The sequence below is a fragment of the Seriola dumerili genome, unplaced genomic scaffold, assembly GCF_002260705.1.
Source record: "Seriola dumerili isolate Sdu_G_001 unplaced genomic scaffold, Sdu_1.0 BDQW01000052.1, whole genome shotgun sequence".
Classification (NCBI taxonomy): domain Eukaryota; kingdom Metazoa; phylum Chordata; class Actinopteri; order Carangiformes; family Carangidae; genus Seriola; species Seriola dumerili.
In genome coordinates this window covers 2,922,251-3,066,429 of record NW_019174307.1, presented here as the reverse complement: position 1 = coordinate 3,066,429, position 144,179 = coordinate 2,922,251, and the positions used below count along the sequence as shown (strand labels likewise).

Below are 144,179 nucleotides of genomic sequence, written 5' to 3'. Positions count from 1 at the left end.
CCTCACAGTCTTAAGTCGCCTTAGGCTCGGTTCCTGTGGAGGTCAGGTCTGGGCCTACAGCCCTCAGCCTCCAAAGCCTCCTGAAAGTCTCCCTCAGGTGCCAAGAAGTGGAAATGGTTTCTTTTTTCTTATACTACTTAATTCTTTTTCCTCCTATGCTCTCATTCCTTTACCAACTGGGTCTTTTATTGTATGTCTCAAGTGACTGCTGAGTCTTTGCAGTCACTTAAGACACACACATTGTGATTGATCAAGTGAACAACGGCACTCCGGTGAGGTCTGGGCTAAGTTTGGTGGGGAGTTGTTTTCTTGTCCTCAAGGCCCTTTAATTTAACTTATGATCATAATCATTCCACTGTGAAAAGTGCATCATATTAAATGGGTTGATTACTGGCACAGACGTTTCAGACTGAATGGTGTCGTTCTGTGAAACTGGTAGGAGTGAATGTGCAGCTCTGGTCATTGCAGCAAAATTAGAATAGACAGCTGCGTGTGGCTTGTTGGATACATTCATTACAATGGAAGAACAATCACTATAATGGAGGAATCATCTCAAATTGTCCTTGTGTACATACCAACCCTGCCTCCTGGAAATTATATTGTACACAACTAAACTGCAACACCAAATATGTTTTCAAGGAAACGTAATCACTGACTGGATTCTGTTCAGAGGCAACATATTTTCTGAATGAATGAAGCGATACGTTTATTAGCAGCAGCGGAGTCACCAGGAGGTCGTTTGGGTGGCTGGCAGATGCACAAAGCACATGAGAGTCACACCAGAGGCTGGGGTTTGGTTTGGTTTACACAACAAAAACACTTTGGTTGAAGTTCGTGAAAGAAGAAAGAAGTCACTGTGAACTTTTTCTGTATCAAACCAAACCACAATCTTTATTTAACCTTAATCAAGTGCTGTGAGAGTCTAAACATAACCATTAACATTTTCAATAAGGCTGTGGTCACTACAAGATCACAATTTCTTTTTTTTAACTTTCATAAATATTTATTTTAATAGACAACTAATATATTGTCTGTGAACATTTTACTGATACGTTCAATATTGCAGTTGCATCTCATACGAACCCTGTTTCCTGTTGTTGTTTAGTTGTATAGAAACATTATTTTCAGGAGACAGGGTCGGTACACACATGCGGTTGGGCCCAAAGTGGCAAAACATATGTAAACTGAAATTGTACAGCCAATAATCTTTGCTGAATAATTATTTACAAATCACATGCAGTTCATTTTCGAGTTAACTCTCAAGTTTTTTTTTTCCTTATATATCAACAGGTCCTCATACTCGGATCACAAAAACACTTTGGACTTCGCAGTAAATGTTACTGTCCAACTAAAAACAATACTTTGTTTAAATAAGGCAAATTAAATATTTATCAGATTATGAAGTGACTTCCCACCCTGGTAAACTCCATGAAGTCTCATCTGTCAGGAAGTTACTGCTCCTGGCCAACAGCCCCACTCATAACTCATACACTAAACAACAACTTGCTGTCATTTTTGTCCTGACGAAACAAAGAAGATGTAACGTGTTAATTTGTGAGCTTTACAGATGCGAGTAGGTGGAGTTTGTTACCTCTGAACAGAGCCAGGATAGTTGTTCGGTGGGCGTTCAATCAGAGTCTCTCTGCAGAACTTTGTTCTTTGTTTTCACTTTATTTAATGTAATAAACTTAAATTTGGTCCATCCAGCTTTGGTTCATCCTTTATGTCACTTCCCCCTAAGCCAGGATTGTAGCATCTCATCTAACTCTTTGCAAGAAACACACACACACACACACACACACACACACACACACAGAAACATACAAAGACCATTTGGGATAATCATGTTTAAGCCTATTGGGCAGGGGAACTCCTCTGAACTTATTAAATTTCTTTCTCAGTCAGATGCTGAAAATTCTTTTAACAAGGAGGATGAAAGAAAGAAAACACATTCTTGGGTTTTAATCTAACAAAACAACTCGTTTTCTACTTTGCCAGTTTTGAGTTGTTTTTGTCTGTGCTAGTGGCACCAGGGGTGTCAGCCTACCACTTGGTCGAGAGTGAAATATCTAAAATTTTGGATGGAGTGCCATAACATTTGGTAAAAGTATCCATGGTGCAGAGACAATAAATCCTCCTGACTTTGGTGATGCTCTGACTTTTCTGCAGAGCCACCAGAAAAGTCAAAATAATCTTATTTATCCAGTGAAGCATGTCAACATCCACTGGATGAATTGTAGAAACATTCATGGTTCCCAGAAACTCTAACCCAATGACTCTGGAGAGCACTTGATTTTTCCCTTTGGAACACCATGATGCTTGTGAGTGAAATATATAGACAACTATGGATGCAATGCCACGAACTTCAGTACAGAAAATCCCCTTTCCTACAGGAGGAATTGTAATAACTGTAGTGATCTGTCTTGTCATCGAGCCCCATCATCAAATCAAAAATTTAACTTGACCAAAACTTTGTTGTATCTTGTTACTTTTTCTATGTATAGTGCTTATAGTAGTAATACATACATACAGTACAAAGTACCACCCCTTAGTTAAACTTTTCCAGGTTATAGACCAAAGTCACCTCTCTACCAGCCTGAGACAGTGATTGGCCTAAAGCCACGTGACCATATGCCCAACCCATCTAGAAGCGCCATTGGCTGATATGTATGTGGATGCATATGATTATTTGTTTTATATTTTACCCTATTTAAATGTTACTTGTATGTTTTGTGATGACCCTGATGAAGGCAACAAGCAGAAATGCATTGGTGTTACAAGTTGTTCTGTGTACTGCATGTGTTGCTGGAGTTTTGACCTTGTAACCCTGACATGCCAAACAAAGGTTGTGAATATGGTAAAAAAAAAAACTCAAGTACTGGTCTCATATGGTCTAGTTAACATTTTTCAAACTTTTCTATCAACCATTTTCTTTGTCTTAAGAAAAAAAAAAAATATTCAGACAGATTTGTTTTAATTAGTTTGAGGTTTAGCCTCCTAGCGATAAGGACATGATAAGAGGATAATAAAGAGTGCCCTGGCAGTAAATGTGACGGGTATTTTTTTTTGCTGTTTTTTAATAACACATTTTGTTTTTACAACCAACATAAGTGTATTTGTTCCCTTTAAAGTGTGTTTGGCAAAGAAGCAGCAGTCAGGGCAAGATGTCTGACCCAATTTTCCACACTGGTCAGTGTGTTCCGTGGCCAAAGTGTCAGAAAAGCAAGGAGGGTTAAACCAGTGTTCAAGACCTCTGACAGCGTCTGCATTCATCCTCGAATCACATGCTGTTTAGCCCAGGAACACTAATTAAATTTGGAATCCAATTATGGGAATGGTAATGAAATTTCCAAATGGGGAAACTCGTAATCTGCTCATTGAGGTGTTTAATTACAAGCGGGTGTGTGCATTGCAGATATGTTACACCTCTGGATTTGGCGGACAGAGACATGGACATGAGTTTGACGGCATGAGCGTTTAAGAGTGATGGAGGAAAAGAGGAAAAGAAATGCGAGTCCCGGGTCATCTTATCTCCTCGGAGCATGTATGTTTATGCTCCAGACACATGTATATGTAGAGAATGTGTAATTCTGTGTGCATGTCTGTGAACCAGGTAAACTCATGTTAGGGATTTTCAACATGGCATTATTTTCATTTATGGAATACTGTATAAAATCTATCTTTGACAATAACATATCATCCACATTGAAGCCTGTAAAGCCTATTTAAAACACAAAGCTTATCTCAAATTGAAAATTTGAATTTGAAAATGAGAAGGAGCAAAAGAGAGAGAGAGAGAGAGAGAGAGAGGTGAGCCTGTGTGTGAAAGAGAGGGCTCAGTGTATCTCGCCTGCAATGACGTGTACCCGGATGCAGCACTGTTCACTGCTGTTGTTTTTAGAGGGCAAATTCAAAATTGTCTAAATATATGTGATGAAACCCAATTTCTAATTCATCAAACCTCCTGTAGTCTGAGTCCAGTCTCACATGTGAAACCCTGTTGTTTGTTGCTGTCAGCTGTTTGAGGTTCAGCTTGACTACATGTTGGCAAGAAATACAAGCGGCAGGAATTGTCTGATAAAAAAGTGCTATATAAATTTGTTATGTATGTCAATATAGGTCGGATGTTTGCTACCAAGTGGCCATAATGCCTCCTGTGGCCCGAGGCATTATGTTTTTGGGTTGTCTATCCCATTCTTGTGAACGTGTTATCTCAGGAACACTCTTTCTTCAAATTTGACACAAATTGCTGCTCGGAAACACGTTTGTGGCCATAATTATGACAAAAGACAGCCTTTATTAAATTCCCTCAAAGTCTTCACTATATATATTATATAAGTCTGGACAGAGATGGATGTAAACTATAATGTGGTAATTCTGTTTTTTGGGGTTTTTTTTATATTTTGTACTTCTGGATTTATTTTTGATGACAGATTCGATCCTCCTGGACACAGATGATTCCAGTTTTGCACAAATCTGTGGAGAGATGTTCTATCATTCCTCACAGATGATTTTTTTCAGCTGCTATTTGCTGGAGTTTGTTTCTCTACCTTCAGCTTTAAAGTACTCCAGAGGTTTTTCTATTAGATTCAAGTCAGGGGACAGACTTGGCCAGATCAAAGCTTTCACTTCTTTCTTATTTAAAAATGCTTCTGTGAGTTTTGTAGCGCATACGCAGCCCCATATCAGCACATTCCCACCTCTATGTTTCACTGTCAGCACTTTGCAATCACTGTGGCGGCCCATCTTGTCCAAGTCCACGCCAAACATGCTGGACCCTCTGATCCAAACAATTGTATTTGGTTTCATCTGACCACAGAATGTGCTGCCAACATTCATCAGGCCAATTTTCATGTTCTTTGGCAAAATGCAGTCTTTGTCAAAGAAAGATTTTCTGCCATTTTGTGAGTTTGGTTTTCCTCTTGGACACTGTCCATAGGTTTTCTTCATCCAGTGTCCAAAACTGAGCAGGCTGTGGCGTTCACAGGCTCTTTTATAACCTTGTTCATGCAACTAGCCTTAAATGGAAATCACAGGTGTACTCACGTTTGTTGCTTTGAGGTTATACTTTGGGCCCATATTTTGAATTCAGTCAATGTAAACTGTTGGTTTTTGATTATACATAAGCTCACATACCTGACACTTCCACTTAACAGTAATTCAAGTGTAACCCTGCTTTCTTGGTGGGTAGCGTTCTCCAGGCTCTCTGGGCAGCGGGTGACAAGCGGGCTACAGTTTCCTTTAAGCTTCTTCTGTAATCACCAACACGGCAGGACTGAATACACAACTTTATTCTTCCCTCTCAGCAGCACATGCACATCTGACACGACTGTCACATTCACACCCTTCCCCCTGTAAACCATGACAGGTTGGAACCAAAAGTACTCCACACTAAAGGGAGCTAAATATATATATATATTATGTATAAAATAATAACATGCTGCAAGTTATAATGCAATAATTATATAATAGACTCCATTAAATAATATTAACTAACAATATAATCAACTCTAAATAATATTGCACCGTATAATAAACAACTTAAATTAATATGGTAAACTTGTGTACAATAACTAAGGTTATACAACTAGTGTAAGATGTTACAGTCTTGAATCATTTAAACTTTTAGACACACAATTTCTACTGCCCACACAATTGTATATACAATCCTATTTTGCTAATTGTGTGTTATGCTCTGAGTGCTCTGAACGCTTTGCCTGGACGCGTCCTGTGTAGACACAGACAAAGCACTGAAGCTGCTGTTGCTGCTCTGCTAGCGTTCTGCTTTCACCACATTGTGTTACCTACCTATTTACCTTGCAGCTTACTGGGCACACTACCCCCTGTCCTGGCACTGAACTCTGGCGTTAGATGCAAACCGTAATGTGCAGAATCATCCAGTCTGGATGTGGAAGGGATTTGGAATACTGTGCCGTTTGTACTATAGGCATTCAAATAGAGATTAATACCATTTACACTTTTGGCCTAGATATTTATGACAAGGTGGCTTTGTATTATAATTATATTCCATATAGTCTTTTATCTGTGCCAATTTCTGTTTCTCTTTTCTTCGCTCACTCCTGTTTCCGTTGCTTCTGTAGTTTGCTTCAGCCATGTAGATCTCCTCTCAAGCCCACTCATCTATCATCTAGCCTCTCTGAGCACAGCACTCCAGAATGTAGCTTTTCCCCATAAACATGACTGATTTCTGCATATCCCAAGTGGCTTGATTTTGTTGTGTGTCTGGCTTCTTTTACCCCTCAGTGTCTCCATCTCCCTTAAGCTTTAGTCTGCCTGTTATTCCAGCCCTTGGACCACCCTCCTGAGGAATCCTGCGTACTCCTGCAGTGCCCAGGGCTCTTTTAACGTAGTCTCACTGGCCTCTCTAGCCTCTGGGTCACCCTAACAAGGCATCCTGCCTGTTTCTCCAAACCCCCTGTTGCCCTGCAGACCCGACTCTCTTCATACCCCTCTTCACCCAGGCCCTGCATCCTCGCTCTATGTTACCTCCTCGGGCAAACAGCTCTCACCTATCACACCCAGCCGCGATGCAATGACACTGAAGTGAACAGTATAATCCAAGCTTTAGTCTATGCATTCATCAAACATGAACCATCAACTATTTCTCCATTGCCCGGTCCCGCTGTGTCCTGTCTTGGACTTGGTACATTAAAAACATCCAGCATGGGCACAAGTCTGCCTCTCCACAGCAAAAAATACTGACAGATCAAAAGCAAGAGTGAGCAGCACAGGAATGTCACTGCAGATCTGAGTACACAATGTTCCTTCAAGTGTTCCCTTCAGTCAGTCCTACCTGCCCTGCACAGAGAGCACGAGCTGTTTAGGAATTATCCATTGCACCTGCTCTCAACACCAATGGATGAATCTCCAGGGGCACAGAAAGCTGCTTTACAGTGACAGCCCATTACATTAGTCCTGAGTGGGAAATAAAACATCCAGTTCTGCAAACTTAACACTTGTATGAACAGCACACAAACATATACATATATATATATAAGAAACTAAAGGGGGTACTGTCATGGTGGAAAATTGAAAGTTTAAATAATAATAATCAATTAAGTATTGAAGTATAAAACTAATTTTCCATTAAAGAGAACCTGCAACATTGATACCTTAACCCTGGTTCATTAGACTTGCCAGTGGTGCAACGTAGATTTTTACTGTAGTTTTGCAGTTTTTGCACAAATTTGAGGTACTTATCTCTTACTTGTAATATTCCCATTTTATATACTTCTATTCCAACACAGTTCAGAGGGAACTGTACTATTGCTAATTCACCACATTTATTTGACAGCTTCAGTTGGTGGTGACTTTGTAGGTTATGATTTAAAATACAAACAAATACAAATATGATGAGCTTATACATCATGATGCATCGTTACAGATTAAACCACTTAAAAGAGTTAGCATTAGCTCCACCTCGGCTAGCAACAGCAGTGAAATGCTACTTACACATGAAAACATTAGTAATTGTAAGCTAATAATAATAATTTTTTGATACTTAAAGTACATCTTGCGAATAATAAGTATGTGTTTTTACATAGGTGACATTTTCAATGCAGGGCTATTACCTTGAATGGTAATGGTGGTTTCATATTGCAGTAATGCTACTTTTCCTTAAAGGAACTAATTTAAGCAAGCACTGCATTTACAAGAAAAGAGATTATAATACGCCCTTCGAGCAGTGCTACTTCTTCAGGGCTGACTGGACGCTACAGCGACGAGACAAGCCAACCCGGGAGAGTACTGCTATCTTTACCTGTAGAAGGCAACCACTGTCACTGACATCATGTGACGTGTATTGTCTCACAGCACACAGAGCTTGTCAGTCTACTGCTCATTGACAAACTTCTCCAATTCACTTGTAGGCTATAACTGGTTTGGTTTTACGTGACATTATTCACAGTACTTTGAGGACATAGACTAATGAAATGACGTGTACAAAAATACGGGACAAACTGGGCAGCATTTTTATTTTTTTATTTTACAATCCTGTGTTATATGGGACAGGTGGCAACCCTATCTGAGCATGAGTATTATGTTTTGTGATTACGTGATGTTATGTGATGCTGCTATCATGGTAACTGTACTCATTTATATATAGAGCAAATCTGGATGCATTGAGGCTGATACTGATCAATACTGTATCCCTTTTCAACATAATTACATAACATAAGCAAACATTTTCAACATGGATGCCTTAAATGTGGGATATTAAATTAACCAAGATACAAACTAAGCAGGACATTTTACAGTTGAAAAATAAAACTGTCAGAGATTTTTTTTTTTCACAGTTCCTCGTTTGTGTCTGCCGGTATACAGCAACTGCAATAAAATAATGAGCTTAATCAGCCAATAATATTGTTTATTCTTTTATTGTATTGGTCAGTCTTTAAAACACACAGACTGTGGGGAGTCCAGCAGCTTTCTGTGGCGTTTCTTTAAAAGAAATGATTTGTTTTGTCAAACACATGAGGCAAAAGTTGATGGAGGGGCCGGGGAAAAGAAGTTGTGAGGAAAATGAGACAAGGAGAAGGCTATGTGAAGTCAGTAGGCAGAGGCCGTGATGAGCAAGAAGTAAACATCAAACTGCGGTCGGAACAAAATCATTTGTTCCTTTGTTTCTGTTTTTGTTTCCTGGCCCTGTTAGAGCTCATTCCTTTGATCAGTGCCTCAAAGCTTGTAATAGTGCAAAGCACTGCATATGTCAGATTGCTGTGGAAGGCCTGCAGGGGCATAACCAGCTCGACTCTCCCACAGAGCCAGCCTCAAAGTGTTCAGCTTCCTCTGAGGGATGATCTAGTGTCAAATTTCTGCCCACTGATTTGCATCTATATTTTTAGGGGCAACTGACAGTGTGCAATTTGGTTAAAAGACATGTAGTGGTGTAGATAACCTAAAAGTGCAAAAGGAATATTAACATCTACCTCTACAGGGCATGGTCTGGATGAGCAGGGATGCAGAGCCTCTTCAGATACGCAGAAAGCTTGAGTAAAGGGAGTATCAAATAAATTCTGACATTCATCTGAATGAAGTGCAGTCCTGGTGGGTGGTACGAGGTTGTGTGCTGGATAGAAATATAAAATGAATGGACACCCTCTTTCTCCACAGTGCTGTAAATATTTCGCTGCTCAGGCTGTTGATAGATGCAGTGATATGCGAACAGCAAGCTCAATTATAAGAGCTCAACGCATGTTTTCAACCTTTGTTGCTTTGCTGAAAAAAAAAAAAACATTGCGGAAAGTCATTCAGCAGATCCTTCAAGCACCTTCTACACAGCTCTCTTATCCTGATACGCATTTCAACAAGTTCAAGTTCAATGTGACAGCTATCACATTTAATCACTTTCTAAGTGGTATGACATTGAAGTTACACAATATAACCCTCTACAATGGTAGGATTTATCTGTCAAACAGAGAGATTTAATGGAACATTCCCATCAGATTCATTTGGTTAAGGGAGGGATGGCAGATTGCAGCCAAACACTGCAGTACCAGGTGCTGATGGAGGAGGTGAGGATGGACTCAATGATGGCAGTGTAGAAGCGCACCATCATTGTCCTTTGCAGGTGGAACTTCTTCAACTGCAGCAGGAAGTAAATCCTCTGCTGAGCTTTGTTGGATTATTTATATATATATATATATATATATATATATATATGTATATATATATATATTTGGAGACAGCTAGGCTAGCTGTTCCCCCTGCTAGACACCACCACCTGCTAAGTATATTTCCAATAATGTTGAACTATTCCTTTAAGTTACAGTCACATCATACAAGAACATTATGGTGCTTACTGTCAAACGCTGACTGACTGCTGCATTTTGTTAATTTCCCAAACCAGTAAAATGTTTTGGTGAAAGTTTCATTTTATTGACCTTTTTAGCAAGTTAGGACCATTTGGCTTCGGGACAGCTTCACCCCCCATTAAGCCAACCTACAGTCACATTGTGTGCCATCAGTCTCCTCTGAGGCATTTGTGAAAACTACATTTAATTCAAGTTTCTAATTACTCATTCCTCCTATCCCCAGTGGCTAGCCAAATCAGAGAGGAAGCCAAATGAACTCTGCCTAACCAATTAGCCGAGTGGGCTGCTCAAGCTAATGACATGAACAATGGTCTGTGGCTGCTTCATTGCCGCAGAAGGCCCTAAGGTCTGCAGGATCCCTCCCTCGCAGATGAGAAGATTTAAGAAGGATTTCAGTTCCTGAGCCAACTGCAACATTAATTACTTTAAGGGGTCTGGGAGTATGATGTAGCCTCTCTACCCTCTAGGGCCACAATTGAATTTCTTCAATTGACCTGTACCAGAACATTTAAAGCAAGCTGACTTTAACAAGAGCACTACCTGAAGGGTTTTAAATGACCATGAGGACTGGAGAATGATTGTGAAGCTTTTACTTATTACTATATAATGATGCAATTCAAATCTACAGTAGGTGCAATTCAGACCACTGCTGAAGCACCAAGTAGATGAGCTTATTTCCTTTTATGATGCAGTTTTTCCTCCTGCTTTATTCTTGCAGTGGCCTCAAGTACTGCGTTAAGTGGACTCCTGAAGGATCCACGTATTGGTGAGAAAGTCTTTGTAAATGATCACGGGTAATAAAGAAAACGTATTGTTGTCATTCTGAGAAGTCACCATACGGATTTGGATTGTATTTTCTCATTCGTTTTCAATCACAAATGGATCAGAATCTGCCTGTGTTGACAGCATAAATAAACGGAATTTCAGGTTCCTGCCTCACATTAATATTCAAACAGTTTATGGTGTTTGGCAGCAAAAACATTAAGTGAATTTTTCTTCTCTAAAAAAAAAAAAAAAAGCATCATCATGTACTGTGAATTTTTGCTAACAAACCTTTTCTTTTCTTTTTTTTAAATAAAATCTGAAATGAAATTTGACATTAATGAAATTATTTATATACCAAATTATGGAAGGTGGGTATTAAGTGACTGGAATATAAAGCACAGAGTATACAGATAGACAATAATGGTTCAGTTAGACAACAGGTTACAAACAGTCTCAACCATTTTTATAATAAATGATCTCAACACATCTGAACTGAACAGCTTTAACACTTCCTTTTCTCTTTCTTTCCCTCTTCTATCCCATTTTTCCCACTTTCTTCGCTGATGTCATCTCTCACCGTGTGTGTATATCTCACTCACTAACTCCAGGTCATAATCATTGGCTGAGTAGTGTCACGTGACCAATGCTGTAAAGGCTAGAAAAGCTGCACCAGTTAAAATAGAAACACAAAATTGAATAATTCTCAATAATTTTGAAGTCATATGTCCAGCTCCAGGCAGGACGGCATTTGGGTCCAGATCTGGACTGCAGCCAGCCTGTAAGTGATCTCTGCTTTAGAGGATCAAAAGGTGCACTCTGAAAAGTTTGTGGATGTTATGATAGAGGTTTGTTTTTGTATGCGTGTGTGTGTGTGTGTGTGTGTGTGTGTGTGTGTGTGAAGCTGTTTGAAAGGTGAAACCCACTGTAACTTGCAATATTCCGGAGACTTTCGTTCCCGTAAAAGATGAGCCCATAGGTCGTCACATCTAGTGACGACCTGCCACATCTAGTGGCTGTAGTAATTATGACAGGAGCAAAGGGAAAAGTCAGGTTGTGTTGGATGGATGGGAGAACAAAAAACAGGAATATGACACTGGAGAATGGTGTCCAATACCCATGTGAAACCAGCAGTTTATGTTGTTTTTATTAACCATGACCGTTCAGCAAAGTTAACCACGTTGTTATTTTTTTAACCATGACAACGAAGATCGTCTGATGTTGAGGAAGTTCTTATTTTAACCTAAATCACAATCTTTTCCTAAACCTAACCAAGTAGTGTATGTGCCTAAACCTAACCACGCCATACGATGAAGGCGGCTCTTGTCGCGTGTATATTATTGTAGCCATGACAACCAAGGTCCGGTACGCCTGGTAGCATATGGGCCGCTCTTTCAGGAGACACTCTTATACGTCATGTCAATGACCTACATGGTTGTTCAGGTTGGAGGACTTGTGGTTATTCTGGCTGCCGCCTTTCATGTAGGGTAAGGTGGGAAGCTGTTTATGACCTTGTGAATGCGAGTTTGAGTTTGTCATTTGGCTGTGCCACAAGCATCTTTAAAGGCTTTGCCATTGTGCTTTTGTTTCGGCATGGCATATCACTCTGTGGCGGTCTCGGCGGATTACGCACATTTTGTCCCGAGAAAGTGTTGTGCAGAGGGTTGTGGTAGAGCAAAGGAGTCTCATTTCCTGAGTTGGAATTTCAAAGTAGATAGAGCGACCTTCATTTAAAGTGCTTTTAAAAAAAAAAAAGACTTGTACATAGTATGATAACTCCCACAGGGCTTTCCTACTCAGTTATGTGAGCTTCAGGGGGTCCTGGAGGTTGCTGAAGGAAATTGGTGATGAAGTTTGAAGCCTGACTAAGAATTATGTTCAGTATGCCCCTGACCTTTCAGCAAACTGCCATTCACCAGATGTGTTGTCACTGAATAATTTGCTCGAGGCCGGGGAATCTCAAAAGCTGGGGCGAGGTGTGGACTCGTCATTTTTCTCTTACTCTAGTTAGATATTGGATATCTTCAGATTTGACTTGAAAAAAATCTAAATAAATTGGACTTGACTGCTGTTTCATTAAGTTTGTTTGCATATGTTTAGCTTCCATCTTCCATCATTTGCAGTTACACTGAAGTTTTTAGCTTTCGTCATATACCAAATTAACTGTCTTTATCTTACAGAAGAACAACTAAACAAAAGAACAACAGGTCAGACCGCTCTCATGTAGGATGTCCGATCCAAAATTACTTGAAAAGTGATGACAACGTGCCATGGTTATGTTGCACACATTCATATTTAATTTGAGGCCATGCAAACTCAAAGAGAGCAACACACACCTACCCTACATCGTCTTCAAGCCCTGAGGGGAGAAGTGTCTATCTGTCTCGCCACGGCCATAACTGTGAGAAATTAGTTGGGGGTCAACTGGTGCCAAAAACAAGTCAACCCTTAAAATGAGGATAAGGCTTGAAAACAACAGGTTCCTTCCCCGTCTGTCTGTAATGTAGCCTAGATAACATCTTCTCAATATAGTTCTTTCCTTTGCCAATGGCTATTGCACTAATTTTTCATAACTGCCTGCTGTCACTCAAAGCGTGTGCGCCCTATAAACCTTGTTAGAGAATATCCTGTAGTGAAGGTGCTACTGCTGAAGTGTTTCTGTTGTTAAAAGATCACGGAGTATTGGAAAAATACAATGGAAATAAAGATTTTCTTTTTATTCCCTTTTGAAACGTGGTCAGACACCTATCCACCCTCCAAAAATAACATTTCTTCACCACAGTACCTCCTAGCCACAATGTGCCACAAGAAGTTATTTTCCAAGTTAAAAAAAAAAAAAAAACTCCTGTAACTGAAAATGTCCTCTGTGATCCCAGCCTGTAGTATTGATTTTTGTTCACTCCTGTCTTTACTGACCTTTCGGGATTTGGTGTCACGGCTGTGTCGAGCACTGACAAGGTCAACGTCGGCAGATAAGCAAATTAAAAACACAAAATCTGGAAAGTGACAGTGATTAGAGGCGGTTGAATCTGCCTCCGTGAACAGGACATTACGTCTGTCTTTTATGACATGTATACATGCATTTGATATTTATGTCTGCGTGTGTCATTCAACCTCTTTTCTCTGCTCCAGCTATAGTGAAACATTAGTGACGTGTAGTGAAATGTTATTTTGACATGCTCACCGTCTCAAAACAGTTTCACAGAATTTCATTTGACACAACTAAAATAAGTGGCCTCCCCATCCCCAATTTGTATGACCTTATCTCCACAGCCCTGACATGGAAAGAACACATAATTACACTGTCAGCACAAATAATTTTAGTGTCACTTACCTCTTGCACAGACAGGACACAGGGTTTCCTTCAGGGAAAAATGTTACCATGTATACATAATAATCAACAGCATTGCAGGTTTTCTGGTGTAAATCTTTTGAGTTGCTGTCATGCACGGATCGTGTTTTTGGAGCTGAACTTACCCGGCACTGGAGAGGAATTTCAACCTGAGGAAAGGAATCTAACAATCACACAAAAAACTGCTTTTTGCTCTTCAGCTCCCGCCACCGAGAATTACATGGACAGCGTCACCCACCATGAGGATAGTTAGAAAAGATTTACTTCATTATTGAGCTCAGTAAAGCCTCCAGAAATGTCAAAGAAAGTCATCAGCTAACCTTTTGACAAGGAATAGTCATTTAGTTCTCACTCCTTACAATTTGTTGATGAAAGCAGCAATTAACAGCCACTATGAAATCAACCACTTTGCTTAGGAAAGTGCACTCAAAAAACTTCAACATTAAAACGATATGCAATATGAAGAGCTTGATTTTTTTTTTTTTCGGAATGGAGTAATTGACCCTCCTAAAACCTTCCTCTGAACACTGATTGTGGAATCATATTGTAACTAGGCAACTATAAATAGGCATGGCTAGTCTTTGAAGCTTTTGAATATTCGTAACATACCAAATGATGTGCACAAGGATATAGTAGGATCAATGCTTTGTTACCAATTCATTTGGAGGGTGGTGTCACTTCATTTAAACTTCGGTTTTCATGTCGTCTTGGTGTTTGAGGGTGCAGGCTGGAAGTCATTTTGCATAATTGTTTTTTTTTTTCATGATCATGGTGACTTAGCGCTGTACTGCGCTGATGGAACCAGCAAATGCATACTGAAGACTCATTCACAGGGTTTGATAGATTTGAACAACACACTCATTTATCACATTTTGTCCTCATAAGACCAACTAAAAGGATGTCCTTCAAACTCTCTCAAAATATCTTCGGGTGTGATCAGCAGAGTCAATTACTGTTTCCTCTATTGTCCACATATGCAACACCATCTCTAAACTATATTTTTATATTTTTTTTTATATATTATATATTATTTTGTTTAACATAGTTTTCCCACATAAAAAGTGTGGAAAAAAAGACAATCTGGGGCTGGAAGCACACAGAAATTCTGGATCAGGCCCTGTGCCTCGCCCACCAGGGGAAAGAGCAGTGCGTGTCAAAATGGTTAGAGGAGGAAACATCAGAGAAATTCATGTTTGAGCCTCAGTCAGACCCAGACTCAGATGAGGAGTCTGTAGAGACCAGAATCAGAGACTAGCAGACGTATCAGAATGGTAAGCGTAGTTAGCATCTTGTATTAGATGATGTTGTTCATTAGCTTGTAACTCGCAGTGGCTGACACAGTGTTAGTGGTTGTGCTAATGCAAACTCTCCCTCTCTGTGCTGACAGGATTGGGTTTATTTTGCCCACCCCCATCCCAGAGGGTCGATAGGATTGGTTCCTGAGGTATATGACGTATGACACCCTCGCTGACTGAATCCATTTTTATGAGGCTGTCATTGGTTCACTGCAGTTCAAGGTGGAAATACATCATATGTCTTGTATTATTTTTTTTTTTCTTTTAAAACGTGATATGGATGTTAACAAGGTTAAAAACTTGATTTTTATCAGAAGGGGTTTTTTAAAATAAAACACTATCTTCCTCAGTGTATCAGCATTTACCTCCAGTTGAATTAAATCTGAGAAAGGTTCACACTTGACTGGATTTTGACTGCAGGAACAGGTACTGTACAAGCACTTTGCTAATGAATCTTCCCATTACAAATTACACATTTCCAGTGACATGACACATCGTGTCTCTCCAGTGTGTCTCCAAAGACATGGTACTGCCTCTCTCTGTCTCTTTTTCTCTTTCTTCCTCCCTCTCTCTCGCTCCCTTACACACACACGTAGTCATACCATTTATCATTATCTGCATCGTGAATTTTTGATTTTAGTCATGTAACCTTTATGCTTCATTTTGGTATTTTGAGATGTTTCTGTTTTTGTTCTGACACACTCTACATTTGTTTTTGCTGACCCACACTTTGTATTTATTCACTTTGCTCTCTCTACTGCTGTTATTATTTATGCAAATGAAATAAAGATATACAAGTTCACCTCAGGCATGCAAATGTAGAAACAAATCATGAACACTATCAGTAGCATTTTCTGTTTCCTGTCTCTGATGCCCTCACTGACATCACCACTGATATTTTCTTATCACATGAAGCCACTTTGACTGGGGGAGAATGGGGGACGGTTGCAACACTTTCTGCATTTCTCTCAGTTACTCAGAGACTGTTTGAACTAGACCGAGCAAACTTTTATAAGTGAAACTTAGATCTTTCTGCTAATTACCCATACAATTTAACGATAATTGCATATGACATATCATTCACAATATTCATTTGAATGGAAGAATTCAGATGTTGAACATCCAACCGTCCCCAGGCAACTGACCCACAGATCAGGGACAGTTGGAACATATTAAAAATACATTAGATTTGATAATTCGCTTTTGCTTTTTGTCTCAATAAGCACAGTATTCTCAAAATATGCATTGTTTTACAATAATATTATAGTATTATTTATTTATCCAGTAATATTTATCAGAAAACAGTTGTTGAGTTTTGTCCGGTGTAGAGCATAGAACCATAGGAACAATTTATCTATCTCATTGCTTTTGATAAACAGAACAGGCAAATATATTATAAGACCATGAAAGGCTAACAGAATAATTCCCAAAATAACTTCTTTGTATTCTCTAATCCTTTCAAATGAGCAGTGATTGTTGCGTCTGTCTGCTATGGGACAAAATAAGCTGCATATTTTGTCTATTTTGAAGTAAAATGTTGAAAATTATTGAAAAGTCAACAAAACTATGATTCAAAAATAAGTAAGTTTTCCTGTGCAATATGAATCATCACTCGAACATGTTTCTGTTTGCTTGTTTTTGAGGATGTGATTTTGGTAAAAGGGCATCGTGTTTGAAGCCCATCTGCACATGCGTATAATCAGAGCTGCCAGCTCTCACACATTGAGCGTGAGACTCACGCAGATGAAATTCACACGTTCTCACACCACACCTCCAATTTCTCACACTGGGGCAGCTGGTTCCATGGCCATCAGACTGTAATTATATTTAGGCCGTTGCGAAGAGCCGTATTGACGTTTACAGTCAGGCAAACTTATGGCCATCTATAGTAGGGCCCCTTTCAAGGCGGGACGCCGGGATCAAACTTTTGCTTTTCGTGGAGAAAGTTATGAGCGGTCTGGGATTTAGTGCCGCTGTGTTCCTCAACCTCGATCTTTCCGCGTCTACTTTCCAAAGTCTGTGCGTACAGGTAAGTCGTAAGTGTTTTTGTTAGAAATTGTGAAAGCTTCAGTCACACATATTGCAGGTATGGCTGAAATGTTAATATGTTGCTGCAGCTTGATTAATCATTTGCGTTCTTTATATTTGTTTTTATTTATTATGTATTTATTTCAGCTTGTTTAAAAATAACAGCACTTTGATTGTTTTTTGTTCAGTTTTAACAAGTCTTTTATGTATATATTTATTTTTTTTAACAAAGTTTATTTTGTCAGTGTCAATTGACTTGATTAAATGAAACATATTCACAAAGTGAGCCATCATGCTGTGTCTTGTGCCCTGCTCTGTTTGTGTATGTTTATTTTTACAAGTGGGCATTAAATTACATGATGGATACAAACAGGCATTGTATGCTTAATGGGACAGAACACTGCTCTGAGATCAGATGTAGGGAAAAATATCACTTCCGCTTTGGTATCATTCTAATTGATGTCTATTTTTAGCTTTAACTGGGCCTTGCTGGTCCTGACGGCACGCTGCTGCTTGGTGTAGTGAATGAAAGTCTAATATTCTACAATCAGTTCACCAGTCTCAAACAAAACAAGTAATATAAATAAATAAATGATGAGGTTTGTGAGATATTACACTCAGTTTATTGACATTAGACCACTTAACTGCACTATAGTGTAGTATTGACTATCAAAAGTATGCAAGAATACAAAAACTATCGCTTTAGACAGACTCGTCATGATGGCATAACTTAGATATTGTAACTCTTTCTCTGTCCCTCAGAATTTAACATTCTTACATGTGTGTGGTGACTGATTGTTATTCCAAAGGAGACTGTGTAATCAAACAGAGGGTGACACACAGATAGCATTGAGACCCAGTGAGGAGGGTGCATAGTTCAAGTTTATCCCTCCCTCACCATCCATCCTGGAGGAGCACGGCTGCTTGCAATCAGGAGAAACGAGGTGCTTAATGCCTTTTGTCCCTGCGCCGAGCACCTGCTCATTAAAATCACAGTTCAGAGGAGGAGGTGGTCAGTTTACGCAGAGGAGGTGTGGTTGACATACTTTGTATGCAAGTTGCTGATGACTGGGGCCACATGCATGCACATGTGTGCACATCTTTCGCAATATAATTACTCTACTTGCACATGCAAACACACAGTTTACATGGAAGGAATGTCCTAGGTGTTAAACATATGCATATCTGAGTGTAATTACATTATGATATGATTTTTGGTTTCATCTCTTTGTCATTTTCATTACAGAAGCAAGAAGACTGGAGATTCTTGAGCCTGCATGGTAATGTATGTTTAAAACATTACTGTAATACAAACACAAGGGAATAAAGGATTTAAAGTACCAAAATAGAGCCAATGCAGTACAATTCAAATACAAATAGTAGACTGTATGTTCAGGCTTTATGTTTAACAGCCGGAGGAAAACTATAAAGGTTGTGTCCACACTATTCTTTTCCTTTAAGACAATTTGTGACTGGTCTGTAGGATGAGTGAGTTGTCTACCGGTTCTTTGGGTGTCCACCTACCAATGGAAGCCAATAAAAGGAAGAGAGGATGGGAGAGTAAAATAAAAACTTTTTGGTGTAGTACACCACTGAAGCACACATCACGTGTCAGCTTCCCACAGTGAAGCAGCAAGTTGGATTTTTTTTTTTTTTGCAGATAAAACAGCAAAGTTTTGTTTGGGTCTGTACAGCTCTATAGGCGAGTACTAATACTGTCAGGAGTAGTGGCTTGATTCCCACTCATGCCAGCCATGCAAAAAATGTAAGGGATCATCCAACATGTAAGGGTGTGGTGCTTTAGGTGTAAGTATCCACCAAGTGGTATAGCTTGACTGTAACTACTGTGTTGCAGCTGCCTTTCCGCAGGCTATTGCCCTCAGGCTAACTCTGTTAGTTCCCATGAGTAGCAAAGAGGAAAAAGCTACTTTCTCATTCACTCCTTCAAGCATCCATCCGACTGAAAGCACACTGGGATATTTATGATGGATATTTCATGGACTGAATGGCTTTGTGTCAAGGATGGATGCACTCCTTCCTGTTTTTGTTGGCAAGCTTAAGTTCTTTTCTGTTTGAAGAACCACAAAGTTTAAATTCTATAGCATGTTATTTTTTTTTAGAATCCATGCACACCTACAACACATAGAGCAGTAATATCAGAGGGACTATTTTGGATTGTTTCCTGAAATTGGTCATTTATGCCTTCAAATTGTTATTGTAACTCAGTCCTCATTCCTGAATTAGTTATCAATGCCCTTAAATTATGCTTTCAGTTATCCCGCTGGACCCCCCTCTGTTTCAGCATATGCCTTCACCAGAGTGCTTTGTAACAACCAAACGCCAAAGTATATCCACGTTTCTGAGTCAGAATCTAAATTTAAACCTGCAGTAACTGATTGTTTTGGCTCAGGAGGGCAGCAGAAATAAGTTGTGAACAAATGATTGACACATCATCATTCTCAGTTGTGGCAAACTTGTTGGCAAACAGTTGCCTGTTTATACATCCATCAGTTACAGGGCAATATTAACATACATTTTGAGTTGTGTTGAATGTAAATCCAATTTTCACCCTCTTTTTGCTCTGTTTTTGGTCTCTACTAACTCCTGAGGGAAACATCTGGCTATTTAGCTGCTAAAAGCTCCAAGATGTTCACCAGTGAGCCTCTTTCTGTGTCTGACAACCAACTTTGTCTCCTAAACATTATGTTTACATACTGCTGCTATATTGCAATACCAAATGCATTCAGAAGGAAACCTAATGCCATCCACATTACATTTTTGTGTTTAACTCTTTGATATATAATTCACAATGATATACTGTATAATAATGTGTTTATTTGTTTATCTAACATATCCACTCTTGCCATGAAGTATCTGCTTTAGGCACTCACAGCACTTGGTTAAGGTTAGTGAAAGATTGTGGTCTTGGTTAGTCTACATATATGAAAGGTCAAACTTGACTTTAAGCATGAGGCATGTCATATTTAATCAATTAACATTTAACTGTAACTGTGATCTTTCGTGCACATAAAAGTCCCCCTCCACTCAAATATGTATTTTGCTTATTGCTTCATTTGTATGTTTGACCTGCACATGTGTGTAGGGTTTCTCACTCAAAGACCGTTTTTGCATTCATCTGCTGAAAGAGGAAAGTTTCTCTGTGCTCACCTTCAATCTGACTTTTAAGAGGTTTACACAGAAGCATGACTTTGTGACATCACAGCTAGAACTTGTAGTTAAACTCTTATCAACACTCATTTAAAATTAACGGTCATTTGCATATTCATAGATCCTGGATTTTTCAGTGAGGGAGAAGGCGTAGGTGTAATTTTAAGACTTTTTTAACTTGGTAATTGAAATTTTTGATGGGGGGAAAAAAAAAACAAAAAAAAAACATATCATACGCAAACTATCATTCCAAGCAGATATGTCTCAAAACATGACTGGAGGGGATCTTTAACTAATCTGCATTCTCCTGAGAGCAGGGCTTCATACGTCCGCCATTCACCCTGAATACCTCCTCAAATCAGACAATTACATTTCCCTACAAACATAATTTGGAAAACAAATTAATAGAATATAAACTTTATCTCTTGAAGACATGGTTGCCATAACAATGACTTTTTGTTATGCTACTGGCACCGGCATGGTAATCAGTTTTGCGCTACACACACACACACACACACACACACACACACACACACACACACACACACACACACACACACACACACACACACACACACACACACACACACACACACACAAACACTTATGATACGCTAAACATAATATATGGAAGAGTTCCTGTCAATTCCAATACAAATAAAATAATATTAATCAAAAATGATAATGTAATTGTACTTTGGTGTTGTCGTTAGTGGACAAGTGTAGAGTACAATTACCTATGCTTAAAATGACACTGAGTTTTGCAAATGTTGTCATCAGGCAGTGATAAGGCTTCTGGATGAATAACTTGACGGTGAAAGATGTTGTGGCCAGTGAGGGCATGAAGATGAAGCACCATTTAGAAGGTGGGAGGTAAATTACAATAAACGTGATGATGATTATGATGAATAATCATGGTTGAGGTGATGATGATAGTGATGGTAATGACGATGATGATGACGACGATGCCCGGAACACAAGGTCTGCACATGCATTTTAATCTCTCCTCAAGAACTCGGGGCTTAATCACAGTTTCAGAGTACAGCACTTACACAAGCAGAGAAACTCACACAGTGATGACTCCAGACAGCGTGTGCTGAGACAATGGTTTAAAGGTGATCTGACATGCGCTTGGCTTGCCATTTACTTACACACACACACACACACACACACACACACTTATATCTTTGTGAGGACAAAGCACTTTCTATTTCAATGATAACAATCACACATTCAGGACTGAACTGAAAGCAGGACAAGCTCAATTTTTCTTTTGTATTTGACGGGGGAGATCACTTGTTGATTCAGCATCTGTCTCTTGACTTTCTTTTTTTTCTTTCCTTTTAATTCCTGTTGCTAACCAGCAATCCATTTTGATACTCCAGGTTTCGCCATGGATGTAATCTTTTTGCACGCCGTCAGACTAGCAAACAAGTATAGGATGTGGTCCAGCAGGAAAGTGGTCCAGCCAGCGACAACATAAAAGTTTCTGTCATTGGCTTATCTCAGTGATGGGCCTTACTACAAAATAAATAAATAGAAATAAACAAAACAATGGAAGGTGCTTTTCAACATGGTAATTTGATTCAATGTTTTTAAAGATCATTTCTTTTACAACATTTAAAAAAAACATTGTATTGTGGGGATGGGTATGGTCGGCCTGCAGCTGCAGGAGAGAGAGAGAGAGAGAGAGAGAGAGAGAGAGAGAGAGAGAGAGAGAGAGAGAGAAGAGAGAGAGAGAGAGAGAGAGAGAGAGAGAGAGAGAGAGAGAGAGAGAGAAGAGAGAGAGAGAGAGAGAGAGAGAGGAGAGAGAGAGAGAGAGAGAGAGAGGGAGTAGAGAGAGAGAGAGAGAGAGAGAGAGAGAGAGAGAGAGAGAGAGGGGTGTGGAGATTGCTTATGAGAGCAGTGCCAGGTGAGGCCAGATTGATCAGCTGCTGCTTGTTATCTAATCATACACTTTTCTTTAAATGCAGTAGCGTGCTGGACCACAGATGGCTGCCACACACAGTAGGAGGACGGCCACAGTGGCAAATCAGACTTTTGAGAGAATGAGAGGGACGGGACTATGTGCACCAAAAAGGAAGGCAACCAGAGATGCATGGCGGAAAGTGAAATTTATGTTGGAAGTGTGTGTGTGTGTGCAGTCGTCGCAATAAGACACATTGTTAGAGTGTGAATTGTCTGGTCTGTGGGGTCCCACCCCTCAGGTTGGAAACCACTGCCCTAGCCCCTTACCCTTACTTTAACCATCATAACTGAATGTCTAATCCTAAACCTAATTCTAACCCTGACCCTAAAACCAAGTCTTAACCATCAAACAACCCTTTGAAGGTGTTGCAGAATGTGAGGACAGGCCAAAATGTCCTCTCTTTTAGGAAAATACTTCCTTTGTTCCTCACTATGTAGCATGTACAAGTACACACACACACACACTCACTCACTCACTCACTCACTCACACACACACACAGAAACTGCCAATGCTTCCAAGAGCACAGTATTATGTTGTGATAATGCATCTTAGCAATCACCATAGCGTGCTGACACACTTATATACCATACGCTTCTATATGCACTCTAACCTTTCAACTTGGCATGCGTAATATATACCAGCAAATGATTCCCATGACATCGTCAGGCCCTAGATTTACAAAAGAAATGGATGATTTATTAATACATCAGAGTAATTATGAGGTAAAAATCAATCATCCGATATCTGATACGGGGTTGAGTGTTATTCCAGAATGCTCTCTCAGGAGACGGTGCACATTTCAGCAAGTCAAGAAATGTAATTAGCCTTTAGCCTGGGGCTAAGCTGCGTTTAGGCTGACCTCCTACCAACACTTGCATGGGCATCACTGATACCAGACCAGGTATTCAGTCAGACTAATGCAGAGATAAATGAGTCACAGACACAGGAGGAGAAGTTGTGGAAATTGCTGTTTAGCAACAGTGCAAAGCGCATTCTGTTGTACCCAGGTTAAAGCTCGAGCTGCTTGTAAATTCACGGCCAACACTCGGCAGTCTCATTTAGGATGAATCAAAAGGCAGCTCGGCTATACCAATCTGTACTCTGCTGACCTTCACACATATCTACTTTTGTTACAAGAGTTCTGTGGGATAGCAGAAAACAATTGCTTTGCCTTGGGGTAAACCTAACCAAGATGGCTGTTCATTTTACACAATGAAAAAGCCTGAGGGGGGAAGTTTTGGACATAGATTAACTCAAGCATGGCTGGCGTTGCTCTGAAAGTATCCTCCTACACAGACCAGACCAAGTTCTCTTGACCCCTGCAGGAATGTGCAGATGATTTGCACCCGTTGCCTATGAATAAAAGTTTTAGACAATCATTGCAGACAGATATGTATAAAAACAAATTCGATTTATGTGTAGGGTAGGCTAAGTGAGTTCTTTTTCCATAAATAGCACAAAAAAATATTTTAAACCTTATTATATTTTTTAGATTTCAATAACAAGTCTCGCCTTGCATTGCATGATCTGTGCACACAAGTAAACTAGTTGCTGTCTGTACTAAACTAGAAAATAAGATATAGGAAAACTAAAAAAATAATAATGCTAGGCAACATTTGTACTGACTAACTTCACAGGTGACTTCCCTACTCCCAGTAAGTGGCAAGACCAAGCACACCAATTTCTGAAACAAATTGAAATTTTTTTTTTTAGTAAAAATCTGATCTACCTTGGTCACCCTGACCTTTTTATGTTGGCACTGTGCACTAGACTAACAGGTTTTACAACACTCTTGCTTGCATCAAAGGTATTCACCACTCACAGTGTGCTTTGCTGCTACATCAGAAAAAGAGAGACGAATGTCGGCAAAGGCAGCCGAAGGAAGACGTATGGTTTAACTTCTAGCAATTGGGGCACCACTAACCGTGAGCCCGGATGTTACAGCGTGTGTGACACATGGTCGTTGGTGAACTAACGACAGGCCTGAAAAGCGCTCTCAGAGCTACTCAAGTCAAGACGCAACCCAAGGCTGATGAGACAGAACTATTCAGATAGGCCAGGGGCAAAGGGCCATTTCTGGCACCAGTGTTGTTATTAACCCATTTATCATCTCTGGCTGGGTGGGTAGACATGTCTCTATAGAATAAACAAAACTCTTTTGAAGAAACAAACCTGAAACTGTCGTCGTTGATCAGCTGCCAGTTCAACCAGCTGTTGCAAGGGCCATAGTTATGCAAACATATTTTTTTCTCTGGAACTGCACTTTATTATAGTAGCCTATAGCAATACTTAGACCCAACTAAGTGTCTACACGGGCCCTGTGTCCCCAGCCGGTCAGAGACCATGATAAAATATGTTGTTTGGCCAGAAACATTCAAGAGTTTTCTGATCTTATGTCCCTGTTAAAAATCACAGTTGGAAAAAATAAATCATTTATATTGTCTGACAGTGCTATATTTGGTTAGAGCTAAGGAAATAGAATGGTTTGGGTTAAAATTAATACATCATTAAAGTTAGAGGATCTCCATCTGTTATGGCTGAAAGGACAATAGTTTCGTGTTATCACTAATTTATGTTCTTAAAAAAGCAGTTAGATGTTATTTTGGCTGCGTTGGTTGATCAGGGAGGAGCATCCAGGGAGTCGTGTTTGCTGGCTACAAACACTGAATTCATTCCTTCATATTAGTTCACCCATTTCCTTTGTCCTCACCCCCTTAACACTATCTGTGATGCTACTTTGGATGTTGCGGGTGTTGTTCCAGCAATGCTGACCAAATTAGGCTGCTATCAGTTCAGTGCACACAGCCCTCTGTAATGCAGTGCAAAATAAACTCTAAAGATGTCAGGTCGCAGACGATCTGTTTTATGGACTGAAATACACAGACATACCTGATCCTTTTCATTGTGCCTGTTAAATACAACACTATATTGTCATTTTGATATTTTTGAGCATATTTTACAGTATTTTTTACAGAATTCCACCAGGTGACCTACTAATTTCTGCATGTAACTGTTTGGGTGTGCAGATTGCTCATTTCAGAGCACGAGTAACTAATTAATGCTCTTGTCCAAACTCTTACAATGTGTGCAGAGCTCTACAATGTGGCAAAGTCAGACAGTGGCCAACTGCAGTAAAGCAACAATAAAAATCCCAGAAAGTGTTTTCCAAGAGAATAGTAATATTGACAGAACATGTTGTATGTTCAGTTGCTATTAATGGTATTGTGAATTTTTATTCATTGAGATTTCATAGTTGCACAGCTTTTTTTTAAGATGAGAAGTGTGTGCCTCTGTGCATTACATCATCTCAGTGATGTCTGTGGCACAAGCCAGCAGGGCCGGATGATGTCACAGGGGTCCAAATCCTCTGAGTCAGACTGGAGACTCTTCAAAGATTCCTCTCGGCCTTTTGACTCACCCTCACAGCCTAACCTCATATCTAAGCACTAATCTGCTGCTTCGTTTAGATCCCCCACCAGTAAATTAAAAACCTAAAAAGTGAACCCATTTCTATCTAAATTCGGCCTTCCTTTTTATAAGGCAGTGCAGTGGTGACTGGCCTCTGCATAGACATGAGCAAAACAGCTTTTGGTGCTTTTATTGGTGAACAGGGATGGTCTGGGAATGAAAAATACCACTGGACCTGTGACTCAGACCAGCCAATGTTCATAGACATGGTTGCATATTAAATCAACTGTATTGAAAGCAGCTGAGTTATGACCATATGCTAAATGAGCTATTACCACGATCCATGGCCATTGCTTCACGTCCAGTGCAGGGGTGTTGCGATATACCAGTGATAACTGTTATATTTAATAAATGAAATATTGATATTGTTAACTGTACACATATGATAATGTTATGGCGGCTGTTGGGCATTGTGGATTTTTTATTTATCTGTTCATCTGGCTGCCTTTTCACTTTCCATTAAAGGAGCTATTTGTAAGTTTTCTCTGCCCTCTGTGGTTTCGTGATAGGAGTGGGCAGTGGTGATTGTTGGTTGACAAGAACTTCGGCCATCATTGCGATTACAAGACAAGATGCTGAACTCGCAACATTTCTGCTAGACTGGTAAGTTAATAGCTGTTAATGCTAACGTTGGCTATGTAGCAATAGCAAAACCTACAAATAGCTCCTTTTAAGTGTAATTGGTCTTTTTGTATTCCATCACCCTACACTCATTTTTGAGTCTAGTTCATTTGCCAAAAAAGACAAACACAATAAATATTTAAGATGAATTTGATAGCATTATTATTGAAATGTGAATTATGTTGTCCATGACAACAGTGTGGAATCAGCCCTATTTTAGTGCTATCATCAGCATCATTTTCAGATGCAGACAGCAACTGTTTCCAGTGAAAAACCTCTAAAAACCCGCTCTACACTACTCGTACCTGTCCAGCACTAAATGGCAGACGGGCAAAGTTAACAGCTGGTGAACACAGTGGAGCATTTAGCAGCTGAAGAGCCAGATATTTCCTTCAGGACTTGTTGGAGACATTCATTAGGTAGCCTATCCAGACATGACTCCAAATGAATGCTAATGTTGCTTGGTATCTGCTGGATTAGATACTGTTTGCTAATGAGTTTGCAATACCAACCTAAAAGATGATATGTCAGTGTTGTGTTTACAGCTTGTTTCAGCATGTAAAGTCAGGGTTTATCAGAGCAATATTATAGTACAAGTGTAACTAAGTAGGTTTAACAAGATGTTTACACTCGCTGTATAAATATCGTGTACATGAAGGAAGACTCCTGAAGGTTTGTGCTGCCATGAGAATAGCTGCACACATGAGCATGTGAGCATCCATGTTTAAATTCAGTCATTATCACCAGCATCTCAGATGTGTCCACCCCCCACCCCCTCTATGTGTCTGAAGAAATCCATATTTTTTTATTCATTATGATCTTGTGTGTGTGTGTGTGTGTGTGTGTGTACGGAACTGAGGCGTGGTGTCACGAGCAATGAAAACGCTGTGTGTCATGAACCCCATTAGCTGAGACAAACGATGCATATTCCCAATTTAATGATCTTTAACTAAGTGAAAAGCAATAAAAGCTTTATTTGTTGACATGCAGCTGCAGCTTTGCTTCCTTAATATCATGAGGTCAACTGTGTTTATAGCCGTGACAGGCCCAAACAGAAACCCCTTTGTTTCCTCTATAGGGCTTTTCCATGCGCATGGCTTCTAATTTCCTTGGTTAAAACAGGGTGAATGCTCTCAGCCTGATTTTGGACTTGACCTCTTTAATGCTGTGTGCCTTTTTAGTGCTTTCATGGCCAACAGCATGTCAATTACTGGCCGCATCCCGCCCCTGCGTGACAACAGTAGGTTATGTCCAAAATACATGAATAATATGGAGGTCTCTTTGGGCCGCCTGGAGGAAGATGCCCAGGAATAGCGTCCATGTCGTTTCAAAGCGGAGCAATTATCCCAGGCAAGGCTGGACGAATCGATTCCTGCAGACTTTTTAAATGCTCCTGGCCAATTATAGGCTCAAGACAGTGCATCCTCCCCTATACCGCCTATTCATGGTGTAGCCATCACCAACTGATAGGACTAGGCCCGGAGAACTCTGTCTTACTTCCTCCTTTCTTTAAAAATTATTTCTCCTATTCTGTCATCCTCTCTTTCACCTATTCCACCAGCAGATACTTCCAGTTATAACTGAGGACCCCCCCCCCCCCCCCACCCACCCACCCCCATTCCCCAACCCCACTCCCTCCCTCTTCGCATCATACTCCACGTGATCATAACCAGCTGCTGGTTTAGAGAGAGAGAGGGGGGAGAGAGAGAGAGAGAGAGAGAGCGACCAACTCGCTGCGACTCTGATCACAGCCTTCGCACAAAGTAAACGGGAGGACCGCTCCGTTCGTGCCGGAGAGCAGCTCGTCTCACCCGTGGATACTATTACACAACTGCCGTCGTCTCCAAACCCTGTCCTTGGGATTCTCTTGCTACATCCTGTCAGTTTTACACTTTTATTACCTCCTTCTCTGTCACCCTCCTTTTTTTCTGTCCCATCTTCCCCCCCTTCTCCTCATCCTTGAGCATCCCCCTCTTCTCGCAAGTCTTCCTCCTTGCCTGGCTAACTTTTTCCACCCGACTCCATCCCACACAACCTCCTCCATCGCTCACCAACCCCTCGGCAGTGTCCCCCTCCCACCCCCCCACCCTACAGTCCTGCTCTTGTTGCAGCAGCCTCCCCTGGATCGGGCGGAACCCATTTGGTCAGTCTACACGGGGCACTGCTACATGGGGCGCACGGGCTCGCTCGGAAAATGGTCTGCTGTCGGTCTCTAGGCGCCCCGCTGAACCTGACGGGATTGGAGTTGTCGGTGCGCGTCTGCGTCTCTTTCCCACCTCGCCTGTGCTGTCGGGGCCAGTGAGATATGGGTCTGTCCGTGGCGGCTCAGGCACCGCTCAAGGAGCCCCGACGGCTGCGCCAGTGGAGCGGGACGGCGGGAGGCTGGCTCAGGATCACCCTCGTCTCGTTTCTCGCCACTTTACCTGTGGAGCAGCTGCGCGCTTTCCCTTCCTCCCTCAGCGACTGCCAGACGCCGACCGGCTGGAACTGCTCCGGTGAGAGTCATTTCTCGAAGGCAGAGTTGCAGTCTCTCTTGTTGTTGTGGCTCTGTGTGTGTTTGTGTCCAGGAACCATGCCTGGGTTTTAAGAGCTGACAGTGCTGTGGAGCAATTTTTTTTCTGGGCTGCAGATAATGAACGCTGCAAAGCCCCATGATGAGAGGATGCAGAGTTTGGGGTTGCTTGATGCGCATTTAGCCTTGTTGAGTTTGTCTCGGAGCATGACAGCCAGGCATGCACCGCCGATCATACGCGCTCGGCAGCAATGGGTCGAAGATTTCGATCACACTAAGTGAAACAGCCAGAAAAAGGATTATTCCAGAGGCAGGGAACGATTGGGAAGACTGTCGCCAGAATAACGTGCTGTGCGCCACATTATAGCCTACCAACAATCGCATGAAGTCCTAATACTTACCGTGGTCTCTGTGCAACTTGAACATAAATGCTTCTGGTTAACTCCTGTGCATTTCATTTACTGTTTACAGCTCAGTTTCAGCACTGACTTTAATTCCCTAAAATCTAGAATAAATCGCACCGAAGAATTATAAATCTAGTTTAATTGGCTTATTTGGCATCCCAGTTGTTTCATCAAGTGTTACTTTAAATTTAAATGTAGTCGTTTCTTTTATGGTCTACCGAGCTGTAAACTTGTTTCCTCTGATCGGTGCCCAGGGCGATAAAAGGAGCGGACGGGGGCTGCAGAGCACAGCGCCTCGCCTCCCTTTGTAAATCAGCCGACTGTGCCGCCATATATTTCCCCCGTCGCTTGTCCAAGTCTGAACCCTTAAAATAGCTCCAAGCCGAGTCCACACACACTCATGGGCAGTACAAGTATTGATATTGTTGCTCATAACAGCCGCGCATCAATATGGAGTCATGACTGCCGTTTACAGCCAGTAGGCCTGCCAGTAGGATACTTGGATTATATCTTAATTAAAAAAAAAAAAAGAGAAAAAAGAAAGAAAGAATGGGGAGTATTTTCATGATGTGTGACAAACATCATAGACAGATTCTTTATAGTGACATGTATCTAGCAGGAGATTAAAGTAACAGCCTATTAACACATGAATGATAGATTTACAGTTGACTTGCCACAAACAAAATTCCCTGTCACAAGATAGGGATCTCATTTGGACATCAAAGTTTTCAAAATGAATTTGATTATGATAATAGGCTAATTAAATAGGCTCAATTAAAAACACCAACACCAGGAGATGACAGAGTTTTTTTCATTATTACTATTGTGATTTATAACATTGTAAGTCTTTTGTCATTATCTTTGGAATTTTTATTTATTAATTTATTTATTTTTTTATCAGTGATAGGTTTTCATGGTTCTTTGTGTAGTTGTTGGTGTGTTCACTTTGATATGGTGTAGACATAGTTTTAGTCTTAGAGTTTTTCTTCAAAGAATCCATAGCAAATGCCAATAGAAGTGATGAATCACCTCATCTGTGTAAATATTCTGTTGTATAGTTTTTAGTTTTTTTTTTATGCTTCTGCTGTTGATGGTGGTGATGATTTGTTCATAATGATCAATAATGGTACACACCCTGTCCAAACACACATTTGCCTACCTCCCCACTTCCTGACAGACACGCTTTCATTTATGCATTTTGCCGAAGGCTTTCATCCAACACGCCTTGAGGAGGCTTAAGTGCATATACTGAGCATAATGCACACACACACACACACACACACACACACACACATGCACCCAGCATTAGTTTGAATTAATAGAGCACAACAAGTGGCATGTGGTCCACCATGAAAAGGATAATATTAATAATAATGATAATAATGATAATAATAATACATCTGAAAGTATTTTCTAGGGATTAATTAATCACCTCTTCCTGCGTATCATGCGCTTGAACAACACCAGTACTGAGTGACAGTTTGGTGATGAGTTCAGTGTCATTTCCCCGACAAGACACGGATAATTATGAGCAGTAGTGTCATGACAATTGGGTAGTTTCAGCTGCCTCTAAAAACCAGTATTGAATGAGATTCTGTTCCATGGAATTAAACAGACGGACAAAAGTCTCGGTGTGACAAAGATTGTCATTCTGTTCGGCTCTCTTCTGTTGACGGCCGTGAAGAATTGCCATTGAAGGCTCCACTGAGGCAGAATAAGCAATCAGTAATAATAACTAATGTGTAAAGTTGCACATGAGCGTTTGTTGATGATGCTGTATGCTGTATGTTTTGCAAATAAATGATATTCAGATATTGTATCAGGATGTGGGAACCTGTAAACCTGTAATGTACACATACACGTCAAAGTAAAACCTCACGAGATTTAAAGATGGTGACTGTAATGTCAAAATGTCTGCTGAGAAAAAGGATTACTTGGTCAAAAAATGCCTAACCTTAATGAAAAAACCTTTTTTGGCATTCATTCTAATAGCTATTAATAACTTAAACTATATAATTTTTTTCCTTCATATTTTGACTCTGTTCAGATGTGAATTTGTCCAGAGCAGCTTTAAACCATGGTCTGGACAAAGTCACATGGCACAACAGCACGGCTCATGGGTTAGCAAACATTTGCTTATGACACATCCACTAGATACAGAGCAACATTAGCATTCATTCACCTGATGAATGTAATTCCAATACTGTCCTTCTTATAGCTCCATTTTGGTCTCGACCATCTCCCGAGGGAAATACCTGGCTGATAAATGTTCCACTATGTTCACCATCTAGTTGCTAAATTTGTCTGTTTAATCCCTGGCTTGTAGCGCACAGTGGTTTATCAAATCTTTTTTTGCTGAAAACAGCAACAGGAAAGCAGTGAAAGTCATGGGCTGCAAAACCAAAGCAATGAGCTAAAAGAAGCTAAAGCACTTGTACAGTTGAGCGGAACTGCTGATAATTCTCTGCGGGTTTATCACTTTGACCGAAACTTTTCACATGCTCATATTATTTTAATACATTAACTGGATAAAATATTGGTTAATGCAGCTTCAAGGATTGTTTTGAACCAGACAGCTATATATTTCTATATAAGGAATGTGGTGGTTATGTAAGCTATGTTGTGATGGTAATTTACCTGAGCACAGTGACCATGGAAAGCCCACTGTTTTCAAACAAACAAAGCAGGTTTTTAAATTCATCCTGCCCAAACTGTGTTTTCAAAGTTTTCTGTAATTATCACAGTCAAAAAAATTGGCTTGTATCACGTCTGTGTTATCTTTAATAGGTGCACTTACAGACTTTTCCAACAATCAGCTCATGTTGCTTTGCCATTTTATTCACCCACAATACTAGTATGAAAATACTAGTTGATGATCAGAATGGTAATTCTCATCTTATCACTGAATGCTTTGAGTACCAGTTTCATTCACTGCAATCCAGATTCATTTTTATCAGAATTCAAATTGTGTTTTTCATAGATTACAGACTTAAAGCGGTGGGACTGTAGGAATGTCTACCCACACTGTACTTACCCCATGATATACCTTACATTTCCCACGAGGGAATTAATATGAAGAGGCCACAATCCTTTCTTCACTGAATCCCCCTGGTATAGTTAACTATGAAAGGCCATGTGATGCTTTGATAGTTGAAGTGACAGGGATAAGCGCAGAATATGCAAAGCCCCCTGCAAATCCCATCAAGCGCAGTGAATTACCAGTAGTCTGGAGAGAATTGGCCATCTGCTTTCAAGATTTGTCAATGGAGAGGTCAAAAGTACCTCTCTTGCATGCAGGTTCCACATAACTGACAGTAAACGAAAGCAGAAAACTGTCAATTATAAGACAAGGCAGTGTTGGCCAGGTCTAATTAAAAGGGGATGGAAAGTTACTAATTGATAACTGGCTGTTTTCGAAAAGTTGTTTAGCTCAAAATGCTTTATTTTTCTGTGTGGGAAGTTACTGTAATTTAAGAACCTCATTCAGACTGTGATGTGAGTGCTTGGAGTTATTGTGCCTATTAATAAGCATAATAAGGGCTGAACTATAACTCCCTCCATGAAAAACATTTGAAAACCTGTTGCAAAGGTAAAGTAAAAAAAAGGCCCGCAGCATGAGAAGGGTCAAGAAAGAATGTCTCACCACTGTGGTTGTTCAGTCTTCATTATTAATTTAGTCTACTTAATTATTGATCAGCACAATGCTTAAAACAGGGAGGAAGGACTCCTCTTCTTTTTCTTCTTAGTGTTGTGAAATTCCAGGTAGATAGGAGGAGATGCATTTGGCTGACACGCTCTCTCTTTTAGACAAGTAAGTGCTTCGCTTGCCTTCTTAATCGTTAGCATATAAACATTACCTTTTCAATATTTGATGTTTGCCAGCTTGTTTTCGTTAATTATTCAGTTCAGTGTAATCTCCTCCTGGAACGGGAGGGCAGGAGCAGGAAGTGTAAGTTTTCCTGGCCTCTGACACAGCGCAACTTGGGCTGTACACAGAACCCGTATCAACCAGCACCCATTAGCGTTGTGTTGAAGATAGTAGGCCTGCAAGAGAGGGAGACTTCGTCTTAGTCTGTGCGCTTACAAATGGTGAATGGTAATTGGACGTGCACTTATATAATGCCTTTCTAGTGGTCTTACTGACCACTCAAAGCGCTCTACAATACTTGCCACATTCACCCACACTTTCATACATCACACCCATACACACAGTCATACACTGATGGAACAGCCATCCGGGGGCAAGGTGGGGTTCAAGGACACTTGGAACAACCGACTTTCTAATTAGTGGATGACCCGCTCTACCTCCTGAGCCACAACCGCCCCAAATAATATAGTTGAGAGTACAGTACAGAAATCATATGAAGTGAAAAAGTTCAGAAATCATACAAAGTAAAAATGTGAGAACAGACAAAGAGCACCACACGTTGTGATAAAACCTTATCTAACAGGAAAAGAAACAAGGCTAGCTTTTGTGCTCCTCTGCCGCATCCGAACCTCATTTATCTCTCTCTCAGCCTCTCTCTTTCTCTTACCTTTTTTTTCTCTCTGTCTCTCTGTCTTTCTTTCCTTTGTGGTACATGCCATAAAAGTAGTGGTGAGTTTTGTTTTGGTGAGACATGACTTACTGTACCTAAGAAGCCAATTAGTTCAAGTTTCAGATCACCGCTCTTGCCAGTATTAGTACTATCCCTAGTTTTAGTATATGTATATTTGATAGAAAATGTTCATTTGTGTGTCACAGCCAACATGTCAGGTATCATTATCTAACACTTAATGTATTTTAACTAATAAGTCAGGTATCTTTAACTAACATGTCAGTTATTGTTAGCTAACATGGGAGGTATCATGAGATAGCATTATCTAACACGTTATGTATAATTAGCCAGAGACTCAGGTATCATTAGCTAACATATTGGTTATTGTTCGGTAACATTATATATCAGTAGCTAATATGTTAGGTATCATTAGCTAACAGGTCAAGTATCTTTAGCCAACATATAAGTTATTCTTAGCTAAGACAGTAGCTAATGATAGTTCTCCACAACACAATGTCTTGCTGCTGACAATTATTTCCTCTAATCCCAACCTGGTCCTTGCCCCTTGAACAACTAGACGGCTCATAATTATAAAACTGTAGCCTGTCGTGTGGGTATGAAAATATATTTTCAACTTCATTAGTGTCAAAACTAGCATAATGATTCATATTTCTCATTGTTGAACTTGGCTTGGCAGCTCTGCTTTATGTGACATACATCCAGTTTCTCTGTTTTGAGGAGGTAAACTACTGTACAAAAGTGGCACTGAAGTAGACACAATATATACAGATAGACTTTTTGAAAACAATAATTTTTCCACACATTAATGAATAGGGATGCCAAACTCAAAGGTGCTTTTTTTTTTTAGCAGGGTGCAGCATTTAGCAGTTATGATGAGTTTATAAGTAGTTATGATATGTTTCAGTATTCCACATGACAGGCCTATGAAATGATTGAACAAATATTCCTTGGCTTATTGAGACTTCTTTGATGTAGACTTACTATACTTCCAAAACTTCTTCCCTTTAAAAAAAAGACTTAGCTGCCAGATGCTGGTTGCTTTATGTGTGTGGGTGATTATGTGCACATTAGAAATGATCATGTTGCAAGATAATTCTTATCATATGGAAGTTTATTTAGACATGGTTTAAAGTTGTGGCGATCTAAGCTCAAGTCCTGGAAAGAAAGTGGAAAATGTTGCAACGTTTACTTTCACTTTTCTTTTACAACACAGGCACAGTATTTTTTTCTTCTGTTTCTTTCTCTTTTTGTTTTTTTTATAACAGACACTCTGTAGTTGCCAGAACTGATTTTCAGCTTGAAATTGATCCCAGGTGTTAGAGATAGAACAATAACAGTAAATTCTTTACTTTGTTAACTGGTGTGGATGTGGATGTTACAGCCAGAAAACTCTGATGTGTGCAGAGCTGTCAGGGTCGGTATCGTTACCTGCTCACCAGGGAAAATAGTTTTGTTTGGATAATCCTACAGGCTGAAGCAGTAAATGTGGGCATTTGAAAAAACAGCTACTGAACAAAAACAACAACAAAAATCCACACAAACTGCACTTGTAGGTGTTTATTCCAAACACAAGAAATGTCAGTCTCAGGTCCAGTTGATCACATCTCACTGACACCCCTTTTTTTTTTTTTTTTTGCACTCGGATAGGATTCAAAATACCTGCCACTTAAGAGAATCTGAAAAGGGATTGCAGTGCAGGGGTTAAAAGACATACTTCCCTCGGATGATGAAAAACGTTGGGGGGGATTGTGTGTCATTTTTTACTGCAGAAGAAAACAGCATTTTCAAGAATATTTTATTCCCTATAAGCCATTAGCTGACAAATGTGAGAAATTACCTCTCAGTTTGTACCAGTACTGTAAATCTATATTTGTATTTGCTTGTAGGCAATCACTGTCACATAGCTAATTGAGATTTGTGCTGTGTTTTTGTTTAAGCCCAAACCCTGTTGGCCCTGATGTTTCTGAGATGTGATCATCTGGGACATTTCTTCTATTATGTTTTATACTCCTTTCATTCAGAGGCTTGACATCTACAACAAAAGCTGATATGTCACTGGCTTCCTTGTAAACACTTCACAGAAACATCTATTTTTGTGATTCTAGTGTAGACAAAGTGCATTTTCCTTTATTTTATCTGTAATTCTTGATTGCACTATTGTTCATGAGATGATAAGGTACAAGTGTCTCCTGAAGAGGATGTCCAAGCTTCAAATCTGTTTTTTTGGTAAAGAAGACAGTTTAATAGCATAAAGAGCAGCTTCATTCGCTTTCTTTTCTCCTTTATTTAAAATCAATTTCTTTTTCCTTTCCCTGCGTTTTTGTTTTCCGCAGCCTGTTGTCCAGGAAAGCTTTGGAAAAAAAAAAGCTAAAATATCAAACTATCAAATTAGTAGCTTGAAAAAAAAAAAAAAAAAAACGTATACCATCCCCCAAAGAGCCTACCAGTTGGTTTGAAAAAAAAAATCTAATACTTTCCAATTATTTGTATACACCTATCCAGTAGCATGGTTGTCATCATAGCAATACCTCTCTCCATTGAGTACCGTCAACATGCCAGTTGCCTGGGTGCCAATTTTTTTTTTTTTTTTGCGGCGGAGGGCTTTGTTCCATCCATCCACTCCAAGCGGCGAGACCTCTCATGTCACTGTTCTTGGCTCGATGATTGTATATTTGCACAGAGAGCTTGCACTTTATGGTCATTCAGGGCCCTGGCAAATAGCAGGTGTTCGTTTTAGCATGGGCTTCTCTTCCATGGGGTATTATTGCCTGATATGTTGTTCCATGCCAAGGAGGGCTGTTAGGAGTGGAGTGTGGACCTGGTCATTACAGATAAGTTTCAGAAGGTTGTGAGTCTAAGTTTCTATTATAATAAGACATATATGAATTGAAAATAGCATTGTAAAATATCTGGGCTCGTAACGTGGATGGTAGGGTCCAAAGTTCAGGGCACTGAGAATATTTTCTCTTTTTTTCTCCACATTTCCATAAAGTTTCCACAGAAGCAAAATGTAACCTTTTCATGAGGCTCATTTTGAGTTTCATTAAAGTTTTTGAGCACAGGTTTTTTTTTTTTTTTTTTTTTTTTTTTTTATCGCTGCCACCTTTCACACTCCTGGAGATTAAAGATATAAAGCTGCTCTTTTGGAGAGCTAGAAGTGATTATCGCTCATACACGAAAACTTAAAACTTTTCTTTCGGCTGCTTTTGATTATGTTCTTGCTGATGGAGAACGGTTGGTGAATGTAATTTGAATACAACTGCTTGAATGACGTTAAAACCTTGACCGAGTGTGACTGAGACACGGAGCTACATGCTGGGCCGGTGGTGGGGTGAAAGAGTGTAACAAGAAGCCGTGCTGCTGAAGTGTCCCTGAGCCTGACAGTGACGTCTTACCTGCTCCTGCAGAGCTGTTAGCAAGCTGAACTTGACATTTGGGCTCCTTGTAGAGGACGGCATGCCAACAGAGAATGTCTGTATGAGATCAGTTAAGCACTCAATTAGGAGATTTCAGTTCACACCAGAGCTGCCTGGTTAAATAAGGTTAATTAAAATAACCTGAAATTTAATTGTATTACTTTTAAGAGGTGTTTGTAGAAACGGTATCTCACCAGCTGGAAGAACAGATGCATTTTTTTCAGGCACTTGCAGGTGCCAAACTACCACTAAAGAAAACGACACACATTAAACTATGTAGGTTCAAGGTAAGGTAAGGTTAAGTTATTTACAAAGCGCCTTTGGAGTTACAAAGTGCTGTACAATAACAACAGAATTAAAATTAGTAGAAATAGACAGTTTGAAACAGAAAAACAGAAAATAACAGCACAGAAAAACATTGAAAAAAGTAAAACTGCACAGATGGCAAAACACATGTTACAAAGCAAAGTGCTTACGGTACAAGTGAGTTTTTAACAGCTTCTTAAAACTATCCACTGACTCTTTATACCTCGGGGAAAACGGTTCCACAGAGTAGTTAAATATTTACAATATAACGACCATCAACATGTTCGGTTCGCACTCACTCGATCTGCGCCACATAACAGAAAAGGTAAAATATTTTGCATGCATAGCTTTCTAGATAAAACAATTTTCCATAAGGCCGCAAAGCATGAAGCGAAATAAAGCGACAAACCCCACATTGTTCATCTCTGAACATCAAAGATGCTCATCTTTGATGTTCATCCTCAGTTTCAAATTCCAATTTCACCATGCCTTCTGGACCTCGGGCTTTTCTTGACTTACAGTATTTGTCTTATGTATTGCTTCATTAAACATTTCATAAATGTTTAAACCTACCGAGCCCCAGAGCTGCTACAAAGCCACAGTTGAAGGAAAACATTATCTCAAGTTTCAGTTAATTACCCTAATCGGTAGGTCACATTTACAGCTGTTATATAAAGCATCTATATTCAGGCATCTTTACAGTCTTCACAGTCCGTGGAGTATTGCAGATGTATATGAGTAAAATACATGCTGTGGATGAAACACATTATGCTGTGTAAATGGATCCAGTGATTACATTATGACCTCAGTAAGATGCTTAGTTGTTACTCGGTTCTATTAGGGAATACATGATATGAATGTGTATTTGTTTTGTGCTGTCACATCCATACTAACAAAGACTGTATCATTTTAAAATATGTAGCTTCAAGTAATCGGCAGTCACAGTCTGATCCATAAAATGTGACGGTTATATTATTATTAATAAACTTTTCATATATTATAAATGCTAAGAAAAAACATTCAATAACATCATGTTATACATAAAAAAATAAGAGATAAATGCAAATAAATACAGCCATAAAAGCATCATATGACTCATGAATGCCCTGCATATCTGAACATTTATGGACCATCATAACTGTGATAAGCTAATATAAGCATTGCTATATCAGTCGGGCTTTAGTGTCTCTTAAAGCTGATCTAGCAGATTATATAGTAATGTGTGATTTTTACTCTAAGCTCTCCAAACACACACAGTGTAAACAAGTTGAGACTCAGAAAAGTCTTCAATGGGGACTACACAACATCCCAAAACAGGGTATAGTCCGATCTCTTCATGGTAGTAAATCATCATCACAATAACAACAGTGTGTGTTTTTATTGTTTTGTTTTTTTTAAAATCAAATATCCCCTTAAGCCTCTGCAAAAAATAATCTTCCTAAAAATGTGTTGATCCTGTGCAAATTCTTTATCATATCATAATGAGTTGGACTTTTTTGGCAGTAATTTGAATTTATAACTACAGCAAACATCGCCGTTGCTTCTTTCACCTTGACATTAATGAGATTATACCGTAGGGTAAAAAGGGGCCACAAGGATTAATCATAATGCCTTAACAAGGAAAATTTCCAGCCCTGTGTCAGCTGGAATTTGTTTAAATTTAGACCTGTGTACTTTGAAATGCAAAAGCCTACATGTGCAGGGGGGCTGCCTTTTGTAAGCAATCAGTTCAGGTAGACTAATAGCCCTGAGCTCAGTCTACAGTCTCATGCCCATGTGACTCTTTGATTTGATTCAGGATGCTTTGTTGGAGTCATTTGAGATCCCTAACACAGCCTGAATCAGATCATATGCCAGGTTTGCTTCTCGAGGACAACGCCCCGGGAGTCGGCCTCGTTGTACACAAACAAATGTAAAAGCAAAAATCGGAATAAATGTGTGGAGAAACATAATGAATACAGATGCTCCCATACAGGGCAGAAAATAATGTGAGTCATATGCTATGGTCCCTACAGTCACCAGATGTCATATCCATTGAGCACACATAAGATGTTTTAGTCTGACATATTAGACAGTGCTCTCCGCCATCATCATCAAAGCAAATGAAGAAATATCTTTTGTTTATCCCTCCAGTAGAGTCCAGAGACCAGTGTTTTTAAATGTATTTTATCATTGTGGCAGCTAAGGACAAGGATGTGTGCTGGCATTGTCTTTTTAAAGTGCACAGTGTGTGATCAAAGAGTGCATCGTGCTGTGGGAGCCATGACTAATGGCAGAAGCTCATTATGAATGACCCTGAGTACAGGGCTCAGGTTAGAGTTGTTTTAGGCCTGAACAGAGAAGCACTTAGTCACTGACGTCTCCTGTTGGCTTTGGTCTTCCAGGTTTTGATGACCGGGACACAGACCTGTTCTTGTGCGACACCAACACATGCAAGTTTGACGGCGAGTGTCTAAGAATTGGGAACATGGTGACATGCATTTGCGATTTCAAGGTAAGCCTTGTGATGTTTCTCTTTTTATTTGACTGTTTTTTACTGTCTTTTGATGTGTAATTGACTGTTCACTGAACTTCTCCAGTCAAGCTTTGGACTAGGCTGGGCTGTAGAAAGAGAGACATAGGGATGTTATAAACATGAATGTTCTGACAAGGTGTTGTTAATATAAAGTGCACGGATGAAACTCAAATGTCTGTCTTTGAGATGCTTATAAGGTTGAAGTATTTCATACTTTCTTTCGAAATGCTCTTTGGCACTGTTTGCATACTGGCTTTCGGTCTTCTATAACTTCTCCCTAATGATCTGCGTCAAATACAGAATATCCCCATACACCAGGCTTGTTTTGTTTTTAAGTCATAGCAGACCTGTTGCTGCACCCATACCTGCTGCTGCCATGTTTACTGCGCCGCCTTCTTCTTTTCTTTGAGTTTGATGTCAGACTAGAACATTTAGGGTTATTATACTGCCCTCGTAGGTCCTTGAAGAATCACATCTCAAGTAGCTACGACGTCTGCGGTACCTTCGGTACTGTAGAAAAACAAGTACCATCACATTTTTCATCATTTCTGGCATGGACTTGGTGCTGAAGTATCAGCTCTCATGACTTCCCTAGAGAGACACTCTGCATTCAAAGAGTTTGAAGGGTGATGGTGCTCTCTATAAGCCTTTTCAAAGCCAAAAAAAAATGAATTGAACAGTGTCTTTGACTGTTCTAACATAAGATGAAATCATTAACATATGTGGCTAACTAGCTTACTATCTATAGCAACCGAGTGTTGCTTCAAAAGATGTTTAATTAACCAACTCTATATCATAGCCACTGAACATTCTGGATCCTGATTGGTCGGTATGTGTAGATTAACTTCATCAATTTTATCAACAACAGAGAAAAGGCATGAAAGACACAAAGCTGACATAAGCACCTGCTGCATTTGAGGATTAGGAATGTGAACAAGTCGATGGGCAAAACTGTGATCTTTGTCTCTGCTATCAGAAGACGCACTTATTTTTGATTTTAACACAAGATGCCTTAATAAGAACATATGTTGCTGTTTGTCCTTAAAACTGTAAAAGGATTCGGATATCAAGCGTTCATGGAGAGACTCACAGAACTTAAAAGTGCGCTTGAAGACAAAAAAAAAAAAAAAAGAAATGGGCGTAGATGTAGAAAATGTTGTTAGGCGGAGCATATGCTAGTAAACACTAAAGCTACTGGAAACATATGTCGAGTTGGAAGGTAATATATTTTTTTAAAGATGTATATAATCAACTGGATCGAAGTCCATCGTCTTGATTGGACATTATTAGTCCTGAGGGGAGGTGGTTGCGCAGCTTGGTCCCAGTTTATAGCTCCCCGTGAAATCCCATGTCACTATCCCGGACCACTGTATTCCCAACCTCCATAAACAAGACTGCCACTGATGAGCCCAAAGACTGAAAGGCTCTCCTTAATGGCATAAATCTGGAAAATTACGCTGTTCTCGATAATGACTCATACTTAACTTTATGGCCAGACCTATAAAAAAAAAAGAAAAAAAAGGAGCAAACCAGTCAGCTGAGTATTGATTTTAGCATAACATTAGCAAGCTTTGCCGACTGATACGCCATGCAGAGCCCTGGATGAATGAGGCCACTGAGATCTGAAGACGTAGCACGTGTTCTCATCCGTCGCTTTTATCAACACGTCATCAGCGCAGGAAGGCACCAGGCGGGCCGACACTCGATTGGTCTCCGGCTTTTATCTCAATTTCGTACTTTCCTGGGAGCAAACGTTAACAGAGGCCTGCAGATAAATGACATTACTGCTCCATTTCTCTTCAGCAGATCTCACACTGATACCGCTGTCGCTGTGCACTGAGGCGCTCTCCACGCTCTCAGAAAAGAGCAGGTCGTGCCGCAATTTCTGGCTTAATACCACGGCTCTGAGGTCAACTTGGCCATTGTATCCTCTGTTTGTTTGTGTGGAAGATGTTAGTCTCCCTCTTTCATCAGTCAACATAAACATGACCTTCCTAGCCTAGCAACTGTTACCGTGCTCAAAATAATCAGTCACTCCCAATCAGTGTCAAATAAATAAATCCAAGATTTTTCTCTCGTTGGCAGTTCATTCAGGACTGTCATCAAAGTTGTATAAATTCTCAGCTTGGATGGATTTTCTTTGTTCTAATGGAATCTATGGATGTGTGCGCACACACTCTCACACGCTAAAAAAAAAAACCCCAAGGAAGAGACACGCAAAGGGCTCTGTGAAGAGGAAGTGAGTTTGATGTGGTGGAATCAATGGACACTATTCATTGCCAAGATGCATTAGATTCGCCTCACACTGTCTCTTGAAAGAGCCAAGACTTTCACTCGCTAACTGGAGTCAAACTGCTGCAAAGCAACATGTTCTCTCTCTCATACCAGAAAATGAGTTGCTTTATTTGTCAGCAAACATCACACCCTGACTAATCACACAACATTTCTTTGCAATTCATCTCACAGTAGCTGCTGGGAAAAGCTATTGCTGCCACTTTGGTTTTGTTAATGTCAGGTCACAGTGCTGATTCCCAGAGGGGTCGTCCATTCTAAAAATATGTGCGCTCATGGCGCTGTGAAACACTTCAGCTAAAGCTGTCCACCAAAGGGTAAACGGCACATTTCATTGCTCTCTGTAATGGGGCTTTGTAATATATTGTTAAAGTTGGGAGTCACTGACTATTTCTCTTGACTACACACAAACTGTACATCTGATTTTCTGCTGCTTTTCTTTTTAATCCAAGCTCTGATTCTGCTTGAAGTTCCGAATTGTAAATTGACGGTAATTTTTCTGTTATTGACAATTTTCTTTTTCTAAAACATCATAATTTTATGAATTTTCAATGTTTAGTTAGAAATACACGTTTGCCAAGTTTAAAGAAAAATATCTAACCCACTGTGACACTAGTTGCCAAGCATCAAACAAAATGTGCGTCTTTCTGAAAGTTCACAGGAAATTGTTTTGAAATACAGAAATCTCTGACTCAGATAACATTAATGCCATAATATTTCTTCACTGAGCATCCGGGGAAAGATTTAGATGGTTGATTGTCAACATAATTGTGCAATGATTCCTACCGAGAGTGACTATAATGTTCATGTCCTTGATAATGCTCGCTGATGTTACCTTACCTTTTGATAAATAGTAGTGTGCTGGCCTGTATTTTTGTGGCAGTTCTTTTATATAACTGATCACATTGGCTCTTGTATATTACACGTGCAGATATAATGTTATAAATACTGCTTAGAGTATTAATGCAACAGGTCACGCCGTTAATTCAGTCTCTGGTGAGGTGATGATCATCTCCAGTGCATGTATATAGATTGTGAACAACAGTAATTTGTTCATTTGTCCATCTGGATGTCTTTCACATTATAATTTATAATGGTTTCCATCAAAATTGATGAAATTACCACATATTCCTTACAGCGGTTTAGTACAAAGGACCTGATTATGATTTTATGAATGCTGTTTAAATACACTGGTTGGTGAAAAATTGAAAAATCAGAGGATGTAGAGAAGTATGTGATTGGTATGTTTCATACTTTGTATGTATTTGATTTTTTGATTTGATCTTTTAAATCACAATTTAAAAAAACATGCATAAACATATAATTCCCCTGTGACACCACCATGCCTCTAAAGTGATCAATCATTGTGTATTACACCTATGTTTATTAATGTTAGTGAATTACAGTAAGTTAAAATGGCCAACAGTAGAAAAAGGGTAAAACAAAAATACATAACAAAAGCATCTGATAAAAATGTGTGGAAGCAGTTCAACTGGGGGAAAAAAAGAATCCAGATACAGCAACTCTTTTTGAAAGGCGTACAAGTTACAAAGGGCAAAGCACTGAGTGTAGTTACATTAGACATTAGATGGATGTTAACACTGAATCACGCTGTGTGAGGAATATCTGGGAAAGTGTCCGAGGTTTAAGGAAAACTCCTGCAGAAGATTTCTGCAGATGAATGGGAGACAGATGTTAACACAGCAGATGTAAGTAATGTGATGGGTCATTTGTGTCAGGATTGCTGGCAGCTCAGCTCTGTTGACTGTGGGCCCGAGTCAAAAAGTAGTAGGTCGGATTTAGTACACATGTCAGTAAAATAAGTACAAGAGAGACCGCCTGTAGCCAGATGGGATAACTTTAGGTTTGACCACAGAATGGCGCTTTCTCGTTTTGAAGCTTTTACAGAATAAACAAGACAAATGCAACCGGGTGTATGCTGTGATTGTGTTCCTGACATTTTAGGGCTCTCACTGGCTCATGTTGCCTGATACCTCTGCCCATTTATGGAGAATGTTCAATAACTTTATTCATATAGTGTCTTGTCTTTGTGGTTGATATGCTTGTGATATGTGTTGAGGCATATTAAGCCAAGTGTCCTTGAATTATGTTTGCATGAGTGTAGTACAATAATTTATATGTAGTCCTGCAGATAAATGTTGTTATAAAATAATTCACAACTGCTCAGGTAAATTCCATTATTCCACTAAAAAATAATTGCAAAAGGAAATAATTGTTTAGACTGCAGGCTTCAACAACGAGCTTTCACCCACATTCAAAATGCATTCACACAAAATATGCACCACACAATGTGAGAGTGCAGGAAAGTATTTAAGTGGTAGTTAAATTTAAATGAAAAGGCAATAAAATCAGCATAACTTAGAGACTTTTATGTCTCTTCCTTCTGGCTGTTTTGAAAACAGCTCTAAAGATTTCACTTAACGCCGCCTCTCACCGAGTGTGTTAAAGCATCACAGTCGTGTCTGTGTGTGTGTGTAAATACATTGGACATTGCAGCTGCAAAAATTAATTGTATGTTTAACTTGCCAGCGTGGCTGCGACTCGACACAGATGCCGCAGTGGCGGTCTGAACTGTTCGTATTGGCACATTAAGCAGAAACGGGAGACGAAAGCATCCCTCAGTTGGAGCCGGATCACGGGCGCCTGCAGTTTTACATTTTGAGATTGTCCTCACCAGGAAAACAGCAGCACTGGCTGTTTTGCCTATATGTTCTCCTGGTAAGTGACCACTTGTTGCCATGCAGATAATGTATGCTGTCTCTCAGCAACAATGATGGAAGCAGTGTGATGTTGTAGCACTGCAAAAGATGTTAGAGAGGAAGTTTGGGTGGGTGGTCTGACTAATCAATGAGTAGTCTGATTCATTGATTTAACTGTGCCCATGCCGACTGCGCTGATTATACACTCCTTTCTTATTTTTCATTTTTTTTTTTTTTTTACTTGAACTTTTACTGGTTCTTCTAACAGAGAAAATTTGAGGCAGTACAATTTATATACCAATACAAATAATAAAAAAAAAAAATAGAAAATAGAAAGCCTTTATTGTCATTGTGCAAAATATACAACGAAAATTCTGAGTTCTAGTCCTGATCAGTGCAAAAGCAAAGAGCTGCTACGGCTGAATACTTATACAAGGTGAAAGAAGAAAAAGATAGAGGGATTATATGTCACTTAGCGAGGTGATGGTCTCGAGAATAAGATAGTTCAAGCCATCCACACAGTACAGTTTATGTTGCTTCTGGAGTATGACTTGTTCCTCAGAAAGGTTTGATGCAGCTCACTCTATGAGGATCGTCTCAAGGATTGTTTGAAGCCACAGCCCCTCTTTCAGCTGATCTGTCCTTCCACTCTGTTGCCACTTTGTCAGTCACTCCTAAATGGACATGGACATAGACGGCAGGATGTGGTTCTGTTTATGCTACATTAATGGTCTGCATATGTGAGCACTATAACATACTGTATGTCTGTTTGCATGCATACAAGGACATGAGTAAAATTTACACCGCTACGGAGAGAGGAAATGTAATTGGATAGTAGCTTATAGTCATTCCTGTATATTAAGACCGTATCCTTAACACCCCTGAAACACATTCAGCATCATAATGTACGTTCAGCCAGCATGGCATATTTACCGCTTTTATATAAAAGAATTTTGTATAATGTTTGCAGCACATTTACTCTTCAATATGCTCCCCGCTGGTTGTTTGATGTGGCTACCATTCGCTGTAATGCCTGACCTCAAATTGCTCTCCTGCTTTTCACCGCCGGAAGCCGTCTAATGTTTGGGTTGTGATGGCTGGACTGCTGAAGCTCGCAGCGCTTCAAAGAGGGATGAGAGCTAATGTGGGTTCATATGATGTTGATGGGAGGGTGTGGAAGGGCAGCTCGTCCTTCATATTGCACTAAACAAGGACCTGTGAAAATGCTTTGGTGGTGCACAATCTTCGGAAAACACACACAGAAAAAACACAAAAAGCTTGAGCGCTCCTCAAACTGAAGAAACACAACCGGTCCCGCCCTCTCTCCCAGTCTCTCAGCCCTCTCTGGCTCCAGCTCTCCTGTCACACACACACACACACACACTGACACACATGCAAGCATGCAAACCTCAAGTTCTCATAAAGAGGCTAATCATATGGAATGTAAAATAATGAAATACCTACGATTACACAGATACACACATACTCACATGGGCCCAGGTGGTACGACACCAGCTTCTGATGCAGACCCCATTCCATATATTTGCATTCATTTATCATCCTTTTATCCAGGGCCATGTGAACGGACTGGGACTGGGAGAGTTTGAATAATGGTAATTTTTACATGCATTTCGGGATTCCTGCTTGTATGTATAAACACACACTTTGAAGCTGTGAAAGATCGAGGGAAAGATGATGATAAACATTCATCTGTGCGGAAAGATGGCGTTAAATGCCGATCTTACGTGTCGAGGTTACTCGGTTTTATGAGACTGAACCTTTCTGAAACAGCACATTAGTTTTCAAACTATATAAAATCAGCCACAGATCGATGTGGAGGGTTTTTGAGATCTGTAGATCTATGTATTTGTCCTAATTTTTTCATTTCTCAACCTCATTTTAGAGGGCCCATATTGTGTAAAGTGAGATTTCCATGTCCGTTTTGATTATCAGTCCACAGAGAAATGCACACAGCCTGTATTCAGAAACTGAGCCTTAAAACGAGCCGTCAGGGCTTCTTTAACTTTGTGATGTCACAACAAAGCAGTCACCTGGACCCACAATCCAACCTGCAGGATTTGGTTTCTCTGTCTCCGAGTGTTTACTTGAAATCTGCTGTATTTTTATTCGATCACTCAGAAAACAATCTGCTGTTGTTACAGACAGACAGAAATGTGCGTCTGTCTGTCTTTCAGGAGCTCAGTGAGACGGCTTCTGTTTGAGGAGTTCAGTTTCAATGACAACATGAGATGATACTGACTACACTGAGATGCTTTTTGGTATTTAAAACCACAAATATATCTTCTCATGAATATCAAAACTTCCAACAAAACATCAAAAAGTGTAAAATATGGGACCTTTAAATAAAATATTTTATCTATTCTCATTTACCCCTCAGGTCATCTGACTCCTAAAATAAAGATATGACATCGCCAGAAGCGAGTTGCTTTTCAACACCTACATACATAACACTTATTTCTGTAAATTTAAGATAATCTCATTACTCAATGTTAGTTGCCAAGTTTTTGCTGCACTGACAAAGTGTGCCTCGTACATTTATTGTGGAGCTTTTGATGCATGTTGTATCTCAATACTGAGAGCTTTTTTTAAAAAAAAAAAATAACCGCTCAAATTCAAAAGCATAATTGCTATTAGAGATAACCTTGAGTTAGGCAACGTTTTGCTGTTGAATTTGTGATGAAGTTGGGTGGTAGATAAAGTCAATTCAATGTTCTGTTGTTTTTGTCCAAGCAGCGCAGGGTTGTTTCATCAGTATTTTGCATAGCCTAATCCTCTCCACTCCAGTTCTTTTAAACCCTGCATCTCCCAATGTCTCCACACTGTCTTTCATTGCTTTCATCCTCTCATCATTTTTCCAATGTGTGGCCTTCTTCGTTTCTCTGTGCCCGTAAGAGAGTTGTGAGGCCTTTAGGTGTTAAAGTCTCAGTTCATTCTGATCACAAAAAGACAAAAATACTCAACCCGAGTGGCCTTTTTCCCATGCTGATACGTTCTGTTTTATCTGCTGATGTTTGGAGATATCCATCGAAGATTTCTGCTGCAACTGCATCACAGCGGGGGCACTGCAAATAAAATTTTGTAGTTCTAAGCATCTTGTTGTTCATGGGAATGATTCAAAACTGCTTTTTATTAAACTAAAAATAATGCTCCCTGTGAAGATTTTTGATTTATTGAGTAGTTGCTTTAAGGTTGTCGAGTTTCTAAAGTAATATTTTAATGCTTTGAGGAGGAGTGAAATTCCACTCTCCACCATCATATTAGAGTGGCAGCAGATGTGTTGGAGCTGGATATCTCAACACCTTGACATAGTAAACCAAAGCGATCTGTGTAGTCAAATACTGCCTGTAAGAAAATATGTTTGCCTTTTTGTAATTTTTGTCAATTAGTTCTTCAGGTTCTCGTATCTCTTTTATCAGAGGTTTCTGCGGTGGGGCAACCCCCTATTGTCTTTGCAAGATAGATATACCAATTTAAATTAGTAAGATGAGTTAGCACAGGAGGCAAGTTTGTGAGGCGCGTGTTTGTAGTCTGAAAAATATCCGAGCATGAACCTAAAAAAGCCAGTGAGGATTTCATATTTGACACCTGCTGGTCTGTTGCATGGAGTGATCTGTCGCTGCTATTATGTACTGTCAGGGTTGGGCAGTAGGGGCGCTTCTGGTTTTGTCTACATTTCTCAGTAGCGTGGTGGTAATGTCAATGTGGAGAAGCTATCTAACTGATCCAGAAGTGCACTACCATCCACACAGGCTACATTTTCCTGAGCATTTCTGAAGCTCTTTCTGCTGTGGTCTGAAATGAAACTAAGGATCAGTACATGATGCCACCGCCATACACGGACATATATACGTATATCTGTAGCCACAGAAGCACTTTCACATGACAGTGACATCACGTACCAATCCTTGGGCTGATGCCTATACGACAGGGGAGTAAGTGAATACAGATGACTGAGGAACACAGACACACAGCTTGGGTTTACTTGATGTAAAGATGGCAGAGGGAACCTGTAACACACACATACACACACACACACTCACACACACATAGATGAACATTCACACACTCTCCACATCTGCATTTTGCTATGTGGAGCACGTTTTCTTTTGTATTTTTATTTTTTATTTTGCCAAACTTGTTGTGAAGCAGTGAGAGTTTTACCTGTGCCTCTGTTTGACTGACAGTTATACTGTTATAGTGAGATACCCCTGAATTGGTATGAAGTTGGTTTAATTTAATAAAACAGTAACTTCTTCTTCCTTTGCCATGTTGGTGTAGCTTAGCTTAGTATTTTTCTGGGGGCAGCTTCAGTGCAGTGAAGATTCATTTAGTAACTTAAAGCTTAGCTCACTACACTGTAACAACAGCACTGTGTACCATTTATTATACTTTTAATTTTATTTTTGATAGGGATTATTCTTTTATAGTAAGCTATAGTAAACTGCACATATGACCACATGTAAGATGCATATCGTTTTTGGGATGCATGAGTGTACTGGAAAAGTATTTTCTCCACTGTTAGTTCAGCCATGTGCTGCTGTGACCACAGTGTTGGAGAATGAAGTGATGCTCTTTTATTCTAGAGAGCTCAGGTGCAGGGAGCTTGTTTTTCTCCTCAGTATGGCCCTTTTGGGAGGTCACTCTCGCCACACTGGTTACCCAAGGGGGCTTTAATATAATATATTATGATGTATGATAATGTTATATATTAGAATCCTTCAATCAGTTAATTCACAGATTATTATTTTTTATTGATTAATTGTTTTGTCTTTGAAATGAATGCCAGAAAATAGTAGAAAACGAATAAATAGAAAACAGTTTTTCAGTCAAACGTATGATTTATCTGACCAAAAAAAACAAAAACAAGGATATTCAGTTTCCAGTGATATAAAACAGAAAAACAGAATCAAGTTTTGCATATATAGTTATATGTTTAAAAAAAATAGTATAGTTTTTGTTACATTTTTGTTTAAAAAGTGACAAAAATAACTAATTGAAAAATATATGTATATACTGTACATATTATATCATGATGTCTTTCTGTCACAGTAAAAATGACAGGATCCAAATTTTTACATGTGGCAAATTTTTCTGACTTTTGTCATTCTCTGTGATGTTGTTTTTTCTGGCTGGTTTATTTGTTTAGAGAAATACAACTGTGATGTATAATTTGGTAATGTGTTTTGCGTCTCAGGGCTGCCGTATTAGTGCGCTGTCTATAATTACATTAGGTTTTGATTAGGCGATTCTAATCACAACTTCATTTTTTTTTCTAATTAGAAATATAAGATAAATGTGCTCCAGAGAGACTGCTTCTTTATACCTAAGCTCAAGCACTATGATGTACTTTATATGATATACATTTATCAGTGCCAATATGAATTTCTACCACCTTTGGGCTCGGAGTCGGCTCTTACGTTGAGACTACTTAGAGAAGGCTGAGGATAGAGACACAGGACTTGGGTAGGAATTGAGTGGAGTGTCTCTCCTGAAAAACGGAGCATCTGTGTCAGCTCCTCCGTGGCTCTGGCTGGCCTGTCAGACACTATTACAGAGGAGCCTGTCTCCTGTGACTCGGCTGGGGAGACTCCGCGGGGACTGGCGGGCTAGGCCCTAATCAAGAGAAGACTGCCAAGCGGTTAAAGAGCAGAACCACAAGCCAGCCACCTCCCAGTCTCCCTCTATCTCTCTCCATCTTTGCGTTGTCACAGTAACTCCCGTCTCTTCCATTAATCTGTCTGCCTCTTTCTCCCCCTCGCTTGTCCATATAGCTCAGCCTCCCTTGTTTCTGTCCTTTGCTACTCTCTCTTTGTTTTTCCTTCCAGTGTAAGGACTTGACCAGTGTTCGTAAACATAGCAAGGCATCATGGGAGAAGAGTTTGTCACTTACCCAGACAACGCTTGACACTCCTCTGTCCAGGCGGTCTGTTGGATACAACACAGTGTCAGGCACAGAACAGATTTGTCACTCTGGCGGAACTCCTCAGGGATCTATTGTTGGTTTGTTGGGTTTTTTTTTTGTTCACCTTCTCTGACATTGACTGCTTCGAAATGTCTGGGGTAGTGTGTCATGGCTTATCTAATGTTTTTCTAAAGCAAAATAAAACTTTACCAGGCCTTTGTCTGGAACTTTATTTCAGTTGGTACTAACTCACACCAAGTCTCCTCTGTCGGGGAGGCCAAGTTTGATATAATTGGAGCTGAAAGGAAATTGAGCCCAACTCCGTCAGCGACCATTATCTCAGACGCTCCAGCCACACAAGTCCTTTTCTGCCTGTGGTGGTGTAGTGAGCCATCATTAGGGTCCTTAGTTGTTCCTGTTTCCCGCATGAAGGAAAGTCAGTCCCCCTGTATGTGGCTATTAATCTGAAAATACCCGCTTCACACTAACACTGGGACACAGGATAAACCATGTCGATATAAATACGTTGTCCAATTCTGGCTTTGTAACCCTTTGCCCAGCTAACACAGGACTCGTATTTTGATATGATGTTTAATCATCTTTGCTACTAGCCCCTTGATTACATTACATCTTTTATCAAAACAGCCCTGATGTGTCTTTCCTAGTCTTGTCAAGGGAATCTGCCCCGTGAACCTTCGTAAAGAGTGCATTCACCAGAATGCATAAACACTGTCCTGTGGAGGCACACGTTGTTCATTCTTAGTTAATATAATTATATAATAGAAGTTGTTTTGTAGAGAAAAATAGAAATTGTCACTAGAGCAAAAATAGAAGCAGAAAAAAATGTAGCTCGGTGTTTAGCAGTAATGTGATGGGACAACAGCAACAGACCTCAGAGTCTCAGTAAGCGACATGAGGGATTAACCTCTGACAGTAGTCTCTTATGTACAGCTCAAACAAAATACATATTCATCAACATCCAACATGATATTTGTGTGTTCAAAGACGCCCCCACCCCACCCCTCCACCCCCATCCACCCCCACCTGTTTCTGAGCTCCCTTACCACCCCACCCCAGGTCATATCACAGGCACACTGCACCAGCTATCAATCACACGATGACGCTGCTAGATGATGGAAAGAAAGAGGCCACATCAGAGACGCAGAGGAATCTTGGTCGAGAGCGTCTGTCTCTTGTCATGAGCCACAGGTGCTCTCAGCCACCACCATAAGCACTGAGACGTCTCTGTCAGAGCTGATAAAGCTGCGGCTTTGATAAGTGCGCGAAGGCATAAGTAAAGATTGTGCCTGGGGGTCTCAGCAACTCAAGACAAGTCGTGTGGAAAGCAAATGCGATGCTCTGTATGGGCCGAGCAGGCAGAGGGTTTCATCAGAAGTAGAACGTGCTGGGCGGTGCCGTCTCCATCCTCTGAGGCTAGCCCTAGTTTCGTGGAGATGTTTATTATTGATAGAGGTGGATGATAGCCTTGGGATGAATTGCATAATCTAGGGCCGCCTCTAATGGATACAGGAAATGGATCAGGCTATCAGTCAGGTCTCTGTGGATGAAGGATGTGTCTGTGTTTGTATGTGTCTCTCTTTTTGTGCGCATGGATGCTTGTGTGTTGTGTGTGTGTGTGTGTGTGTGTGTGTGTGTGTGTGTGTGTGTGTGTGTGTGTGTGTGCGCGCACAGTAAACCTGGGCTATAGTGTGGCCCTGTCAACTAACCATCAGCATACATTGAATTGAATGGGACCCCTGAATTCTTTACATTGTTTAACACCTTTGAATTGAAAAACAAAATATGCAATAATATAACAACACGAAGGCTATTCGAGTTTTCTGATGTGACAACAACTATAGTTAAGATTGGGTTAAAAAAAAACAAAAAACAAGATGATTATCATTGTCAGGGTTACAATAACAACCGCTTTGTTGAGGTTAGAGAATTATTGTGGTCGGAGTCAAAAGAAACCAATGTGTATATCGGCAGGAAATGAGAAATAGTATCGTCTGAAGTCCTTTTGTTCCATCCTTACACCATGACCTTCTCTCTACCCCCACTTCTTCCCCCATTGACCCCATTGTTATAATTCATCCGGCAGCTAGAAGTCTTTTTTCCCTTGAATGTGTAAATGTGTCATTTTTTGGCCATTTGCTTAAATGATTGATGTTTTTTTTTTAACTATGTAAATAAAACTCCTGTCTATTACTGGAATAAGTTCTTAGGAGAAAACATGCTTTCCTTTGTTGGAGCGGTCCACAACACAGTCTGACAAGTCCTCTGATAGAAATTGCTTTCTTGTAATGTCATCATGTAGTTTCCAGCAGTCTCCTTGATTGGGGAGACTGGGGGGAGATTTAACAGGCAGACTGGTTGGAGGGCTGAAGGTTTGCTGGCTCAAGATCCGTGAATCACCCCCACATCTCACATTTGCACATATTCATCTGAGGTGAAACAAAATGGCAGTCAGTGATTATCAGGCTGAGCTGAGGTGGTTGTGGAGGAGATTGGAAGAGCGTGAGAGCGGAGTTGACTTAATTTATGCTTCCATAATCTCCGAGAGTCAGAAAAGGTTCGTGACAGGTGAGAGAAGAGGGCACCGGTTCTTTCTTTGCTTCTTTAGGTGAACTTCTTTGATGCACAAACAATGTCAGATTTGCTCTGAGCCCCGCATGTCTCTGTGTCTCTCCTCACACAGGTTTGGATACACTCAGACATTTCAAAGAAAGGATTTGAAGGCCATGTAATAAATTCTTGCTTAGCACCTTAGTTCCCAGCTGGGATCACTGGATTTCATCCTCTTGAAAGAGTTTTCTGTGCCCCAGAAAATGTCAAAGTTGTCATTGAAATTCATTCTCTATGCCACAAATGCTGATGAAGGTATAGCAGCATAGTGAAGCATTTCAAACCAATGTTTTTATGTCTTGTGCCGGAGAGAGCTGCGGCCGGAGGCGTTATGTTTTCAGGTTGCCCCGTCCATCTCTCCTATTCTTGTGAATGTGATATCTCAGGAAGGTCGTGTCGGATTTTCTTAGAATTTGTCACAAACGTTCATTTGGACTCAAGGATGAGCTGATTAGACTTTGGTGATCAAAGGTTAAAGGTCAAGGTCACTGCAAGCTCACATCTGTCCCATTATTGTGAACACGACTGAACACGGAATTTCATTAAATCTGACACAAACATCCACTTGGACTCAAGGATGAACTAATTAGATTTTGGTGGCCAAAGGTTAAAGGTCACTGTGACCTCACAAAACATGTTTTTGGCCATAACTTAAGAAATTCACATGCTAATTATGACACGATTTCACACAAATGGCAGGTCAGCTTCGCAGTGAAATCATAATGTTCTGCAAAAACACTTTGTTGGCCATTATTCAACACTGTAACTCAGGAGCAGAAGGAGAGATTGTGAACATATTTCACAACACTCGTCTCAGGTGCCGTGGTGATTGTATAGACCTGTGCTGGCGGGTCGAAGATGTGTGCGAAGCATGTTTATAATGAATAGCTTCCATATATGAAGCCTTGTCTCGTCATGGCTGTGCTCTGTCAGAAGCAGTGTTATCGGCCAAGGATGTGAACACATACGAGGAATTTGACTATGCTTTTTGTTTCTCTCAGTGAACTTACGCACTAATACAGCAGACATACAGCAGAACAAGAGCAACAAAGCTTAATAAAGTCAAGTCAAATCAATTTTATTTATACACCCCGATATCACAAATCAAAGGTTTGCCTCAAGGGACTTCACAATCTGTAACAACATCTTCTATCTTTAGACCCTCGACTCGGAGAAGGAACATCTACCATTAATGGGTAAAACAGAAGATGAAGGTTTTATCTATCTTTTATATTTTTTTTATTGTGTTATCAAGTTTATTTATCAATATCATTTGTCAAATCTATTCAACATTTAACTTTGTATCATTTATTTTAGTTTTTACTGAGTTTTCAGTACAACAAGAAAACAAATTGTCCCTGGTAGGATTAATAAAGTTGTTTGTATTGTGTTCCTATATATATACTGTATATATATAATAAAGGTGTCTAGATAGACATGGATGTAACTGTAGCAGAGGCATACAAACACGAGGCAGTCATTCTCGTATGTTGGCGTGGTGCCTGTGATACTTGCATGGGAAGGTTCCCAAGACTGTCCTTCTGCTGAATGAAATCCCTTTTCAGCAGTTCTGAGCCACTGACCCTGATCATTCTCTTGAGATATGAGCATTTGAATAAAAGTTGTTGAGTTTGTCTTGTTAGACTGCTCACAGTACAGTAGTATCATGTGGACTGTGAAGTTCTTCTTTGTTGCCTTTGTGCATCTTTAACAACTGTCTCCCACCGTTAAATTGTCAGTGGAGTTCTAGTAAAAGCTTGGGAGATGTCATGATCATGTGCTTGTTAATGGAAGGCATTACAGTTTGTGTTTGAGCTCGGCAGTACCCCTGGAGCTATCATTAGCTGGGTTAGCGTTAGTGGCTTGCACTGCTGTTCAGGCTCATATACTGAAGCCTTGCTCTACCTTCTCTGCATGTGTGTGCATGCTTCAGTAGATGTTTTGTAACATTAAACTCTCTCTCAAACAAGTTAGGGGGGAGTGGAAGTAAATATAAAACTACAATCTGACCAACACTGGATTCTTGATGTTGAGATGTTAAACATGATAACAATCACCACAACCACAACCATGACTGATAAGGATCCCCTAAATTTAGTTATAGACTTAAACATAATTAATGGCAAATAAAACATATTTTTTGTAGTTGAATTCAATAAAGAAATAACTTATCATCAATAACAACTATGCAATTAACAAAAATATTTTTAAGATAAGAAAAATGAGACTCAGATATCAGAAAAATACAACCACAAGTGTTTGTAGTACACTGTAGACATAACACATTTGACCCATTACACTACATGAGTCTTAAACACGTAAACACAGTTTGTGTAGTGATTATCAATGGCTTACAGGTATGCAAAATTACAATCAATCAATCAACCAATCAATCAATCAATCAAATCTAATTAAAAATAATGTACAAAAACACTCCAGAGCAGAAATTAAAAATATTATTAATTAAATAGAGTAGAAAAAAAAATCTTAATAGAAAATAATTGCAAATAAAAACTAATGAATAAATCATGCAGTGCTTTTACTGATATAAATGTCCCACCCTGCCACCTCAGCCCTGATTGGTCTCTAAACCACAAACACTTGAGGTTAGTTTTTCTGCTTACATGTTCATCTTGCTGTTTCCAGCACCTCCGGTCGGTACTGGAGTGCTGCTGTGCACAAAGCTTTTTTTCTTTTAAGGCTCAGATATAAACACATACAGTGAACAAAACACTGGAGACTTAATGGAAAACACTGCACTGTAATAAAGATTAAATGAAGTAGTTTGCGGTATGGGCAAACCTGTTTAAGATGTGTTGTGTTTGATATTGGTATATGTGTGATAGGCTAAATTTGGTTGATAATATCAGTCTGGCCAATGTGCCAGCAGCAATGTTGCTTTGATGCTGCCACAAAACCCAACTACTAAAAAAAACCACACATCAGAGAAAACATTTAGGTTCTTTATCTCTTTTTTTGTAAAACATTATTTTAGTTAGGCATAGAAACCTTTGCTACATTTTCCTTTCTTTGGTTTTTTTTGTGGTTTAAGATGAAAATAATATCGCTCATAAATTAACCGAATAACTGAGGTGGAAACGCCTGGATCAGTATCCATGGTGGCGTATGGGTGCTGGGGCCGTGTTACAGAAACTTCCTAACTTGCAGATCCTATCTTAACTGCTTGGTATTTGTATATTATATATTGGTATGGTAATTGGGGTCCTGATATAGGGAAAAAAAGACATTACAGATGAATAGATCTTATGTCAATGTTCCTATCCTAACTGAAGAATGGAAAAGTGTATCGCACAAGCTTCCAAACTTCCCAAATGGCTTCTCTTTCATTTATTTTACACAACAAATTTCAACAGGCAGAACTTATTCATTGAGAGGCTCATGGCAGACGCTAATGATGTGTTAGATGATTTAATGCTCATCAGTAGATAAGGTATATTTTTGCCCAATCTCTATCTTGTGCCTCCCGAATTAGCATTGTTGTAATTTTTTTGGGGGGTTTTTGTTTAAACAGATGTTACCAACACTTCTAACTCATCTGCCGTGAAGTTTGCTTCGTTTTTTTTTTAGAAAGAGAAATCTTAAGTGTTACAAATATACCTCAACGAGATGTAAAAAGTAGCATTGGTTGCTTGGTAACAGACACAAAAGTTGATAACTTATGTGGAATTGAGTATTTACAATTTCCTTATCTGACATCCTAAAGTTCCCTTAAGTTAGTTAGGAATTGCTGCTGTAATACCAAATCCCATCTTATACTCTTCCTGTCTTGGCTTAAGACTGAAGATAGGAATGTTCTGTAATATGGAAAGTGCATATTGCAGTTTACCTGCTGTTAGTGTTATACCCTCGCCATTAATATGGAGTGCCCACCAGCTGTGAGTGTGACCCCATATGAAGTAACGCTGTGGTGAAGTGACTAAAGTGGAGAGGTGTTGTTAACCAGATGCCTGTTTTTAGCTTTAGCATCAACCCACCCTGCTCCCTGCAGTGTTGGTGGAAGGGTGGTGAATCTATTCTTTGTTTAGACTCAGCAGTGGGGGTGACTGTAATGCTTTAGATGAAGATTTTAAGTCAGCATGAACTTTCTACAGGTTTATAGACACGAGTCTTTGGTGTGAGACACTGAGAGTGGAGACATGTGCCTCGCTGTAAGTCCACACCAGTAGAGCAGTTCTGGGACTTTGAGTCGCTGACAGAAAGGCTGCCGCAGTAAGTCCATTTTAGTTAAGGCCTTCTCGGGGAATAGCATCTGCCAGATTTCCTGCATGCACAGCGGTCCCTTGCTGTGCTAGCATAGCAGCACTCTAAATTTGCCCAACTGAGCCAGTCATATCATTAGCTTGTGATATGGTCTCTGTTGATACTAGTGCAGCTGCTTTCTAAATGTGATGCAAAGTTGCAGGGAAAATGTTCAGTCCCCTGTGATTGAAGTCACACAGTCTGAATCTTGTATTTTTCATTGCGGGAAAATGCACTGCAGATACATACATACATGTTCATATATTTATACACAGGGTCTTCTCAGGACTCTTACTGCTTAGCTGCCTTATCTGAGAGTTTACCACCTGCTGGTTCTACATAACTGGCTGCCCATAAAGAGACACTGGGTCTCGTATGAGTACTTCAATGGCGTTTGCTGGTTGTGGAGCTTCTGCTGGTTGACATGGTATTCCATAGGGTCAAAATATGAACAGCTGAGAGTCATGGTGTTTGGTTATTATTGTAGTTTCTGATGTTTAATTAACTCTGTAGAATGAAGGTTGTTATTTTTTGGAAGATGGTGGGGTGGGGTGGGGGGGTGGGGGGGTGTCTGTAGGTGTCTGTAGGTGTCTGGTGTTACCCAGTGTCATTGAATTGGACACTCTTCCAACGCAGCTGTGCCTTCAAACTCCACCCATGAATATCAGTGATCTTTATGTACTGTAGGGCTTTATGTCTAATGATCACAGACTGAAACCTCTAACAGGGCTCTAGGGGATTAGGCACTCATCCTTATGTATCTGTGCACTGAAAATTAGCCACGGAAGTTGGTTTCTGCCACAGTGTGCTGCTGCTGAGTTTCCCTGTAATTAGCGCAAAGCTCAGGAAGAGGACAAGTAAAGCAGTTGCTGTCTTGGTGGAGTGCTTTGTAGATGCAGATTGTTGTGGGTGCACCAATCTGCCGGTGCTAGTGTTTGGTCTTCACCAGCTCCAAACCTGTCAAACTGTGCTTGTAGGAAAAGAAAGCATATAACCAGCGTTGCTACATCGGTTTTAATGTAGAACCACTTGATGCTATGCATGATCTGTATAGCTGTAATATTAAAGAATAAATGCCCACTCTCTTTAAAAAGGAAGGAGTGGCCAGAGAGTAGTCAAAGGATAATCTGATGTACTTGAAGCTCCAGTACGTCGCTGTAGGGGCACTATTTCAGGAGACACTCCTATGGGTTGTATCAGAGGGTAGGGACAAACCACCTACTGTATATATGGTCGTTGTATTTGGAGGACATCTCTTCCATTCCGTCTTCCTGTGGAGCAAGTCTTTATTTCTATTGTCCCTGACAAAAAAAAATCTCTGTCAGCATGTTGCTGCATTGAGAGGGAGGTATACCTGCTCACTGTTCACTGAACTTCCTTTAAGTCTGCAAGCAGGGAAGAAAACAGTGTTTTGTTGTCACACGAAAACATCATACAATAAGTAGTCAATGCAGTGCAAGTCAACTGTAGTCACCAAGCCAAGGCAGAAAGAGTAGAGTAGGTGTTGCTGTTATAATGGTAGTAAAATAGATCATGGGATTAAATGCCAGCTAGATCAGTGACTGCAGTAATGTGGATACCTTATAGGAAGAAGGTTGTTTACAGACGCTCGACATGCAAAGTTAATCACCTCATCTGAAATAAGGTTTCACCGACTATAAGGAGCCCAGGGATCTTGAGAGGACTCTGAAATGCACTCCTCTGCAGTGACAAACATTGCCTCAAGCAGTTGTGGCACTTGGTAAAATTGTACCCCATGGGTTCCTCCCTTTGAAGGTATTTAAAGGCCAGTAACCTGACATCAGACCCAGGAGGCAGACTGAGGCCACACCGAGGGGACCGTCAGTCTGCAGGGACTCCCAGCTGAGGGGAAAGCGCCTCCCATGAGGAGCTTAGGAAGCTTATTGCAAACACCTACTTTGTTGCTATCACCTGCTGGTCTGTCAAAAGTATCCTATTATCTAGTATCCATTAACCCTTAACAGCCAAAGCAAAAATCACGCTGTCATTTCTGATAAATATCTATAAATCTGCTTGGAAATCAAATAAAGAGAAGCTCCTTGTGAGTCCAGATTTTATCTCATGTTTGGTAAGGTTTCCCTCGGTATTAAAACTGATCCGGTGATAGTTGTCAGTACATCCATGGGTACAGGGCAGTCCATAACAGCTACCAGCTAATTCAGCATGAATTCTCACCATGCAACTTTGCCAAAATGCAAACAAATACAGGCCAAAAAACAGGAAGCAAAGAGCTGCCCACAGTGCCACAAGCTGAACATGATGATCCCTAAATCAGGGGCGGGGCTAGAAATCTGATTAGCCCTCCTTTGCTGTCCCCATCATCAGAGTCAGAAGGCGAGGTGGTTGGCTTATTAGTCTCTTGGTTGGATTTTTACCAGAATGTCTTTATGAAGAGAGTATTAACATTTCTTGTTGGAAAGTCGATCAAAAGACAACAATGAGTTGCAAAATGACCACAAAGAGACATGAAAAAATCACAAAGAGATGCCAAACAAGAGAAGGCACACTGCAGAACTGTCAAATGCACTCCTGTCTCTCTACAATGTTTCATGCTTACTCGCTACCTACGATAATTAAGACTTGAGGTAGCTGAGCTCGCAGCTGCGTGTTAGAAAGTCCAGTTCAATGTTCAAAATGCCCCATCAGCACGGATCTCATATTCCAGGAGCTCTTCTCTAATCATTTACTGCATGCACAGGTACCTGCCCTGTGCCTCTGCTTTATCTTTGAAAGACTGGATAAACAAATCAACTCAGTTGTCAGCACTGGCTTCTTCCACGTCAGATCACCTGCAGAATTAAAATCATTCCTGTCTGTTTTAGATTTGGAGACTGCATTCACGCTTTTATTTCCATTCACCTTGACTACCGCAGATCTCCCCGTGTAGGAGTCAAGTCAGTCAGGCCTACATCTCGCCTGCAGCTGGTTCACGAGTGCAGCCGCGAGACTCCTCACTGGTGCGACGGTGGTAAGAGAGAGCACATCTCCCCAGTACTGGCCTCTCTTCACTGGTTACCGGCGAGGTGCAGAATTGATTTTTTAGGATTCTTTTATTTGTTTTTAAAAAGCCCTGCATGGACTGACACCAGGCTTCGTCTCTGAACGGCTTGTCCTCTGTTCAACCTGCAGACCCCTCATATCTTCTGACCAATCACTGCTCTCCATTCCACAAGATTCTGGTTAAAAATCAAAGGTGAATGAACATTTTCAGCTGTTCCTGTGGAATAGTTCTCCACTAACAATTAGATCCTCCCTCTCTGCTGATATCTTTAAAACTCATCTCTTGTCTTTAGCCTCTTAAATATCATCAAGACAACATGCCTGACCACATTCTGACTTTTATTTGCGTGCATTTTATTTGTAATGCTGTCTGTGTTTTGATTTTATAAAGATAGTCCCTGCTTTTATTAAGGAGAAGTCTGGAAACTTCTAATAAAAGCAGAGAGTATCTTCTCTCACTATTTGATTCCACCACAATGATGACTGCAATATTTTGGTTCATATCAGATCAATGAGCTTTAACAGTGTCATGAGAGAGAGAGAGAGAGAGAGAGAGAGAGAGAGGAATGTGACTTTATGAACTTTAATGTACTTGTTTTACTGTTTATCAATACCAGTGTATTGCAAAGAGATTTCAGAGCAAGCCACAGTGTCGTCGAAATGAATCGAAGGCAGTAAAGCGCGAGACGATACAAGACTGACAAAGTGAGTGAAGTTCCACTTGGTTATCAAACTGCCTCAAATTAAAATGCTGCTGTCAGGGAGCTGCATATTTATCAGCTTTCCAAGCACACACACACACCCACACACCCACACGCACACACACACACACTTTTTCACTTTAAAGATTGCTTTTCAAGCTTTAGTTGTTAGTGACTTACAGTTCCAATTTTCACATTGCATCAAAACATGAATCACACCAGGATGAATTTTTAAATATTAAGGAGTGCATTATTTAAAATGAAAAAGTTTTATAAGGCCAAGCCAAAAAAAAAAAGAAGGAAAAGTAAAAAGAAAGAAAGTAATATTCCTTTCTAAATTTTACTTTCGTACATTGTAACTGTCACCTCTGAATAACACCTCCTGTCCACACACACCTCACTGCGAGCTCTGACTAATTCTTGCTGATGATCAGTTGTTCATATGTGGAGATGGCGTGGTTTTGGGTGGAGGAGGAGCTGATGAGTTATTCATTTTTTCACTTATTGATGCTCATATCTTGTCATGCTTGCTCCCACTACATTTCCCAGAGCTCTACCCCTCAGATTGGCACGCTCCTTCCCTCCACTACACGGTCACGCACTGACGCGTGCGCCCGCCTTCACTTCGCATCGCTCCTCTCCTTTGTCTCCCACTCGTACGGTTTCCTCTCGTGCAGTTATCTGTTGAGCATATCCCTCACCACTCCCCTACAGTGTCCTCCACGATCCTTCATTCCTGTCATTGCTACCGTCCTTTCATCCGTCCACCCCATCGCTTTTACTTTTTCACCTTTCAATCTCATCCTTCTTCTCTCCTCTACTCCTTTACACTGCTGGTCTTCCTCCATTTCTTTTCCTCTCTGTTCTTTGCCTCCTCTCTTTTCCTCACACCCTCCTCCTCCTCCATACCTGCTTTTTCACTCTACATTCCCACTACTCCTCTTCTCCCCGCCTCCTCCCACCACCTGTCTTTGTTCCTCCCCTGTCAGTCGGCAGTTATGCTGGACGCTTGGTGGAGTCAGCTCTGGGAGCTGCTATAGATGCACAGAATGAATGATGATGGTTATGCTTGTTTTGCTAGGTTGTTGTGTGTTGTGACCTGGTAAGGCGCGGATACCTTTTTTTTGTGCAAAGCGCTCTCACGGTGCATGCGTCGGTTGCTTCGTGTGTGTGTGTGTGTGTGTGTGTGTGTGTGTGTGTGTGTGTAATACACCGATCCCAGGCAGGTAAGGAGACAACAGGTCCTGGCTGCAGTCCCACATCTTAGCTTTTGCAACTTGAATGAAGAGAGTTGAGGGTAGGCAGACCCACAGCAGCCCCTGCAGGAGCTTTGTGGAAACTGTATTTCTAATGACAAAAAACAGACTGGGTGGGAAGGGATATGAAACGACACAGAAGAAAAATAGACACGGGCTTAACTGTGTGATGAAGAAGGAATGCGAATGACTACATTTGAAGAAATGTATGATCAAGTGCACTCAGGTTGACCTGTATGGATTCTCGCATTCTCTTCTTAATTTCAACTCCAGTCACACACACACACACACACACACACACACACACACACACACACACACACACACACACACACACACACACAGACAGGACCGTCGACGCCTCTGCTGTCGCTGTGTTGTTGGTCGAGACGTCACGCGACCGTCCAGGTTTTGTCACAGTAGAGGTATGGGGCAATGTCTGCGACTTCTGCAAATCCTGAGCCAGCGGGCACATAAGGCTGTGCCATATGGCACTGGCCAATAGCCCCCTCTTCCCTGTCTGCAGAGGACTGTGGAGGATCAAATTTTCTCACCTTCTGTCTCATTCCCCCCTTCTCATTAACATGCCCACTTCGTATTTTTCCTCCTCCGAAATCCTTCTTCAAATGGCCCTTTATCTTTTAAAAACATATCTCAGAATTGTTTTGGCATCTTTTGTCTTTTTCTATTTACATTTAGCTGACAGTCATCTGGGCCGACTTACAGTAAAGTGCAACAGCTGACAAAGCTTATATTTGCAAGACTGCCGACATCACACGCTGCCAGTTATCAAGAAAACTCAAGGATCAAAGCTGCAGCGCCCTGACAAAGGCTATAACAAGAACACCTTTGTCTCTATTATGGTCATGTGCCATGTGAGAAATTTGAGTCGGTTTGAAAAATCTCAGCTCATTTTATTCCTCACTGTCACGTCAAGAAGAAGTCCCAGATGAATAAATAAGAAGTTGGCAGATAAATGTCAGTGTTTTTTCCAACAAGTCTGGTTGAAGATCAGTTGAAAGATTCAGTCTAGATGAAGACATGCAATGTTTCATGTCTTTCCGACTGCCTTACTTTATGTTTGGCGATCTATTTCCGTCCCATAACACTTCTGCAACACGCCTAAAATATAAAAGCGACGCACCCAACATGCTTTAACAAGCCCGTAAGACACAGGATTTCTGTACGAGACTGTCATTTGTACACAGCTGCATCCTCTATCTCGCACCTCCTCTTAGGGAGACGGGAGGTTTTAAATCCTCCATCCTCTCATCACTCCTCTCCTCTCCTCTTCTGAAAAAGTGGGGGAAGCCAAATACTGGGGGAAGATCAAGCGATGGGGTTGGGGAGTTTTTTGCGGAAAAGAAGGCACTCTTAAAAGACACCCGCAGGGTTCTGCCGGGCAGCTTTCTCTTCAGTTGCATCACTGCCTGGCATAAAGTGAGAGTCCCCAGGTTAAGAACAGCCTCAGCCAGATGGGAGAGAGAGTGTAAGAGTGAGGGCGGGAGACAGAGGGGAAGGATAGAGGATGGCAAAAAAGCACGGGCCCTGCGGTAAGCTATTCCAAGCGCCTTTGTGGGGTTGCCATTTTTTCATTCTCTCCCACTCTCCTTTGAGGGGATTTTCTATCCCTCTCCCTCTCTCTGTCTGTGTCCCCATTTCTTCTTCTTTTTCTTTTTCTTTTTCATTTTATGATGTTCTTTTTTTTCTCCTCTGTGCCTCGTTTTCTTCAGGCGCTGTGATTCTTTTTTATCGTGCCAAGTTTGTTGAGCCAGGGCTTCGTTTCTCTCTCTCTCTCTCTCTCTCTCTCTCTCTCTCTCTCTCTCTCTCTCTCTCTTTCTCTCTCTCTGGCCGTCTGCATCTTCACTTCTGTATTTTCTTTCACTTTCATTACCCCTCAGTCTCCTGCTGTCTCACTCTCATCTATTTCCACCGACTTCTTCTCCCCCTTAGCCCAATTTCACTCATTTTTGCCTCTCGTATTCGCGACAGCCTCTTTCCTTCCTGCATCTCAATCCCTTTGATCAAGAGCCAGTGTGCAGTTTCTCTTTCCCTCCTATACTCCTCCTACTCCTTTTGTGTATATTCTGACATCTTTTTCCCGTCAGCTATTTAAAAGCAGTGTTCACACTTGATTGTTGTGATGCTCTGGGGCTCCTGAATCGATGGCGTGGTTACTTTTGCACTTCTCCTTGAGTGAGCGTATCAGACAGCGGAATTTGAAAATGCAGTACAGTATGAAAATAATGTGTGTTCACACTGGTATTAGTAGTCAGTTCCTTTTCTTAAAAAACTCCCGACACGCTCTCAGTCTCTCCTTGTTTGTCCCCTTTGGGTTGCTGAACAACAACAGTCAGCATCTGGTAAGGACCGGGGCGAACGCAGCCTGGTTGAGTCTCAGCTGGTTAGTTTGGGCTCCTCCTGCTGTCTGTGATCACCTACACTGTAAACCTTCTCTCTTACACAGTTTGTGCCAGCTTGGGATGAAGATGAAGGTTTACAGTTGCCATCAAAGTTACGTTTATTTGTTAAAGAAGAAGACTTTAACGAACATTAACACTGACAGAACAGACTCTGTTCTTTGAAGTGGCTGGTGGTTGTGTGTCAAAATTATGAAGAGTTTAAGAATTATTTAACCATTTTGAATGGTTGGAAAGGTTGGATGGTGGGTCCAGGTGGGAGGGGCTTGGGGCATGGCTGAGAGCGGGGACTGCATAGTTGTGACATCACAAAGTTACAGAAGTCCTGATGGCTGGTGTTAAGGCTCAGTTTGTGAATACAGGCTGTGTGCAGTTCTCTGTGGACTGAGGCTTTGATACTTTCACAGTATTAATATAGAACCTAGACCTGCTTTACACACATGGAAATCTACCATTATACTATATGGGACCTTTAAACTGGAGACTATACTATATATTCTTTACCATTCACTTGAATGGGAATTCTACTTAAATAGCCAAATATCATAAATCACAAATTTGCTTTTTGTTTTATCCTCCTCGTCTTTCCCATGCTACCTTTCAGCACAACTTGTCTCTTGTCACGTTATCACTGAACTGGATCAGTGGAGCTGGCAAAGGCTAATATTGCGCTAATGAGGCTGCCCTACTACAACTACATGCAAAGAGGAAGAAGTTGAATAAAATCAACAGCACCGTAATGTGTCCACCTTGTGTTGATTACACACATATTCGACCAAATGTAACACTTGCTAAAAGAGTGGAACAGAGCAGCTAAAACTCTCTAAATCTCTAACCAGAAATGACAGTTATTGATAGCACAAGAGATAAAAAACAGGGACAGCATTCCTTGTGCCAGTACTTGATTGGCAGCTCATCCAATCACTCTTGAATCCCACTGTTCTATATGATTTAGGCTTCTGTTTTCAGCACCTATTGGCATGTATTAGATGGAGGTGGGATCAGCAGTAGTGTTGAATTAGTGTGAAGACAAAATAGACTCTATGGTTAATTTCATGACACATTCATTCGTAATAATTAACTCATTTCAAATATTTAAAAGTAAATCATCAAGGTCCGGCTGCCACTGCTGTTATACTTGAAGTGTCAAGTGCCTGTAAGCATACACACACTTGTATATGTGTTACTGCGCGTCTATACACACCTTCTTTTGTGAGAGCCATTTGGTGGTCAGTGAGCGATCTGGCCCAGAGAGAACTGATTCCAGTTCAGTCCATTAGAGATTTCAAGGGGAACAGAAGTGGAGACAAAGAGCCGTGAGCTCCTTAGCCTCGTTTCCTGCAGGGACTCTCAAGCAAGCCCCTTGTCCTCGTGATGTCACACCCAGCAGGAACACATTTTCACACATTGCCCAGTTTTCAGCACTTTAAAATTTAATCAGGTTACAGGCTGTGACTACAGAGCAACAGTTTCTCTGAAACCTCTGAAAGCCATTCCTTCTTTCCAGGGAATAGAGGGGAGATTTTTCTCAATTGATTAATCACATTTGTTATTCGTGCGGTGTAGCACGGGCAAATCAATATCAAATCAAATGAATATCTCTCCTCCACAGCTCAAAAAAATGAAAACTAAGACCAGGCACTGTGCTGCCATCAGTCATCTGAAAAATCTCGGGTTACTCGGTAGCCAACAAACCATGTGGGGAAATGAATGAGTAATGTTCTCCCATACCTTAGCAGCTATTTTGCTCAGTGCCCTTGAGCAAGTCACTTAACCTCCTACTGCTCCAGTGGAGCAACAACAGAGGTGAGCAACAGCAGATGCTTGTCATTTGTCAGACTATAAATGCAGTGTGAATATGACCCATTACAAAGAGAAAATCTTTGTTCCAATTTTTTTATTGTTCCATTGTTGTTTTTTTTTATCTAAAAAATAACACCTGTAGGTTTTGTTTATAAAGGGTTTAAGACTCACAGCGCTGCATCATCAGGACTGTGTGAACATGGTTCAAACACTGCTGGATCCTGACTGGTGCATTGACGTATGTGGCATCACCTTTTTCCACCTGAGCCCCGCCCATTTTAAATCAGACTGAGATGGAGACTATTTTCCTGAGGAAGATGTGCTCTTTTAGTGTCTCCTCTGAGATGATGACTCTCTTTTATAGTAGCCTCCTCAAAGTGGTTAGGATGATTTCAGAGAGGAGGCAAGCCCTGGCTTCTTCCCTTCTGGAGAGCCAAGATCAGCCTCTTCGGACAGAGCTTGAACTGTTAACCTCAGGTCGTCAGAGAACCGAGAGATACGAGTTTTCCTTTGTTCCCGCTGCCATTCAGTTGTTAAATGGCAGATATTATTGTACTGTTGTCTGGAGATCACTTATTTGCACAGACTGCTTACTTGACCTTGATGAATGAACTCTTACTCTGGCCATCATGCCATACTGTCTGCTGATGTCCAAAACTGTTGGTGTCATGTGTATCTTCATTTGTGTTTTTTTTTTTAAATTTCCCTGTAAGGGACAATAAAGATACTTTGAACCTTGAAAAAAGTGAAAGAGAAATCTCTTGTGAAATAATCTGATTGTGATTATATTTCTATTTGATAATTTACTACAATATGCTGACATGACATGCACTCAAATGTTCTTTATAAAACCGGATGTGGATGTGGCTAGTGATAAACAAATATACAACCTCTATAAATTTGTAAATCTCCAATCTGTCAAACTCCCACATGTGTGATCCATTTGAATACAATAATCTGTCCTGTCTCTGAACTGCTACATGTTTATATTTCTACGGTGATTGCTGATTTTATTTAACAACTTAAACCTGATGAATCATTGAGTAAGTTATAGCCCCGAAACTGTTCTTCCTTCCAAGTGCTTCGCCAAGTTCTGCTCAAAAAATAAATACATTGTCCACAAAAAAACAAACCAAATGTTAAGCAGCTTATGGCGTCAGAGGAGAAACAAACATACACCAACCTGACTTTCATCCGATTAATCATTTCTTTGCAGCTGTTGTATTGACTTGAGATTTATTTATTTGTTTATTTATTTTTAAAGATCAAACCATTTACAATTTTGAATTTGTCATTTATTTCTGTGCACCACACCATTTGACAAATACAAATTAAAGTGGCAAAGCAAAGCAAATGGACGCTTGATGAATTTAAACAGTGTCATCTACATAAATGGGTCATTTCAGGTTGAAACAGGCAGTGTGTGTTTCAAGTTGTTGTATTTTCATTTTGATTTTCCATTTCAAATGTACACTGTGCATATTTATTAATTGTTGATTATATTTATAGATGAGAATATCTGTTTGTTTTTGTTTTCTGTTACATTTGAAAAGCCTACTGTTGTGTGACTGGAGAAATTGGATAGAAAAACTCTGACAATGATCAGTGCTTCACATTTGTTTGGTAAAGTGGCATTAATGAAATGGAGTTGACCCTTAACACAGCCTCACATACAGCATATGATTACATAGTTAGGAAATACTTAACCTATCAAGACAATTGCCTCCATTTGTTTTCGTTTTTTAGATGACCTTAATATGGCTCCTCTCTTTTTTCTGCTTCTTTACTTACCCGTTTCTCCTTTTTTTTTTTTTTTTTTCTCCTCCTCTTCTCTCTGCAGTGCAACAATGACTATGCCCCAGTGTGTGGCTCCAACAATCAGAACTACCAGAACGAGTGTTTCCTGCGCAGGGATGCCTGCAAGCAACAGTCTGAAGTGCTTATTATGTCAGAGGGGGCCTGTCCTGCTGGTGGGTACATTTACATTATAGCGCCTACACAGATATACACAAGCAAACACTCACTCACACACACACACACACACACACACAGAGGAGCAGTACACACTGACCACATATACAAACAGACTTGTGTGTGAATATAAAGTACTCAGACCACAGAGCTGCTAATAATAGAGGAACAACACACACACACATTTGCTGCGCAGATGTCAAGCAAGCAAAGGGCACAATGCAAATGTAGAGGTTTGGTGGTAGAAATGTAAAACTAATCCAGTTGCTACATTGTATATAGAGCGGTACAAGTTTCAGGCCCAAATATTATAATCATCAATATATGCAGATGGTTGTAGTGGCTGTGATTCAGTAATTAATTAGAGTGATGCATTACTTCAAAGGAATTAAAGGTATGATGAAAAAATTGCCAGGGGATTACGGACTGATGTAATTTTCCAAAGTTTAATGTAACAAGCTCGACTACAATGACAGTGACAAGTGTGCTCACTGAGCAGATGAAGATTTCATCATAGCAAACACAAGAAAGTGAAGGGAAGATGGCGTTTGGGCAAAAGGCCTGTTGAGTGAGTGTTAACCAAGTTAATTATAGTTTTTAATGTTAAATTCTACGTGTTAAACTGAGAGTAGAAGAAGGTGTGACAGCTGTGACCTTTCCGTTATGTAATGTTTAAATAATGTCAAAAGGCATGAAATGTAAATAATTCTGCTTGTGCCACATTGTCACAGGTAGTTACTGTAACACTGTTGCCAGGGGGCGTGCTCAACAAAGCAGAAAATTGAATGACTGAATCACACATCATCTTGATGGCCATTTCATTTTTTTCCTGGTTTGTGTAGATATACTGTATATATTTTAGAGTCCTTCCATTAATGCTGTAAAGGGAACATAAGCCTATATGCATTTTTTCGTGTACCGTACGACTAATTACTGGAAGGCATAGGCTAAAATATATTTAGAAACGATGGGCTCATTGCTTTATATTCACAAACAGTACAGGAGATTTAATTACTCATTGTGACGACTTTATTTGATAAACAGTCAAATTGAATATTTCCTATTTGATAAAAGCTGATTAGTTTGTTGAGTTTCATTGAATTGGAGTAAATCTGCAGCTTCAAGATGCATTTGCTGAACAATAATAACAACAATATGACTTCAAATCAATATCAACAATTATTTCAACCTTTTACTTCGATTGCGCATCATATTGTATTCCAAGTGATTAAACAAGTTGTCGTTGTTACCTTTGGTCACTGGTGGTCATGACCGATAAGACACCCAATCAGGAGGCGAGGTGGGTGTCTGCGTCGTTGTTTCCGAAAGTCTCAGTTTCTGCCCATCCAGACCACAACACAGGTTTTCAAACTAAAGTTTTAAGGGCTTGACAGCTCCAGAGTGGTGTGAACGCCAGATGTAAAGGTAGGTCTTTAAACTGCGTGTTAATGTGGATGTAGCCTGAGGCTCAGTGTTTGCTCTCATGTCATCCATATCGCCAGCTTTGCTTTGACTGAACAAGGACTTATGTTAGTTGTTGTTACATGACTGAACATGACGTAGTGTTTTTTTTTTTTATTAAGGGGACAATTCACGAACACACTCATCGGGGAAAGTATTAACCAAATTAACCGACATGAGCAATATTAAGTAGGTAGCAGAAATAGCTTTGACTCGGCTGATGGTGGTGGGTTTTCGGTTAAATCTGGACACGCTGGTGTAATCTTGTCGCATCAGTTTACTTTTTGTGCTTCAAAATATGATGACGTTTATTTAAAAGTTATTATTATTGTTTCTTTATGGCAGACAAGTCGCAACGGTGCAAGCAGGATAATAACTTTGCTGTAATAAAACACAGAGGCAAGCCCCCCTCCCTCTGCTCCATGTCAAGGAGTGATTAGGTTCCGACTTGTTTGTTTGCTTGACTTGTTTTTATCGTATTATATTTTTCAATAACAGGCATGGCTTCTTGTAGATTATCCCTAATATGGAGGGAATGCCCTTTTTTTTTTCTCACTAACAACGTTTGTTTTTCTATTTTCAGGCATATTGCCTCCTGTTCTCTACCCTGTCCCTTGATGACATTGCCTATTGTATTCATCTTGCCATTGGCTGTAAGGAGAATAAGGCACTTGGTGTAATTATCTAACATAATTGGGATTACTGTTTGCTGATATAGTTTAGTGTTTAAGCTGCTGAGTGGGTGTCTTCACTCGGAAAAGGTCAGGCTCTTCATCGCTGTGATAGTGCTACTCGTGGTATGCACTACGTATAGATGTAAAGATTTTTGGTCATAAAAGCTTTGTGAGTAGGTATTATGAACCTGCTCTATAGGTATTAGAAGAAATCTCTGTTTTTCCATCTTGATAAATGCGAACAAGCTGCTTGTACACCATTTGTTATACACCCATTCTGCTTTAATGAAACATTAGCTGTAGTACATGTTTATATTTATGCAACAGCAGTCTGTGAAATCTTCTATACACATACAAAAGCAGGCTTTGTGCTTTTTATGTCATCGGAACATGTAATTAGGTTTGGACAAAGTAATGTGTTTAATGCATGTAAGAAATAAGCCCTGACAAAGGAATTTACCCATTAGTGAGTCATGTTGTGAATAATGTGCCTAGTTGTGAATGAGTGGATCCACAGGCAAGGGGATGTTGGCTGTTCCTTAGGCATATGTGAATCACTGCTTAAGCCAAGATAGCACTGCTGGCTCAACTCGAGCAAGCGCTGACTCAGTTACCCCCACTGACAGGCAGCCGGCAGAAGTCCATTAAAAGGTTCTTGAATGGGTTCAGCTCAGAGGAGGGAACGTGTGGAGATTGAGGTGGAAATGTTACTGCAGTAACAGTAGTGGTGTCTGTGCGCCGGTCAACAGTGCCGCGCACAGTCACATGAAATGTCCAGCCTCTCTCTAAATTGCTTGTTTGTGGGTTGTGTGTGTGTGTGTGTGTGTGAGCTCCTTTTCAAGACATGTGATAGTCTAAACCAGTGTGTGTGATATGGATTTGTGTATCTTTTGAAAGAGGAAGAGATAAAGACTCCTTTCTTCCATATAACAAGCAGGACTTTGAGAAGTTAATGTGGGATTCAGACAAGGACGTGGTGTGTGGTGCAGTCCTCTGACAAACACGCTGTGACAGTGGTTCTATAGGCTCTGTTCACTGTCTCGTGTTACATTCAGATGTACGCTTTATGCTACAAAAAGGCTGTAAACTCATGCTTTCCCTTTCTTTTGAAAATCAGTGTTGCAGTCCACATTTTACACACCAATTTCTTTCAAATTTTTAGCACAGTGGCGTTAATGTAACAATGCCGCATGTTAACATCCCCCGCAAATGTGTGTAATTTTCAACTAATTCTAGTGTTAGTTACGTTTGAGTAACAGTGATGAGCTGGGTGTGAAAGAGTCACTTAGAAGTTAAGTTTATCTCCTGGTCTGAGTTTATATTCTAAATAGAATAAACTGGGGGAAAACAGCACCAGTAGGTTAATATAGCACACAACTACATTACTGCAAGACACGAGTCATGGATTCATGGATATCACAAAGGTAGTCTCACTAAAATAGGTGTCACAGATGCTTGTTGTTTGTTTGTTTGAAAGGTAAACTGAGAGCTTGGTGCGTGGGAGCTTTTCTTATGTAACCAAGTGTTACACCCAAACCTTTCATGTGGGAAAGTGTGGCAGGCAGCAACTTCTGAAGTGTTTCCTCTCTGTTTTCCTCACCACTCAGCCATTTAGCCGATACTCACAGCTAAGCTAACTTAAAACGAGCGCACCGGTGGAATATGTTAAAATATGTTGAATGCCAGTAATAGGAGCAACTAACAGTGAGTGTCAAAACTACTTTACACAACATGTGCATTTACTGCAACAAAGCGTTTTCTCTTTGTCTCTGTTGTTCTCTCTCTCTCTCTCTCTCTCTCCCAATCTCTCGCTGTCCTGCTTTCCATTTCCGTCTTTCAAAATCCCATTAGCAGCAACAGTACACAATGTAATAGATATATGTCAGCTTGCCAGTGCCAGCACTTGTTTCCCGTGCTGGGATGAGAGATATCATGAAACATACATCGCTGGAGGGAGTGGTGGTGAAAGAAAATCTAGATGCAGTGTTCGTAATGTAACTTTCACTCTCCAATCCTCATATTAGTGGATCAGTGTCATAAAAAAAAAACAAAACAGGAATGCCTGCGTTGAGAAATCACATGACGACATGAATCCAATATTCATTTTCCTTTTCGTCTACGGAGAAACTTTATCACAGATGGGCAAACCTCATCCGCTGTTGAAGCTGATGCGATATAATCAAAAGCTCTTAAGAACAGTCTTGAAGTGAGACCACGTTGTTATTATTGTAACCATTGCAACAAAGGTCGAGTAATCTTAAGGAAGTACTTATTTTAAAACCAAACCATGACCTTTTCCTTAACCTAACCAAGCAGTTTTTGTGCCTAAACCTTGCCAAGCCATGACCATTTATTATCGTAACCATGACAACCAAGGTTCGATACGCCGGCCACTGTAGGGGAACTAGGTTGGAAAAAACTACCTATGTAGTTGCTCAGATTGGAGGACTTGCTGTTTCTCAACTACTTTTTCCAACGTCAAGGTCAAGACTTAAAACCAAAGTACATTTTGAAATGAATCTGAAATTACTGAAGGTCTGTTTTTTCGCAGGATAACTTGGATGCTGCCTGGAATTTTTCACTGATAATCTAGTTTAAAATTGGACAGTGTCATGGTTGAATTACAGACCTATATATCAGCGTTTGAACATAGCAGCCAGTGGTGTCCACTACAGCCATGTTACTGCTGTCAGCCACTGAGCATTGAACTGGAAGCAAAATGGATATGGAGACTTAATCACCTCAGCAGTAGTTGATAAGGAACAGCATTTTTCACAATTTAAATCATAACATAGATGGGACCTATCTTATGATTTCAGCAGGTCTCTTCTTGTGTTTACAGTTCATGGCAGACCTGCAGGATCCTGACAGCACAGTTTCATGTGATCTCATTAACCCTCTTGGCTCCTGAGGCCAAGAGGGTTAGAGTCTGCTGTCATCTGAGAACAGGAGGCCCGCTGAGTTGCCAGTTTCATGCTAAGTGACGGCACTGAGGCATAGACAAACATGATTTCATACCATTGCCTCTGAGGAAAAGCGTCTTATTATGGCCGCTGTGGAAAAGTGTGCATATCATGCACAATATTATATCACAGAGGTGTAGGTTTGTGACATAAAGTGGGTTATTTAAGCCCATTATTGAATTTGTCAGTGCAACATCTGTCAGACGACAAAGCAAATTTACACTTCTTAAATTCCAGTTCATTCCAGTCTTTATTACCTTCATGTCCCCGACAGATAAGGAAGTTCTGATTTAGAGGTCGATAAGAGGAAGAGCTATCAGTGGTACAAAGCCAGTGAAAGTTGATTAGCACAAGATGGTACCACTTTCCTATCACATCAGATGCAAGCCCAGCGCAGTGAGGAGCAGTTAAGCATCAGCTTAGCAAAGCGAAACAAAGCAAGTGGTCTATTTTCCCCAAAGGAGAGAGTTAAGCTCAGGCAAGTGCTCACATAGCATTTTCCAACTCAGTTCACAAAGTGAACAATATAACTTCCAGGAAGTCATTAAACGGGAAGGTGGCAGAGGGTTTAATTGACACAATGTAAAAATGTTGATGACATGTTTAAACACTGTTTTGTGTGAATGTAGTGCCTGAGCACTGACAGATGACACGAGCCATATGTTTGGCTGATGACTTAACAAGCACAATGTGGGTTATCAGTAGGCCAGGAGCTGAATGAGACTCAGCAGTACATTATCAGAGGGATGCTGTGCAGAAATCCATCCTGGTGACAATGATGCAGAGAGGTGTATGTGTAGTGAGTTTACCGTAGCACAACAGGATCTCACATATAGTACAGAAGAAGTCATCAAGTCATCATAAGTAATGATAAACTAATCTGGTGGTTTTACAAATATCATCAGCTTTAGTTATTCCACATGAAGGATGTATGTGTTTGTGTTTTCCTCTGAGCTCTTCTCGACTCACTTGGAAGGCGGTCACATTCTTCTTTGTGGTTAAACCGCATCTCCACAGTTCTGATGAAGCGGATTAGCTTTGGTTTTTGGGTGTTAAACTCTTCATAAATAACCTAAAATGACTCTTGCTTAGCTGGTCACGGTCATGAGTATCTGAAATTATTGAGGAATACCTCAAATTTGAAAGAAAGTTTTTCAAAGTTTTAATTTATGGTTAAGGAATGATTATAAAACTGAAATACCAGGTTAATATAGCTATTTGTAAGTTTTGCTATTGCTACATAGCCAATGTTAGCATTGTCATGGCCATGGCCCGTCTCCTCACTTTCTGATAGCGACTCACTGTACCCTCCAATCTGCTCTGAAGACGTAGCGCTGCTCAGAGGATGTAATATAAGCTCTTGTCTTGTAATCACAACAGTGGCCGAAGCTCTTGTCAAGGGACAATCACCACCACCTGCTCCCGGCAAGAAACCACATTCGGCGGCAGAGAGAACTGATAAATAGCTTCTTTAAGATTAAGGAAAGATTGGTTAGGATGAATAAAAATGCAAGTCTACCCCTCAAACTCCACACAGTCACTTTCCACCTCGCTACATAAAGGCTGCACTCTTCCCTCCGTTGTCACAAGATATAGTTTGTCTCAATATGGATGTAATTTCTAGGCATACTGAGCTGGTGGAGACTTTGAACCTGAAAACTCCTCTCTAATGGCAACAAGGGAGGAAACTTAACCACAGCTATTCTGGCAAGCTATAGATATTATATCTCATGATGGCCGGTAGAGTCAACACCTCTGGGCCATGTTCTGTTTAGAAATCTATTTGGTCTGTAAGATAGTAAAGGCCGAATTCTAGCATCCACCAACCTCTGTGGTCAATAGATTAAAAGGCCCTGTTTCCTGCTGAGTTGATGTGATGATCCTTTCATGTGATGCTTTGATGGGACATCATTTCAAAGGTGTAAAAAAAATTTGCTCTGCATCACCCAGACAGCTCCTGGAGCCTTGAAAGCTACTGATATTAAAGACTTTTTTCTTTCTTTTTTTTTTTTTCTTTTTTTTTTTTTTTTGAAAATCAGATTCAGAATTGAACATCAGATTTGATGATGCCACAGCTCAACATCACAAACTGTACAGAGATAGACACAGTCTGTCTCTCAGTGCTGTGGTAAATAATGAAAACATGCTTGTGTTGGCATGTTTGTGCAGTGTATGTCTAGCCTACAACATATTTGAAGTTTTATATACAAAGAGTGAAGCGGTGCCACCAGGCGACCTTGTCTGTGTCGCAGACAGAAAAATCCATTAGAAGTGTTCACAATAAAGGCGGTTCATTAGAATATGAGCATCATTTTTTACAAGGACTAGTACTTTTGTAGTAAACAGCTTCTGCCAAATGCACAGTGTCCGCATGCAGCCACATCCTCTGCTTAAGCTTAACTTTCAAAGCGTATTCACAGTAGAAGGTGGAAAATGTGTTCATGTGCAAACAGGCAGTGATATACTGTATGTACTGTGTGTGTACAGTGTGTGTGTACAGTGTGTGTGTGCACTGCGGCACAGCCTCTGGTGTAGGCAGTAGTTTAAAGGTCTCCTATAGTATAAAGGTAGACTTCCATGTGTTCTTTGATTATAAATCAGGTCTAGGTTCTATATTAATACTGTGAAAGTATCAAAGCGCTCGGTCCATAGAGAAATGAACACAGCCTGCGTTCGGGAACCTTAAAATGAGCCGTCAGGACTTCTCTAACTTTGTGATGTCATAGCAAAGCAGTCACTGCCCCTCCGCCTTGCTCCAAGCCCCGCCCACCTGGACCCACCAGTGTTTACCTGAAATCTGCTATTTTTTTATTTGATCCCTTAGAAAACAGTCAGCTCACTGACCTGTTGTTACTAGAGCTCCAGAAAAAAGCCTGAGCGATGAGATGTAAAATTACATAGAGATGGTTTTTGGTTCTTAAAACCACAAATATATCTTCTTATGGATCAACACTTCAAATAAAACACCAGAAAAGTGTAAAATATGGGACCTTTAAGGTTGACAGCAGTTCTCCTAGAAGGTTCCTCTCTACTTCTGTCTGCTTCTCTCTTCTAATCAACTGTTTCAAAACTATCTAAATAACAACATCACTTCAGTCATCTATAGTCTGCGGATAATTTTTCCTGTCTTTTGGCAGTTCCTCTCTGCTCCATCACTCACTCTTCAGTGCCTTCCACAAAATAAAATTGTGTGGTAGGTAAAGCAGGTTGAAAAAAAGCTTGTGCCCATCTCCTTTGCCATTCCGTTCTATTTTCTAATGCCAGTCTTGCTCTTCTTAACCGTCTGGCCTTGTAGAGATACTAAAGGTTTTTATTGATCTCCTGTGAACCCCTTCTGACTCCAGCCTGATCCTTCGAGCTAAGCCTTTTCATGAAACACTGCACATTCAGTGTCCCACATGTTCCAAGGTCACTTGGAAATTCTGCAGATTTAAGAGAGGGAAACGACAGTAGAGAGCAGCAAGTATCCTGGTCAAATATTACTCCAATACAAGTTGTTAAAGTACTGGAGTACTTGCTTGTATTCAAAAGTCATTTTTTTGTCAACTCATTGTTGTATTGTTCCACTTTTATAGAACCTAATGACTCTGAAACAACCGACTGACTGACTGATGTACTTTAAAGTAAAAAGCTTGTAGAATATGCTACAAAGCTGATAGAAATGGCCATTAAAACACAAGTAAATCAACAAGTGGAGCCATTGTCAAGTTAGTATTCTTTTATTTTCTTTTTTTTAGTCAGTGATGAAGTTTGGTCATGGTAAACACAGCAAACATTTAAAATGAAAAGAATCTTTCTTTATTTCCAAAACTTCAAACATGAGCTTCAGATGAGGCTGCGGTGCTCTGGTGAAAGATCTCCTGCCTCATCTTTATCTAATTGAGCCATCTTAAGGACACTGCCAAGTTCAAACTGAGCAGTTCAAAAATGCAGCAGAACAACATGATTGCCAGTGTAGGAGTTGACTGTGACTCATTTTTCTCTTGTGAGGAACACAGTGTATGGTCTATCACATTTTTCAAAATCAAAGAAAACTCATTCCACTCACTAAAAGCTGCTTCAAAGTAAAGAGTACTTCATAGAAATGTCAAAAGTAAAATATTTGTCTTTTAAGTGTAGTGGAGTAAAAGTCATTCAAGTTTCCCAAAAAAAGTAAAGTACAGATACTCGAAAAATATACTTACGTATGGCAGGACACTAAAAAGAAACCACAGTGTTTCTGCTGTGGGAGTTTAATTCCCTACTCTTCCATTCATTATGCTGCGGCTACACTAAAAGTCGCTTCCACTTTATTTCAATGAAAAATGGGGTGATGTGTATTTGTCTCACAAATTGATTTTGTCTCGGCATCTCATGCAGAGTTCAGTCTGCGTGAACTTGAAATGCACCTGTGAAACTTGTAAGAGAAATTCGACATGTTTAGACACTTTGAAGAGGAAGGGATTGACCTCCTGTTCAGGGAGAATTGATTGCTTGTTACGATGAGCCTTGTTTTTATGACTTAATAATACAAGCGGCTGAGTAGGTTTATTGTTGTATGCTCGGTTTGCTTTGGATTATTTGTCACCTTGGTAACAGGTATTCTTAAGGTTTGCTGTAAAGGAGTCTTACTTTGTTTGTGTATATCGTCTTTTTTTATAACCCCTTCAGTTGTTTTTTTAAAACCTTTTTTTATTTATTTTTAATTGCATGACAGAGTTTAATTGCGATATGGCTCAATAACACATCGCTGTTTATTTTTATACCGATGACACACTAACACGTGTAAGCAAAGTTAGTTTTAAGCCTTTGATCAGAATATTATGTTATTATAAGACATTGAGTTGAGACAGCAACTTGAAAGGCAACCCAGTCTTCTTGAAATTAACTTTGTTTGCAACTAATTTAGCCTAGAACAACTAATTGTTGTTAACAAACATGTGTAGCAAGATGCAAATACGCTGATACTAGTATTAGGAAAATGTTCACCGACGTGCGGTATTTGTTTTCTGCTAAAATATCTACATGACTACAGCATTATTACACTTACTTACGGTTCTGTTTTGAACAGCACTTGGTGTTAAGGTGAAATAAAGATCCTGATCTGGTTTAATACAGAGAAAGTTCACAGCGACTTCAGACACAGGCTGTTCATTTACATCGAACCAAAACCACCATCTTTCCCTGACCTTACCCAAAGTGCTTTTGTTGCCTAAACCACAGACGGGGCTGTGGATCAGGTCTGGCTTGACTGGCTTTCAGAACAAAACAGCTGAGTCTCTCATCTGTTCACACAGGATCCAATCATTAATCACTATCCCCTCCATTTCTCCAGTTAGCTGTGATACTGCTTCCACCACCTGATACTAGTGCTAACACTTCCCCAGCACCATCTGCATCAGGACTCCATCTAGAGTCAGGCTAATGGTAGTCAGGGGGGTTGTAATGCTGACTTTTGGCCTCTAGAAATTTACTGTAGATTTTATTGGTGCTTTGCATCCATAAATTATAGATTGGGTGATTTATTTTAAAGCCACTGTGTGAAGAATCAGAATCGTTATGGTGTTTTAGAAACTTGTGACTGGTGAAACTTGGTACAATTTTGTACATTTTTATCAGTGTCTTCAGACCCTCCATGGGTTGACAGGGGGAGAGTCTACTCCCACCACTTCTACCACAGATTCATCATTATACAGTAACTGAGATGTTAAAGTTGCCATGGCTTGTCCCTACGGGGGCTCGGCCTGGCTGCGCTGCTCATCACTATTTAACATAACGTTATTATATTATAATCACTATCATTAAGTAATATAATTCTATATATTATATTACTATATATGATTATATTGTATAAAATAAACTTGAGTAATACATATTATATTGTAGCATAATGTATGTCTATATATCTATTATATTGTATTTTTGTTGTCAGATATATTACCATTACATTGAGAGATATATAAATGATATAAAGTATTGTTATATAATTTTTATTCTTATTACATTGTTCTATTACATTCTTTCTACAGTTGTATTCAAGATTACATCTTTTATCACTGTACCTGCTTCTTCACTCTCCCTATCCAAACACACACGCACACACACTCTCTCTCACACACACACACACACACACACACACACACACACACACACATACACACACACACACACAGACTGTCATTTTTTCATAATACATCTATATAACTGTTTTTGTAGTCATTTCCATGTCCTAAGTATCCTTCATGTCACACTTGTTCATGTTATATTCTCACCGACCAAAAAAAAAAAAGTTGCCAAAATAGGCAAATTAAAAAAAGTTAACTTAATAATAAAAGTTTATGATGCCAGCTGATTTAGAACTAAAAGTGCATGTCCATTAAGACACTTTTTTTCCACCCACAACTCACTTATTTGACAGAAGTTAGCCACAGCTGCAGTAATAAGGGACTGAATTATTCAGTAACCATTTGAAAAATATCAGTCAAACAAAAGACAAAAAGAAGAAAAAATCAAAAAATTTGAATTTTAGATTTGCCACTAATTGAATTAAACTTTCATCTGGAGTCAGTTCCACCCCGCTGATTATATTCGGGCTTTAACTGGTTGCTTTGAGAGTTGCTTCCCCCTGACCGTCTGTCTGCTGCACTGACCTCAAAGAACCATCACTCTGCCGACACGTTTTTGTCCCAGAAGAAAAGCATTTTATTGAACCAAAGCTTATGTCATGAAAGTATCAGTATCATGACGGCTTGCTGGTCAGACTCCATTTGTTCTAGAGCTATGAAGGCCCCAATGCTCCAGACAGCATGTGTACCTCTTCTTATAAAGCCCTCTCACATGGGTATTCCTGTGGAGCTGAGCTATTATCCCCGCACCCTCCCCCGAGTCTTTTGAGACCCTGCCTGATCTCCGGGCCTGTGCATTTTAGCAGATTGCTTTATGCTGCGGCTCGAGTTACATGGCGGCTCTTCTTCGGGGTGTTCATCAGTATCCCTTTCACAGCCATAATGTCAAACAATTCAGTAAGCTCTGTCTTTGAGCGAGCTTTACGCCGATTCAGTTGGAAAGCCGCGTAGAAGGAGTCACTGAGACACAAACACACTGACAACTGGAAACATTCCCACAGCCCCAGCGTGGAAAGGTCCACAGTCGGAGGTGTTATGATCAATGTGCTGGTGCAGAATGGAGAAGATGTTCGATGCTGAAAGCCTCAGCGCATCCTCCATCTCGCTATCATCCTCTTTTTTTTTTTTCATTTTTATTAATCTGACTCTCAGTATCACTTTCTGCATTATCTTAAGAGAAATCACATTTTTCTCAAACATACACACACACACACACACACACACGAACGCGCATTCAAATAGGGCTAGACGCACACTTCCATTTGCAGGCACACGCTTATTCAGCTAATGTCTGTGGCTGTATGAGCCTCTGGTTAATAACTGTGTTTGCTCTCGTCTGCAGATGCTGGCTCAGGATCGGGAGATGATGGTAAGATTACTCACCTCCTCCTCCTCCTCCTCCTCCTCCTCCTCCTTCTCCTCCTCTCTTGTAACTCCACATGCACTGCTCTTTCTTGGGTTTCTCTGTGCTCATTGTCGTCATCCACTCAAACTATGTTTTGCTGTAGCACCACACAGCCGCGCAATAAACAGACATTAGAGAAAACTCAATTAACGGGAACTTCCAGTATGCATTGCTGAACAAACAAACACGTTTGACTTGAATGTACTTTAAGTTCTATAATGAACTTAACGCTGCACTTTAGAACGATTTCTCCCACAGTTGGTTTACACTGAGTTCCCTCATGCTTTACACTATTGTTCACAGCAGACAGCTGTTTCTATTATTTTGTCCACTCCATTCATATCAGTGAGCTCAATGACAGAGACGCCTCTCTGTATAATGCGCCGCAGCTCAACGGCACAAGAAACTGTCTTCCAAAATGATCATACAGTTCAATCAACAGCTCTCTGTCAGTTCCTGAGGTGTACCTAATAAAGAGTGTACACCTGTGTTGTCTGCTGCCTGATTCCGCCTCCTCGAAGTGGCCATTTGTTTCACTTATATACGCACAGGAGACTGACGACAATCAGCTTTTTAATTTGAACATCATGCTGCGCATTATGATCACAAACAAGCTACAACAGAGAAACCTCTGTCTGTCCATCACCACCAACTTTCTGAATATTAATGAGCCGTATAGTTATGTCAATTTAATTTGAAGCAGAAAAACATTTTTGTTCAGTTTTGTAAAAACACTCTTCCTTGTGTTCATTGTTTTTTTGTCAAAGGCACTTTCTACCTTTGCTCAGTGATTGCAGGGAGTGTTTATAAAGAACCCACAGATCTCGATTGCATCATAAAGGAGAGTTTTGAAAATGGTCTTTGCTCACAGCGGCTGCAGTGAGCGATAACGCAACTTTGAGAGAAAATCTGAATAATAAAATAAATGTTTGTTGATGGATTTTTCTATCCAAGCCATTTTCAAGTCTCTGCAAGATCATTTTCATACCATTATGGAATTTATGGGCTTAGAGGCGATAAAAAAAAAAAAAAAAAAAAAAATATGTGGAAAAAAAAACTGAAAGCGTGCTTTGGAAAATGCTCAGCAGTTACACATGTTTTGTGTACACACTTAAATAATTTGCACGTTGTGCTTTTCACTAGATCTGTAATCTCAAACTAATTAATTTGACTAAGGCTTTTTTGTTGTCCCAAAATACAAATTCAAGTACACAGCACATGTGCACTGTCGTACTGAAAAGACTCTGTCAGAGCTCATTTTGAAAAGAGGGCATGTGTCCCAGTGAAAAGGAGTAACAGGGGCTGTTTTCTCAGGAGTGTGTGTGGACAACATTGCAATTAATAAACACTGGAGCTGAAAGACGACGCGAGCTTGGAGGGGGTGATAAGTGTGTAAGAGTTTGTTGTAATAAGATGGAAAAGAGCTCAGGGCTATGAGTGACTTTTTATGAATAACTTTTCTGAGTAACTAATCATGTAAAACCTCCAGCTGATTAATAATGTGTCATTCAACTAAGACTCTAATTTGTTGCCTAATTGACTAACAAGACTCAGCTGTAATGTCAGCACAGACAGCACACAGATAGTAGTCGAGCTCATCTGTCAGTTCATGTTTGTGTTGCGTGCATTTATTTACACTCATGCATCTCATCCATCTCACATCTGCCCTCCTGTGAGTTTACCCATGCAGTTCCTTTATTAACTCTCACGCATGGAGCTTCACCGGGCATATATCAGGGAGAGATTGGAAAAGAGATTAGTCCCCCCCCCCCCAAACCCCCCCAAAAAAAAAAAAAAAAAAAAAGATGGCAGACAGATGGATGAACGTGCGGAAATGAAACTGGTGCTAGGTCAACGAGAGTGAGAGAGTGAGAGAGGAGAGAGAAGGAGAAGGAGAAGGAGAGGGTGGACAAAGAAATGGCCTGAGGAAAGTCGCAAAATAGATAACAGAACTGAGGAAACAGACGGCGAGTGATACAGAGATGGAGGGAGAGAAAGAGGGCAGACGGTGATAAGAAACAGGAGTGAGGAGGAACAAAATGAAACATACATTTTCATGTATGTCCTCTGAATGCAATACTCTGAACATTCCCTGCTCTGTATGTTGATTATCTGGACAGGGCTGTCCTTGTCCCCGGGCTGAGAGCAATACCCTAAACCTGCATTTCACGTTCACATAAGCAATATGAAAGCTCACATTTTCTTTTTATTGCATCAAGTAACGCCACGTATGTCGGGTTGTGTAATGGACAAGGATAACACTTCCCAGGAGTTTCGGCATTTTATTGCAAAGCAGCTGAATAAATTCCCTGCAACTGTAAGAGAAACAAAGCACTCGCCTGATCTCTCTTTGAATGCTCTCCACGCCTTCACAGAGTCAAGCCCAGAACAAAAACAGTAAGGCAGAGACCATAATGACTAGATTAAGCAGTCTTTGTCTGCTCCAAGATAAGCTGCAAATGTTAGCATATCCAGCTAACTAGCTGACATCCTACAGTTGTAACCTAACCCAGTGTTCTTTCCGAGGCAAGACGCATTTCATGCTACTTTAGTTTACAGGGTCACACTAACCAGGCGCTAACCTTGGCCTGAGACAGAGTTACATCAGTTAGTTCTCATCCTAAAACTAGTGATGTGCAATACCAACGATTTCCTTTCCAATCCGATGCAAAGTAAAACCCAGGCTGGTGTCGCTGATACTATTACCGGGCCGCTACTATTTACAACATACACTAAGAGAAGAGGAATCGACAGGCTACATAGTCAATACCTACATTTTGAAATAACCTGCCACCTGTCAGTCAAAACAAATGAGACGGGGTCAGTGAACTTTATTGGCTGCTCATAGGCCTACATTCAGTGAGGGAAGGTCTGCTGCCTGCAGAGTAAGTCATTGGAAATGGAAACGCAAGTCTTATATGAAGACATACAGAGTATTGGCAATTCAGCGTCCTGTTCTTTGGAAATGATAGTATAACAGCTGATAAATATTTTATTGAACTGATGTGCAGTGATCGCAGGGACATAAATTTCACTCCAAGCTGAGCCCAAACGTTGCAGCTCTCATCTTTATATAGCATTTATTGTAGCTATTTGTTGTATTTCATTCCTTATTTCATAACCATATTTATATAACTGGCTGGCGTATTTATTCAGATCAATGTCATTGAATTGTAATTGCTTTTAAGAATGTGGGGAAGACCAGTTGTTTGATCATCAACACACAAACTGAAGCCGAGACACGTTCACCGTAATCTTGACAGAGATAAACGTCGCCAATAGCCAATGCTGCTACTGCTGAGCGACTTGGTGAGTGAAATCAGTCTTATCCCAAGACAACCTCTCCACCTCAGACCGCTGCTGCATCACCTCATTATATTCTGCATTGTGATTAAATGTCAGATGCTTAACGAGGTTTGTGGTGTTGCCACAGTACCTCACAGTCCTCCCACACACATCACACACAGCGTCGCTGCTGTTCTGAGAGCTGAAAAAAGTTCCACTCAAGACCACATGTAGGGTCAGACATCGTCACTGTCAAGACTATGACAGGCGGAAGGAGAAGTAGTTCCTCTCAAACAGGTATTATTTAGATCCCGGTCATAGTGTAGTTATTCTCCGCTGTGTCTCTGTTGTCTCTGACAAAATATACATTTACTCCAAATTATTGAGTTTAGATATTGATATTTTAATATGAGAAATGATCCTAGAGCAGAAACATTTAGGATCAGAAGTGTCAAAATATTTCACACCACTGAAAACCTTTTTCTCTTGTAATGTTAAAAGTGAAACATAATGTTTGGTGCCCAGTTGGTAATCCAGCCTTGGGTTTTCCTTTTCATACTTATATTACTAGTACAACAATGAAGTTTTTCTCTGTTCACTTCAGTGCCTGGAATTTGTTTTTTTATACAGTTTCTTTATTTCCATGGCTTCTACTGGTGGGGATGCAGACATTTTGCCAGGAAAGTGCACAATATCATCTATATTGTCATTAAGTGCGTATTTAACATCCTGTTTACAGAGTTGTGGTTGTAAAATGAGTCAGCGGAAATCATTTAAAAAGTCGGCAGAGTTTTCAACACATTCGTGAAGCTAACTTTAGCTTAATTGGTAGCTAGCTATCATCCAGCAGTGACAGGTGTCATTTTAGGCATAAAAATAGGGTGACACTAATAACATAGTGTCATAAAAAATATTATTTACTTTACAATTTTAAATTAATGTTACATTAATCACAGAAAATATGTATCTGCATGAAAGGTCCAGAATGAAAATAGCAGTTTGTAAAATTTTAAAAAGTGCTTTACGTCCTTATATGAAACAGAACATGCTGTCACATAACGAAGCTTACTCTATTAGCAAATGTTTAGGTGTCATAGGGAAAGTAAGAAATATGAGAAATGTTCCCTATGTCCTTCAAAATAAAAGTCTCCATGTAATCCACCGAGGAGAGCCATTCTCAAAGAGTGGTCGGTCGACTGCAAGTAGATTTGTTCAAATATCATGTTTTAAATTTAGTGTTTCTCAAACTGTCTTCAAGTGACCACCAAGCCTAGTAGTGAGCTGTGTATGTGTGTTGTTTTCAAAGTTAAGTCAACTCATTTATAACTTCAAACATTATTATTTGAATTGGCTGTTTTACAGTGTTGTTGGACTAAACTGTAACTGACTGTTTTGCGACACTGCCGACTCACACCAGTTCACTGTTTATGTTTTGACATAACATTTGAAAGGAAATGTGGATGAAGCTCAAATAAATAAGTGGGTCAAATAAATGACACCTCTGACACAACGGACAAAACAGGCAAGGTGACCTGATGCTCGCCACAATACTACTGGAGTAGTAGACCCTGTTGGTCTTTGGGATGTTTGGGGAGTTAGGTGGTCCATGAGTTTTGTTTTAATAGCTAAGTCTGAAAAGCTTTGAAAACACTGACCTAGGACTTTTCAGGGATTTACAATGCCCTGCTCATAATATAATCTAACAGCACACACTACTAAGAGTGGCATAAAAGATTGGTAGTGGCACAGCAGGACCAGAGGAAATGGATATTAATGCATCAGGCACAGGAAGGGTGAAGAGTTTAGTTTCATTATGCACATTAAAATTGGCGGTCATCCTCTAAAAACAAGTTAGAAAGGTTTTCTCGTGAAAGCTAAGTATGAATGCTCACCTTATGAGACCTCTCGGTGATTCAAAGTGGAAGCTTGATAACTGTCCTTATTCTCAAACTGTCAGATAAATCTGAGGAATCGATCAATCAGGAGGAAAAGAGACACTTAAGAAAAAATAACTCAGGGGCAGAGAGGATATTTGTGCAGTATAGGAGCGAGAGGGGGAAGAAGAGGGCAAGGACAAGAGGAGGAGAAACACAAACACACCCTATAAAGATAGAATCATAGCAGAGGTCAAAATAGATGGAGAGATACAGTAGAAGAGACGGAAGGGAAGGAGGAGGGAGCATGGCAGAGGTGGAGGAAGAGAGAGCTGCTGGTGTTTTATGAGCAGGGGAGAAGGTTAAAGAAAGTGGTTGTTAAAAGCAGGTTGGACTCCTGTTGAGGAAGCCAGCAGTGGAGAGCCATCCTGGTAAAAATCAAATGTATTTTAATTGCCAATGATAAATCTACACACATAAAACCTGGGTCAGCGGGGCAGTTGCCAGTTTCATTGGCTGTGTCGTCTATGTGTGAACGTGTGTGTGAGTGTGTGCAGAGTGCAGACTGTCTGCGATGCATGCATGTGTGTGCGTTCATGCTTGTGAGAGTGTGTCCGCTTGTGTATTTGTGTTTTTCTTATATGAAAAGTGAGAACACAAATAAGCTGTGCAGGGAGATGCCCCTACGACATGAGTCTGGTCACATGGCCCCTTTAGTCAGAATCAGACGTTTGTCCAAATCCAATTGTACAGTGGAGAAATTGAATTGCCCTCACATGATCATGGGAGGACAAAGGACAACCAGAGCATTAAATTTATATGGGTTTCAACAATTCCCGTCCAAGTGTATTTTTAAAGAGGACTACAGAGTATTTAGCCATGTTAGACACAATACTAATTTGTTAGAAAACCAAAGTGTAAGCGAGATATAGCTTACGTATAGCTTAGCTTCAGCAGGGGAGGGAGAAAAGGCCATCGATGCCTCATACATAGAAATGTATAAGAAATATAACTAAGAACACTAAGAGTTTCTCTCTCAGTAATAACATCTTTGCAGACTGGTAGCCAATACTGCATGGACTGGTACCACTTTACTGCCTAGTCGCTACAAATCAGTGATCTCTCTAACATCATATCCACACAAATGTTTACCATGTTTACCACGTTTCCCATCTTAGTGTAGCGCGTGTGTTGTGTTGTTGACATGTTTCACTAGATACATAAAAGGTTTGACCTGCTCGTGACACTACAGGATCGCAAAGTAATTAGGGTTCATCCTCTGGGGACCATGAATGTCTATACCAAATATGATGGAAATCCATTCATTGAAATATTTCAGTTTTCCCCAAATTGGTGGACTGACAAACTGACTGTCTGATATCATCATTCACAGAGTCGTGCACCAAACTGCATATAGAGCTGGTCACTAAACACATCTAATCCATCTTTATATAGAGAATACAGCCTGTTATAATGTTAGTTTGCCAGCCAGGAACTTTAATTATTCACTATCTTTTTAAAAGACCCCAGGAAGACTAGCGACCACTATGTGGAAGCTAATGGGGATCCAAATAGAGAAATAAAAGACCCAAATGTACTTTAGGTCTCTGCTTTCACTGTGGCTTTTCCAATTCAATATTAAATATCTACTTTTTGAAAATTCCTCTTGTACGCCTAAATTAGTCCAAGATAGAACCAGCTAGAACACTTAGAAGCCAGCAGGACAATCCTGCCTCAAGTCCCAAAGTCATCGACTTGAACTCCTTCATGCTCTGTGGGCTGCCGGCATTGAAGTGACCTAATTTCACTGCAGTTTCGAAGGGTAAGTCTTATCTAAATTAAGTGCTTTGTCAAGGTCAAAACTGTGTCCCGTGACTTATCAGAGCCATTTTTCTGTTTGAATGGTAAAAAAATGAGTCCATTATGAGCCCTTAGCAAGAGCGTGGAGGTAGTCTGCAGTCTAATTACCAGTATTTATGGGGCATTCTTCTAAGTCTCTCTCTGTCTTTTCAGCTACCTGATTTCTTTTGTGTGACTCTAATTATTTCCGAGGCGGAGACTTTTTAAGCACTTCAGTACTATCAAGGATATGAAAATCAAATATGCTGCCATTCTGTCACCATTGATGATACGCACAATAACAATACATCATCTGTATTTGTATATTCATGTGCACATGCACCACACCCTGTCTGCGCTCTTTATTACTTTTCTCAGTGTTGACTAATGAAAAGATAAACACTGCACTTGGCTTAATTGAAATACAATAGCCTGATTGGGGTAATTAATCTAATGATCAGACCCACAACACTATGGATTTGCAAGCACTTCATTAATTTGAATAAAGGGCGAGGCTCCACTGTGGTGCAATTATGAATTGAATTTCAATTGATCTCTGTTGGCCGGTATACAGCAATGCAGAAAAATTATTATATGAGGTAGCACTCCACACTTTATTATTTTATTGACTCTCCAAACATTGTGGCGCAACATATTCAATATGAAAATTCATGTTAGGACTCACAATGCTATATCATTAGTTCTAATGTTAACTAACATTAAGAATAATGAAGAGTATTCTCTGCTGATACTGTCCCATATATCAGTGTTTGGTATGTAGGAAGAAGGTGTGGAAGCACATGGACTGATTTGGAAACTGTTGGAAATCAGAATAGAATACATTAGAATAGAAAAGAATAGAATAGAACAAAATAGAATGGTGCATTGCTACGATAAAATAGCTGGCTGACCTGCGGTTCCCCTGGTGATTGTTCCATCCGTCCATTTCTGCTTTAGCAGCCTCCACAATGACGAGCTGCTGCCCCAGTCACATTGCTATTGCTATGGTAACCAAGTTAGAGGTTTAGGGAAGTGAGTAATCTAATCTTCCCACTTTGTGGCATAACGATAAGGCTTGCCACTGCCAGCCCACCCGTGTGTGTGTGTGTGTGTGTGTGTGTGTGTGTGTGTGTGTGTGTGTGTGTGTTGGGGGGGGTGGCGGGTTGTGCGTGTCTTATTTGGTCATTCTGTGCTGCATGTCTTACTCACTCACTACACACAAATACACACACACAAGCACACACACACACACACACAGACATAGAACCTATCTAGCCAATATGTTCCACCCTAATAGGCAGGTGAAAGCCGAAGGGCAGATAGGCTTCCAGCCTTGTTGAAAAGTCTGAACCTTACTGAAGTTGACATTCTGCACCAATATCCTCAATATTAAAGGGAAGCTCTGCTTTTGGAGCTGGAATTGCATGATGTTGTTGAACCAAAAAAGACAGACAGAAATATTTCTGGGTGGTATTATGATCACTCCAATTACTAAAGAAATGTAGACATATGCTGGATGAGCAGATGTCACTGGAATGAATGAAGCACCATTGCCGTTTATCTATGAAGCACATTAACGCTGGTACCATTACAATAAACATTAGACACACTTAGCGATAATCATTTTTTGCTTTTTAATCCTCAAAGGCCTTCGTTGTCACACACACTCTTCTGTTGGCAACAAAATCATGTTCAGAAGTCTTCAAAGCATCCATCGCTCTGGAAAGTTTGCTCCTAGCACAACTCCACATTGCATGCTTCAAGTTCAAAGCCAGAGATCAGTAGCAGTGCGGGAAACAGTGTATTCCTTATGTGGCAAAACAGGAAGTAAGGGTGTGGAGGCTAATGCAGAGGATGGGTGTGTACCCCTCTACATTCATGCAGGAGACCAGAGTTTGTGTCCTGTTGGGTGAATGTCCTGTGACCTATCAATATGTTTGCATGCGACAGTTATGTTGTGCGACATGGCTGATATGTGAATCTGTATCATTGCTAGGACATATAATGTGTTTATATATTGATTGGAGAGATTCAAAATTAATCATCTTTTACCCTAACCACAATCTAAATAAAAAGCCACATATAGCTAAAGCAGAACAATATTTTTTCTAAACCTTTATGACCTTTATTGACAACCTTCATTTATGAATAATTATATATAGGGCATGCACAGACCTCTCATAAATTGTGAATGCTGAACATGTGAAGGTTTTCCAGGACTAGAAACGTTACAAATGACAGAAGCTTCAAACATGAAATAAATTACAAACATAGCAATACTGAAATGACAAGATGATCTATATTGTAAAATTATGCAACTAAGTTTAGAATGAGTAAATATTATCCTCTAAATTGAGCTCGTACAGTTTGGGACATGAGGGACTTCTGAAGGTTTTCTGTAGTGATTGATGATTCAGGCACTGTTCTATCTGCAGTATAATAGCCTGTAATTTACTGTGATCATGACTTCTAAAATTGGCTAATGCAGCTGCATGACTTAGTCTTGCTTTATTAGGAACAAAGACTGTGCTATAACAAAATTTTGGTGCAAAATATTCTCCTGCCTAAAAGATGTCCTTTACCAGTGATACTTGAAACCTAGCAAGATGTGCATGATACACATAACCCGGGTCGAGGCATGTTATTCCCGATGAGGCTATGCTAAAAAATAATGTTTTCATAAGTCACTCTGGACTAATATCTGCCAAACAGCAGGATTACATTTCACTGAATTTATATTCAGATTCACGCTGATGATGGTGAAAGAAAAGCAGAAGGTCTTGGACAGCATGTTGCATACACAAACAGCCCTATTTCTCACAGCGCACAGAGCACAGAGAGGAAGGGCATGTGAGGTTTATTGTAATGCACATGAAGATAGGCGCCACGTTAAAAAAAAAAAAAGAAAATCGGATCTATCTCATGGTCTTGCAGAGCATACGTTAAGGCAGAACACATGAGAAAGGCTCGGCCGATAAGCCTTTATTTTGGCACAGGGATAACGTCGTAATCTAGACCGAGAGGGATAGGATCTGCAAATGAGATAGAAGCAAAGTCGTTAGATCCCTTCATCCACACACATTCACTCTCTCTCCCACCATCCTCTCTCTCCCACTCTCTCTCTCTCTCTGTCTCTCTCTCTCTTTCTCTCTCTCTCTCCTTTTTCCATTTCTCACCTCTGCTGCTTTTGCTTTTCCTTCGTCTCTCCACGGGAACGTATCCAATCATGCCACTCTGAAATTATTATTAAAAATTCCATTGCCTGCATACAGTGTGTGTGCGTGTGTGTGTGCGTGCGCGTGTGCGTGCGCGTATGTGCGTGTGTGTGCTCTCTTGTGTGTGCACAACAGGGGCTCTGAATGAGATGAGTTGGGGTGGGGTGGGGCGGCAGCGGCGAGGTTCAGGGAGTATCTAGTGTGAGGAGGCAGCATAAGCGGCGAGCAGCAGCCGCTGCGTGTCAGAGCTGTGAGTGGAGGGGGGTGAAAAGTGGGACAGAGGCTGATGAGAGTGGCAGGGTCACCTTTGGGCCAGCCCCTCGCTCTCACCGGCATCAGGGCTTTTATTGTCTCCTTTTTTTGTGTGATTCTGAAAATAATGGAAGAGGGCTGAGAGGGAGAGTGGAGCGGAAGGGGAGGAAGATTGTGCCAAATCGAGACCCTTGGACAGGGAGGGACGGAGAGATATTGGGATAGAGAGATGGAAGGATTGGACTTTTTTTCTGTAATGGCAGGGTTCGACTGGGATTAAGAGAGGGAATAAGGGAATTAAGTGGGCACTATAGGAAAGAATTTGAGCTGTGTGTGTGTGTGTGTGTGTGTAGGTGTAGGGGGGGTAGTGCACTAGTATAAGTGTAGCAGTCAGCAGTTGTGAGCCTTCATATTTGACTTGGGAAAAATGTATTGTAAAGGTGCACGTGGAGCAGCAGTTCCTCATGATGTCAAAACATACAGTGGGTAATAAAACAAATGACAGATTGTATCTTCATCTTCCCAGAAAACACGGCACACTAGCGCAGTGATATTCAGTTATATTGTGCCATAACCATCTGCTGTATACACTCTTACAGTGTAACTGTCATGGCTGTAAAGAGCGTACTCAGGGAAACAGATAGGATGTCCCAGATAAATGAAGGCTCATAATCCTTCATGCAGCAGCGGTGGAGACATCCACTCGCCCTTTTGGCCCTTCACTGGGGATTTCAGGCCGTGCCTTCTTATGTAAGTCTGATAAAAAACATTTGTAATGGTACAATAACACCCCGTCCCCGCTCAGTTTCTCTGTGTCTGCTTTAAAAATTGTTATTATTAACAGTACTACTACAGTTTCGCCCAAGTTATTATCAGCATCACAGGTTTTCAGTCACCATGGTGATATCATTTTTTTTTTCACCAGTTAGCAGCTTGTGCTCCTTTTTCGACTTTGTCCTTCCACAGATCATTTTCCACATGTTACAGTTTGGTCAAAGCCCAGATTTCTGTAATTACACCAAGTGTCATTTCCTTTGTCACCAGCGAGCTCGCACAGCTCATTAGGAACGGCCTGTGCCGGGGTGAAGCAATTTGAGCTACGGGTTCACAGTGATACAGTGGCCTCAATTCCATGTAGGAAAGAAGGAAGGAAGGAAGGAAGGAAGGAAGGAAGAAACAAACAAACAAACAAACAAACAAAGAAAAAAAGAAACAAAGAAAGGAGTCACATTATTGGTCTGGTGATCTCTGGTGAGGGAAAAACATTCTGTTTTGCATGAAGATAACTGCAGCAGTGAGTTTTCTGTAGTAATACACAACAGGTCATTTTGTATAGGAATTATAATCACAGCTAAGGTGTAATATCTGATGGACACCTTGTTGTGATTTGTTTGTTTGTTTTTTCAAACCCTATTGTTTAAAGAAACCAACATAGTTAGCCATGATAGTAAAGCTGATGATCATAGTTACTGACCTAACAGAGGACACCATTTAGGGACCAACAATTATTTTATCATTAATTCATGTCCTGTTTTTCTTGATTAATTTGGTCAGTAAAATGTCAGAAGATAGTTTTAAAAACGATATATTCAGATTCTTATTTTCTCTAGTCAACATTCCAAAACCCGAATATACTCATTTTCCTCTCATACACTATGTGACAAAGAAAAGCATCCCATTTTCCTATCTGAGGAGGTACAGCTTGACAGTCTTGAAATAATAAAATGATTAATTGATAATCAAATTGGCAATTAATTTTCTGTCGGCCGACTAATCGATTAATCAAGTTATTATTGCAGCTATAGCTCCATTAGCTTCACTTTTAAATGGAAATGTTGGATGCAATAAGCCAATTCACTGGAATGGGAATATACTGTATGTAATCTAAATACGGATACAGTTTAAATCATCATAAAGCAGGACAGCTGATTCAAATTCGGTTCATCAGTGCAAATGAGCCTTCTACTTACTCTCCTGAGCCCTTCGACAGCGTTGTGTTCCATATGTAAATATCTGAAGGCTGTTTATTTATGAGCTTTAATGCTCATATGAGGATGAGTGGGTGAATCCCTTATGGCATTGAAGTGGGGGAAACTGTGTGCATGCTGAAGGCTTTGTGTTTTGAGAGCAAAAAAACATATATGTTGTGCTTAGGGAAAGCCCAGTGTAGCTGCCGCTTTGTTTACATCAGAGAGGCTGATCACTGTGAGATGGTGCATTGACAGTAGAGGGACATTTGATGTGTTTATTGACTCACTGAAACTGAAACATGCACAGGAACAGGGTAAAAGTGCTCAGATTAAAAGTGCTGATTGATGAAATGAACACTAGCAACAACAACAAAAAAGAAAAAAGATTTTTTTTCTGCAAAGGCCTCTAAATATTACAGGAGACTGTGAGAAAGGAAATGGGCTTTGAATAACACACTTACTGATATTGAACCACAAGCCATTCTTAAGATAACAGAACGTTTTCTTTGTCCTTCACAAGGTATTCAGCATATTTAGACATAGTTGAATAGATTACTTACTTACTACTCCTACACACAAGTCAACCTACTGCCTCTCTCACAATTCCCTTTTTTTAATCTTATTTTTCTAAATTAATTTTCAAAAACCTCTTAAGGTTGTGTACTCAATTCTAATGTGCAGGTGAAGATAATGATGAGCCTCTGAGTCACATTCTTTAGGCTTCTCTCTGGTATCTCTGCTTTTTCTTCACTGCATTGCTTCCTGCTGGACTCAAGGATGAACTGATTGGTGATGAAAGGTCAAAGGTTGAGGGTGTGGTGACCTTTGTTTTGGCCTTGTGAACACAATATCTCTGTAACGCCATGAGGAAATTTCTTCAAATTTGGTAAAAACGTTCACCTGGACTCAAGAACAAATTGATTCGATTTTTGATGGTTAAAAGTCAAAGGTCAAGGTCACGATGACCTCTCAAAACATGATTTTGGCCTTGTGAACACAATATCTCCAGAACTCCTCAAGGGAATCCCTTCAAATTTGGTACAAATGTTCACTTGGACTCAAGGACAAACTGAGTAGACTTTGGTGGTCAAAGGTCAAGGTCACGGTGACCTCAGAAAACACGTTTTAGCCATTACTCAAGACTTCACACAGCAATTATGACAAAATGTCACACAAAAGGTTGATATATGTTACATGATTCTGGAAAAACAGGGATGGAACCTGAAACTAGTCTGAGTGGCGGAGGCGGAGTACCCCGAGATGTTGATTGTATGTCTACTGTATGTAGGTGTTGACTGTACGGCCACAGTGTTTAGCTTCTGAAAACTGCTTCTATAAACTATTCAAACTGTGATTAATCTGTGTTGCAGTAAAACACAGTATCATATTATATGAAAACACAGGAAGTCTAAGCTTCTTTCCTCTGTTGGAATATTGCCCTTGCATATTTAGTCTTCCAGTGCTTTCCACTGCCATGGAAACGTCAGTCAATCCAGGAAGAGACTTGTCAAAATTCACTGGCAGAATCTAGTTCTCATGTTTTTTTTTTTACAGTCAGTGCACTTCCACACACTGCAATCAATGATTAAACTGAACTTATATAACACGATTTGAGGCAAATCAACTAAGTGCTTTATAAACAAGTAACTAATTTAATTTTTTTTTTAAGTTACATAAATGAAAAATAAAGGTTAATATGAGAGAAGGACAGGAGCTTGTGTATAGAGGCTGTGCTCAGTTCATCTCCTCATGGACTTCTACATGGTCTATTGTGTGTCTGATGTGTATGAAACACTAATTCAAGGTGGACAAGGGATCCGACCACAGCTTCCAATGTAAGCGGCTAAATCTGGGCTTGTTTTTTCCCAGAGAATAGAGGGCATTTTGTTACTGATTTGTCATTTAAAGCTACATTAGTCAATATTTGTATAATAATAATGGATCAAATAATATGAAAGTGGCAAGTCATCATAGTATTAACAGCTAAAAAGCCAGATATTTACAGTGGCTTCAGGAAATATTCAGACACCTTGACTTTTTGCACACTTTATTGTGTTTTAAATGGATTAAATTGCCATTGTTTTCATCAATAAGCCATAATTACAAAGTGACAAAATGTCTATATTAAAAATCAAAAACTGAAATCTCCATCTGAAAGTCCTCCCACCTGAACAACCATATAGGTTTTTTGTTCCAACCCTCTGATATGACCCAGGAGTGTCTCCTGAGATAGTGTCACTATGGCAGCTGGCATACTGGACCTTCATTGCCATGGCTACAATGATAAAAAGTCATGGCTTGGCTAGCATAGGGCACAAAAAATACTTGGTTAGGTTCAGGAAAAGATTGTGATTTGGGTTAAAATGAGTACTTCCTTAAGATTGGACAAGCTCTTTTGTCATAGTTACAATAATAACGACGTGTTTAAGTTTGACATAACGGTCATAAACAGAAAAACAGAAACAACAGAAACTGCTTGCTTCACATGGCAAGTGAACCGCGGTGTCTTGTGTGAAATTCCTGTGTTTGTTGACCCATCCATCCAACACAACCTCCTCCCAACGCAGACTTCTTTCTTTGTTCCTGTCATAATTAACAACATAATAAACAACAAAAAGTAACTATGGGTCAGAATAAACTGCTGCACAGACAATCAATTGGCTAATTTTTTTTACTGAAGGTCAGTTTCCAAATCTCTCATTTACAAAAGTATTCAGACTTTTAATTCAGTACTTTGTAGATGCAGTTTATCCCATTGTTCCTGGCCCTTCATGTCCTGTTACTCTGTCTGGCTGGACAGCCAACTCTAGGAAGAGTCCTGGTTCCAAACTTCTTCCATTTCACTATTATTGAGGCCACTGTGCTCCTGGGAACACTCAACTCTTTAGAAATGGTTTTATATACTCGCCCTGATCTATACATCACCTAAATTTCAGCACAGAGGTCTACAGAGAGTTCCGTGGACTTCATAGCTTGGTTTTTCTTCCTGACATGCAGTGTGAATTGTGGGACCTCAATCCACAAGAAATTTAATGCGCCACAGGTGGACTTCAGTCAAGTACTAGACACAGCTCAAGAATAATTGAAGGAAAGGGTCTGAATACGTTTTTGAATAAGAGGTCTCAATTTTTAGGGTTTATTATAAATTAAAAAACAAAACGTGTTCATTTTGTCATTATGGGTTATTGATTTCTCTCTTAAATTAAATCGAAGGCAACTGGGCTTGTATTTGTCTGTGGAAGACGTTTCGCCTCTTATCCAAGCGGCTTCATCAGTTCATCATGTATTGGTCTCTCTAGTCCGCACTAGTCTGACTAGTTCATCATGTATTGGTCTCTCTAGTCCGCACTAGTCTGACCGCACTAGTCTGTCAGACTAGTGCGGACTAGAGAGACCAATACATGATGAACTGATGAAGCCGCTTGGATAAGAGGCGAAACGTCTTCCACAGACAAATACAAGTCCAGTTGCCTTCGATTTAATTTAAGAGAGAGATTACTATGACCTGGACGAATGAGAACATTCACAGACGGGTTATTGATTGTAGATTGATGGGCAGTTCTACAACAAGTGTGCCAAAAGTGAGGGGCTCTGGATACTTTTCGAAGCCATTCTATGTTAAAAAAGCCACAGTTTGTAAATGCAGGTTTAATCGGACTCATGGCTCACTTCTTTTCATTGTAAAATGTGCACTGCATATCATGTGGTGTGTCGTAGAGATGCACAAATTAAATAAATTCTCCATGTTCTCCAAGTGTTGGTACATGTGCAGTCAGATATCTGGGCCAGTGACCACTACCTCTTGCCTTTTCTAAAACTCCATCCACACCCTAATATGGATTTACCCTCCCTCCCTTTTCTCCAGCTTCTTTCCTCTCGCCTGGTCTGTTTCCCACTCTTCTATTCCCTGTAGCTCTCTCTTTAGCCCCGGCCAATCCTCTCTGGTGGTCTTGTGCACACAGGATTAGCCATTAGCTCTTAGTTTTCTCTTCCTCCTCCACCCCTGAGACCAAACCCTGCCACCACTCACCCGCTGTCCGGCTGTCCAGGGCTCCTCTCCAACACTCAGCAGTGTGAGATTGGCCCCGCAGGCTGGTGGCGAGATTAGACGTGGCATGGTGGGGCTCAGCGGGCAGCCAGCTGACACCAGTGAAGTCGGTACAGAGTAGTCGCAGGCATGAAGCTGACATTTCCTGAGATTTTCTGTCAGCGATGCATAATGGAGCAAGCAGGTGATGGGGACAGAAGGGCCATTACTGTGCCAAGATCATCAATGTGTGTGTTTGTCCGAAGAAGGAGGGGTCACTAGGTAGAGAATGTGAAGGTCTGTTCAGAGACGGTGTTCATATGTTGTTCTGCCATTGTTTCGTACCAGCTGATGTCACTATACATCAGAATATTAATCGTGGTCTGTATTTCTCCTTATGTAATATGCATGTCACTGGTTGCTGTAATGATTCCCTCTCTCCATACAGGCTGTGAGGCAATGCCCTGCTAGCAGAACTGCACTGTAAAACATACTGTAGGAGACAAAAATCCACTCTCTTTGTTCTGTACAAAAATACATTCTCAGGTTCAGTTGAAGATTCATTGCTAAATTTCTTTTCACTGTTTCCCTACTGGGCTGCAGTGGGACGATGGGGCTCAACACCAGCCAGAAACCTACACGTGACTGACAGCACATTTGTCCAAACTAAAGAGCTGAATCCTTAAATCAGCTTCAGTTAAAATTTGGAACTTTTTTTTTTTTTTTTTTTGGACATATCAAAGACTATGGATTTTGTCTCCTACTTCTTACAGTTAAGCTATGCTAACTGTAAGAAATATCTCATCATGGCCAGAGGGAGGGTTGTTTATTTGAAAAAATCTGAAACTATCCCTGAAACTTGTAACAACTGATTTTTGTTTTGTTTTGTTCTTTTTGGCCTCTTGTTGGAAGTGGTAACCTCTGAACACAGCACCTGACATACCTGTAAAGTTTATACAGCAGCCTTGTTAGCAAACAGTTGATTTACACATCCAGCTAATGCAGCTAATGTTGTCTGTCTGCAGTTTGGTGCTGAGCACATAGTGTACGGTGGGTTTATCAGAGATCACCAAGAACACACTATGTGAGTGGCGACAGTGAATGTCGACACTGATCACTACAGGCCAGAAAAACCAAAACTATCAGCTGAAAGATGTTAAATCATTGTGTAAAGCTGAGGTCAACTGCAGAGATGGTGGATAATTCTCTGTTGGTTTGTGTCTATCAGCAACTCCTGTTCACGTTCAAATGTAAGGATTACTCGGATTTATATGGGCTACAAGCAGATAATAAATTTCGATGCTATAAGTGTACAAAGATAAACAAAAATATTATATGAAATATTATCAGTATAAAAACTTAAAAACAACCCAGTGAGGCTTGATTGCAACAGGGAGCCTCACGTTGTATCTATGTTCAATTACATTTGTCTTCTTAATTCCCTTTTTGTTTTTTGCTGGTACCGTTTTCAGTATTTGGAAAGGGGCTGTTACATGCATGCCATCTAACTGGCTCAAAATAGCATCATTAAGGCTGCGATTGGTTGCAATGAACCATATTGAGAGCATATCAAAGTTTTCTCATTTTTATGTCATGCTAATGTTTCCCAAGCACTCAAGCACAATCAACAGATGTCTTCCCTTCAGGTTGAAAGCCCTGGTGAAATGCGTCTTTTGGTCTCTCCGGCAGATCACAAACACCTTGTGATTGAAGTGCCTCTAAATGGCTCAAAGCAATAAGTAGTAAAATGAAAATGGAGACTTTGAAACAACTGTCAGATAGTGAAAGTCCACGTTCGCACAAAAGCCTTTTAATATTTACGTAGCTTCCTGCAGGACAGCTGCTTCCTTTCTGGCTAGTTTGCTCCTGATAGCTGCTCCAGTGTGGATGAAAGAGATTTCTGAAATCGAAGCCCCAAGATAGGAGTCAAGTCTGGAAAGACGCCAGTGTAAAGTCAAAACTTAGTCAAACTTTTTTTTTTTTTTTAATTGCCTTAATGTACCAGCAATCAAATGCAGGCCTTTTGGGGGTGGAAGAGTCAGTTTTAATTTGTTAATGAGTGGATGTTGGAGATGTTAGATTTTTTTTTTTTACAGTCAGCCAGGGTCAGTAAAGGCTTTGAAATATCCATTATCACTCCCAAAGTGCCCTAGAGCTTTGCATTAAATTCTAATCTGCTCCAGGGGCACTGGCAACCTTTGCCTGACATTTTCATACAAAATATTCATATGTAGGTGGTAAAATTAAATATTTTTATATCTTAGGCTGCAAGCAAATGATGCATGTATAGCCTATATAAAGGCTATAAGCCTCTTGTATGCACATGTAAACACAAGAACACACACACACACACACACAGATTCAGGTGAGGAGTCTGTTGAGACCAGAGACTAGCAGACGTATCAGAACGGTTAGCGTAGTTAGCATCTTCTATTAGTTTATGTTGTTCATTAGCTTGTAACTGGCAGGGGCTGACGCAGTGTTAGTGGTTGTGCTAATGCAAACTCTCTCTTTGTACTGACAAGGTTTCAGGTTAATTTAGCCCCGCCCCCGTCCCAACAACTTGACGGGATTGCTTCCTTAGGTTTGTGACGTATAAAACCCTAGTTGTCTGAATCTATTTTTATGAGACTTTTTTTGAGACACAACCCCCCCCCCCCCCCCCCTCATACCATACACTGATTACCAATATTCTCAATCCTCCTCCTTTTCCATAATTTTCAGAACATTTTGTTCCTCGTAGAGATTCAAACTAGAATAAAAGCGCGTGCGCACACACACACAGATTTAAGGGGCCAGTCGACTGCTTTTTTAACATTAATCAGGTAATGCGTTTGAGAAAGTATTAAAAAGGCATAAAACTTTTGCCCTAGAAAACTCCACTGAGACTAAGTGAAATGTCTGACAGCTGTCATCTCTGCTACAAGATAATACAGTGCAAAGCCACAGGCTGAGAGTGATACACCACTGGAGCATGTGAACAGAAATGACTTTTACCCTGTGCCTTTATGATCACAGGCTACTCAGCAACTGAACAATAGCTACTCATGGGGCAGTTGGAAAGCACTCGAAACATTGTCCGCACACTCAAATGAGCTCTGAGAGCCATCAGCAATAACTACATCAAATGACACACTATATAATTACATTGCCTGTCTGGTCAAACGTAGCATTAGCTTACAGAAACAGTTATTAGTCAACTGCTGTCTCGTTTGCTGTTGTTGTGGTACAAAACAAAATGTTTGCCACAGTGGTTGCATTTAATTGCGACAACAGGATTTTGTATCGTAGAAGCACTCACAGGCCTAATGCACCCACGGCTCCACCCCCCACCCCACAGGTGTTTTCACTTTGTGTGTCTGGTTAGACCACTTATTAGGATTCTGGGTGTGCACACGCTGCACTTGATTGACATCCTCCTGACTGGCTTTGGCAGGTTTGTTGTCACCTGTCAGAGCAGGACAATTTGTACCTTTATTCTCGTTAGTAGAGTATCAAGTTTTTTTAACCTCCTGTAATTCCCAGCATACCTCTGTGCAACATCAACCTGAGCACATAACACATCTGTGGGTGTTCCTAGCAAATGTATTTGAAAGATTGTTGTTTCCATAATTTTTAACATACAACCACAGTGTAATGACGTGTGTCTTAGTACCTATTCACTGAAGCTCTTCACTATTCCAGGCGGGAAACTAGTAGCCCTGGCAAGCCACATGGGGCAGGATATTTTTTGCAGGACCACTCAACAAACAAGAGCACATCACAGTTTTCCACAAGAGTGGATGGAAAAAGAGAGAGAGAGAGGGTGTTTGCTATTTCCTGCCAGTTCATTCCTGTATATTTCCCACATTGTGCTGGGACTTGGAGAGTAAATATGCCAAGGTTAGAGAGCCTAGCTGCTAGTGAGAGCAGAGAGGGAAATTAATTGAATTTCCAACAAGCATGCTGATGTGAGATATGGATAGGAAATTCAAAATCCTTGTGCGCTGTGTGTATGAAAACAAATAATGGTGTAATGGAGGGAAGGAGAGATACACAAAAACAAAAACACTGGCCAAATAATGGCGATCAGTTGCATTTTGATGCCTTGGTGGCACTATCTGCCTCATTCATATAAAATCAGCTTTATCAGCCAAGTTTGTTTGTGCATACAGGGAATTTGACTCAGGTTTCCAGTGGCTCTCAGTGTACTAACACACAGAACGCAGTGCCAATAACAATGCCAAGGAGTTACACAAAGCAAAGATAAATACTGTAAACATAACCATATGACAACATAACCAAACATAACCATATGATAACATTTGATCCAGACATTTAAAAGGTTGTCACCAGCAGCCGAATTATCAGCAGAGATCTCCTCCTCTCCAGAATATACGGCCCAGGGGATTAAAACCGGTAGAAACACTGAATAAAGCAATTTCACGTAAAAATCAGCTGAGCTGCCGCTGGCATTTGCTTGGCTTTTTCCTCTGATACCTTAAGATACAGGCATCCAAAGACTAAAATCCTTTATCCAGTTAAAATAAATAGTCGAAAATGACCAAGGTGTAAAAAGTATAGCATAAAAATGTATTGTAAAACTGGATAAAAGTCCATCTTGACTTCTTCTGGCAGGCAAACACAACACCAACACATGCACTAAGGGGATATGACGCCTTTGACAGGCAAACAAATGACAGGAAGTTTTATTAAATCATGTATTTCTCTAGGTTTGAGAATTGATGGAAACATTTTGGATAATGTAAGAACACAACTCAAAAAAATATAGAACATTGGTCTAGTCTTTTTTAGACATTTTAATGTGGATAAGTAACATATTATAACTTTAACTGGTTAAGCACTTCTTGCTTTGTATGCCCTGGCGGCACACCCCTGGTGTGACTATTATGTACAGTCCAGTGGGGAAACAAGTCAGCCAGTTGGAAACAGGTGGTGCAAGGTGTGGGAGACTGCAAGCAGTGCTGAAATAGATATTATAATTAATAGAAATTGCAAGAAAATGATGACAGACAATTTCTTTCTTTCGCTGCACAAATGTATAATATAATAAGTGGGTAATGTACTAGGTTACTCCATATAGATACATACTGCAGGTGGTTATGTACAGTATATGCATGTATACACATGTATGCAAAGTATACACAGCCTGCTTGTATTTATTTGTAACATTGATGTATACATGTTACTGCACAATATCTGTTTTTAAAACTGATATAAATTATAATTGTAGGTAGTATTACAGGGTTATTGCACAGTGATTGTCTCTGATATTTCATGACTGATTAACTGTTCATCAGAGTGATGGCATGTGGGAAGAAACTGTTCTTGCTTCTGGCTGTTTTGGCACACGGTGCTCTGTAGCGCCTGCCAAAGGGCAGGAGTTGGAACAGGTTGCGTCCAGGATGTGAGGGGTCTGCAGTGATGTCTCCTGCCCACTTCCTGATTCTGTAGGTGCACAAGTCCTAGATAGTGGGCAGGTCGGCACCAAAGATCTTTTCTGCAGTCCTGACCGTACGTTGTAGTGTGTGGCTACATCCACAGTAATACATTGTCATGTTAAAAGAGCGTTTTAATATTAAAACGAACTCCGTCCAGACAAGCGTTTTAGCTCTGTATCGGAAATAATCTCTGTCTGAGGCGTTGTGAATGTGGTTCTATCAAACCTAAACACTTTGAGGTTTAGGGTATGGTTTCCTGTATCTGGTGACGTCCTGCAAGGCTCTCCACACTGACACAGGCTCATTAGCTGAGAACCTATTTTTCAGCTTTTCAGTGCAGCTTCTCTTTGCTCTTCTAATCTCCTTGGTCAGTTTGTTTCTGGCCTGGTTGTACAGGATCCTGTCCACACATCTGTAAGTCTCCTCCTTGGCCTGGCAGAGTTCAGCCGTAAACCAGGGCTTGTTGTCGTTGGAAGTGGAGAAAGTCTTTGTGGGCACACACTTGTCCTCATAAAAACCGAGATGTCACAGTGTCAGTGAGTTTATCCAGTTCTGTAGTTGCAGCCTCAAAAACACTCCAGTCAGTGGAGTCAAAGCAGGTCTGTAGTTCCAGCTTTGCCTTGTTGGTGCGTCTCTTCACAGTCTTGACTGCTGCAGGCTTTGCAGATTATAGTTTCTGCTTGTAAGTCAGGAGAAGATGAACCAGACAGTGGTCAGAGAGTCCCAAGGCTGCAAGAGGAACAGAGTGAAAGGTGTCCTTTAATATGGTATTGCAGTGGTCCACTGTTTTTATCCCTGGAGGAACGTTTTATATGTTGTCTGTATTTTGGCAGTTCATGTCTAAGGTTTTCTCTTAAAGGAAAGAGTCTGGATGTTTATGATTCAGGCTGGTTATCTGGTCAGCCAGCTGTTATAACACCTCACTAACACAGGGCTGTGTGTTGGATGTTAATGGCGACCTGAATAAGGGGTGAAAAAGGTATATATATTAAAAAAAAAGGTTTACAGTATAAGATGAGAGTGGCATCTGTACACCAACCGTTGTTTATGTGAAAGCAGATTCCACCTCCCCTCCTTTTTTTCCCCGAATCCTCCGTTATGTTGTCCGCTCAGCGGAGGGGAAAACCAGGCAGCTGTAATGAGCTGTCCGGGATGGATTCACAGAGTCAGCTTTCAGTGAAGCACAAGGAAGCCAACCGTGAAAAGTCAGAGTTTGTCCTGTTGATGTGCAGCAGTTCATCCATTTTGTTGGCTTGAGAACAGAGATTCGCCAGCGGTGTTTAAAGTTACCGCTGTCTTAACTTCACCAGCGCAACGGCACATTTCCCCCGTGGAGAGCTGATGCTCCTCAGACCAAAATCTCCATGAAACTTTCTACATTCGTGAAGACGGGTGAAATATTGTGTAGAGTAGACTTTCGTATGTTCAGCAGTTCCTTTTCTAGTGACAGTAATTGTGTTGTAGTGAGCTGCAAAAGGTGGAACAAATAAACAAAAACTGTGAAAGCACGAGAAAGCGAAGATCCGAGGCAGCCATCTTCTTTATATAATACAATTGAAATTAAGCAGAAACAACGTCATGAATGATTTATTGCGGTTGATTAAAAAGAAAAAAACTTTTTTGTTTTTTCCAGCCTAATAGACAGTGAGTGCTGTGGGCCAGAGCTGGGGCTTTGTCATAATGCATTAGTAAAATCAAACTTAAAATAGATGGGTGTCCTCTTTAGGGAGGAATAGCCTGCACTGCTTTCTCCCAGTGTTATTTGAAGTCCAATGTGCCTTGCTTCAGGCTAGTTCAGCATATTTCCAGATTAAAAGAAGAATCTTGTCTGGGACACAACACAGGAAGGGACTGTTCAGAAAAAAGGGCTGGGTGAACCATGGCAAATATAGAGGAAGAAAGGCATGAAAGCTCATTCTACATCGTGTTGTTGGTGAAGCGGTGCACTGTGAAATGCTTTTTGAATAACGCTGCACTGTTCCAAATTCAAGGTTTCATGGTATAAGTCTCCATAAATACAAGGATTCATGATAATTTACTTTATATTTGTCTTGTAAAGGCTCATGACTAATTGAGGAACTATATAAAGAAATAACCCCAGATACCACTCTGATGAAAGCAAGATGGCTAGGAAGAAAGAAAGGCTTTGCTTTGTGTGTGTGTGTATTCTGAAAAATGAGACTGAGAAAGATTTGTCAGAATTCATCTATTCTAGTCACGAAGACGAGGGTTTCAACTCTTTTTATGTAAGGGATCAAAAACTGGTGAGTGCCCACAGTTGGCTCTGAATTCTTGATCAGATACATATTTCCTCATTTCAATCATAATTTTAATAATTTTGGATTTCATTTTATCAGTTTTTCTACAACTGCTTTGTGTTAAGACATAAATTAGTACCGATGCTTGTCAATTTTTATTTATTTTATTTATTTATTTATTTGTTAAACTGAAAATAATGTTATATAGGAAAAAAGTATTTCCTAATCTGAGGTATCACATGTTAACTATGGGCCTAGTACCATTTTAGCTTAACATATAAACTGGAGGCAGGGGGAAACAGCTAGCCTTGCTGTGACTAATACCTCTACAAGCACCTTTAAAGCTCACTAATTAACACCTAAACAGAAAAAACAAAAAGTTGTGATCTTATTCAGAGTAATATTTTGCAACTGTTTTTGAGTCAGTCCTTGAGTCTTATCTCCACCACAAGGTTGCCAGACAACCATCGAAGACTCCACACACAATGTCATTAAGCGAGCTTCACAAGTTAGTGTTAGTAGGTGAATCATTAAAATTTGTACAGAATCAGGTCGCCTTCCCCTTGAATCCACTCATTATGCTCCTGCAAGCTAATTGCCTCCAGGTTCCTATCTTCATTGTTAACACCCAGACATGAAAGTGGTGTCAGAGCTTCACCTCTGACGCTTGGCAAACTCAATCGCTAAATATGGTGGTGTCAAAGAAGTTCTAAACCATATCCAGCTTGAACCAGAAGGGCATAACCAAGGTGCCTATTAAATAGGTTGTTTCTCTAAATATCAATGGCAACATTTTTTTAGTTAAAGGTTCTTTGATTATAAAGCAAGTCTAGGTTCTATAATAATACTGTGAAAGTATCACAGTTCTCAGTCCACAGAGAAATGCACACAGCCTGTATTCAGAAACTGAGCCTTAAAATGAGCCGTCAGGACATCTGTAACTTTATGATGTCACAACAAAGCAGTCACCGCACTCAGCCAAGCCCCAAGCCCCGCCCACCTGGACCCACCATCCAACCTTGCATGATTTGGTTTTTCTGAGTGTTTACCTGAAATCTACTATATTTTTTTATCGGATCACTCAAAAAACAGTAAGCCAATTAAAAGAGAGGCTCAGAGCCTCCTCTCTTCTGATTGGCTCACCAACCTCTTGCGTGAGAGAGGAAATGTAAAACTAGATGATGGTTCTTGGTTTTTGAAACCACAAATATATCTTCTTATGAATCAACACTTCAAACAAAACGCAGGAAAAGTGTAAAATGTGGGACCTACATACATCACTTTTCCTGAAGTTTTTGGAGCAACCTGAACTGAATGCACTTTTGCAGAGCTTTGGTTGACTGCAGATAGGTGACAGGATTGAAAGACAGCCACTGAGCCATTCAGGCGAGAGGAGAACAGAATGCAGGGTCTAATCCTCTCAGAGCTGGGAAAGATGAAGTTTTAAAGCCATAATTCCTCCTTTTAATCCATTCAGAAAGGCTCTGACCCAGTTGGCGACCTTGTTCGTGGATTCGTTAACAGCTGCACGGTCGCTGCCAGTGGTGGTTGTACCTGGGCTGCCGGTGCGCCGAGTTACTATTGGATTTAGGGCAGTGAGTCAGAGGTCACTGTGTATGTGTGGTGCTTAAGGTTTGAATCTGAATTTTGCATCATGATAAGAGTTGTATTTCCATTGGCCTGTTCAGGGGACAGGGAGGATTTATCGGTCACAACTGAACCCGCCCTGGCAGCCATCTCTCTCGATTCACATCCCCTTGAAGCGTCCCGCAGGGAAATACATGTACGCATTGATGTCTGAGTTTGTTTCAGAAGCTGTCTCTTTCTGTGAAAAGTAAAATGTTGACAGAATGAGTCTTTGAGTGACAACCACATCAACAAACAATGCAACCAACCATCCCCAGAATGTCCAGCATGAGGACTGATTGTTGCCCAACTAGACAACATGTTGACAGGAGGTTATTTGCTGAAATATTTTGGAAATGTCACATCAGAAGTAGAGTTTCTTGCTCAACTTCCTACTCGCGGGGTGTGTGAAAGCAGTCGTAAATGGCCAAAACTCCAGTATAAACTTAATTTATTTACTTTTCTGCTAGACAGACATGTTCTGGGTTATAGCCTTCGCTTCATCAGGGTAATGAGATATCACAAATGAAGATGGGAGCTGCTTTCATTTGCTTGGAAAGTTTAAGAACCCGTCTCCTCGTGAATGGGTCTGATTCATGCAGCCTATAAGAGGACGTGGAGTCTGCAGAGAACAAGTGATTTGACAAAAAGCAGGTCATTGGTAGTAAGTAAACAAATGTCTTTTCGGAGTAGTGTAGTAATGTTAGTTTTTGTATAATATTCATAGAAGATGTACATTTTGAGTTCTAACATTTGGATTTTTGAATATTAAGATACATATCATAATGGATAAGTTTGTTTTTTAATTGAATTTGGCTTTAGGTTATATTTCATCATCATTATCATCATCAGCCTTTATTTATTCTCTCAGAGATACATTGAGGGGTGACCCCCATCTACAATGATGCCGAGATTACAAAAGCAGGAAGCAAAACAAGCAAACAATCTGAATACAAAAACTTAGTTCTAACAAAAACTATTACATTCAGGAGCATTATGAGTTAAAAGATTCAAAAACATATTTCTAAATTGTCCCAAAATTTTTCAGGGAGTCAATATCTAAAGTGTGTTGTAGTGTACTCTGTGAGTCTTTCATGTGTAGAATAAGTTGATTCATTCATTTTCTTCAGTAATGAGCTACTGTCACTTCAAGAAAGCGCACCTTCCTCATGTAGTCATACGGTTTTCATACCGTGTCCTTTCATGTTTAGTTTTATATTTCATCAAAGAAAATTATTTAGATTTGACCTTGTTGGGAAAAGTGTGGAATAAAAGTTTTTTTGTATTTTATTGTGAAACTCCATATGTAGGACACATGTAGGCCATTGCTACACCAGCTAGGTCACATTTTTGCAGCAGCACCACCTTTTTGGAGCAAAATCAGTAAAAGTGATGTGGATGATGTGGAACTTTGTCTCTGACAGGTTTTTATTTTCTGTTGCCCTACAAACTACCTGTGAAATGAATGAGGAGAGCCAACAATATGTTGAGACAGTAAAGCTGCAAGGTCGTGTGTGAATCATCCTTTCAATTACAAATGATAGGTGTCATTTCTGATTGGGTTGTGCTAAAACATGAGAGCCACGCAGTAATAAATCCCCGTCAGTGAGGACATTCTCTGAATTATGGTGCGGTCAGGCCAAACTTGACTAAATGAAATTTACTGTGGTGAAACACAGTCACTGCAGCCCAACAGCGTCACCCCCTCTCTGCTGCATGGACTATATTGTTTTTGCAATGCTGTCATAAATAAGGATAATTACAATCAGTCTTTTCTCTATAACAACAATTTATACCAATCTCTCAAACGGGCTGGATAATGAAGAGCCTTGCTTTTCTTTCAATCATGGTGGGTTCAATTAGCAACCAGGATCAAAGAGGTCTTCGCTGCTCCCTCATTTAAATGAATGGAAAATACATTTTGGTCTGATCGCACTTTTGGTCAAATTGTTCAAATCTGGTGCCTTTTTATCTGTAGAATGTAAGTAAGAACTTCATGTCCAGCTTTTTAAAATTTGGCTTGATGGGTTTTATTTTGGTCACACTAGTACTAACATGCAGTGTGTTTCACTGCCAATGCCCACCAAGCATTTTGATGGCATCATTACTTATATCACAGTCATTATTACCCCGTGCGTGATTCATTTAGTCATTTACGTCACCAGAACAACCGCCCTTGGCTCACTTTTTGGAGGAGCTCGGCCTCTCCTCATCCGGCCTTATGGCTGACAGATGACTTTGTGAAAAGCGATATGGTCTCTGACAGGAAAAAAAAAAAGGAACAGAAATTGAATCCTGGCCTCTGTCGGCAGCCTCATCTGTCATCTTTTCAATATTGATGTCCATTATGTTTATAGATTATTCTTTGGCCCAGCTCGCCCTGTCAGATAGGCCACTTGTGGCAGTGGCCCGTTGATAATGTCATTTTGATTGATGGGTTTCATAGTTTAATTGTCAGCACGGTCTTCTTTTAATGGAGCTCCCCACACAACCGAAAGATTACATCTCAAATGAGTCAGACTTCAAACTGTGTGTACCGGTTGCGCTGCGATGCTGATACAATGCGACTGCGATTCTGTATCATCATCCTAGACCATCATCTGCTGTTTGGCTCATATTCGTTGCTTCCTGTATCACCTTTCATGGATCACATGTCCGTTTTACAGGAAGAAAAGAGCCCTCGCTCTTTATCACACCTGCCAATAGGCATGATTTTGTTTTGCTGGTTTTGTGCGTTTATCCCGTGTCTGTTGGAACACTCGATGCAATTATTTGGAAGGAGTAATTTATTAGAAGCGCTCTAGGTAAAACTGATGCAGCCTAATACAGTAGCCCTGCACCTTCATTAAGGTTATAATGTTCAGTTTAAGGAGTTTTAGAGAGGGCCGAGTCGACTGTATGATTCATTTGCAGGCTGTAGTTTGTGCGTGTTAAATTGCGTCGTGTTTACATGCATTTAAGTGAGAGTACTGCCGACAGGGTGTTTCACTGTCCTGGAAGTTTATACACAAGTTAATCTGCATTTATGAAGCCTGCCATTAAATGTCATGAAACATTTCATCACATGTTTATGAGCTTACAACTTCATGCATGTTGAATGATGTAATATCATGTAAAGATGCTACGGCATGGCCATCACAGTTTCCCATAATATACAGAGGAATCAGTTAAATTGGAATAAATCGCTACAAACAGTCTGAACCCGGTCCAAACCTTCTGAAGGCTGATTCAGTAACAATAGTGAGCCATGTGGGGGTCCACACTGCGTCTGTCTCAGCGACCACACACAGCCACATGCAGGATGTATCAGCCTGTGTCCCTCTCTCTCATCCCTCTCTCTCATCCCTCTCCTCTCCTCTCCTCTCCTCTCCTCGCCTCTCCTCGCCTCTCTTCGCCTCTCCTCTCAGTCTCTCCCCAGTGTGTTTGCAACCAAGGTCGTAGTGGTCCTGCTCTGTTTTCCAGGGGTGTGTGGGCTTCATTCATCATCCGTATGATAGCCGCACGCTAGAGTGCCCTAAATCTCCTGTCTGTGTTTGGGTGTGTGTGTGTGTGTGTGTGTGTGTGTGTGTGTGTGTGTGTGTGTGTGTGTGTGTGTGTGTGTGTGTGTGTGTGTGTGTGCGCGCGTTCACTCAAAAGAGATGGTCTCTCGTTCTCTCTGTATGCTCGCTCAAATGAATGATGTCTCCCCCTCTCTCACTCTCTGTTCTCTCTTAAACCTGCTTTTACTTTCCCCGCTGTATCTATATAAAGAAAATCACCAACACACCACCACGCCCGCGTCCTTGCACATACAGTACAATACACAATATGCTCATGTAGACAAAACATGCTGTGTGTACTGTTACACACTGTAATGTCCAGTGCAAGATGAGATACTGTGTGGAAGAAAGAAGGGCAGACAAAGAACAACAAAATACAAAAGCAAAACAGATGAGCACTCACCAACCTCAAGTCAATATGTTGTAGAGGCACCTTTGGCAGCAGTTACTGCCTCAGGTCTATATCAATAGGTCTGTATCATCTTTTCACATCTCGACACTGCAATTCGTCACCTATTCTTCACAGAAGGACTTCAACTCGGTCAGGTTAGATGGAGACTGTTAGATCTGGATTGAATTGGTTTTTTAGTCACACATACTCTGGGCTGCTGAGGCCACCAGTTTTACTGTTGTTAGAGACCATTCTTCTTCAATATGCCTTCTGGCAAACACTAGCCCGGATGTCACGGGAGGTTTTTCAGCAGCCATAAAACTGTGACAGGTGAATCACCCTGGCAACAGTGTGTCCCTCCTCAGTCATTAAACCCTGTAGCTCAGTCAAAGGACTCATCCCGGCCTCTTTCACAGCTTCTCAGGACAGTTCAGGCACATTCACACCTTCATGTACACTGAAGAATATTCAATGCATTTCTAATTGTATTCATTTCATTTATGTCAAAGGTTGACTGTCGGGCAGCTCCATGACAGAGCAGTCTTCCTGCTGAATGGGAACCTATTTTATAGGCAGCATCACTGCAGAAAGTCAGTCCAAAGACAAGGGAAAATATAAACAAAAGCAAATTTGCAGTGGTCAGCATGAATAGAAGTGAACTGAGTTGAAAAAGTTGTTAATTTTGCAGTTATCCTGACTTCCAACTCTGGAGTAAAATTACAAAAAGAAGTTGAGTTGAGTTCCTCTTTAGTTTTGAGGTCACTGATAGTCTGTGCTGTCACACATGAACGCACATGAACCTACTCGGGTGTACTCAGATTGCATATACTGTATGTTGTTAGCTGTCAGCTACAGCTAATAACTGTACAGTTGTACAACTGTCAGTTCATCAGCTGTTTGGGATTATTAATAAAAACAACCCAGTGTATAAATTTGTGTGAATAATCAAAGTGAAGGTTTGCTTGTTAAATCTGGTTTGTTTATAATGTTCTGTTTGTCACAATACAGTCATAAAGTCACACGACTGATCAGCTGTTTGTTCACTGTGAAAAGTTCATCTTTAAATGACATTAACTTTGTGGCAACAATCAACAATGATGTCACTTTAAAGGAGCTTTTTGTAAGTTTTGCTGTTGCTACATAGCCAACGTTAGCATGAACAGCTGTTTACTCGCCGGTAAAGAAACCACATTTGGCAGCAGAGAAAACTTACAAATAGCATCTTTTAAGTCCCACCTCTGTAAAGCTATTGTAGCACCAACTACAGTATCTAAGACTAAAACAGTCTAGATGTATGACTATCAAATAAGTAATGAGGTTTTAAACATGACAACAGCGATGTATACTTCCAAAGGTAATGGAAACTGATGAGTGTTAACTTGGTGATTACAACATCAAGAACGTGATACACCTACAGTGATATGAGTGAGCCTTTTAAACCTACTTTGGATAGTTTTTACTGCAATATTCGCTCAGTGCAAGATATTTCAAGCGGTGGCCTCATCTTCAGAAATACCTCGCCTGCTGTTGTCCCATCCTGGTAGGAATGATATGCTACATGTGCAGTAAGCATCCAAAGTAGAACACACGGCCCTATTGCATATAATGAAATGGTTAACATGTGTTGGCAGAATCAGAATACTGTGGTGTTTTATGTTAGGTAATGTATGCTAAACCACGCTCAAAGCTTAATGCCCCAGCCCAGCATGACTGAGTCACACAAGATGATGTTAGAGTGATTTTTTTTCCCCAAATTGTTTTGGGAAAAAAAATGGTGGGCTGAGGTTGTTTCCACTCACCAAGTGTGACTGTAATCAGATTTACAATAAAAATAAAAAAAAATATTACCATACTGTAATACTTTTTCTGCCTTTTTCCCTTTCAGTTATAAAAAGACAAGAAATCATTTACAGTGCAAATGTACCTAAACCAAAGTCACGCCATGATATAAACAATTTACTATAGTGTTTACTCCAAATTAAGTAGTTAATGTGCAAATTGCAATCTAGATTCATTGCTACCATTTTGACAAAACCTATTTTAAAACAAATATCATAAACCCATTTATAGCAGATATATTTCTCTCCGGCCTGCTGTGCACAGAGGCTGTCCCTGTTTCTATTTCACCAGTTACAGCAGCTGAACCAGTCGACCAGCGCTCGTTCACACCAGAGCGACTCGGCCAGCTGCTGCAGTTAAATGAGCTCCGACCTTGTCACACTGCTTTCCTCCCTCACAGTAAACCTTTTCCCATTTTCTGTGGCATCCTGTTGAGCGCACGGCAACTGTCGCCAGTGGAGTCTCAGGTTTAAAATGCAGAAGTCACATTGTGAAATTCAGTTTTATTTTATTTTATTTATTTATTTATTTATTTATTTTATGAATTTGTGCGCATACATGCGTGGATAGTATTTACAGCATGGCCAAGCTCCAGACACCAGTAACAGGATTAGAGACGCTCTTTAACCCCAAGAGGAAGCCCCATGGCACCGTTGTGACTGATCCACCATTTTTTTTTTAGTCCTCTGTCGTTTTATCCCGCTTATCTCCCCTTTAAGTCATCAGTTTACTCTAATCTCTTCTTCACCTCTTTGTAACTTCATTTTAAATTTTTCTCTCTTCCTCCTCCTTTTTCTTCTCTCCCCTTTGTGGTTGTGTTGAAGTCAGTCAAAACTTATACAGAGAAAGAATTGTGTTTATTAAATTGAGTTGATTGTAACAAAAGGAACAAAGGCAAGAGGGGATTTGTTAGAGTTGAAGGTGAGGCTAGGACAGAAATCACAGAGGAGGTCAGCCTGGTCTGATGCGAGGGTGGATCGATACTAGATGGGATGTAGGAGCTGGCGGGGGGGCGATGGTGGGGGCACGAGAAGGGCTAATCATTTCAGTCATTACACAGCCGTGTCTGCTGATTCCAGGGATTAGCAGACACAGAAACAGGGGAGATGTTGTGTTAGTGCTACAGGAGACTCTATCAGGGATTTGAGGAGTCGAAAACACTGCTTGTCCCCAGTCACCTTTGGTAATTGTGCCTGCAGTGCCATGTATGGGGCTGTGGGTATGAGTGTGTAAGAGTGTGTGCATACAAAAAGTGTCGGCTGCAGTGCGAGAGAGAAGAGGACAGAAAGAAAGAAGAGGGAGCGGAGACAATGTTGGCATCTGCATCGAGCATATATATAATGTACATGCACGCAAGTTAGAAATCTGAGCAGGTGTTAGAGAAACGTGTACGGGTGATCTCCCTCCTCCTCTCCCTCTTTTTTTCTCTCGTGTGCAGTTGTAGGAGAGGAGAGTCGTGGGAGAGCTTACATGCTTGCCTGCCCACAAGCCTTTATGTGCAGCTACTCATTTAACAGAGTACAGAGAGGCTGGAGAGGCTGGCTAGCTCCAGTGCCTGCGAGAGGCTCTGTGAAAATTTCACACACCACAACGTACACGACAGGTGGAAATAAGGGAAATTACATTTACGTCAGTGGTCAAAGAGTCACACCTGGCTAATTCAATCAGCGGCAGTTCCAGTGTCGACAGTGGCCTATCCTCCACTCTGATGTGAGACACAAAACAAGCCCCTATAATTGAACTGTCATGCACAGTTGAACACTTGAGGACAACACTGACAACAAGCCTTGAAAGTATATGAATTGAGAGACTTGGATTTGCAAACATGGCTTGCATTAGTGAATTTTAAAAGGGGGAACTTGAATTTTTTCACATCAAGATCAGTTTACTTGTCATGAGAACTAGCACTCAGCCTGTGAGCGATACTGTGAGTTATGTAATGTTTCCTGTTGCTCGGGAGGAAAGTCTGAAATATGAACCCAAGTGACGGAGATTAAAGATTATAACAGAAAGCCTGCCTCATAAACTGGGGGCACAGAGTCTGAAATACGTGTATATTTATCATGGCTTGTAGGGTCTAATGAAAGTTATGCAATGTAAATGGAGGATCCAGGGTTTTTGTAGCAGAAGAGATGACTAATGGCACTCTGGCTGATAACAAAATAAAATTATTATAAACTCACCTAAAGTAGCTACAACAGTTTGTGTATTATGATAAAATAAATCAATAAAGCAAATAATTAGAGCTCTCAAAGTTTATTTGCTTTCTGTCCTTTTTGACAGTTTCCTAACCATTTCATTTTCAACACTGTGTTTTATATCAGATATGACGAATAATACATTTCTCATTTTGCCTTGTTATAATTATGCACATGGAGGCACAATTGGTTAAACAAGCCACTTTAAGTGATTTGATATTGCACCTCAGTGAGAGATTATGACTTGATGTGATGACATTATCAGGGCTATTTTTTCTGAAGATGGAAAGCTCCTCCCAGAACCATATGCTAATATAATATATGTATGTATATATATAATTGAAATATATGTACATATACAATTAAAACAGATATGTCAAAATTATATATGAAACCTGACATGTATGTCCAGCCCATACAAATATGCATGTTTATGTATGTATGCTTATATTGCAGATGATGAGATATACATATATATATATATATATAAACATAATTTTTATATGTTGTTTTCATATACTTTTTTAAAATCTTCATCAGTCATTGTCCAACATTTGTATGTTTGTGGTCCAGGTATTTATTTAATAATAAACTTATTAATAAATAAACTTAATGTAATATGTATTGTTTACATATATGGTCGCAACATGCTATACAATGTAAAAATTCATCATATACATATTTTTAATATGTATTTGGGTAATTGGGTATTTCATCCAGTAAAAAACTTTTATCTTCATATATCCTTCATATAGGATCTATATATGTGATAATAATATATCCCCTTATCTGTGACATATATGGCAACATCACTCTTGATACAGGGATATAAATGTCATATATTTCTGTATTCAGGTATTATACAACTGTTGTCACAGGGTTAGAGAGACAGTAAGACAGTATAGTGGACAGACTTTGTTATACTGATGATGAGATGTGGCCAAGCGTTTCTCCTCCCTCTGCCAGGAACTGCAGGTAAACATGAATGGTTAGACTGAAGGCCGCTGGACCTCAGTGGCGAGCTGATATTTAGTTTTGTTTCGCTGTGATGAGGTTCATGATAATATCAGTAGGTGAGACAGCTGGTAGAGAGACAGCTCACACAGCTCATTATTTTTAATTAGCTCCACCTTTTCAGTCTAGTTACCGGCAGCTTTGCACAAACCGCTGCTGGTCTTTTCTGTTAGCACATACATGCTCAGCACCATGAGACTAGGTTGCAAAATGTTTTTCACATCTAAAAAGCTATTATTTTTGAGATGCTTCATTTTATCCTTATGCAAAAAAAAAAAAAAAAAAGCTGCTTTCAGTAGAAATTTCAAGGAAATTTTGGAAACACATCCAACAAGCCCAATGAAAGAGGAAGTGGGAACCAACTTTAGATAGATTTGATTGCAAAATTACACATAAGGACATTCACTGAAAAGGTTTTTGCAGTACGCACTGAAATGATTTGGCATTCAAGCTCCGCCGGGGTGGGCTACGTGCCAACGCGGCTTCACACCTTGTAGTCTTGCCAGTCCTGTGACCTGAAGGTAAAGCTGTGAATACAGAATGTACATCTTGCCACCTGACTGCAAATGTTCTGCAATCAGAGGACACTGACTCACCGCTGTGGCTGCCTTCCAACACCTGCAGCTTCAGACACGGCTTCAAAAGGAAAAAAACATCGAAAGCAAAGGCAGGATGTTTGAAAGGAGCTTAACATCCTCAGCAAAGGAACTTTTCAGTCCTGCAGGCTGCATTGTGTTTTTTGGACACAGGCAAAAGAGACACAATGAGGCTGTTGGGATAATCTGACCCAACAGCAACGAAATCCAAGCTGAGAGTTATGGAGGAGGCATGTCCCATGCTAACTAGATTCAACAGTCAAAAGAAAGCAAAGTAAAGTTAACTGACTTTGACCTTAATATAAGAGTCAAACCCAACTTAAGCTTGACAGCGGAAAATCAGGTTAAACCTCTCGACCACAGTTCTCTCCAATTCATCCAGCATGTCACAGGGGATCACAAGAAATAACAGAGGTTTCAGGAGGGAAAATGAAAGAGGCAACACGGGAGGAATGGATGGTGGCAGCAGTGTGGGTGTCTGTGTGTGTGTGTGTGTGTGTGTGTGTTGGGGAGATTAAAGATATGACATGGGGAAATGATGCCAAGTTCCACCTCTTCGTCTTCTTTTCTCAAAGTCGTCCTCACGGGATCTAGTAAGTTTAAAAATAGAGCTTGTCTAATGGAGAAAGGGGCCGAGGGGGAAAGAGAAGAAGAGCGAAAGTGTGCAGAGACCGGAGGAGTCCTCTGTGGTAGGAGAATGCAATTTGAGATTGGCCAGATTGCCTTCTTTCTTTTTTTTTTGCTTTTTTTTTTTTTTTTTTTTTTTTTGCTTTTTTTTCGTTCATGAGGCGTGATATGCACCGGCGGGGTCCCTAAGCCGCCATAAGCCTGACGCCAGTACCCACACCACCGCCAAGGAGTCGTCGCACTCACAGCGCGAGAAAATCAGTGCGATGAAATAAAAGAGGGACTCCAAAAAGATCAGCAGGGATTTGAGAGTGATAGATGAGAGTCGGGCGAGGAGAGTCTGGGAGGGAGTGGAGGAGGGTGGAGACAAGAGGGGGAAAGAGTGAATGGATGAAGGAGATAGCTTCTGTGGGATTATGGCGGGATATGGCAAAATGTAAATGCCCTGTTGTCCGAGGCAGATTTCTCACGGTCACGCTGCGTTGTGAGAGGTGCATTGCTACGGGGCTTTGTTGCAGTTTTTCACACCCTCTGAATGAAGCAGCAGGGCTTTGAAAGAAAAGCGGACAGGAAAGTGTTTTCCTAGGTGAAACAGGCGTTACATGTTTTCCTCTGTCTTCCTTCTGTCGCTTGTAGGAGGAGAGGGCTCCGCTGAGGCGGGACAGAAGGAGACGTCCACCTGTGACATTTGCCAGTTTGGTGCTGAGTGCGACGTGGACGCAGAGGACGTCTGGTGAGTTTTGCACAAACACGAACCCACAAAAACACTTTAAACCGCCAACCAGTTGGCCCAGGCAACAAGGCCCCAGTTACCTTGATACTTCTTAACCTCCTTACCTCCTCGCTCAAAACATACCACCAGCTTTGCTATTTTAAAGAATTTAGTCAGTGTGAACACTGAGAATTTAGATAAAAACTTGTCTTTCTACTGTACACACCCGCTGATGAACACCCACTGAGGTTTAGTGCTTGGTTGACCATTTCATTTAACCTCAATTACTAGAGCAGGGCACAGAGAGAAAGGAGATTTTCGCTTATTCTGGAAATCCAATTACTATCCTTACAGGACTTGGCAATGTCAAGCCAAAAATGACTCACACACACGGAAAACTAGTTCAGCGAAGAAATAACGCTTGTCATAAATTTAACCATTTACTGCAGGTGAGACGGATGTATGGTAATATGTTATCAGCTCCCCCGCACGCATTTAGCGAGGAAGCAGCACTAAAAAACATCCTCAGGGGTACACAGTAAACACGTGGGTGCAGAGCCTAATTAGATGTAGGCCCAACTGGTGAACTGTTTCCCAGCACCGGGCAATATCAGCTTTTATTTATTTGCACTCTCCAGCATGAATGGAGCTTTAATGAACCAACATAACAGATCTGGCGTGGAACAAGGATCAGCTGGTATCAGCAAAAGAAAAGCAGCGCTTATAAGAAATTCCCAGACCTACGCCTAGAAATTAGAAGTGCCCTGAGAGTATGACTCTATCAAAGTGCTTGATGTAATGCAAAGATAATGTGCCCTGGTGTGCAATAACTGTAATGCCAAGGAACAGCTTCATGATGCATACCGAGCCTCGCTCCAAATACCAAACAGCTGGACTCCACTCGTCCTGATGCAACCCACTTCTGCAAATGCACCTTAATATTACACTAACACACAGAAATTGATTTATTGATAATTTCTCAGCCTCTAAGGGGGGAATTCATAAGGTCACAAAGGTACAGTCCACTGTCAGTGGTGAGTGCACTCAAAAACATAACAGTAAATGGAGCCTCGAGCTTATTTAGCGCAAGCTGGAATAAAGACATGTATACAGGACATTACACGGAGGGAGCGTTTGCCCCCACATAAGGAAACAATGGACAAGACAGGAGAGGCAGCCAGAGTCAATAATGCATCTCATTCAGAAAGCGGTTGACACAAACAGACACATAAATATTTCAGTGTTCCCTCTTGTAAAAGGGAAAATACAAGTACTTGTTAATCTTTCAAAAGCCCCGAGGTGTTTGGATAAGAATGTTTCTGGTGAATAATCAGGCAGGTAATTGCAGCCCAAAGAGCAGGTCGTTTCCATCAGACGGCAGCTGATTTCAATCAAACAAACCACCAGTTAATCAAACGGTGAGGGGAGAGAGAGAGGACTGTAATCAAACACCAGGTGAAGTGACCCCATAAACAGATGTGCTTATAAGAATGAATTGTACGTATTTTCATCGAAGCGGTACAGTGATAAATAAACAGACTGTTTTGTAAGTTGTTCGCTGCTGTATGACCTTTTCTTTTTCTCTTTCTTATTTATGTTTCTTGTGCTCTCCGTATATATTTGTCCAGAGAGGGAGGATGAGGTGATTTTATTTTATTCATTTTTTTTCATTATTATTATTATTATTAATGACTCACAGTAGTCTGGTAATTAGACTGAAGGGCCATTTTGTCTTCACTGCATCAATCAGTCTGACATTTGGTCATGTTAGTCCTGTCCTGTTTGAAAGGGCGTTCTCACTTTCTAGTTTTATCAACTACTCAAAGCACTTTACAAAGGAAGCCACATTCACCCATTCACACACACATTCATGCAGCGTTTTTTTTTTTCCCCTACACATATGGATTGGAAAACACATCGGGGACAACTTTTCTTTTTCTTTTTTTTAAACTTTGCCTTTTATGGGTTAACAAACAAGATGTGAAATAGTGAGCTTTAAGAGGTGCTGATAGGAAGATTATTTTAAATTTGGAAAGAGACAAGCTACTGGTTTCCCCTTGTTTCCAGTCTTTCTTGCTAAGCTAAGCTAATCGTCTGGCTGTAGCATCATGTGGACCCATACAGACATGAGAGATGTATCAGTCTTATATCTTATCTAGTGGCAAGAAAGCGAATAAGCATATTTCAAACTATTCCTTTGAAAGTTGTTCCTGTCAGGATCAGACTATATGGTCACTGTGTAATATGAGGCATTCAGAGAAACATCATAATGTCTCTCACCATGTTTGCAGCTGTGCTGTGTCGTCCTTATGGTCAACATTTTGGAAGATTGCAAAGTAGTTGTCAATCCTCGCAAGAAAAGGTAAAAGTATTCTGATAAGCTAGTCTTGTGAACACGATATCTTGGGAACTCCTCAAGGGAATCCCTCCAAATTCGGCACAAATGTCCACTTGGACTCTAGGATGAACTGATTACATTTTGGTGGGCAAAGGTCAAAGGTGATGGTGACCTCACAAAACACGTTTTTGGCAATAACTCACAAATTCATTCTCTAATTATGACACAATTTACCGCTAATGTCTAACAGGATGAAATGATGACATTTTATATCCAAAAGGTCGAAGGTCAACATCACTGTGACATCATAATGTTCTGTAAAAACCCTTCTGGCCATTATTTAACGCTTGTGACTCAGGATGGGGAGACTGTGACCATATTTCCTGTAACTTGGCTGGTTGGTGGAGGCCTACATTTTCGAGGTGGTAATTCTAGTTCTGGCTCTGGCACAGGAAGACGACCTTCACATTCTTAATCTCACCTACAAAGCTTTGATTGGTTGAAACTGTGAAAACGGCCATGAATGAGTCAGTAAGCAAAAAACCAAATCACTGAAAAATATGTTATGTAGTAGCCATTCAGAGGGACTCAATTATTCAGAGTGTAAACATTTCTCTTTTTATTATTATTTATATATCTAAATATTCCTTCATTATATTTAATGTGATTCCTATTCGTACACAGTTTAACAGCATAAAAGAATGCATGCCTATTGTAGTGAACAGTTGTTTTCATGATGTGCTTAGAAATGAGTCTCTGACTTTCACTGAGTCAGGAGAAAATTGCTATTTCAACCCATTTCCCCTCCAAGCAACATTCTCTTGATTCTGTTTGTAATCATTTTTCATTCACCGAGCAGATTCAGTGAGGAAAAGAAACACGCTGGCTGATGGGAAGTACAGTATGTATGTTGGCTGAACTATGCTGCTCTTGACCCTGCTGTGGAAAAGAGCCTTGCTATCCCCACACCTCGCAGCAGCCCCTTTGTGGCTCTCTGTGCTCTGGAGGCCAGCGGCAGGCAAAAAAAAAGGACCAATTTACCCCTCGAGGATCAATAGAGTGTCACGAAAACCCATTTAGATCCATTTGTGGTGTAGAACTGTAATTACCCACAAAAACCTATGCGTTCAAACCCATCAATAGCAGCCATCAGTGTTGATAGAATTAAGGTAGAGGAGGAGCAGATAGCGAGATAATCATAGAGAGGGGCTGCGGGGACACTTGCTGTGTGAACCTGACAAAGGAGCGAGGGGCTTCTCAAAGCCAGCACTTATGTCCTCATTGAAGCCCATTCTGTGGAGAGCAAAAGGGAATTCCAATGAAAAGCCAGACAAGGACGAGTCACAGGGTGCGAGACTGCCCTACTTTCATCAAGCGAGGTCCATGCACACGCACACATATCCACTCCATTCCTCCGCACATTATTACCATAGACAGATTATGAGACAATGGGCCAAGATGTCAAAAACCCGCAACACCTCCTACGTGGTAAACAAGACACCCAGAATGAATCTGTGGTTTATTTTCTTTACATTTCAGTTGTTTTGTGTCTCCTTGTGATCATTCTGCTTCTCTTTCTGCTTGTTTTCCATGTCTTTGTGGAGATTTTGCCTCTTTTTGTGGTCATTTTGCAACCTCTCTGTAGCTGTTTTGTGACTTTTGTGGTTGTTTTTCCATCATTATGGAGATTTTGCATCTTTTTGTGGTTGTTTTGAGGCTAATTGTGTTTGGTGACTTTTTGTAGTCATTTTGCGTCTCTCTGTGGGGGTTTTGCATCTCTGTGGTCATTTCGTCTCTTTGTAGTCATTTGATTGACTTTCCTACAAGAAATATTTACACTTCAAACTGCAGCTCTGGCCCAGGGCCCCCTGACCCTTTGGGCCTGTGCCCAGAACGCCCATTCAGTAATCCGTCCATGATTATACTAAACTCACAATATTCAGTGCTACAAAGCACCACAATATTATTTTGCCGTGTGTGTGTGTAGGTCTTCTCTGCCTCTGATCGTTTGTATATACCGTACAGCCTCTCTTCTCTTATTCTCTGTCTCCCTTTCTGCTGTAACGTTGCTTTTTACTGTCACTCTCTCTCCTCTCCTCCTCTCTCTCTCTGTCAGTTTGCCTCTCTCACTCAGTTCTCAAAGGATTACAGTGAAATTTGAGGCTAAGGATTATGAAAATCAATGCTATGTTCAGTTGCAATAAGGTTTGCTGCTAAGGATTTGTACACAACATGAGGCAGTTAGTGGATATGTTGGTCTCAGCTGCTGTGTGTGTACGTGCGTGTGTGTGTGTGTGTGTGTGTGTGTGCGTTACCGTGTGTTTGTAAGTGTTTACATGTGTGTAAAGTGGCCTTTTCAGTTAGGAGCCAGCAGATAGTCTGGGGGTGGATGGGGGGATGGGGGGCTTTAATGGGAGGGAAATCACAGGAAACCAATCAATAAGACACATCCTGCTAAGAATGTATCCTCAGGCGCACATGTCACACATACGCAGATATGTACAGTACACACATTCACACATTGCGCTAACTTTCGTTTAACACTTCGCTGCCCCTATGTACCTTCAGCAGAGGGTGTGAAGCGACGATATTGTGAGTGAGAGGTGAAGATTTATCACGAAGTCATCGCCGTCTCATGCATGCACATGACTGTTTGCGCACGCCTGTCTGCAGGTGTTTGACTGTGTGTGTGTGTGTGTGTGTGTGTGTGTGTGTGTGTGTGTGTGTGTGTGTGTGTGTGTGTGCGCGAGGAGCATTAGGATGTGTTGACGCACTGCAGTCTGGTGGTATAGTGCCTATTGTGGAGAAAGTGAGAGGCCTCATTAAAAATGTATGGAGCCCAGACATCAGCCACCGAGTAGCGTCAGCCTCTCGGGGATGGCCGAGACTTTGAAAGCTCTTCGGTGATGGGAGGTTGTTGGGGGTGGAAGGGTGGGTGGGTGCGTGTGTTACATGTATACATGTATGCAGTGTTAAGCCTATGGGATACTCTGTTTTTGTGGCTGATGTGTAAAAATTTCCTTTTAGCTCAGAAGCTCCTGAAATGAAGCTTTTATTCTGAACTCCTGAGTTCTTCTCGCTGCCTCCTTTCATGCTCAAACTATTCTCATTTAGATACTTTCTACGATAACACAGACACTTTAAATTGTGAGCCTAATCTTGTCTTGAGGGTGGCTGTTGCAAAAAATTATAGTCGGGTTGTATAATTTTTAAAGGCTCACTTGCCTCTGCTGATATCAGATCATTTTGGCTTTGACTGATGGGGTTTTGAAAACTCTGCTTGTAGGATATATGCATCTGTATTACTGAGGATTTGACACTTGTCTAGATACATAGACCATGATGCAATGATAGCAAAAATGTGACAATAAACACTCTGATTCAAACAGTACAATTTATCTGCTATTGGACAATATTTGATACTTTTTTCAAAACCCTAAGTCAAGTCCATTTAAGTCCATTTTTTTTATATATATATAGTGCCAAATCACAGCAGAGGTTATCTCAGGGCACTTTTCATATAGCGCAGGTCCAGACAGTCCCACATGAGCAAGCAGTGGCAAAGAAAAAGTTCCTTTCAAGAGGCGGGAAACCTCGAGCAGAAACACGCTCAGGGTGGGCGGCCATCTGCCTCGACCGGTTGAGTTGAAAGAGAGTGAGAGCAGGAGGGAAGAGCATCAACATCAAAATTAGAGGGTAATCTGAAAATAGATGAATGCCACGCGTTGCTCAGTAGCTCGAGCAGCATGTGCATTAGTGTAATCAGGTGGGGAAGCTTCATTAATAAGTAAGATAATATTTGGTTTAAGCCGTGTTTCACAAAGACCAGTTTATCTGTAATGTTTCAGTAGATAATGATGTGTTTGTAAGACCAAGCTTGAGGGTCTTATAGAGGCTGGGGTTGTCAGTAGAAGGCCGATCAGTAAAGCTACTGTCAGATGAAGTGCTGATAAGACGTCTTGTATTTCTAGTGGGAAATATAGATGGCCTGCGCATGTGACAAAGTGGGGACAAAATTGTCATTCTGTTTCGAGGAAATGTGTCAAATGCTTTGTGGGCTACCTCACTACCAACCGGTGGTGGGAATGGTGATTAGAACATGGAGATTGGCAGATTTGAGATACAGTCTCAAAGTTGTAAGTCCTGGCTGTCAGGCTGACAGTCTGAACTGTGAGGATTTTCCTGAATAGACTTCATCGCTAAACTAGTCGACTCCAATATCGAAGACTCTCTAATCACCTGCAACCTGCTGAGCACCAGCTCCCTCATGTCAAACCTGACGTAACCACCCGTCGATATTTCTAGACGAAATAGCAGGGCCTACTCCAGTAGGATGAAGGCCGTCTGCTTCGGCAGGTCAGGAGTTATCTATAGTTTTGACAGTGTCAGTCAGTCACTAAAAGATAGTTATTTCCTCAGTTTTTCTATCTAACACTTGAGAGAAATAACTGACTCTAACTGGCTACATCTGCAGCAGGTTTTGTTGCTGCCAGCTCGGTAGTGTTTACCTTTAGGTCATCTTATTTTGAGTAGAAAGATCTTGTATTTCCACTGGTACATTCTATGATGGCACTGTGTATTTTTCAGGCTGAAGATTTGATTTAAATTCCAAGAAGTGTTGGAAGACTTGGAGTGACATTTCTTTCAGCGTTGTTTTTTTTCTCAGTGGGAAGCTCGGCATATGGGAGAAACACAGCGAGGTCAAGCTCACTGACTGGCACACACGCACACACATACACACACACACACACACTAGAAAGCACAGAGAGAGAAAGTGAAGAAAATGATTGTTTTTTTTGGGAGCCATAATCTTTTTTTTTTTTTTTTTTTTAAATATCACAGAACGAGTCAGATCTTTATTTCTGACTCTTACTGTGTTAATTTTTACACCTTAAAAACAGAAGTGAATAGAAACTAATTTGTGCTGCCCACAGTTAAAGAATGACATTTAAAAAAGTCTCTTCCCACAGAGGATAATACACTGTTGAAAAAAGCTCTTGAAAGTGAGTTATCGAGGTGGACATCTCAAAACCTCAGCAGACGAAACCAAACTATTTGCATGAAAAGAAAATATGTTGTTGTTGTTTTTTAATCTTATTTGGGTGAAATCATCGTTTATACCATGCATCATCAATTAAGTTCATGGGCCAGTTTTTTTTTTCTGCGTTGTTGTTCGGTTTTTTTCATGAATAAAACTGATTTATAACTTGTCGTTTTGGGGGGTGTCCAAAGGCAGCTGTCGCTTTTCCCATTAGCTAGTAAGTGCTAATAGTTTCAGCAGCTTCTGTTACTTTAAAACTCATTTGGTTAAAAAAAAAAAGACACATATTGGAAACTGCAACAAAAAATTCATTTTCATTCCTGTTTCATCATCATTAGTTAATTGATAACTGTAAAATAACATTAAACAGTCAAAAACAAATCTCACATCTGAGAAGCTGAACTTAAGGATTATTTACACACAAAAAAAATTGATAAAATGATTAAAATGATTATTCACTTCACTAACTGATTAACCGGATAATTATTGCAGCTCTATTCTATATAGATAAATGTGCACTTTGTGTTGCACTACCAGACCTAAAATGTAATTGATGGGTTATCTACACTCACCCTTTTGCAACCTGCTTCATTTGTGGTTGAATGAAAATACAGTTGTTGTTGTTGCTGTTATTGTTGTTGACCTAGAAAAATCTATTTGTGTTTAGATGCAAAATAATTGTTAAATATTGTATGAGGATTTACATTTACAGCAAATTTCTGAAAAAAATGCTAACTACAAAAAAGGGGGAAAACTTCAGCTTTAGTTAGGGTTAGGGTTTGACCCATGGGTCACCATTTGCCCACCACTGCTTTAAAACACGGCGTTTCAGTGTAAGATACCCCTCTGCAGCGGCAGGTCATTCGTAGCTTTGTTGGCTCGTTTTCGGGGTCATGCTAGATTTTGGATCTTGCGCGCCTTTCATACGACTGTGTCCTCTCAGATGCATAACGAAGCCTTTCTTCACATCATACTTTGCTGATCCATCATTACAACAGGAGCTGAGCACCGCCACGCTTTGCTGCACAGCGTTTCAATCAACATCAATGTCAGCAGTACGAATCATCATGGCTTATTGCATGTGTTCCAGTGTGTCCGTGTGCGTGTGTGCGTGTGTGCGTGTGTGTGTGTGAGAGTGTGAGTGTGAGTGTGTGGGGGCACACATTTATGCGTAGACGGGTGCCCACGTAGGCGTGCATGCAAATGCAGCTGCAAGACAGCTGAATGCCTGTGCTTTACGGAGAGTGTGGCACCAGGGGAAAATGAAAAGACCAGGAGAATAATGACAGATTTATAATTACAGAATCTAGTGTTCAGGGCTACTCAGCAGCAACTGTCTGGGGAAGGCAATCTGGGTGTAATTTCTGCTGATCAGGCCTGCCGCACGCTTAAGGGTCACACTTCATGTGCGCCAAAAACACACACACACACACACACACACACACACACATATGCACATTCATGCAGGTGTACGTGCTCTCGCTCTCTCTCACTCTCTCTCTCTTCATTTGTGCAGATGTTGTGTATACAGACTCACACACACACACACACACACACACACAAGCACAGAATGTCTCACACTGAAATTTCACAGAAAATTGTGATGCGACAGCAAATTGCCCGGTTAATTTGCGAGAGCTAAAAGCATCAAGTAAGCTCCTGATTCAGAGAAATGAATGCATCACAGCCTGGCACAAAAAAAAAAAAAAAAAAAAAAAAAAAACACAGCACAACTATCAGCTTTATGGAAAGAAGTCACTGATTCGATATACAGGGGAGACAAAACATGAGTCATTTAAAAGGATTACGGGTGTAAGCAGTTATTTGCCAAAGACGACAAACAACACACTTTTAATTTGACTTTTGCTCAGTCATTTAGAAAAGCTGTTCCAACTTGTACTTAAAGTAATCTTCTGTTGCACAAAGTAAATGCGTTAATTTTGGGCTAATCAGTGATTATCACTTGCTTGGTGAAATAACACAGAATTTCCAATTAAAGGTAAGAAACAAGTAGTTCTGCTTTTTTTCGGGCAAGCCACATAGTGTGTACTAGTATTAGTATGAGCTTATAAGTTAGTATTTTCCATTTAGACTACTGTCAATATATCTAACTAACTCTAAATTTCATGTCGTAGAACTTTCTAACAGTGGCCTCTTCTTGTGTTATGATTTCCTCCACAACACCAAACTGTACAGCTTTATTATCTTCACTTCGTTCATTATTAATTGCCTCTGACTGCCTTTGTAAGGGGACATCATTTGTCAATCAAGGCCTCTGTGCAGCCGTGTCTCTTTTTTGCAAAGTTAAATCCATTTGCTATTGTGTCAAAATGAATGTGCCAAAACCCAGTTTGAACAGGATTACTTTGCATGGTCCACGATCCTGACTGAGTGCAGGCTGCACAGTTTTTTGTTTTTTTTCTGTCTCATTTTTAATCCCTGAATGAATTTGTGCGTGTGTGTGTGTGTGTGTGTGTGTGTGTGTGTCTCTCGCAGTCAAACACACACATACGTCTCTCCAGAATAAAGATGCTCTCGTTTTCAGTCATATTTCAAATCTGATTTATTTTAGATCTTGACATCAATAATAAATAAAATACAAAGAAGTTTACTACCCTGGTATGATTTCTTGCTCTTTAGGTGTGTGTGCAACATCGACTGTTCCCACATCAGCTTCAACCCGGTGTGTGCCTCAGACGGTCGCTCCTATGACAACCCCTGTCAGGTGAAGGAGGCGTCCTGTCAGAAACAGGAACGCATCGAGGTCAAGTACCTGGGCCACTGCCAAGGTCAGACACTCAAACACACATGCATGCATCCACTGACTCTGAAAGACACAACAACACCTTCACACACTCAGCGGAGGCTGTCAGTCTGTCTGTCTGAACAGGTGTTCACTTCAAGTTGAAGTGAGGCCGTGAGGGCAAATGAGGCAGCTTGCAAAGCTAAATGCAGACAGCGTGATTCTGTATCTGCCTCCAGCTGCATTTCTAACCACATTTCGTAATTAAAGATAGCTTCACTCAATCATATTTTAGAATAGCATGCAAAGATAATCCTCAAAACCTCACATAGCCTTCGCTCTTATGTGTTTCGATAATTTTACTGAATGGTAATCCCCCTTTTTTAGTATAGTATCTTTTATTTGAATGCAGTATTTGTTTGTAATGGTTCCAGGGACAAAGTTGTTTTATTAATCTGTGTGGTTAAATCCCTAAACTGAATCATATTGCTAATCCGTGTGGGAGAGGACAAAGGAACATAAGAATTCTTCTTTTTTATTTTATATTATTTCATTTTATTTGAGGGTTGATCCACCAACGTCTTCATTTCTTCTTGTTTTGATTTATTTCTGCTATAAGATCAAACTGAAACCGTCGTCAGGTGGAAAGAGAGTCGCAGAGACTCATCTACAGTCGCAGTTTTAGGGATTCTGAATAGATTCATTTGAAAGCGTTTGACTGGTTCCGCATCCACACGGGACAAACAGGACAATTGATCGAGATATGAGAACCAAGATGAAAGCTTTCAGAAGTAATGGGGAGTAAAGCAATCAGAGCTAACCAGCACAAATAGAAATCTGTATTCCCCCAAGTCACACCCCTCAGGTCAGACCACCCTGATAGATTCGATCACGCTTCCACACCTTCAGTTTCAGGCAAAGTGGAGAGAGAGAGAAACAAATGTCATAAAACTCTGTTATGAAACTGCAGGACTTACAAACCCCATGCCAGGGATTCAAAGGGACCTTGACATTTAGATTGCTGGTTTATAATATATCCCCACGTGTCACTTGTCGTATTATTGGGACCAATTATACATTTAATTTTTTCCTTTCTCAGCCTCCTACTGTCGTTCACACTAGCCTGGAACAACTGAAAGTACTGGCAACCTTGCTAAGATTTTTTTTTTCCACCTGTACCTGTAACCAGATGCTCAAAGAAAAAACAGGTGCTGCATCATTAAGATCTCAAGTTGTCATCGACGTGTAGAGCTAGAAAAATTCAAAAGCTGTATTCTGTTTAGTTTGCAGCATCTGAGCTGTTTTAAAATTCATTTATTTATTATTTTGTTTGACTCTTAAGTAAATGTCATTCATACAAGAGTCCAGCTTCTGACCTCATCAAAATGCTCCTTTGTTTCTTTGTTTTTATTGAGCCATCTGGTGTTTCACAGGCAAATAAAAGAGAAAGAGAAATTCACATTTCATTCTATTTCTTGCATCATAAATCCAGGAAATACTTTCACACCCACAGTTTCAGGGAATAAATTCACTGACCACTGACAAAAAAATCAATTGCAATAAACTGATTATGATTGGAAGGAGGTTTTTGTCTAGCCATTGTGAAAAGGGGAATTCAATGTAACCTCAATAAGGTGAGAAAAAATACATTATTCCCTCTAATTTTTTTTTCTCCCTGACTCCGCTTCATTCTACCCTTTGTTCAGTATAATACTTTTGAGGAGATGGTCTGGAGAATGGTTCCCATTTATATGCATTAACTAGACAGGTGCACACACACCACATCAGCCCTTTGTTGCGATGATAATTTACATTCAACTGTCTCTGGTGTTTGTTCATACGTGTAACTCCTAATGGAGAGGCTGCACTGACCTGGGATCAGTTTTAATGTGTTTCTGTCTTTTCCAGGTGACATCATAACTGGGAACAAAGGCGGAGATGGACAATTTGCACGGACTGACCTCACAGGTGAGTGCATGTGTAATGGTGGCAGATGTCAAATAATGTGCTGCAACCCTGTCTACTGTTTCTAAACAACTACACTGCAACAGCAAATATATTTTGTATGTAATCTCTGGCTGGATTATGCTCAGAGGGGACATATTTTTTAGATGAATGGATGAAAAGCTTCAGTTAAAGGCAGTGGAGTCAGTACGTGCACAACTGTCACACCAGAGACTGGGGTTCACATCCAAAGCCGTCTGTGGTTATGTTTAGGCAACAAAAGCACTCTGGTTAGGGTTAGTGAAAGATCATGGTTTTGGTTAAAGGGCTAAAGAGCTATTTGTATGTTTTGCTATTACTGCATAGCCAACGTTAGCATTAACAGCTGTTTACTTACCAGTACCACCGAGTTCAGCATCAAACTTTATTCCTTTACTCACCCACAGCTGTCTCCAGTGGTGGAAAGCAATGCCGATGTTAACTCATGTCTTTATCACGTCTTTTCTTCTACTGAAGTTAGCACGCTAACCAGCAACCCCCGGCCTGTCTTGTCACACTCCGATAGTGACTCACTATAGTCTCCAGTCTGCCCCAAAGACATGGCGCTGCTTAGAGGGCGAATTATATCCTCTTGTCTTGTACACGCAACGATGGCTGAAATTCTTGTCAAGCAACAATTACCACCACCCACCCCCAGCGAGAAACCACAGTCAGCAGCAGAGAAAACTTACAAATAGCCCTTTTAAATTTAAATATATATGTTGTGCCTGAAGTGAACTTTTTCTTTATTAAACCAGACCACAATCTTTCTCTAAACTTAACCAAGTGCTGTGAGGGTCTAAACATAACCATAAAACAGTTTAATAATGCATCTCTTCCTCTCTCATTAAAGTATGTGTCTTTCTTGTACAGTACAGTAATGTATGTGCACAGGCGGCCGCAAGCATATGTGCATTCAGTATTTATGGATTTTGTGTGTGTGTGTGTGTGTGTGTGTGTATGTGTTTGTGTGTGTTGACACAGTAGAGGAGAAAGAGGACCCGAGGAACGGGCTGGCCCGCGGCCTGTACATCCCCTGTCCAGATCACTACAAAAACTACTGCGTCCATGGAGAGTGTCAGTTCCCCAGTATCCTGGCTCAGCCCTCCTGCAGGTACACACACACACACACACACACACACACACACACACAGTATTTCTGTATATGTGAGAATTAGTGATGGGTAGGGATAAGTACTTTTTGGGCATTGGACAGTCGACTGGTGACAGGAAATGAGGAGAGAGAGAGAGGGCGAATGACAAAGGGCGTCAAAGGTTATCAAGGCAGAGTCAAACTGGAGACACTGCAGTCAAAGTATATGGTTTGCATCTTAACCTCTAGGCCACCAGAACACCCCATTTTGGACAGTATTCAGCAGTTAATGTCACAATATTTAAAAACGGTGTCTGAAACTTAAAAAGTGAGGTAACTAAACACTGTTTCCTAAATATGGTATAATTTCAGCATAACACACTTGAGTTGGGACTATTGATTCTAAATCCATAATGAGATCAACGTTTTTTAAATAGCCAGCAATCAATAAGGCTACTTATAAGGCTATTTATATTGGCTATTATGAGCAACAGCGCACAGATTCTAATGTAGCAATCAATTAAACTATATTTATCTTAGCTAATATTGGCCACAGTGTTTTTACAGTGTAACACTGATGGATTTATGGGTATAAACAAAGCCTACATCAAGAAAGAGGCATCAGACTGGTTCTTTTCTTGCACCATAGTCTGAAAAAGTGTGCACTGGATAATTCAACATTTAGCAATTGCTAGGTATGTGCTAGATCCCATTTGTTTTTTAATCAGGCTTGTTTGTGTTGTATTAATACAAGCCGGTGTGCTCAGAGGGGTAAGTGTTTGATATACCCCCTGCTGTAGTCATAGGCTGTTGACCAGTCATATTTGCTGCACGGCTTCAAATTAATCCTGTGTTGGATTTCTCCCCAATTTGTGTAGATGTTAGTTTTTATTTCAACCGGGCATTATGATCTTATTTTCGCGAGTTACATTTCATCTTCAGAACCCACACACTGGAGCATCGTCATCTGTCTGCCAATGATAATACTTGGCTGTAAACACGCCACTATACTGCTGTCAACTTCACTGATGACTGACTCCTCGAGTGTGTCATCAGCAAGGTCCTGGAAATAATTTAGTATTTTTTATAGCGGCAAATAATAAAAATGTAACTCTATATATGCAGTCGTTCGACATCAGTATGTCTATTGTTAACAACATTGTTTCATATTGATTCATAAGAGGATATATTTGTTGTTTTAAGAATCAAAAACCAGCTCAATGTAGTTTTACATCTCCTCTCTCAGGCTTTTCTCTGGAGCTCTAGCAACAACAGGTCGGTGAGCCAATCAGAAGAGAAGAGGCTCTGAGCCACTCCTCTGATTGGCTGACTGCTTTCTGAGTGATCCAATACAAATATAGCAGATTTCAGGTAGATACTCAGAGAAACCCAATCCTGCAAAGTTGGATGGTGGGTCTAGATGGGCGGGGCTTGGGACATGGCTGATGGTGGTGACTGCTTTGTTGTGACATCACAAAGTTACAGAAGTCCTGACAAATAATTTTAAGGCTCAGTTTCTGAATAAAAGCTGTGTGCATTTCTCTGTGGACTGAGCGCTTTGATACTTTCACAATATTAATATAGAACCTAGACCTGCTTTGTAATCAAACAACACATTGAAATCTACTTTTATACAACATGGGACCTTTAATACAGATTTACTGTTACCACTACATGGCTTATATTACCTGAAACTTTGACCTAAACCTAGTCCCAACTCCAAACCTTTCACTTAAAGGATAATTACAGTTTACAACGACTTGGGTTTTACTTGTGTAGGTTTGGTCATAATTTAGATTAGGATTATTGTTACAGTGGCCAAACCAACAAAAATAAGATCCAAGTTGTAATAAACCAGAATTATCCTTAAGAGAAGCAAGTATACACACACTCAAAGACAGAAACAGCACATGGAGACAAACACACATTTAGACACACATGACCGGCCACACTCTGTCACACAGGTGCTAATGACAGTATCTGCACTCACAGTGTAGATACACATTCTCATAAGCACCCAATATGCACTCGCACAAAGGCAGCACATACGCAAATTTACATAGAGGCACAATGAGGAATGTTGTTCAAACCCACCGCCCACACAGATGCAGACACACATAGTGAATGTACATGTGTGCTCCTCAGGTCTGCCATCTTTTACAGCCTGATAGTGTAGCAGCCAGGGGGTCCTGGTATCTCTCTCTCCCCCTCTGTCTATCTCCTTTCTCTCTAACCTCGCTCGTCCCAGCTCGCCCAGCCTGGGAGTCCTCTTGCATACAGAGCATTTCTTAACAGAGAAATGTCTCTGCTGCCCCCTACTGCTGGTAGGAATTGGAGGCTGCATCCAAATACACTGGTCTTTTCTTTGTGAGAGTGGTGCATGCCCGTGTACACGTGTGTGTGTGCATGTGTGTGGAAACGGAGCACAAACCCCAAACACAACAAGGTTGCACTGTTCATCGCACACTGTCAGGTCAAAAGGATGGAGAATGTAGAGGGGACTGTGTTTGTACAGTGTGCGTGCGTGCGTGCGTGCGTGCGTGCGTGCGTGCTTGCTTGCGTGCATGCGTGTGTGTATCTTGGTGCCAAACAAGGATATGCAGGTGTTGGTGGGTAACAACCTCCCCGGAGACAGGAAAAGCAGGTAAAGAAGAGAGAGAGTGAGAGAGAGATTAAAAGGGGGACCATTTTAGCTTGTCTCCGAGGACAAAGATCATCCATTAGTATCTCTCCCTCTCTCTTTATGTGCGTGCGTGTGTGTGTGTGTGTGTGTGTGTGTGTGTGTATGTGTGTGTGTGTGTGTTTGGCTCTCTCAGACTATGTCTACACTAAGCTGGCTAAATCTGAAAACACAGGATACCGAAGCTTAATATTAAAAAAACCTAATGTGATATCACGTAGGGGAGATTAATGCAGAATCAATAGACTACTTTTAGGTAAATCTCTTTTTATTATTTTATGATTATACTTATTTTTTATTATTTGTGACTTAGTTACATGTGTTAAAACAGGAGACAATTTTAATGGTGGATACCTAATGTTTGTTTTGCGCAGAAAAACAAAGGCTGCATGAACCAAGACAAGTGTTCATGTTCCCAGACTGTGATCTGATGGAAATTACTCAGGTTTTGCCGCATCACAAAGCTGGCTCACTTTTAAACAGGCTAGATCACCATGGTAACCTATGCTGTACAGCTAACCTGCACTAAGCAGGTTAACATTAGAGGATGAGACCAAAAGGCATCCAACAGCTCGACCAATGACCCATCGGTGTTATCATTCCACCAAGATCCTGACATGAACATATGAACAGAGCGCTCTCGGTTGATAAAGAGCAGTAGTTGTATAGGTCAGCAGAATCACTTCGCTTTTCCAGGCTTTCCATTTCCACTCTGGTTTTTAAATTCAGAGTTTCCGACACTGAAGAATTAATATTCTTCCACTCCGAACAACTCCTGACAGTGTCAATGCTTTAACACTCTTATTCCATCACTGGAGCTCAGGGTAACCTGAGGCGACTTTGTCATGATAACGAGAAATAAAAAAAGTACACCATGTGTAGTTTTTTGTGAGAAAAAAAATAATCCACACAATATTAAACATTCCCCATGATTAGAAATACAACATTTCATCAGACAGACCTTATCAGGCGTGAGATAATTTTCTTCTCCTCTCTCCTGTTCTCTCTGCATAAACAGCCTTATGCCGCTTAAAATTTTTGTGCATCAAACATTCATACTATGTGATATAATTTGTTCATCCAAAAAGTAAAAGAATACTCTACATACTATACTACATATATAATAATTCACACACTTTTGGGATTTCTGTTTCTACAGCTTATTGTCCTATTTCTAGTCAAGTCAAGTCAGTTTTATTTGTATAGCGCCAATTGACAACAGAAGTTATCACAAGGCACTTTTCAAATACAGCAGGTCTAGACCTTCTCGTTATAATATTATTTATAGAGACCCAACAATTCCTAGTTACAGTATGTGATTATATTTTATACATTTCATATTATCATTAGGCATGTTCTCAGAGCTGGACTGGGCCACCCACAGTTAACAGAGCAAGTTGAAACCCAGTTTCATGATAAAGGTTATCTAGGATCACCAATGTCCTGGCCCAGTGAAGCCAAGTAACCCAAAAGGGGAAAGACTGAGGTGAACCTGCTTCATGGTTCACGTCCCAGAATCCTGTAGGAGAACACACAAGCAGCTAAAGCTGAACAATCACAGTTCTTGCACTCTCTTTGGTGCTACAGAAGGCCAGAGGTGGGTCCAGGTGGGCGGGGCTTGGGGCATGACTGAGAGTGGTGACTGCTTTGTTGTGACATCACAAAGTTACAGAAGTCCTGACGGCTTGTTTTAAGGCTTAGTTTCTGGATACCGGCTGTGTGGATTTCTCTGTGACTGAGGCTTTGATACTTTCACAGTATTAATATAGAACCTAGACCTGCTTTATAATCAAACAACACATGGACATCTACCTTTATACAACATCGGACCTTTAAGGAAGTACACAGCAGCTGGAGCATAAGCATCAACACAGTAGCTATGCAACATCTCCTTAATGCGTAACTATAATTCCAGCTTAAGCGTGGACAAAGGCCCAGAATGAAGAGAACATTAGGCATTTCAAGCTGCTTACTGTGAACACACTCGCACTGTCTCTCTCTGCTTCAGTTTCCCACTGCAAGCCCCATCAGTCATGTTCATCTCAACAGTCACAGCAAAGAAAAAGCACAGTCACCACACTGTCACACAAATGCATTGTTCCATCACAATGTCTTTATCAAACAGGTACTGACGTTTCAATTAGAAACACAAAAATAATTAAACTGTCTCTCGGTGCAAATGAATGACTTGTTTTCTCTCGCTCTTTCTTTTCTCTCACTTGTGCATGTGTGTGTATGTATCTGTGTGTGTGTGTGTGTGTGTGTGTGTGTGTGTGTGTGTGTGTGTGTGTGTGTGTGTGATCTCAGCTGTCACTCGGGTTTTAGGGGCACCCAGTGTGACATCAAAGAGTACAACGTGCTCTATGTGGTGCCAGGCTCTGGCAAACTGCACTATGTCCTCATCGCCTCTATCATTGGAGCACTCCAGGTGGTCATCATCTGTGTGGTGGTGCTCTGCATTACCAGGTGAGTCATACCCTAACTCAGACACACACACACACACACACACACACACACACACACACACACACACACATTCAAACACAGCTTTCTAATGAGCCTGGGAGCAGCATTTTCCATGTTGTGTGCATTTGGGAGTCACATGGGGGGGGGGGGTTGTGGAGCTCCTAAGCCTGGAGGAGACAACTGAAAGGTCACCTTGCCTAGAGAGAAAGTACTGTCACCTTCCCTCTGGAAACACACACACACGCACGCACGCACGCACGCACGCACGCACGCATGCACGCACACAATACACGTTTTCAGATGAGTATGTGTGTGTGTGTGTGTGTGTGTTAAGAACAGATACACAAAGATACCTGTGTGGGAAGGCAAGTGCTTTGTATTCACAGTAAAAACCACACACACACACACACACACACACACACACACACACACTTATGCCCTGCACCTTGTCTGCCTCCAGCTGACCTAAGCAATTTATGACATTTAATAAAAGATTTTAAGAGTTTTGGCCGAGACAAAACTGCTCCTCTGAGCAAAGGAGGGGAGGAAGAGGAGGGGCAAAATGAGAGAGTGAGCAGTTGAAAAAGGTGCAGGATGAGAGGGCAAGGAGAGAAGATAAAGGAGGAAAGAGAAAATTATATTATACACTCAGCCTTATAAAAGTCCACAATACAGCACACGGCTCTCACTTGAAGATTACTGAATAAACGAATGTGTAAATGAATGAATGAATCTACACAGACATGTATTTCATTGTCTAGTGACTGACTCACCTCAGTGTCCTATCTCTGTCGGACCGACTGAGCTTTGTTTCGTGCATTTTATGAATGTTGCTGGAGTTTTATGCGGTTTCCACTTATTGTAAAGACTTGCCATTCGCTTAAAGGACAAACAGGTGGGAGCGGAAAAGGTCATATCTATGCTTTGCCTCTCGTGTATGACATTCTGTCACATCTCGGAAAAGGTCTGCTCCAAAGGGTTTCGTTTCGAGATACCTTCTTATTGCCACATTTTTCTATATTTTCATCACTGTCAACAAATCGCAGACAAAGACCAAAACCAACAATGGATTTGTATGCTTCTCTTAACTTTCAGACTTCCCTGTCCCAACCCAAAGCCCAATGGATCCTACTAAAGATGTACTTTTTTATACAAAAGGCTAATTACATATTTTGTTGATTTTTGAAGTAAAAAGAAGTACAACTCCTGCAGAAAACAGTCTTTCTTCAAATGTTAATGCACTGTTGGTTTTTGTATCACTATATTCAAAAGTAGAACAAAATTAAAATGTAATTGTGGCATTTGCAAAAGTTTGGGCACAATGTCAGCACTTATTTCCACCCCCATGCTTTACAGCTGGTAATCTGTTCTTTTCATCAAACGCTGTTCTCTTTTTTGCGTCCAAACACATCTTTGGTGACTGTGGCCAAGGAGATTTTAGCTTCATCTGTCCGCAGTACTTGTTTCCAAAAATACTCCTAGATGTTGCTTTGCATTCTTCAGACTTTCCTGATGAAGTTAAAGGTGAGGTTGCCTTCTGATGACTCTCCCATGCAGAACCTGGTTCTGCAGCTGCATCAAGGCTGCACAGTGAAACGGTGCAGCAGCACTCCTGTGTCAGTTTAACCTTCCTGCAGCTCCTCTGCAGTCACAGGGCAGTTTTGCTTTCCCTTACTGCATACATACATGCACTTTTATCTTGTCATGACTTCCACAGTTCTTTTTACCTGCCATTTTCATTCCTCCATTGTTTATACTCCTGTAGTCCATAATGGTACATAATGATGAGCCACTTCTGATTGGCTCAGAAGTGGTTTTGAATGATATAAAAAGGATTTTTTCGGCATCAAAATGCTTCAGTTTGTTCTCTACTGTTTCAGATTAAAGAGTTAAAGCAAAGTTTTCCACAATTTCCCATTTAGAGAGGTTCAAGAAAAGAAACTAAAAAGTCCATAGCTCCAATGAGGTTAAGTTCGGGGGCCTGAAATTTCACACAGGAGTTTTCGACAGGATGTAGAAGGGATTTGATAACTTTTAATATTTCCTGCATAAAGTATAGCCTTGTTATTGTTATCAAACATGACAAAAAATACCAATAAATACAATTTTTGAACTGATGTAGTGTAGATTTGGTTTTAGTCAACAAGCACATTTTCAGAAACTAGAAGATGATGGCAAATTAGCCTTTCTGAATAAGCAATTAGATAATACATTTTTTTAAATTGTTAGAAATCCATATCTTTATTGTCCTTCGTTGTTGGTTTTGGTCTTTTGGAGTTGCCAGCTTTAACCTTTCAGAAATTATATCCGGACAATTTTATTGGGGTAGCATGGCTAACCACTGCCATGTATCTTCTTCTTCTTCTGTTTGTACAGGAAGTGCCCACGGACCAACAGGATCAACCGGCAGAAGCAGAACAATGTCCACTTCAGTTCAGAGAACACCATGCGCGCCTCCACTCGACTTATCTGAGCCCTAACACACCAGACAGAGTCCCACTCCACTTTACGGAGAGAGAGAGCTACGGCGTTTGATGTTCCCCCTTGTAGGCAAACCCCGACAATTAGGATCTGCTTCCCCTCACTCCTCGCCCTCTCTCCCAGTATGAACTTTAAGAATGCCCAGGGAGGATGGTGGCATAGCAAAGACAGAGCTGGAACACCAGTCAGTATTGAGACTCACTCATGGGGTAATGTTCTCATCTGTCTCTACCCTTGCTGACCCCCCCAGTTACAGATGTGTCTCCCTGCACCTTGTCACTTCCGCCCAGGGTTTTTCTGAAAAACTGAACCATGAGGTGTTTGGGGGTGTTGAGGATACTGAATGTGAGTGTGTGTGAGTGTGTATTAGATGTGTGAGCTTTGGTAGAGGCGGGGTAGCCAATGTCTGTTGTTTGTAGATGAGGGGTCAAAGCAAATCGGGGTAGTGCAAAGCAGGGTAACGGGCTTTAAATGAGGTGTGTGTTGTTCGGTCTGGGAGGGGGGTGGGGCGGGTTTCGGGTCTACACGTGATGCCTTGCACCTTGTGTTATAGGAGACCTTTGACAGAGGGCACAATGTTATTATAGAGCTCTCTGTTCGGTTGTGACGATGACGTCAGCTACTGTATCTTGGGTTCTATTTCCAATAGTTATTACTACGTTGTCTTGATGGGGTCATTTTTCTGTAAATGTAAATAAATAATTTATATCACGAAATGTAACATGCTGTGTCTGCCTCTGTTCATTATCATCAGATTCATGTTGTTCTCCAGGATACATAAAATTTAATATTTAAAAGCTGTAGGATGGAGCCTTTTCTGCACTGAGTACTTTTCTGCAGTGAGTATTTTTACACTGATAGTAAAAGCACATTTTTAGTAATAATACTAATACATTTGAATATAATGTTTTCAGTGCAAGCAGTTTACTTTTAATGGAGTATGTTTACACTGTGGTACCTTTACTTAATTAACATCTACTTAAGGATCTGAATACTTAACCACAGTGTCATTGTATGAATATAAAATGTTTCCAACAGTTTCCCAATCCACACACACACAGTGAGGGCCTTCAAGCTCTTTAGCCTATTCCCCTACAATAAAGGGAACCACAAAACTGGTAAGTAAAATACTTAAAAAATACTTTGGCCTACTTTTTTAGGCCTACGTTGCTCTATAGGCCTAAATGTAATGTTCATTCTGCTATAGGCTACATCTATACTTTATCATTACCTTCCCTGTTGTAGCCTGTATTTCTAACCAGCTGTAAAGACACTAGCTCAAGAGAGCCGATGTCAACAAATGAACATTAATCACGGCTGTAAGTGTTTACCGCCACAAGATGGTGCTATATTCACCACCGCCCGAACGGAACCAGTGGTTTGTTACGTATTGGTTTCACAGATACAGTGTGCAAGCGGCAGGACGTCGTTCAGTGTGAGGACAGTCGTTCATGGTAAATTAAAACGATTATTATTCTTTGTGATAAAACTTCCTTGGAGTTGTCGTGGGTTGTCGTGGCCGAGTGGTTAAGGCGATGGACTAGAAATCCATTGGGGTCTCCCCGCGCAGGTTCGAATCCTGCCGACAACGATACACTGTTTTCATATTTCACCTGTAATCACTCACCGAAAGACAAGAGAAAACAGAATATGAACAGTTGAAATCATGCAAATTCACTTATAAAAGCAAGAAAACTCGTCTCGTATCACTTCTTCTTCTGCACACGTCTTCAGGTAACGAAAATGTTTTTGTTTGTTTGTTTGTTTGTTTCTTTGTTTGTTTTCTTTGTTTTCATTGTGATGTGAGCCATTAGTGACGCGCAGGACATGTAGGACTCCGTCAGCCATCTGAACAGAGTGAAAGAGCCCTCTCATAAATAAAGTGGATCTATAGTGAATGGGTGTTCCCGTTCGTTGCATTAGCATTAGGATAAATCTTTTTGTGGACATACAAATCTTAAAGATTAAAGATTTCAAATTGAGGTCTAGAACAAAAGCCTATATTGATGGAAAGTAAGTAAGAAAGTATATTTACTCAAGTACTGTAGTTTGGTACTTGTACTTGTGCAACTCATACTTTACTCAAGTATTTACATTTTATAATACTTTTTTTTCTATACTTACATTCCCTTGATAATACATAAGTAGCCTACTTTTACTTGGGCTATTTTTTAATGCAGGCCTTTAATTTAACAAATACATTTTCCACTGCTGCCCAGTTATCCATTCATATTTGTAGGGTTAAGCAGGCACAAAGCACACAGCAGTATTCCTCAAGATTGCATGCTCTTCATCAAAGTCACACTGTTATTAGAAACGCTACGAGACTATTCTAATTAGGGGAAAGATCATAGTTTTTATATGAAGTTCTTAATTGTGCTCAGAGTCACCCATGGGTCATTCTGGCAACATGTTCCCAGCCTGTTTTTAAAGGACCTGTAGTCTATACAGTACAGGCATGTGTTTGTCTGTCTGACAGGCAGATTCTTTGTCTTTTATTGACCTCAAACAATTAATGATTTCAAAATGACTTTAACACAGAGAACACAGAGTTTAACACAGAGAACTTGGGCAGTGCCACATTTGCAGTGACACTGATAATACAGAAATACAAGTGTTTATATGCTTTAGTCTGATGAATCTGAAATATCTGAAATAGCAAAGAGAGCCCCTCTTTTCACCTTCGGCAACAGCCTCATTAAATTCATTAGGAAGAGTCTGTGAGGCTGTTTGAAATGAAACGCCCACTGAAGACCGTCTAGTCCCACAGTCCATGCCTTCACCTTCATCTCCCTCCCCTAACCTTAACCCAAATTAAAACCTAAAAAGCTGGAGGCCCTTGCATTTCGACCCCTGGGCACACCCCTATTTGTATACACATCTGTGTGTCTGCACAGAACCCAGCAGACCCAGTCAGTGTAATCCTGTCAGTTTCCTGTCCTGTCCTGCTGGTTTCGGCTCAAATCCAGTGGGCCCAGGGCCAGGGAGGAGCAGGAAGGAAATCTCTGTGAAAGTCTGTGAGTATCTGCTCTCATCTGAGGTGGAAGAATGCAGTGAATGCTACCATTAATGGACAGCAAGATTATCCTAAAGTGGATTTTGCTTTTACTACAAGAAAAGTTCCCCCTCTCTGTGTTTCTTTCATGCTGTGACCATAGACTGTAAAGGTCATGATGTATACAGGTATGTTATTTAAAGGTAGGCAACATCACATATAGTCATCTAGGATATAATCTGCGAAAAAAAAAAAAAAAGTAAATCCCACCTTGTTTCCAGAAATAAAGAAAGACTTGAGTCATATGTAGACAGCATGTGATGTGATGTTTCTGCCATCTGTCAGTGTACCACTTGTCACTATTACTTTTTATTACTTGGATTTACATGATGATGTTTAAACATGGTCAAGTGCAGGTTGACTGAGCACAAAGTGTGTTCCACTAACAGCTTGCAAAGAGGTGGCTGGTAATGAGGAACATACTTCACCAGTGTTAATTGGGACAATATGCTCCCATGGATGCAACTTCAAATTCGATGTTAGTCTTTTTAGATTCAATTTCAACATGAAATTGCTGCAAACAATGCGGCCATTTTTTTTTTTTTTTTTTACAGTGGACCTTCTGCAAGTCTAAGGATCCAAATGCAGGCTTCATGTATGAAGACTTCCTTTTCTGCCACAAAAGTACCAAAGCAAATCAGTTTACTTTCAGGGTTAAATTAACTAGAACAAGTTCGTAACATTATGGTGACTTCTTTGTAAAAATATGCTAAAATAAAATCCAATCTGTAAGAAAGAGACACAGATAGCGGCATGTTTAGGTCCTACTCTGAAAATATAACTTAATCCCCTGTAATTATGAGGAAATTTGTGACTAACACTAGTATTTTAATATTAACGAAGTGTGGGGAAGATGAAAAGCTTGCTAAAAAAAAAAACAGTTGCAAGGTGTGAAAACAACACAGTAAGATCCAATCTAATGCTAACATCAAATGTTACTGAGTTAATGTGTTGTTAAAGATTAACTTTATTGTGATATCTTCTCAAAAAGTGTTTCTCACTTGTTCATAGACCTGGTGAAGTGTTGAATTACGCACTACCTCAAGGCTTAAACACCAGAAATTCACCATACTTTGAAACAAGTGTGTGTGCACAGCGGTCACAGAGGTTCACCTAGTATTAATCAGTTTGTGCACAAGTATTGGCACTACTAGTGAAAGCATTAAGTAAGTTATAGCAGGGTATATATGAGTTAAATGTGTTATATCTAAACACCATTATGAATCTGCAGCTGTTAGGGGGCCCAATGTATTTGTAGTACCTTGCCCAGCAGTCCCACCAACCCTTCCTGCAGTGCCAAAGATGCACGGAAGAGCCTTTTACAGAACTTACAGAACAGTATGTGCTGTGAATTTGTACCGTGTGTTACAATCTAATGTACAAGAGAGATAACGCAGAGTAAAAACTGATTAGTCCTGTGATCAATCAAATGGCCCTGTCGCAAACTCATTCTGTTTTCTACACACAACAAGTACACACAGAAATAATTCCCCGTACACACACTCCATACTCAACACCCTCTGAGAGTAGCAGATAGGTACTAAGCATTGGAATCTGACACTTATATTAGAAATGCATAACTCCTTATCTGGCTCCTCACTATTTCACACAGCATGTTTGAACATGCTGGCTTGAAGATAATGCACATACCACTGAATATTAAGAATTTCCTCCCAAGAAAAACCCAGCATGGTGTGAAAAGAGGCACCAGTGGTGAATGAAATAACAACTAAATAAAAAAACATCATTTTGCTGGGAGGCACATGGCTGTCTCTCAGGGATCCA

General features: G+C 40.5%; 1 protein-coding gene and 1 non-coding gene across 3 annotated transcripts; both read left to right on the top strand.

Annotated features, from left to right (window-relative positions):
- Window positions 1–28,611: 28,611 nt before the first annotated feature.
- tmeff2 (transmembrane protein with EGF like and two follistatin like domains 2) lies at window positions 28,612–140,046 on the top strand. Of its 2 annotated transcripts, none has more exons than XM_022740921.1 (10): window positions 28,612–28,992; window positions 40,079–40,188; window positions 69,074–69,203; window positions 81,749–81,775; window positions 118,439–118,535; window positions 128,534–128,682; window positions 130,545–130,604; window positions 131,607–131,733; window positions 136,700–136,858; window positions 139,235–140,046. In XM_022740921.1, the coding sequence occupies exons 1-10, from the start codon at window positions 28,803–28,805 to the stop codon at window positions 139,329–139,331; spliced, it is 1,146 nt and encodes a 381-aa protein (XP_022596642.1). In that variant the 5' UTR covers window positions 28,612–28,802; the 3' UTR covers window positions 139,332–140,046. The 2 variants fall into 2 exon arrangements, with proteins under 2 accessions (XP_022596642.1, XP_022596641.1); XM_022740920.1 differs by having other exon boundaries at window positions 131,604–131,733.
- Window positions 140,047–140,848: 802 nt separating this feature from the next.
- On the top strand, window positions 140,849–140,930 carry trnas-aga. Its single transcript has one exon. It is a non-coding gene; the product is annotated as a tRNA-Ser (tRNA).
- Window positions 140,931–144,179: the final 3,249 nt, after the last annotated feature.

Coding starts and splice junctions, on each gene's coding strand:
- tmeff2 (XM_022740920.1), top strand. CDS start 28,803: ATGGGTCTGTCCGTGGCGGCTCAGGCACCGCTCAAGGAGCCCCGACGG. Junction 118,536..128,533: donor GTGGACGCAGAGGACGTCTG/GTGAGTTTTGCA, acceptor CTTGCTCTTTAG/GTGTGTGTGCAACATCGACT. Junction 130,605..131,603: donor TGCACGGACTGACCTCACAG/GTGAGTGCATGT, acceptor GTGTTGACACAG/TAGAGGAGAAAGAGGACCCG.